Source organism: Oryza glaberrima, chromosome 6 (genome assembly GCF_000147395.1).
Source record: "Oryza glaberrima chromosome 6, OglaRS2, whole genome shotgun sequence".
Lineage (NCBI taxonomy): Eukaryota > Viridiplantae > Streptophyta > Magnoliopsida > Poales > Poaceae > Oryza > Oryza glaberrima.
In genome coordinates this window covers 25,838,425-25,955,978 of record NC_068331.1, presented here as the reverse complement: position 1 = coordinate 25,955,978, position 117,554 = coordinate 25,838,425, and the positions used below count along the sequence as shown (strand labels likewise).

Below are 117,554 nucleotides of genomic sequence, written 5' to 3'. Positions count from 1 at the left end.
TAATATACTTTCTTTCGAAATCTATTATTGCATGACTAAGATATATTACAAAGGTGGTAGCACCGTGATCGTCTAGAAGGTTTTCAAAGTTCAGAGACGGGTTGAGAACTGAGCTCAGAATATAGATATTGGTTAGGTTGTTACTGCTCCTCGTTGACATGCATAATATAGTATTTGACAAAAAAAAATCATATCACATCAGCGTCGGCACACGGTTTGAAGGTTTTTTTATGGTTTTGCCATGGCCTATTGCATTTTTATTTTCCTTCTATAGCTCTATGCTACATGCATAAACTAATAAAACCTTATATAACAATCTCTGCTTGCAAATACTATATAATTGTCACTGCTTACAAATATTTAACGTTTAGACCAAAATTCGGTCAAACTTTTAAACTTTTATCATTAATTTTATATTAAAGGAAGTTTATGAAATCTAATAAGTTTGTATATTGTGGTATTACTTTTGAAGAAAAAAATATAGGCATATCGTTTTCTTGTTTCAAAACTAAACATTTAAGAAAATATTTATAGCAAAAGCTTTAAAATTTTAATCAAATATTATCATAAACATTAAATATTTATACAAACTAGTCAACCGCATCCTCATTTGAATCATCTCAATAAATTCAATGCACGCATGTAATAGAATAAAAGATCTTGAGGGTAGAGGACTACAAAATAATTTTAGAAGATAGAGCCGTGTTATTTATGCATACATGGATGGTTTATACAAACGAATTAAACCATATACACAGTGGATTAAAAAAATAGGCGCATGGTATCTGTCCACGTCACCAAGTGTAAAAAATAAATCTCAAGCATCTATTTTTTTAATCCAAAGATAGTTCAAGTTTTTACTACATATATGATTTATACTTACATATTTTCCCTTACATATTTTCCCAAACACACGTAGTCTATTTTGGAGATAGAGGGAGTAAAATTAACACTACCTCTGTTTTCTAATAGATGACGTTGTTGATTTTTGGAGACATGTTTGACCATTCATATTATTGTTAAAAATTTTTACGTTATTACAATTTATTTTGTTGTGAGTTGTTTTATCACTAAAAATACTTTAAGCATGATTTATATCTTATGCAATTACACAAAATTTTCGAATAAGAAAAATAATTAAACATGTATTAAAAAGTCAAATGACATCATCTATTAAAAACCGAAGGGAGTAATAAGATAAACCGGGAAATTTTGCTACAGGACATCGCGACTTTGCGGTTTTAGTCGTAGGACATGCACAAACTCACTTTTGAGGGAAAATACTCCATAATCGTGGTTATTTGCCAGTGGACACCACGCAGCTTAAAATAATGTATCCGTGCTGACGAGGCGCTAGGGGGCCTGATATTTTACACGAAGTGACCGAAATGCCCATGTGCAGGTGACGCGGTTCTCGTGCCGGTCCATGGTGCTCAGCCTCACGGCACCCCACCGCATCACCGACGGGCAGGCCACGGTGAGCTTCCTGGTGGCGTGGGGGCTGGCCACGCGTCGGCTACCCGTGGGCGTGGCGGCGCCGCCGCTCCCCGTCAGCGACCGCGCCACCCGGTTCATGCCGCGGGACCCACCACGAGACGGAGTACAAGGCGCCGCCGCTGGCCTCATCGGGGCTCCCGCCGTCGTGCCGCGGGTAGGGATACACCACCTTTCAGAGCCTCATCGAGCGGTGACGGTAGCGTAGGGGCTCGGCGCCGGCGAAACCGCCACTACCACCACCACCACCAAGGTCCGCATCACTGTCAACGGCCGTGCCCACTGGTCCCGCGCTCTGGGTGTTCCCGCGCTGCGACGCCGGCAAGCTCATCACCTGCTTGGCGCACCACGCTGCAAAGCTCATCCACCGCACCGTTGCCGGGATCGACGACGTCTACTTCCGCTCGTTCATCGACTTCGCCTCCTCCGGCGCCGTCGAGGCCTAGGGCCTCATCCTCACCGTCAACGCTGGTGAGGTGGTGGTCTGCCCTGGACGGCGCATGGGCATTTCGGTCACTTCACGTAAAATATCGGGCCCCCTAGCGCCTCGTCAGCACATATACATTATTTTAAACTGTGCGGTGTCCACTGGTAAATAACCACGACTATGAAGTGTTTTCCCTAAAAGTGAGTTTGCGCGGTGTCCTAGGGCTAAAACCGTAAAGTCGCGATGTTCTATAGCAAGATTTGATAAACCACGCCAACGGACCCCACCAAATAGGGTGGGAAAAAGAAAAGGAAAACAAACCCACACTGTAGTGTAGCTAGTGGCCCTATTCTATAACCCCCACACCCTCACCCTCCTCCACCCGCGTCGTCTCCTCCCTCCCCAAGTCTCCTCCTCCGACTCCGACTCCGATCCACCGCCGGGATCCCGCCCATGGAGTGCAACCCCGTCTCCTCCTCCACCTCCTCCTCCCTGCTCTGGGACTGGGACGCCACCGCCTCCGCCGAGGCGCCGCCGCCGCCCGGGAAGCGCGGCGGGAGGGATTCGTCGTCGGCGTCGGCGTCGGCGAAGCGAGGGAGGTCGGCGGCGGCGGGGGATGCGGCGGCGGCGGCGGCGGAGGCGCCGCGGTGCCAGGTGGAGGGCTGCGGGCTGGAGCTGGGAGGCTACAAGGAGTACTACCGCAAGCACCGCGTCTGCGAGCCCCACACCAAGTGCCTCCGCGTCGTCGTCGCCGGCCAGGACCGCCGCTTCTGCCAGCAGTGCAGCAGGTCAGCCACTCAGCCCTCCTCCCCTTCCCCTCTCGCTCTCCTCTCCTCCAATGCCGCGCTTAAGTTTCTGAGAAGCATAGTTGGTGAGAATCTGGAGAATCTGGAGAAGCTGACTTCTCTCAGGAGACTGGAGAAACTGCGGCCGTCAGAAACTCTCTAAACAAGCCCTAAAGTTCTACTACTAATTGATTCAATCGCCCCGTTAGTGATTCGATTGGGCGAATTCGCGCCTGTTTGAATTGCTTCGATATGCCTAAGTGCATAGTAGTAATCATTAGTACGACTATTACTATACTACCTGTGCAGTAAAAGATAGGGTATAAATATGTATGTGGCCATTTTGTGCTGGTACAGTGTGAAACTCTGTGCATGACTGATTGGCCACAAGGTTCTCTGCCCCTTGCCTGATTTGGGGAGGTAAGATCCTGTTTCCCCGTCGATAGTACTGTGCTAGAATTTGCCTGTACGCCCTGCATCTGGAAAGCTGCCAAGACAGTGAATTGTCTGTGCAAGGCAAGGCTTCCTGAATTTCTGGTAGGACGACCTGTGGTTTGCGTGTTTATGTGAATGTGCATTTTCAGCAAAGAAGTGTGTGTTAGTACAATGAGTGATTGCTAGTAGTGTCTTGCATAGTTGCATGCTTGCATCCGCTTTTGCCAGAAACTCCTTGTGACCAAATTCTGCTTTTCATTGTGGTTATAAACAATAATTCATTACGTTTTGCAGCATATTTATGTCGTTTTGATGATTGTTTTGTTCTATCTTGGGGTTATCAAGGTTCCACGCGCCTTCAGAGTTTGATCAGGAGAAGCGGAGCTGCCGGAGGCGACTTTCTGATCATAATGCCCGTCGACGGAAACCACAGACAGATGTGTTTGCTTTTGGCTCTGGAACACTACCGCGATCACTGTTTGGTAATACCCTCATGACCTATATAAACTACAAATGTCAATCACACTGTTGTTTGTAGTTTCTGTCTAGTAATATATTGGAGAAAATTGTTGGTGGTTGGCTGATGTGATGCATATTTAATATCTGAAAAAAAATCAAGATTATATCTCACGATGTCATACACTGTATTTCCCTGAAATAATGCTTAGCTGGATCCTTCACTATTTTCTATGAAAATAATAGCATGTATGGCCATATGGGATAGTAGCTTTAGCCACTACTGTATTATATTAATGCCACTTTAGTTTGGGATTTTGTCAATGCAAAATCTATTGGACAGTATATCAAAACAAAGAGCATGCATTTATTCGTTCTCCTGACATGTTTTCTTTGAGGAATCAAAAAATCATTTACCATTGACCTTAATAATGCTTGGGTAGTTTCCCTCCTTGTCTTTGTAATTTTCTAAAAGTTTCTCTTTCTTAATTTCAAATGTTATTGCAGATGATAGGCAGCAAATAAGTTTCGCCTGGGATAATAACGCTCCACTTAACCATGCAAACACCACTTCAAGTTCCTCGTGGACATCTGACTTACAGCTCTCCCAAGTGATGGACATAAGCAAAAGGTCACGAAAAGCTGGGGCAGACAGTGCAAATATCCGTTTGTCAAATGCTTTGCCAACTCTTTGTAATGACACAAATGAGCTCTTGCCAATAAAAGGTATGGCTCCATGATCTTTTTATATCATGAATGGAAAATTAATCTACTCGAATAATTTTACTTATGCTGACAAAGTTAGTTTACTTCATTTAGCATTCATGCCATGTGCAGTGACAGGCTTAAAAGATAGGCTACAATGCTAAATTTGACAACATAATATGTATCTCTACTACCTTAAAAGCGCAACCATTCTCCTTCCATCCTCTTCCCACTGTGCGCAGTCGCCTGCTCCTTCATGTGTGCGTAACCACCGTAGCATCCAGTATTTTATCCTTAATCCATCCACCCAGCCAATCGCCCAATCCTCAATTGTATGAGCTTGGTACGTTGCAAAGCACTGGCATATTACTAGTAAAAAGAAGAAATAAAAAAGTAAAATCCATATGGTCACTACCCAAAATGCGTTGATACATCAAGTTTGTTGATACTGGCATCTATCCCAAAACGAACTTTAAACATGTGTAGGTACATTGATATTTGAATTTTGAGGTTTATAGTTCAGCATTCTTTCTGTAAACCAAACTCCCAATTTGTTGTTTCACAACATTGCAAGTTTCTTATGCAGTGCCAAAATCTTGGCTGCAGATTTTTTTCCCCCCATCTTTGAAGTTAGGAACATTTGAAATGAAAATTTTCCTAGTTACTATGTATATTTGAATATTCACAACCCATGTAGGACTAGCAATCCAGCATTCCAGTTACACTTGTGGCATCATGGCAGATACCTATAGCCTAGGTATCACACCATTGACCACTATGCACGAGTGAATTTATGAGATCCATCCTATTGCTAAATGCTTTCCATCCTCCGAGCCCCTTGATATGCTCAATACAATCAGATACCGTGTCTTGAGAGTAGTATTTTCTCTAGTTTTATATACTGGCGCTGTGTGCTTGATTTTTCATTTCATACGTTTCTGTTATCACTTACCACTATTTTATTTTCTTCCAACTGTTGCTCTAATGCTTCGATGGCCCAATTTTGCAGGTGCAGATGCATCTGAAACTGCTTCAAAACTAGATGGAGCACTAGATGTTCAGCGTGCTCTCTCTCTTCTGTCAGCTAGTTCAAGGGGTTTGACTGACCCCGGACACCAAACATCTTCTATCATCCAATTTACGAATTCGAACCAAAACAGCACATTGCCCAGTGTACCAAACGAAGGAAACTCTAATGTACCCTTTTGGGTTGATGGACAACATCAAGCAGTAGAGCCTCAGGTGTTTCAGTTCACAATGGACACCGGTAACACTGTGTTTCCGGATCTAGAGCGGATCAAACCTTCCTACGAGTCTTCAATGTTTGGTCTGAACCAGATACATTGAAGCCTGCAATGATCACCAGCACGGTCGCTGCTAGTATGGATGAATAAGCACACATGTCCTGGACTATCCAAGACCGTCCAAGACTTGCCCCAATCTGCCGAGTGCCAATGCTATATCCGTGTGTTTATTTACCTTCCCATAATTCAGATAAACCTTGTGAACGCCAACATCTAAGTATCAAGCGTTCACAAAGTGTGCTAGTTTCAACCTTATTTCTGTCAAAATGTAACTGCTGTTGTGCAATTATTTGTTCTTCGTGTTGTACAAATTATTCATTGTTCTTGGCGTTGTACAATCTACTGCCTAACCATTTGTCAGAATATTAGCTCTTTCGGGAAACAAGACATGATTTTTCCCTGTGCATACTGTTTCTCAGTGTCTAATAGTATAATTCGAAATCTTAACATGTTTAAAGTAATTTTATCCCTCTTTAAAAAAGGGAGAGAGATTTTACCCCGATATGCCGTTGCGAGGTCGCCTGGACAGCAAATGGTTTCTTTCTGACTGGTGTGGTGTACTATGTGCATCTTACCAGCTTTTTACACGGTGGTTAACATTATATATTTTTTATCATTAATTTCTGTCATAATGCATTATCAATAACTACAAAATTAACATCATATAGAAATATTTTAAAAATATTTTAAAATACGAATAATGATACTACACACATGCCACCAAAAACATTTTTAATTCATATTAGTTAAAAAATATTAATGTAGACTTTATGGAAAATAAAGGTGTCTTATTTTGAGCACAAAATCTTGTCCCAAAAGAATCAAAATAAAGCTATTTCTTCACCTATCATCTTCTCTCAACCAATCACAATAATTCTTCATTTAATTTCTTCATCTACATTCTTTTTGTCATTCAATCATAATATTTCTCTAATTATTTTCACCTACTTTTTAAATATCTATTCCTACCAAAAAAATGCCAACATTTTGGAACAAAGAAAGTATTTTAGAACGGAGTACTCCAATAAGTGGAAGTTCAACAGACTATAGGTGTTTAGAATTTGGTGACACAAAACCACTAGGAAAATCTGCATAATTTACCTGGATAATCAAAAACCGGAGTGGAACCAGCACATACATTTTATATTTGACTTCGACATAGATGATAGGCATAGATAACTACCATGGAACATGGATCCATATGGAAAACAACACAAGGAGAATAATATGAAATAGATTTGGAGGCGCAAAGAATGGCAGCATATACAATCGACTCAAATCAACAAGACCAGGAGATGATGACCACAAGTAGGTCGACGCTTCAGACAAAGAACACACAACAGCTGCTGATCAACCAGCAAATACAGCTGCTATTATTTCACAAGATAGCTCATTTCGGAGAATTACATAACACGGCTCTTTGCTAAGATATACAATCATACAAGGTACCATCCATATTTGATAAAGTAGAAATCAGCAATTTTCAACCTTGAAAGCCAGGGATGAGACTTCCATATCGGCACGCAAACGCGACCGATATCATGGTGTCCTCTCTCTTTTCTTTTTTCTTTTCTGTACTCTATCCTGCATTAGTTTCAGTCTGTGGTCATTGGCTCCGCAATACAACAGCGGAAACGTGCCCTGCGGACATTTCTCATAACCTCTATCTCGGCATTCTCAAGCATGACAACGATCTCGGCAAATGATGGGCGAACTTCAGGGTTTGCGTCCCAACAGCAAGTCATGATCTTGCTCAGAGAATCCACACAATCCTGCGGGATTGCAGGACGAGAGCCCCTGTTTACGACAGCAAATGCAGCCTGAACGGCTGTCATGTTTGTGAAGGGGAGCATGCCGGTTATAAGCTCCCACAAGACAATCCCAAAGCTGTAAACATCTACTTTATGATCATAAGGCCTGTGCTGGATCATCTCCCTGCATGATGGCAAGATAAGCATATTTGACAGATTTAAAAAGGTAAACAGTAGGCAATGTGCGTGAATGCGTGATTATGACTTACGGTGCCATCCAGCGGTAGGTTCCTGTCTCTGGGGTCATTCCCTCAGTTTGTACCTCAATTCGAGCAACTCCAAAGTCAGCTATCTTGATGGATTTGTCTGCTGAAATTAGAAGGTTATCTGATTTTAGATCCCTATGGATAAATCGCAAGGCATGCACATAAGCCATCCCCCGAGCAACATCAAGTGCCTGCTTCACAGCCAGCCCCAGAGGCACAGACTTGTTCTGCCTTCGTGCAAGGAATTGCCGAACAGATCCACCTTTTGCATATTCAGTAATGATACACCAAACAATTGATTTCCGGCACGCCCCAATGAACCTTACAATATTTGGGTGCCTCAACGTAGACAACATCATAACTTCCTGCACAAACTGCTGTTCCATCAATTGAGCTCTCTCTGGGTCATTCTCAGGCTTTTCCAGCAGCTTAATAGCAACGTCTTCTCCATTATATGTTCCCCGATAAAGCTTCCCAAATGCCCCTTGAGCAAAAGGAGCTCCCATGTCGAGCTTACCCAGATCAATGGTCCACTCCTCGTAATTACTAAGTATCTCCGTCGGATGGCTTGGATCCATCAATACCCGAGCCAATGCATCCTCATTCAGAGTAGGCGCCATAGCCCGGTTCGGATGGATGACGCTATTGTGAACCGAATAACTCGGCGCCGGCATATCACGGAGGCCAGGGTGTTTGAGCATGACCGTGCGGGACTCGTTTGATCCCACGCTGCTGTTATCCACCGACATGGCAACCGAACCACCAACAAAGTTCATCATGTTCAGGTTGTCGGCGTTATCCACGGACATGTGGGAGCTCTCCCCGACCTTGTGGTAGTAGGGCATATTGTGGAAGCCATTCATCTCGTTTTCTTGCCTTCCTCTGCAACCTATACCACCTCCAATTCCAGCACCGCCCAACATATTCTGAAACCTTGACCCCTCAATCATCTTCAAACAACCAACACTAACAGTAGGGTTGCTTTACGAAACAGTAGAATCGCTGAAAAACATCCATTTCTCAGTTTTCTTCAGTGCTCCCACGGTATCTAGAATCAAAACAAAAAACTGATTAGCGCCTAAATACGCATATAGTAAAGTATACCATCAAAATTATGCTAAAACAGGGGCGGATCTAATAAACTGAACCCCCAAACTATTTGGGGAACAACCAAACTACCATTCGTATCAAGTTTTAAGGCAAATTAAGAGAAAAGCTTCCTCCGAGGTCTAGAAGAGAAACAACAAGGGTTCAACGCAAAATTTGGGGAACAACCAAACTACTATTCGTGTCAAGTTTTCAAGGCAAATTAAGAGAAAAGCTTCCTCCGAGGTCTAGAAGAGGAACAACCAAAGGGTTCAACGCAAAATTGGAGGAAAAAAAAAAGTGAGTGGGTACACAGCTATGAGGAAGAGGATGAATGGATGCTCACCGGGATGCGGCGGAAGCAGCAGGACGAACGGCGGCGGCGCGCCTCGCGGGATCGGCGGCGCAGGCGGCGGGGCGAGCTCACGAGGAGTCGGAGTCGGAGTCGGAGGCGACGACGAGGGGAAGGGGAAATATCGTCGTCTCGTCGAGGCACCGCACAACGATCTCCTTTTTGTTTTCCCTTTTTTTTTTTTACAACTTGTCGAAACAAATTTTCGGCAATATGAAAAGGGGTAGCGCACAAGACCTAAAAGTGGAGGGATACAGAGACAAAGGATTTAGACAGGTTCAGGCCCTCTCGATGAGAGGTAATACCCTACTCCTATTTGGGGATTTGAATCCGCCGGGGTGTAGTATTGATTTGACGATCAGGTTGTCTCATGGCCCCTAGAGGGCCTCTTGTCCACCTTATATAGGGTGGGGGGCAGGATTACAAGATAGAAACCTTAACCAATACGGTATCGGTTTTCTAAATCTACTTTACAATATTATCAAACTAGAACTTTAGGCCGTTCCGTAATATACAAGGAAACGTAATACCCAAGTCATGATCTGTTACATATTCCATAGATATAAGTTATCCCCTATAGCCAGTCGGATAACCATGCCATGTGGGTATGGGGTACCCATAATCTCCACAGTCGAAAAGATAATCTTCTCTCGAACTAGATTACTCCAAAGCTGAGTGCTTCAATCATCTTCGCCATGGTCTCCGAAGTACTTTTACCAAATATGAAGACTGTGGAGGGCTAAAAAATAAAGTCAGGTGCATCGACTAGATACACCTAATAGGTGTAGCCCCCGACTATGTGGTTAGCTGAACAAACTAAGCATATAGTCAAGGAATAAATAATCCAACCAACCGAGTGGTTTTGATAATTGTAATCAACCAAGTGACTTGATAGCATATGCGGTGTGGATCCTCGAAATAACATGATCCAAGTGATATACCGACTGCTTTGTAAAAATTGATGCGAGCAACCTAAAGTTGACTACATCATTGAAAATTCACATAGCAAAACAGCTACAAAGAAGCTTGTATGTTGTGAATAAAGAAATTTCCAAAGTATTGGGTATACGCCATGCGCACACTGCTTTAGCAGATGTGCTTAAGTCCCTAAAAGACACATGGTTTCACCACACCCGGAAATATACAGCATATGTGGTGTAAAATCCGAGTAAATAAACTCATAAAGGATTTACCAACCGCCTGGAAAATGACCACAATATATAATCAGCCTAAGCCATAATATTGGTCAATAAAAATGCACACTTACGTGGCAAAAAGCAATGATATTGTATCCAATTAATTGCTTGATAAACCCAAACAGCGCCTTGACTATATAAAAAAGTCAGCGGGACAGCTATAAAAAACTTCACTGTTGGGCACCTTTTAAAATGCATTGTACCAACTCCTAACAAGTCGAGTAACTGCTGTATAAAAGGATTTTAAGGTATTGGGCACATAATCACGCGCACTTTGGCCTAAGCAAAAAAGTGCCTAAGTCCCTAAAAGAACGTGACAGGCCACACCTGAAAATATAGGCTGCAGACATATTAGGCCTAGGCCAAAAAAATATACCTTCGACACCCTTTAAAGGATGACACATGTAACATGCTCCCGAGTAATAAATCTTCCGGGTGATATAGACCAAGTGTAGCTCATATGAATAGCTTCTGATCTGAGTGATTATCCCTTATGAGATACTCCAAAATATATATAATAATTGAATCCCGACTGGCGTAAGTATTCGGTTGATAACCCTTATGGGGAATAATAAATAGTCCAGTCTTTGAGCATAGAAAATAGACCCATGATCATGAATTCATGTTGCATGTATCCGGAACAAGTCCAAATTGAAGGTATGATACTTGTGTTTGAGCTAGTAAGCCCCTGATCATATAGCTTGTCCTTCTGTCGTAGTTACAATGGTCCATTGATAGTAGCTGACGTAGTTGGCATAGAGACAAGACGACCAATATAGAGATAATATTGCCCACCAGAAATGGCAAAAATATTGGTGGTAGTGAAGATAGTGATACCAATCAAAAGTGATGGAGTTGCACAACTATGAAGGCGAAGAAACCAGTCGGCAGCAGTCAGGTCAGCCAGCAATAAAGATGAAGGCGCCCAGCGATAAAGTTGTGTAGCCATGGCAGCGAAATAATCAGTCGGTGACAGACGAGGCAGCTGGTGAAGAAGATGAAGATGCCCATTAGTGGCGACATAATAAGCCATCCATGAAGGCGAGGATACCGGTCGGTGGTGACGAAAGCAAGCCGACGGTGAAGATGTAGACACACATCAAAGGCGATGACGAAATCCACCAATCATGAAGATGAAGAAAATAGTCGGCGACGACAAACGCAACCGACAGTAATGATGATAAGCAGCAATCATAGATGATCGACTATGATGACGAAGTTGCCCATCAAACAGCAGTAAAATAGGGCTATGTTGAAGAGGCTTGACAGGATATTGATGAAGATGACGATGTCGGTGATCCAGTCAATAGCAGTGTAACAACTGATGATAATGACGAAGACACTCATCAGCGTTTGCAAAGTAGGTCAACCGTGAGGGCGAAATAACAAGTCGGCAATGACGGAAGCAACCGGAGGAGAAGACGTAGTCATCCATTAGCAACGGCAGAGATGTCAGGGCTGATGAGGTAGAGGTGCTGGTGATGAAGTCAATGACAATAATCCATCAAACTGTTGAGAAGATATCGAAACTCGAATAATTTTCTTGATACGAGCGTGTGCATAATGAAGACTGATGCAACGCCCCTTGATTTATGAAGATGGCTGTAGAACTTGGTGCTATAACTGTTGCAGATGCTTCACTTAGAGGAAAATATATGCTGTTGGTCAACTCATTGAATCTGATCTGAGTTGATTGGTTGATGACTCCAAACTCCCAGACATGTAAATTAAATCTCAAACTTGAGAAATTTGGAGTAGATTGTGGCAGCATGAAGAAGCCAAAATTGCCGGTGTAATAATTGGAGTTGCTAAAATTAAATGTCGGCTCTGAAGCGAAGACAAAGATAATAACTCCCCGAGTTGACTCGTTGATTGATTGATTGCTTCATCTTGACATAAAGCTTGTCGAATTTTGAGAGTCTTGTATTTGTGGAGCCCCCGACTCTTTGGTTAGTTGAGAAACAACTGAACATAGAGTTGGGAACTGTAGCTTCTTGTCGTGGTCGGCGAAGTAGCAAAGCTTGCGAAGTAGAGGCAATAGAGTTTGCCAATGCCGAAGATAATAAAGATGAGGTTGCTCCACCATGGAGACAAAGTTGCATAGCCGTGATGAAGTGAACACGAGTCGGCAGCAATAGAAGCAAACCGGTAGCGAAGATGAATAGTTGTGAAGATAAAAACACCAGTCGGCGGCGGCATAACCAGTCGGCGGCGGCATAACCAGTCGGCGACGGAAGAAGTAGAATGATAACGAAAACGCACAGCCATGGAGGTGAACAAGCCAGTCGGCGTCAGACAAGGCGGCCAGCAATGAAAACAATGACGTCCATCAGTAGTGGTAGCAGTATAAACCAGCCGTAGAGGCGATGGCACTAGTCAGTAGCAGACGAGATGACCGGCGGTGAAGACGATAAGGCCAATCAACACTGGCAGAATCATGCAGCCATGGGAGTGAAGAAACCAGTCGGCAGCAGACGTAGACAGCTTGCGTTGAAGGTGATGACGCCTAATTGCGGTGGCGGCGACGTGGCCAGCCGTGAAGACGATAGCACCAGTTGGCGTCATACGAGGTGGCCGGTCGGAGAAGATGTAGACGTCCTACAACGGCGACATAATAAACCAGCCGTGCAGGCGGAGACACCAGTCGACGGCGGCGAAGGCGAGCCAGCGGTGAAGACGTAGACGCCCAACAACGGCAGCATAATAGGCCAGCCGTGCAGGCGGAGATACCAGTCGGCGGCGGCGAAGGCAGCCGACGGTGAAGACGTAGACGCCCAAAACAATGGCGGCATAATAGGCCAGCCGTGCAGGCGGAGATACCAGTCGGCGGCGGCGAAGGCAGCCGGCGGTGAAGATGTAGACGCCCAACAACGGCAGCATAATAGGCCAGCCGTGTAGGCGGAGACACCAGTCGGCGGCGGCGAAGGCAGCCGGCGGTGAAGACCTAGACGCCAAACAACGGCAGCATAATAGGCCAGCCGTGCAGGCGGAGATATCAGTCGGCGGCGGCGAAGGCAGCCGGCGGTGAAGACGTAGATGCCCAACAACGGCGGCATAATAGGCCAGCCATGCAGGCGGAGACACCAGTTGGCAGCGGCGAAGGCAAGCCGGTCGGTGAAGACGTAGACGCCCAACAACGGCGGCATAATAGGCCAGCCGTGCAGGCGGAGACACCAGTTGGCGGCGGCGAAGGCAAGCCGGTCGGTGAAGATGTAGACGCCCAACGACGACAGCATAATAGGCCAGCCGTGTAGGCGAAGATACCAGTCGGCGGCGGCGAAGGCAAGCCGGCCGGTGAAGACGTAGACGCCCAACAACGGCGGCATAATAGGCCAGCCGTGCAGGCGGAGACACCAGTCGGCGGCGGCGAAGGCAGCCGGCGGTGAAGACGTAGACGCAAAACAACGGCAGCATAATAGGCCAGCCGTGCAGGCGGAGATACCAGTCGGCGGCGGCGAAGGCAGCCGGCGGTGAAGACGTAGACGCCCAACAACGGCGGCATAATAGGCTAGCCATGCAGGCGGAGACACCAGTTGGCGGCGGCGAAGGCAAGCCGGTCGGTGAAGACGTAGACGTCCAACAGCGGCGGCATAATAGGCCAGCCGTGCAGGCGGAGACACCAGTGGGCGGCGGCGAAGGCAAGCCGGTCGGTGAAGATGTAGACGCCCAACGACGACAGCATAATAGGCCAGCTGTGCAGGCGAAGATACCAGTCGGCGGCGGCGAAGGCAAGCCGGCCGGTGAAGACGTAGACGCCCAACAACGGCGGCATAATAGGCCAGCCGTGCAGGCGGAGACACCAGTTGGCGGCGGCGAAGGCAAGCCGGTCGGTGAAGATGTAGACGCCCAACGACGGCAGCATAATAGGCCAACCGTGCAGGCGGAAACACCAGTCGGCAGCGGACGAGGCGGCCGGTCGGTGAAGATGTAGACGTCCAACAACGGCGGCATAATAGGCCAACCGTGCAGGCGGAAACACCAGTCGGCGGCGGACGAGGCGGCCGGTCAGTGATGTTCTGACTGATCCATTCCTGGAGCGTAAGAGATAAGCTTAAAGCCATGAATCCCTTTTGTGCATATCTGGATCTGGATCCTGCAGAACAAACATATAGGATGAGTAGTATCTGATATAAATATAATACTCGAGAAAAATTCAAGTATTTTAAAATATTTATAAATATGTATTTCTTCTCTTGTCAGTTTTGATTTCCCCGATCAGATGACTGCTTACGTTTAAACACTCTGCCCGACTAGTCATAGCCCCCAAGCACCGGGAGTTGGCCTAGGCACTTCCCAAACATGCATATGAGTGACAAGAGTTCGTCATTAATGGAACAAAGTTTCACGGGTCGGAGTTTACTACTCGGGTACTTTTGCAATTATTAAGGGCAGAAAATAAATTATCTTATCTCCATGCTTTTGATTTATTCCGAATAATGCTTAGCACCTTGCGTTATTCGGTCCATCCAACAAGCCCCCGGGTGCTAGGAATCGGCCCAAAGGCAACTATCCATTGGCAAACCAAACGGAAAGCATAGGAAGATGGAACTCCATAACTCGATAGACACTTTTGTACTCAGAATAAGTCGCAAGCAATCAAGATAAATATTATGAAAATTGTTTAAAAAATATGATATAACATCTGTAACCCCCGACTCACTAGTCAACGGCGAACCAGTTGATGTAGTGAGGCAAAGGAAAAGACAAAATATCATATAAAGAATAAAATAAATGATGACTTAGCTTTGTCGTATTCCCTTGGTGACAGCAGAAGTAGCCGATGTGGGAATGAAGCAGTTCATCAATGGTGACAAAAACACCAGTCGGCGCCAGTGGAACCAAGCCAGTGGTGTAGATGATGAAGCCCATTAACGGCAGCGGAGTCCGCCAACCGTATAGGTGAAAACACCAGTCAGTGGCGGCAGAGGCAGGCCGGCGGTGAAGTCGTAGATGCCCAACAGCGGCGGCATAATAGGCCAGCCGTGCAGGCAGAAACACCAGTCGGCGGCGGCAAAGGCTAGCCGGTCGGTGAAGACGTGGACGCCCATGAACGGTGGTGTGACCAACCAACCGTATAAGCGAGGACACAAGTCGGCGGCGATGGAGGCAGGCCGGCGGTGAAGTCGTAGACGCCCAACAGCGGTGGCATAATAGGCCAGCCGTGCAGGCGGAAACACCAGTCGGCAGCGGCGAAGGCCAGCCAGTCGGTGAAGACGTGGACGCCCATAAACGGTGGTGTGACCAACCAACCGTATAGGCGAGGACCAATCAACGGCAGATGAGGCGGCGTTAAGGCGAGTTGCCCATTAGTCGCGCTAGAGTCGGCCGGATCGATCTCTTGCAATGAATCCATCGCATATGCAAAAAGAAAGCAAACATATAGATCTCTGTTAGTGAACAGGAAAATATAGATGCTTATCATATACTAGAAAACATTCAGCAGGAACCGGGCAGATAGCTTCTGTCTTGTCGATCGAAAAAAGAACTCGCGGCGGTGGAGATTGGCATCAAACTCGCCGAGCCGAGATTGATCTTCTGGTTAGATTGATCCACTCGGTGTCGACGAAGTAACTCAAAATTCACGGGCTGTGCAGCATGCTACCGATCTCGAATTCGATGAAAATTATCTTCCCGACTGAGTTGAATCTTGAAGCGAAGACAACGCCGATAACTCCTGATATTAGTTCCATCACACTTGTCGACGGGTAATTTGACGCTTCCCCTACCTGGCGCGCCAACTGTCGAAACAAATTTTTGGCAATATGAAAAGGGGGTAGCGCACGAGACCTAAAAGTGGATGGATGCGGAGACAAAGGATTTAGACAGGTTCAGGCCCTCTCGATGAGAGGTAATACCCTACTCCTGTTTGGGGATTTGAATCCGCCGGGGTGTAGTATTGATCTGACGATCAGATTGTCTCATGCCCCCTAGAGGGCCTCCTGCCCACCTTATATAGGGTGGGGGCAGGATTACAAGATAGAAACCTTAACCAATACGGTATCGGTTTCCTAAATCTACTTTACAATATTATTAAACTAGGACTTTAGGCCGTTCCGTAATATACAAGGAAACGTAATACCCAAGTCATGATCTGTTACATATTCCATAGATATAAGTTATCCCCTATAGTCAGTCGGATAACCATACCATGTGGGTATGGGGTACCCATAATCTCCACACAACTACGCTAGGAAGGATGTTGATTATGAAACATTGGTACTACTATCTTTTACGGGGAATGCAATTAAAACGTTGAAGCTCATAGCACCTGCAAACTCACTCCTATTAACATACTTCATCCGTTTCACAATGTAAGTTATTCTAACATTTTCTATATTCATATTGGTATTAATAAATAAAGATATATATATATATATATATGTCTAAATTCATTAACATCAATATGAATGTAGGAAATGCTAGAATGACTTATATTGTGAAACGGAGTCAGTACACATGTATATAACGTGTGTACACTTCGTACACACGTACATCCATGTCTATGATTACCTTCGGAAGATTGAGCTGATATATCTTGAGATTGATGAATCATTAAAATTTTATAATTTTAATATAAATTTGTTCTTCTCTATACTGGGGGTAAATATCTCAGTATTCTTTCGCTATTTTATTTTGTTTTGTTCTCATTTTTCTCTATTTTCGACGATGATATTGTTTAACCTTACGTGTTAAACACGGTTAGCAAACTCGTGTGTCCACAATATGTACTACATATTTGTATTTAGTAAAACATAATAATTTATTCTAGATGCCTAACTTGGTATTTGTTCAAATACATCACGGATACGTATACTAACACAACAACATTCATATGAGAATTTGTATTAAAATTCCGCTTGGAATCGACTTAATCTGAGAATTTGTATTGTTTTTGAACTTTTAAATATCTAATTTTAAAGTAGACTATTTTTTAATATGAACTTTTAGTCATACCACCCTATCTAACGTAACTGAAAAATAACCAATGCTAATGTTATCCTAACAAACTCTTAAATAGAAGACGATCCAAGTATTTTTACTATTGTAGAAAATCTTTTATATATTTTGTGATGAAGATAGTAAAATATTCCATCATCTCCCATCATGGCTGCATTAGCACTTTATCAGTCAACCCAAAGTCTCGAACCTACTGACCAGAGCACACACATTAGATTCATCAAACCATGTGGTCCAATTCATCCCAATTGATGAGTAGATTAACTAGGGAAATCAAGCAAATTTCGCCGAATTTCTTCTGCCACCACCGTCGTCGTCGTACCGTATCATCATCCATAATTGTTTACGCGTGTTTGGATCCGGACGCGCACGTCGTCGATCGTTTGCCGGCCAGCGATTTTCCCCCGGGTTTGAAGTCAACAAAAGCGATCGGCTGGCGGCTTCCGTTTCGTCAGGTCCTAATCGCAAATCTCTTTCTCCATGACGCCGATTAATAAAGTATATACAACTTCAGATGCAAATTGGAATCTTTGTTCTTGGTTAGTACTCCCTCCGTTTCATAATATAAGTCATTTTAGCATTTTCCATATTCATATTGATGTTAATGAATCTAGATAGATATATATGTTTAGATTCATTAACATCTATATATATCTAGATTCATTAACATCAATATGAATATGAAAAATGCTAAAATGACTTACATTGTGAAACGGAGGAGTATTTTTTTAGTGTGACTTTAATTAAAGTGAGCGTGGGACGATTCTGATTCGCATCGGCGAATAATCTGCGTGATTTTATGCAATTATTTGAAACGATTTGAGTTCAAAAAGAAAATCAAATGATTATAGCCCAAAAGAAACAAAGGAATACAGGCTGATGATCAGACTGCGAGAGATCATCAAATCCCACCTATCAAAGACTAATGGGCCGGAATTCTGGCCTGTTAAATGGGCCTACATGGGCCGCATGATTAATAAGCCCAATTCTTAGGGCCGAAACATAATAGGCCGTACGTATAACGGGCCGTAAGTTAAAACGGCCCGCAGATTAACAGGCCGGATTTTTCCACGTTGACTTGTCGCACGAAAAGGTCATGTCAATGGGCAGCTTAATGAGCTGGCACTTCGAAGCCCCACAAATACTTAGCAGGCCGAAATTTTGTTTGAGGGTTAACAGGCCGAAATTTGACACTCAAATTTTCAGGTTTTTGGAGGAAAACACAAAATAATAATCCCTCCGTTTGTTAATAATTGATAATTTTGACTTTCTCATTAATTATTTTTACATTGTTAGATAAATGTTAATAGATTTCATTGTGTATCATTTCATTAAAAGAAGAGAACACGAAAGGAAAAGTGTCCACCAACCTAATCCAAAACAGGCCAAAGCCTTTACAACACAAGCAAAAACCTCACCTTCAAAGGGCTATCCACTTATCAACAAATAAAACAAGTGATCAAATTTCTAAAGCGAATATTACCTAGTGCTAGTTATTAAGAAACGAAGGGAGCAGTCTTCGACGATGCTCATATGGGTAGAGTTTATGTGCGTACGTTCATAGAGATAAGTGCACGTGCGCTGTGAGTGTCTGCGTTGTACTGTGTAACTAAAAAAAAGAAACGAAGGGAGCAGTATTAACTAATCCAAAATTACGCCCTTTTTTGGCACGGCTCTAAGCTGTGAGTTCTAGAGAAAATAGTTTGTAGATTAAACTAAAGTACCATAGTTTAGTACTTTTTATGTAAATTCTAAAACATGAAAAAAAATGCCTCACTCTAATAAGCAGTTCTAACTCAAAAAATCATTTTGGCAGGTGAGGCTGCGACTACCTATAAATTGCGACATTGTTTGTATTGGTTGCAGCGCACCACCAAGCATCCAAACAGACCTAGCAACAAAATCCAAACACAGAATTTTCAATGAATTTTTTAAAAAACAATGGAATTGCGTAGGGATGTATATGCAATACTAAGGATCAAGACATATTTTTTTTCTTTTAGTGAGCTGAACAAAGAAGATGGAGTAGATGTTTTTATTCCTATGGAACCAATACATTTTGAAGATCTAGCACATGATTCCTATAGAAAAAAAAATCATTTAAATCATATAACCGAACCGAACAAGACATATATAATAAGAAAAAGGAGCCCGTATGGTTGAACCATTTGGATTCTCTCTGAAGTACTATGGCAGTTGGGGCATGTCTGCTATCCAGTGCTACGTTTTGACAAACACGACGTTGGAACTACACGAGAATTACACGGTACTGGCATTTGCAGGCTGCAGCCGGCGTTGACATGAATAGCCTCCTAAAGTCGCCGGTAAACTAATTACGTACTGTACCAGCAAGCACGACAAGTTGCCAACCGACCACAAAACCGATGAGCAGGAACAAAACAGTGGGACTAGTCCACTCTCTAGCTGGCTAGCACTGTGTATATATACTCCGTATTTGTGTGAAATTGTTGACTTGCATCGTCCATGGCAGGCTATACATGGTCCTCCACACACACTCCAGTACGCGTAGTTCGGTGTACACAGGTCACGCGTTTACAATGTCATCCACCCGGACAGTCCACGACGAGCTCTACCCGGACAGTTCCATACACCAACCAACAGACGCCTCTACCAATCTGTCCAATAAAAAGCGAGCCTCACTTTGGTGCTCTTTAATTGTAGAAAATAATCTGAACCGTTGATCTTATTTGATCGAAGGGTTTACGTTGCTTTCTACTGTCATCCTAGTTAGCGGTAGTAGAAATTTAGAGGGGCAAAAATAGGGGTATAGTTGTTATTTAGCAGTGAGCCATTGACTAAAGGCATGTTCAGATTGTATCCAAAATAAACTTTTTTTAAAAAAAATCGAGCGTTGTTTCACCAAGTAGATCGAGAATGTTTCACTGAGTAGTTCAAAAATGTTTTAGTCTTTTAAAAAGCTGAAATACAACCAAATCACCCCGTGGAACATTCTGCTACAACGTATGATACAAACGGTTTCCAAAAAATCAGACGTTGTTTCACTCTATATAAAAACAATATTTCAACAAATAGCAAAATACTATTTCAATTCACTGCAACATATGATCCGTACATAGTGAAACATCACGAGTACACTAGCTGAAACATTTTTGGTGGAACAAAAAATGAAACGGATTCCTTTACTAGAGCGTTTCCGTAATATGCAGTTGATTTGTTGCAACAACGTCTGTGATGGTGCGCTTGGTGGAGGCGGCGCGCAAGCGTGGGAGGTGCGGGTGCCTGATGCATGCACGCAATTTTCGAAATAAACCTTAACAAATTTTGGCAATGCCAAAATTTTGGGAATTTGGTAATATTGCCACATCTGTTAGCAGCGAAATTTGATAAGCCCCGAAGACATCATCGGACTAGAGTCAGAATTGGCTTCAGAATCCTAGAATCGGCCAATCAAAATTATCACGTCGCCAATAGACGGATTCCTGTTATATTCGGTTAAGGAAATTAATCGAATTAAAGGAAGCTTATCCAGAAGTGACCGAGTTCAAGAAGGATACAGCATGGCAAGTTATCTATTAATTAGGAATAGTTTGTTAGTTTCCTTTTATCTTTAGGAAAGTGTGTTTAGTGTCCAATAAGGACTTTATGTTTCCATTTTAACTTTAGAAAAGTTTATTTCTTGTTCTACAAGGACTAGTATCTACCCATGGGTATAAATATGTACACCCGAGGCTATTGTAATGAATCTCTAGATCAATACTACTCTCGGTGCATCATCACCCTCTTTCCCGAGGTTTTTACTTATCAACCAGCGGAATTTGGCACCTAACAATATAAAATAACAATATAATCACCATCTCGCATCTATTTATAGCAATTGTACAAGAGCTCTGAACGAAAAGGCCGGCCAACGATATCCATGCAGTACCGTGCATCCATGCATGGTTTTCTTACCCCCCCCCACCCACCCCCAACCACCATAAATACACACCCAGCTGCAACATGGATTACAAAACACATCGATCCATCTAAAGTTTATATAGTACTACGAGAATATCAATCTATTGCAAAGTATCTAAAGTAAATACACAATTGGTTCCAAACTTTAAATAGAAAAAAAATCTTTACACTACCAACGTGTTAAAAGGGACTAGAAAATATATCATTAGTTCCAAACTATGTATGTAAAGAACTAATAAATCCTTAAGGGCTAAAAAATGTAGTGGTGGTTTATGATCCCTCGTCCATCGTAAGCCCATCCTCACTCCCACACCCTCTCGAGCGAGTCCTGCACGCATGATGTCCCTTCCACTGCATGAATGGAACGCCCCCGACCCCCACCACCGATCAAAATCAATCAACCATCATTCCCCGGTGCTTGGCCATGGACCTCCTTTCACGTCTAGCTCTCAACCTGCAGGATGTAACGACATGTGCACTTGCCAATAAAAAATTCAACTGAATTTATAGTGTACTCCTTTTTAATGTACAATCTACACCCAGACCTAGAATTGTTGGATTATTTTCATAAGGCCACGTGCTCCTCCCCACATATGCCTCATCGAGTTGTCATCTTGTATTCCTATCAAATGTATTGCATCAACTGCCACCACCGCTTGATATCCAGCTAGCTGACTAGGTGTGCTCTACTAATTTACTTAGCACCAGCCCCATCTCACCATAAATGCTAACCTATGTCCCCTATCGAGCAGACCCGCAACGGGCCAACACATGAGCCCATCCGTCACTGCCACGGTTCCATCAACATCTAGCTGCTGATGGCCCCTCTGCGACATCTACTATGGATGCTACACGGTGGCCCTTTGTGTGCCTGGCCATCACTCCCGACCGTTAGCTCTACCACCCCTCTGTTTTCCACTAGCATCTTCGCCCCTAATATTTTCATGTCTTGGTCCATATCCTCCATAAACGGAACATCACAAATTTTTATTATTTGTAATTTAAAAAATAAGTATAGAAAACATGGAAATGCATAACTACTTTTTGAGAGGTCTGCATGTCCTGCACCAGCGAAACAATCGGAACTACCAAGTTTGCATCTATTTATAGGAATTGTATTAGACTTGCTCGACGAAAAAGCCGGCCAACAATCTCTATGCTGCACCGTGCGTCCATGCCTGGTTTTCTTTGCCCCTTGCCACCATAAATACGCACCCAACTACAACATGGATCACCAAACACCTCGATCCATCCCTCTACCCTTCAAGAAACAAGAAAGATAAACTAACAAACTAGCTAGCTCGCCAATGGCCTCGTTGTCCTCCTTCCGGCTCTCTGTGGCAGTGGCGGCATTGTTGGTCGTCGGCTCATGCGCCACTGAAGTCACCTTCAAGGTCGGTGAGGGTTCTAGCGGAAAAAGTCTAGAGCTCGTCACCAACGTCGCCATCTCTGAGGTGGAGATCAAGGAGAAGGGCGGCAAGGACTGGGTGGCACTCAAGGAGTCATCGACTAACACCTGGTCACTCAAGAGTGAGGCGGCGCTCAAGGGCCCCTTCTCCGTTCGCTTCCTTGTCAAGAATGGCGGCTACCGTGTCGTCGATGACGTCATCCCCGAAAGCTTTACGGCCGGCTCTGAATACAAGAGTGGTATCAACGTCTAATTAATAGACATGAGTATTCTTGCATTGGGTTGCATGATAATTATTAACCTCTAAATAATTTTGTCTTGAAAGAGATCATGCTATGCGTGAGAAAGCAAACAATTAATTTCTTGTGGTTATTTTGTTGTAATAAGCCAGTGGCAAAATAAGGCATACATGTGTCCTTCCAAAACATTGTTGTGGAGCTATATGTGAACACGATTTCAAATATATGCTGTTTATAGTGGATGTATGGAAAAATGTTATATTTGGTTAGCTTTCATTAAGACGATTGTGTGTATTTGATTTCTCAAAATTTTAGTACATATATATGTCCAAATCAATGTAGCCCATTTCTCCCTTTTAGCTTGTCATAAATGTTGTTTACAGTTGTTTTTTTAAAAATTTTGTGGAAACAAATTGTTGAATCGATCACACCGTGACATGAAACTATAAGTATAAAGAATCAGTACATCGTTTAGCTTATTCAGATGCTAGAACAAAATGTAAGTCACATTAACTAATCATATCTCCAACATGAATAAGTGGTAATGGATACAATGGAAGCGAAGCCATCTTTGAGAGGTGCTAAGTTAAGCTTCATTTCATATAGTTGGCCAAGGCCCCAAGCTATAGTCATCAACAAAGTTTATATAATACTACGAGAATACCAACCTATTGCAAAGGATATAAAATAAATACGCAATTAGTTCCAAACTTTAAATAGAAAAAAGAATCTTACACTGTCAGTGTGTTACAAAGGATCTAGAAAATATACCATTAGTTCCAGACTATAAATGTAAGAAATAATAAATCCTTAAGGCCTAGAAGTATAGCGGTGGTTTACAGTCCCTCGTCCATCGTAAGCTCAACCTGACTCCCATGCCCTCTCGAGCGATTCTCGCACGCATGATGTCCCCTTCCCTGTGCGAATGGAAGCACACCCCTGACCCCCACCACCCGATCAAAATCAATCCACCATCCTTCACCGACGCTTTCTGCGGCGATTATGAGTACCGCATACCCACACGGCTGGGCTATCCGACTGGTTACAGGGGATAGATCATGTATATAGAATATGTAATAAAGTAGGACTCGGTCGCTATGTTGCCTTGTATTCCAAGGCAGGGTATAAAGCCCCAACCGGGTACTACCATGTACTCCCTCCATCCCAAAATATAAGCATTTTTAACATAGTGACAAGTCAAACATTTTTAATTTTGACCATTAATAACAAAACAATAAAAAGATCAATCATATAAAGTTGATGTTATTAGATTTATCATTAAACAAACTATCATAATATACAACTCTTTTTATTAAAACATCTTACTTCTATAGATATTGTTAGTCAAAGTAGCATCTCGGAGACCGTGTCAGGGTCCAAAAATGCTTATATTTTAGGATGGAGGGAGTAATAGATTAGGATACTGATAACGTGTCCGGCTAGGTTTTTCCTTTGTAACCTTGCCCCCCAACCTATATAAGGCGGGCAAGGAGCCCGCTCCAAGGGGCATGGGCAGAGATTCACAATCTGATCGTCAGATCAATACTACAACCCGACGAATTCAAATCCCTAAATAGGAGTAGGGTATTACCTCTCATTGAGAGGGCCTGAACCTTTTTAAATCCTTGTCTCCGCATCCATCCACTTTTAGGTCTCGTGCGCTACCCTCTTTATAATGCCGAATTCTAGTTATTCCTGTGGACCTTCTTTCATGTGTAGCTCTCACGCTGCATGGACATAACAATATATGCACTTGCTAATTAAAAATCAATTGAATTCAAACTATAGTCTTGTTTTAGAAAAAAAAAGTTGGAAAAAAAGTATGTTATCTCTCATTTTTCGTCGGTAAGATACTGGTACATAACATACTAGTAGCCTACGCAGACAGCAGCAACACCAGCCCTACAAAGTACGAATTGAATCTTTCGGTTCCCGTGAATAAGAATTGTTAAGTAGTATCTACACTAAAACCTGTATCATTGTAGGATTATTCTCATTATGTCCACGTGCTCCTCCCCACCTATGCCTCATCGAGTCGTCATCTTGTATCTCTATCAAATGTATTGCATCGACTGACACACCGCTCGATATTCAGCTAGGTGTGCTCTACCATATTAATTAGCACCAACCCCATCTCACCATAGACGCTAACCTATGTCCCATGTCACATAGCCGCAACAGGCCATCACGTGAGCCCCTCCATCACTGCCACGGTGGCGTTAACATCGAGTTGTTGATGGCCCCTCTACCACATATACTATGTGTGCCACAGTGTGCCCCTCTGTGCCATATGATTACTCCTGATCGTTAGTTTTACCACCCCTTTGTCTTCCACTAGCATCTTTGATCCTAATTTGTTCATGCGTTGGTTCACATCCTCCATAAACAAAACATGAGAAGGTGATTAATTTGTTGGTTGTAAGTTTTAAAAAAATAGAGAAGAGATAGAACTGCATAGGTGCTTTTTGAGAGGTCTACATGCCCTTCGTCAGCGAAACAATCAGAACTATCCAGTTTGCATTTATTTATAGCAATTGTATAGGTTCCTCGATAAATAAACTGTTAGTTCCAAAGTTTAAATGTAAAACAACTAATAAATCTTTAAATTTAAATGTAGTAGTACGTTTTTTTTTACAAGGCAGACGTGAAATGCTCGATCATGGTCTCCGATGTAAAATCGGCGGCGCCGGTTCGGCAGGTGGCGTACGTCGTCGTGCGAGGCAGAACGAGCGCGCGTGGCGAGACGAGGCGAGGAGGAGGGGTCGGCACGCGGGGGACCGGGAGAAGAAGGGCGAGAGACAAACCGCGTGCGCGCGCGTGTGGTGGTGGAGTGGATGGCGACCTTTTTTTGGGCGTTTTCCGCCCCGAAAATCCTCCGTTTCCGCGTCCTCACCAAAGTACAGCTCCAGATTGGTTTCGTATCTATCTACTCTACCATCGCAATTACCAGTATTTTCTAAGATTTCGAGTTATTGCAGTGATGATGATGAAGCTGTCACACTTGTAATAACAAGTTGTGTACTCCTGCTGGAGTTAGTGGGCAGGGGATGTGATTGGAAGGCGCACAGAAATGGATTCCGCTAAGCACAAACAAAACCGAGTGGAGAAACGGGGGTGGTGGCGAGCACTTTGACACGGTGGTTGATTGATTCATGCCATGCTGCCGCCCACTCAAAGCATCCCCTCTCCTCGCTAATGCCATTTCTTAAATCATTCCATGGAACCTTCCAAACCTGGATCTCGCAACTTTGGGCAACCACAAAACAACTCGTTCCCAAAGCATAGCAAATGCAATGCTACTCCCTCCGTTCCATTTCAAGTGCAACTATAAATTTCCGTGTCTAACGTTTAACCATCCATCTTATTTATTCTTTTTATAATTAGTATTTTTGTTGCTATTTGATGATAAAACATGAATAATATTTTATGCATAACTTATTATCTTTATTTTTTTTTATAATTTTTTAAAATAAGATATACGGTCAAACGTTAAACACGAAAATCTACAACTGCATTTAAAATGGTACGGGGAGTACTAGTAGTACTACAATACAGATGGCTCTGCTCCCATGTGGACGGACGCCTCGCGCCCCCATGTGGTGTCTTGGATTTGGTTCGGATTTAGGCGTACCGAGTCCATGCCAATCACATTGTTTTTCCACGCCAAATTGCGTCTCCCAGAACACCAAACATATGGTGGCCAAGAAAATGATTGATACGCACGGTGGATGGATGGATTGGTGGCGATCGATCGATTGGTTTGATGATGAAAAGAAAAACAAATCCGAGGAGCACCTGGAATCGGGGACATGCGCTGAACCGGGGCAAGGAAACAGCCCCCTGTTTTGCGACTTGTAGTTGTAGAGTTCGTGTGGAGTTGCTGTTTGCTGTTGCCGTGTTGGGGTATTTTTCTGCCGTTTCTTGGAGTCTCTGGGCAGTAGGTTCAACGGCTAAAGGAGACAAACCTCTCTCCGGCCGTGTTGCGAATTCGCAATGCAAAATGCAACCGACGGTCTGGTCTGGTGGTGTTGCTAGTCTTCCATTTCAGGTGCCATTGTCAAAAAACTCAAAAGGGCATCACAGGCACAGCACAGGGATTTCTGTCCCTCGGAAACTCATTAATAAATTTATTACAAAGACCTAGCTTTGTTTTGTTCTTGCGTCTTTTAATCGTGTCAAATGAGATGTTTAGATCTATGGGTGTAAAGTTTTGACGTGTCACATCGGATATACATACACACATTTGAAGTATTAAATATAGACTAATAAGAAAACAAATTAAGATTCCGTCTGTAAACTGTGAGACGAATTTATTAAGTCTAATTAATCTGTCATCAGCAAATATTCACTGTAGCACTACATTGTTAAATCATTAAGCAATTAGGCTTAAATGATTCGTCTCACAATTTACACGTAATCTATGTAATTAGTTATTTTTTTAATATTTAATACTCTATGTATATGTCCAAACATTCGATGTGACATGATGAAAAATTTTGTAATGGGATCTAAACAGACCCTAATTTTAGCCAGACATGTCACGTATATGATATTTCCTTGGCTAATTAAATTTAAGCATTTGAAACAATCTGTCAAAAACATAAACATGCGCATATTTGAATCAATCACATAAAGAAAAAAATGAGTAAAATTAAGTGAAAAATATGATGCTATATTTTTACCAAATAAACTCATATGGCCATATATCACTTAATAACCAATTAACCATGATGCCATCAGTCAAAAAAAGAAAAAAAAAACCATCCTAACTAAAACCCAAACTAAACCACTGTCACGGCCAAATCCTCTTTTCAACCATGCAGCACATTAATCAAACCCCCATAAACTCCAAGCCTCTCCAATCCAACCATAAAGCAACAAGAGAGAAAAGAAAAAGAAAGGAAAAAAAAAAACCAAGCCTCAGCTCAGCTCCCCAGTTGCTTCCCCTGCTGCATTTATTAATCCAAAGCAGCTTCCTTTTACTCTCGCTTCCCTCTGGCACAGCTAATCCAAATCCTCCTCTTTTTCTTGTTTTTCTTTTCTTTCTTCGTCTTCTCCAACGCCCAAAGTAAAACAAAGGAAAAAAGAAAAGCCGCATCCAAGAACGCACCAGAAATTTCGGCGACGGTTGCGCGCGAATCCATCCATCCACCGGCGGTCGGAGGGCGGCGGCGGCGGAGCAATTCCGCCCAACCAAGCGGCGGAGTCGGTGCGGGCGAAATTTCCGGGTTGGTGCGCGGGGCTTGGGTTGGTGGTGGTGGACTGGTGGTGGTGTGTGTTCTTGGGAGTGGATCTGGCAGGAGGCTGGCGATGGGGAGGCGGGAGTAGGGGGAGCGGCGGATTGGAGTGGGAGGCGCGGTGTTGGGGGCTCCCATGGGCGGATGCTTCTCGCTGGAGGAGCACCGGCTCCAGGGCAAGACAGGTTCGTCCGTGTTCTTTCTTGCCTCGAGCTATATATATCTTACTTAGTCTCTGATGTGTGTTTTTGCTTGTAGTAGTAGTAGTAGCTGTGTGCATGTTGCATGGAAGTGAAGTTTTTGTTGTAATTTGGTTGTGAATTTAGTCGTGCGGTTGAGTTTTTGGGCGTATTGGGGGCTATGGATTTTCAGCGTATATTCAGCTTCAGAAGATTTGGTTTTTGAGCGAGAATTGCTGTCTCGTTTATGTCAGAGTTCCGACAGGATCAATTTTGTCTCTGGGGCTATATCATGTAGTAACTCGTGTTGCAAATTCGGGTTTTTTAGGCATCGCGTGGTTGATGTTTGATTCTTCTGTGACTGAGTGTCGAGTGTGAGGAATGCCATTCTCTAAGTGCTAAAAGTTTTATCTTATTGGACATCGTTACATTCAGGCCTCTATCTGTAGCTTAGTTTCTCTTTTTTCTTTGACAAAGACGAAACTTGCATGGTACAAACTTTGCTCTTTGATGGCTGGTAGAGGACACGATATTATGATGTACTGGTATGTTGTCTATGAAATTTGCAGTCACGGTTCCTGAAAAGTCAAACTGCAGCAAGTCAAATTTAGCTCATAACTTGGTTTGAACTACATTGGCAAAGCTGCTAGAAGATTTTAAGTTGGTTGGATGGAAGTATCGAGTAACCCTATAACTTAGATGCAAATGGTCTGTTCTGCATAGAAGATTCTTGTTCAGAGACTGGAAGAGATGACAAATGTTGTCCTGCATATAGGACCATGAGCAGCAAATGCGTGTTTGGAGCTATTCTAGAATTTTATTGAGATACCAAATTAAATTGGGACCTTCCTTTGTCATGTCATGGCCTTTAGCTGCACATTAACCTGCCACTTGAACGTGGAGGATGATCAATGAATACTTTTGTTGCTGTAGAGCTATTGCAAAATGACATTGTAGCTTGACACAATGGAACACATGTTTCTTAAGTTAGAAGATGAACACCATTTTGGGTAGGTTAGTGGTATTTACAAACTAAGATGTTATGCTTATCAGATTATCATTTTGACATAATGCACAACAACATTACAGAGACTGCACAGCAGGAGCTGTATGGGGGGTGTTATATGAATTAAAAAACTAAAGTACTAAGGCAAAATAATCACGCCACATTGTAGCTCTTAATGTTCGTATGTAATTGATTATTCCCTGATGTTTTTTCTTTTCTATTAATTCTATAAGCAGAAGCTGGTGGGCCAGATGGGTTAAGGAAATGCAAATCTGATTCTAAAGCTACAGCAAGTGTCCTTGCCCCTCCAAAAGATGTGGAGGACCTGCAAATCGAAGGATACGGAAATGTTAATATTTTCACATATAATGAACTAAGAGCAGCCACAAAAAACTTCCGGCCTGACCAAATTCTTGGAGAGGGTGGGTTTGGTGTTGTTTACAAAGGTGTAATTGATGAAAATGTTAGAGCGGGCTTTCCATCCACACAAGTTGCTGTGAAAGAATTAAACCCAGAGGGATTTCAGGGTGACAAGGAATGGTTGGTAAGTATCCTTGCTTTATTTCATTTTTTTTGAAACCATGATGAACTATACACAAGTCTATCAGCCTTCATCAGCTAATTAGATTTTACGATTCAATTTAATGATCATAATAGTTGTTTGTTATTGTAGTTTCTATATTACCTGACTTATTTACATTTTATGATTTTAAGCAAGGACATTGACAGAGTACTTTTATACTGATTAGTGTTTGATTAAACAGCATATATCAGATACTTATAGTTTTATTATTTGTTTCCAGGCAGAAGTCAACTACCTTGGGCAACTTAGCCATCCAAATCTAGTCGAACTGATTGGGTATTGCTGTGAAGGCTCTCATAGACTGCTTGTTTACGAGTACATGGCTTGCGGCAGCCTTGAAAAGCATCTTTTTCGCCGTAAGCTGACCCTTTCCTTCTTGACAGTTATCACTCCCACCTACTGAATGGCCGTTGTCCATGGCAGCAGAACCTGCAACATGTTTATTGTTTTTGCATTTTCAAAAGTAAAAAGGAAAATGGTCAGTTTGGTGCACGCTGCATGAACAAAAACACTAATTTATTTTCAACAAGATGAGCAGATCTATCAGTAGAATTAATATAAATGCATTCACACTTATATTTCTTTCAGTGCTCGATTTACTGGTGCAATTTAATCTAATGAGTAGTGACCACTATATACAATTTAGTTGTATCTGTGTACCCGTTTCCTCCATGTAATTTTCAAAAATAAAGGATTTTCTTTTGAAACGATAATGGTTAGCATATGTTTTGAAGTTCTCCCAAGTCCCAACTAGCTACTCCCTCCGTTTCACAATGTAAGTCATTCTAGCATTTCCCACATTCATATTGATGTTAATGAATCTAGACATGTATATCTATCTAGATTCATTAACATCAATATGTATGTGGGAAATGCTAGAATGACTTACATTGTGAAACGGAGGAAGTATTTAATTTACCGGCCGTATCATCAAGTTGGCCAGTTGATTTTGTCTGAGTTGAACTGTTTAATTGATTCTACAATCTGCATGCACATGCTAACTACGCTACTAGTGAAAAAAGAAGAAACGATTTTCTTGCTGCATGGCTTGCTCACCTTTGATTGATCTATTGAGAGAACATGCATTTTTCCATGCTAAAGGACACTTTTGTTGATTTATCTTCTTGCTCGTATGATAATTGATAACAGGGGTTTGCCTTAATATGCCATGGTCTACTCGAATGAAGATTGCTCTAGGTGCTGCAAGGGGGCTGGAATATCTTCACGGAGCTGAGAGATCAATTATATATCGAGATTTCAAAACATCAAACATCTTGTTAGATGCGGTTTGTACTTCATCTACTATCTGAATACTTTGATATCATTACCCTTTTTCAATCACTTGTTATAGGAATTCCATCTCATCATGCTCTAGCAACTTTGTTCTTTCCAACCCAGACAAGATTCCATTTCCTACATTGTTCTGAACTCTTGGAATGACAGAACTAACAGTTAACCGGATAACTTAGCCTACATGCTAGCCATAAGGCCCATAACTGTCTTTACAGAATCCAAGATTCTGAAGTAGTGATAGAATAGTGTGCTTGCCCTCCAAACCGTCATGGTGGTTTCAGTTGCTGCCAGCATGGTCAAAGCTACTAAATCTTCTGATGAATGAATGATTCAATTCTTTCAGCAGTAAGATTCTAAACATCAGCGATCTCAATAACGTACCAGTTTGGATCTGGTCCCGCTAGCTCTTCAACACAGTCCTGTTTACCACTGATATTTCGACTGAAATCTTTTTAATATTCTCAATTTATTAGTGTGACACAGCAAAAAGTGTTTCCCATTGCCAAACCATGCAGTAATGATGTTTTTATGTTTGTACTTCACTTATTTGTCAATCTTTTTGTGATATTTCTATTGCCAAGATGCAACTGTAGTATGTAAGGACGATTACAAATGAAACACTTGATCAATCATTTATTTGTCCCTGGTCCTCCTCCATGGTTCCACTTTAAATAGTAGATATTATGTGTGCCCTCATCCATCCAATTAAACCATGCAACTCTGCACAAGGAATACTGATCTAAATATCTTATTTCAGATCTTGGGATGTTATATGTTGACGATTATCTTATGATACTGCCGCAGTCTCACTCTGTGTCACCTCTGCAGGATTATAATGCCAAGCTGTCAGACTTTGGCCTAGCACGAACTGGACCTAGTGGAGACCAAACCCATGTATCAACTCGGGTCATGGGTACTTATGGCTATGCAGCTCCTGAATATGTCATGACAGGTGAGCAATGGAATCTCCCTGTATTTTTAGAATGCCAACCCGTTCATTCTTGAGTGCATTTAATGTTCTTAAGTATGAATATGCATATCATTGTAGCTGACATCATGTATGTTAAATTGTTACTCTAACCAGTTTGATCTGTTACAGGCCATCTGACAGCACGAAGTGATGTCTATGGCTTTGGTGTCGTCCTTCTCGAGATGATCATAGGCAGGAGGGCTGTGGACAAGAGCCGGCCTAGCCGTGAGCACAACCTAGTTGAGTGGGCACGTCCCCTCCTCGTGCACAATCGGAAGCTGTTCAGGATTATCGATCCAAGAATGGAAGGGCAGTACTCCACCAAGGCTGCCATTGAGGTGGCAGGCCTTGCGTACCGATGCTTGAGCCAGAATCCCAAAGGACGACCCACCATGAGCCAGGTTGTTGAGACCTTTGAGGCTGTGCAAAACATGCCTGAATGCCAAGACATTCTCTTGCAGAACTGCATGACGGGTGCAGTGACACTCTACGAGGTTGCAAAGGACCCTACGGAGAGCGTCGAGCCGGAGAAGATAAAACAAGAACAACCAGCAGCAAAAACGGTCACCGTGGCACCGGCACCGGTAAATGGAAAACCCGTGCCTCAGAGCAGGAGAACACGGCCAGGGAATGGCCGGAGCAAGAGCGAACCGTCTTTGGAATGCAAGCTGTACATCCCATCTCCAGACTCTGATGGCCAGCAGCCAGGCCTGGAGGCATTGTCATCCCCTTCCAGAGATGGAAGCATAAAGGATCCACCGGACGAGGATTTGTACAAGATATAAAAGTCACACAGAAGTTTTTGATGACGATTCAAGTTTTCGCTACCGGCGATTTCGCATTGCCATCCATCCATCTTGTTGTCAAGATCGATCAGAGTCAAAGTTGGTGTTAAAATTTTTTCTGATGGCGGAAGAACTCTACCTCGTTAGGTTTCTTGCTGTTCCGACTAGCAATTGTATGTAGAGAGGAGCGTTGTGGAAAGCATTTGTAATGTGAGATGCCTGCCGCGACGAAAAGTTCGTGTTGTAAACTTGAAACCATTCTCTGGGAAGAAGATCCACATCATAATCGATGTGTCAGTGTTGTTGTTGCTCGAGTGTTTTTGACTTTTCTGTATAGATGATGATGTCCTTGCAAACTTGGTACAGTTCTACAGGAAATCAACAAGAAGATGGAAAAATATAAGATGAATCAGTGTCCGTTTGTTGACAGTTTGTTTTTGGAGTATGGTTTTGTTTTCACTGCCCATCTGGAAATTATTAGGAATGTGAGATACAAGAGTATGCTTGAATGACACATCACTATCGAGGATATATCGTCTACCACTGAAACAATAAGTAAATGTAAATGCGAGCATCCCCTAGTGAGTTAATTCCACTAAAAAAAGAATCTAACGAATATAACCAGTTGAGGTAGCTCACTTTACATCTATTTATTATATTATAATAAGGATAGTTCAAAAAAAAATCACTACATTGACGGCCTATAAATTATCACATAGAATAAAATTTTATTACACAAAATATGAAAATAGAAGCTAAAAATTGTATAGAAGCTAAGAATTGTATAACTCCAATACAATTTAAATTCCTTAAATTTTTACTGAGACTATTTGGTAGGGTAATGTTGCTGCGGCGCAGCTGCAGTCACGAAACCTTCATTGTCAGCTTCTAACTGCAACCACACGTAATTAAAGTAAAAAAGAAAACTGAACAAACACTGATTCAAGCTGCCTATCTCTTAGTTTTACGAGTACTACTAAATACACTGTAGGTTAAGACCTAAGAAAAAAATAATTTGAAGTTGTATAAGAACCCAGACTTTCACTTAAATGGACAAAGGGCTGGTTTAGTTCCCAACTTTTTCTTCAAACTTTTAACTTTTCCATCACATCAAAACTTTCTTACACACATAAACTTTCAACTTTTCCGTCACATCATTTCAATTTCAATCAAACTTCTAATTTTAGTGTGAACTAATCACAACCAAACACCTGTTTTCTTGGTCTTTTTTTTTATAGGAAACCATGCAGGGAAATACACTGACCGACACATGTAGGAAAGGAAATTTGCCAAATCTATACCTAATAAAAAAAATACGTAAGGCTTCCGTCATTATTTTTGGTCCGTCGCCGATTTCCCACACACGCACGGCGGTTTTTTTTCTGTCCGTTTTTTTTTCGCGCGGTTTTTTTTGTCCGTCAGGGTTTTTTTCGCACGCGGTTTTCTGTGGGCCCATCCGCTTTTTTTTTTTGCGCACACGGTCTTTTTAGTGAGTCCACCTTTTTTTCAATGCACGCGTTTTTTTAGCTGTCCGTCTCCAGTTCCCGCATGCGGTATTTTTGGGCCCATTGCCCAGGAATTACAAATTCAGTCCAGCACATAAATTACATAGAACCCAAACATAGGAATTACATGACCGATTAGGATACAAACAACTTCTCAACCTATATATAGAATAAAACTGAAAGCACAAACAAGACTAATATATGCACCCAGAATTTGGTGTGGAACTAAGCAATCTCTGCTCGGCGCTACTCATATACCCAGATATTTTTTTGAAACTGAGCAATTCATGTTCGGTGTGAGACTCAATCTGCTTTTACTGCATTTATAACGATAAAAGGTAATTCTTTAGACCTTAGTGATGTATACATTATTTATGACATATAACGAACAATTAACACAAATCAGTCAATCTTAAGAGGGAAAAAAATACATGGAAATAAAACTACCAAGCTCAGCAAGGTAACACCAGATTGATCGGATCTCATACCTTATTTAAGCGGCAACCATCTTTTATTAGTAATTCCGAAGAAAAAACCATCCATCTTCTATTAGCTAAAAAAAAGGGAGTAGCTATATTTATGGCACCATATTTTTCACCAAAAAATAGTCGGTGTGTATTTACATCGTAAGTTTACAAATTACATATGTAATTTTATTGTATTTACAATGTAAGTCACAAACTTACATATGTAAGTCTCAAAAATACATATGTAATTTTAGTATATTTACAATGTAAGTCTCAAAATTACATATGTAAGTCTCGAAATTGCATATATGTAATTAATATATAATCATCTCTCATCATGATGTATGTGTGGAAATAATCTTCAACCTCACGGAAGCACAGTTGGGAGGCCTCAGGCCTGTGCGGTTGTGTGGCATAGCGCATAGGCATGCAAACCGACTGTAATCAATGGAATTTTATGGCACCAGAAATTTAGCAAATCCGAAAAAAAATTATCACACCAAACTATTAACCAAAATAATACCACTGTTACTTCATTATATTTTTATTTGCTACACTTATTTCTGATTTCGGATGTATAGTCTGCCAAACAATTTCCCTTAACTACGCGCGCACACAAAAGAAGACCTACGTATAAAGTTTAAATGTTTGGCCTATAGCTTGGTGTTTTGTGTACATAACTGTTGCTTGAGTTCCCCTATTACTTCCTAGGGCCATAACGTGAAAGGTATTTCAAATAACATAAGTAAAGCATAAAAAAAAACTTAACAGTATTTGCATATAGAGAACACATAAAAGAATATTATGGAACATTAGTAAAACAAAACAATAACGAATAACTTGCCTAGAAAATCAAGTGGAACCTCTCTCGCATATCAGAACAAAAGTTTCTTTAGATCAAGCATCATGGCATAGCAAACTAAGACATGAAATTTTTGGTACTACATTGGTACATGTCAGAATTGAGTGTTTCCAAACAGATGACCAATGAAGCATGCACATCGCAACCAAAACAGAGCAGGAAACAACCATGTGATCAGATATTACATTGGAAGAGAAAAAAAAATTGGTTGCAGTAGTATGGCTGTAGTTTGCACAAAATTGATAACTGACCTTGCTCAGGCAAGCTATCTCAACATTGAGATAGAATAATCCCCACCAAAAGAATTGGTGTATTAATTGATTCCATCGAAGTCCAACACATATATAAACACATCCTGTGGCTCATTTAAATGAACAAAATCAGCTGAAAAAACATAAGTGAATGATTAAATTATTTTTGCTTCTCACCGTTGTTTTCGAGAAGATACATCATGCTTTTGTTGTTGATAATGTTTATGTACAGCTTCATCTTCCAAGCTAGATGCGCCATCTGGATCATCGTCCCCATTCTTGGATCCCAATACACGAAGACAGAGACACAAAGCTGTATGCGCAAAATGCCTGACGAAAAGAAGGAATACTTAAGAAACGTCATGAAGCCTATAAGCGAAAAAAGGATTCAAATGTCCTTCCAAATGTTAAGGACGCACATTGCATTAATTATGAAGGTGATCAGCAAAGCTCATCGCATGCTAAATCTAATAAAGTTAAACAATATATGCTTCAAGTTTTTTTACTAACAGATAATTTGACCCCTCTACCAGACCAGTTTCACCATCATATGTAGTCACAATGTACTCATGACTTTAGAGAGAAGCAAAATATCACTTCTAATTTTTAATTTTGTGATGAAAATATACTATGGATTTAACGAATAAATTATATCTATAACTTCTAGCTCATTACAAAGAATAACTCATTATATAAGAATGATGACCAGGTTAGATCATACTGTACTTGCATCAAATGCCCAGATTATTTTCTAAAAGGAAGATAACTTTGAGTTAGGATAAAACTAAAACACATTACATTTTGGAACGGTGGGAGTATCAGGGTGAAAATGTAATGCTGAGAATCACAAAAAATAATACTTGAAACAAATAAATGACAGTGGATTCAACTCTCAATTTAGTTTAAGCAAAGGAAAATATGTAACATGGGATGTAAATGATATTATAAACAACATAAAAGCATGACCACAAAACTGGTGTCCAGCAATTCCACATTTCAAAACACAAGCTCAGATAAGAACCGTATTCTAATTTCTAAGCAACCGGATTACTACTACACAAGATGATCCCAAAATTTCACATCAACAACATGATATATTGTCTTAAAAAATAAAGCACCTGGGAGGCAGTGGCTGGAACTGACGGCGAGTCAAGGACGTCGGTCGTTGGCAAGCACGGCGCGGGCCAACTCTCCTCAAACTCAGCCGGCCGCAGCCTGGCCTCGAAACAAATTCAGTATAATGCGGACATTGTTTCTCCCGTAAGGCTCGCCTATCAGCATAGCTCCAGTGAGCCGGATGATGTTTCTGAAGATCTGAAGAAATGTAGATTAATACCAACTAGATTATCTGCAGTGTATGCAGCTTGGACACTATGACTACATAAGGACTGTTGTCAAACACGGTTCTCCACCAGAAGAAGCAGAGACAAATCTGATGAGCTAATGGAATGTGGTGAACCCCATAAGGACTAAAAAGAAGCTGCATCCTCAAATGCGATGTGCTTAGCAACCAACACCGGGTCCCCTGACTTATCGGTGAAAGCACAAACCAAAAGACAGCACCAAGTATCCTGGATAGAAGAGAAAATCAAAAGAGGATGCAGAGGAAAGTGTCTGGATGATTGGGTTGAGGACTCACATTGGCGTCGTTGGACTGGTAGATGGTGACCTCCTCCTGCGGAGCGCGGCGCTGTCAGATCGAGATGGATGAGGAACGGGCCAGCGCCATCAGTCGCTAGGATAAGGGATGCCGGATCCAGATGCTCGACGGAGGTCTTGACGACCACCTCTCGCCACCTTCGCCTCCATCTCATCGACCGCCCACTTCTTCATTCTTCACCCACCGGACCATGCGCCTCCCCTTCATATCCCTCCCTCTAGCGCCTCCCACCGCCGCCGCCGCCCCTTATCGCAGCCATCAAAGACGGCGTGGGGGAGAAGGAGGCAGCAGGGGCGGGGGCGGCGTAGGGGCCGCGCGTGCAGAGGCGGTGGCGGCAGGGAGGCCACGACCACGGTAGAACCGCTGGATCTGGACCCTCCCGTTAACACCGGCGGCGGATCTGCGTGAGAGGGTCACGGAGAGACAACGGGATCCGAGCGGGAGAGGAACAGGTCGCCGGATCCAACCCCTCCCGTCGCAGCTGATGATGGATCCGTGCGAGAGGGGACCGGAAAGACGCCGCATCGGAGTCGCCGTCGCCCGTCCCCTAGCATCCGCGCCGCCCATACACCCATCTTACCGATCTGCGTTGCCAGGCCAGTTAGCCGCCACCAGAGTTGCCGTCTCCGACCCCGATCTACACCTGGACGCCCCCCCTCCTCGCCCCCATCAGCCGGCTTGAAGAGTAACGAGAGAGAGAGAGTGGGAGAGAGAGAGAACGAGAGAGTGAGAGTGAGAGGATAAGGATCTCTAAATTTCTCTCCTCGGTAATGTACAACAACCATATTTCTTTTCTTTTCTTGAAAAAAATTACGGTCAAATTGTGCTAATCCATGGATTCAATTCCGCCCAAAAATATTTTATTTTATTGAGATCTTTTATCATTAACATCAAAATAAATATTTTAGTTTAATATTTATTTAAGATAAAAGATAACAATTGTAAAAAAATCCACGAGACTACCCCAAGCTTCGTTGTCGATACCGCCACCCACGCCTCGAGTCGACACCGAATCCGCCGCCCACGACCCAAGTCGCCACCGGATTCACCACCCACAGCAGCTGCTCTCCCCAACATTACATTTTGTTTTGATGAAAAGCATAACCATGCGGATGATATTTTTATTATGGACTATAGTGATTATTGAATGGACATGCTCTTAACCATCTTTACCTCTAATTCCACCTACACTATGAATTTTAGAAAAAAAATACAATATATATTTATAAGAAGTTTGCGCTATCATAACCATCATGCTCATTAAAACAGGTTTTCTCACCGGCATTTTGCTAGTAAAGAAAAAAAAAAAGAAAAAGGGAAGTACATGCTCGCGAAGCTCCGGCCCCTCATGGCGACGGCGGCGGCGGCGGCGGCGAAGCCAGCTCCGGCTTTGTCGTTTTCCACGGCGGCGGCGGAGGGAGACGAACACGCGCACTACAACCACACCGACGCGTGCCACCACCTCCGGTGGACAGCCAAGTAACGGCTCCCCCCCATCACTTCCTCCATCGTCTAGGGCTTATCTGCGGCTTGGGGCTTGATTGGTAGTAACTGTTTTGGTTTTGGTTGGGCACTGCGGCTGCGGCAGGGAGAGCTACGAGTACATGTACGCGCGGCCGTGGAGCAGGGTGGTCGACTTCTACGCCGAGCTCGTGCGCACCGGCGCCGGGGCAGCGGGGCTCGCCGATTTGTTTGGGAAGGATGAGGTGAGAAGGAATGATATTATTATTTTTTAAATAATTATCCATGTGAAACCCTGAGGTAGTGGTTCTTCGCATTCGGTAAATTGGAAGGGGAAAATGTGTTAGTGTTAGTTGCAATTCCTCTTAGTGTGCCAAATGTTGGTACTTTCCCCATCTAAGTAGTACACATTGTTTTAGAGAAATTGAAATCTTTTGGGTGAAGACATTTTTTTCTTGGAGGATAGATTAAGATTTTGGAATTTGTCGGTGCAGGCCTGTTTCTAGAATTATCCATGTGAAACCCTGAGGTAGTGGTTCTTCGCATTCAGTAAATGGGAAGGGGAAAATGTGTTAGTATTAGTTGCAATTTCTCTTAGTGAGCCAAATGTTGGTATTTTCCCCATCTAAGTAGTACACATCGTTTAGAGAAATTGAAATCTTTTGGGTGAACACATTTTTTCTTGGAGGATAGAGTAGATTTTGGAATTTGTCGGTGCAGGTCCGTTTCTAGTACTTTTAGTTTGTTTCAGTAAGATTTATCGGATTTTTCTTCAACAGAATGGTTACAGCCTTGATACGAATGGAGAAGATTACACAGCACCATCAGAAAATCAAACATCAACTAAATCATCCAAAGATCGAGGAGGACGATGGGAAAGAGTAACCTTCAAGATTGTCCTTTCATATCATGGGGGGTCATTTGATGGTTGGCAGAAGCAGCCTGGCCTCAACACTGTTCAAGGGTAAGGATAAATAAGAATGGAGTTATGTCATTTCTATAGACATATCTGGCACTTTTATTTTTCACTTCCTTTGCATCTCAAGACAGATGACAGGATAAAACCATTTGTTGCACTCTGTATTTCTTGCAGGTTAGTAGAAAAACATCTTGGCCAGTTTGTTGACGAGAAGAAAGCTAAACAGCTTGAAGCAAGATCATTGCCATTAGAAGGCTGTGCTGTTGTTGCTGGGCGCACAGACAAAGGGGTGACTGCCCTTCAGCAAGTTTGCTCATTTTGTTAGTTGCACCTGAGAACACACTATTGTTTTCCAGTGGTCCTTCAACTAATTATCCACTTCTATGAACATGTCATATTACAAACTATTCCCTTTGTTCCAAAATTTAGCTACCTTTCCACCTCTCAACCAATCGCACCGATCCCCATTTAGTTTCTCCACCTACTTCCTCATCTCAACCAATCACAACCATCCATCATGTTTACCTTTTTCTTTAATATCTGTGGCCAACTCTAAAATACCTTATATTTTGGGATGGAGGGACTACTTCTCAAGAAGAGCTTATGTGCAGTTATTTTGTAGAGTTTTTTTTTTTTTTTTTTTTTGGGTTGAAAATTTTGCTTTGTTTACAGAAGCATTTGAACAAGTTATTTGCTTCTGATTATAACATCATTAACACAACAATTTGTCAATACCAAATACACCACTGTTTTCCTATCAAAGAAGTAAAAGCCTGGAGATATAGCAGTGCAGAACTCTGGCCTACGTGCAATGAACTGCTAACCTTCTTATTCGACTAACTCCACCAATGCATGCCATTCATTTCATTTGGTATGACATGAAGAACTCATTTGCACAAATAAATAGACAATCCTTGTGTACTTATGTGAGAAATTAACTCTAATGGAATGCTGAGATACACCATGGGACTAGATACATTACTTCTTCTGATAGCTGACATGTGTATTTACTTCTAATTTCCTTAGATACATGGAGGAAGGATGTAAAGTCTAGTGATATAAAGGATGCAATAAACAAGGCTGCACCTGATAAACTAAGACCTTTGCATGTGTCACAGGTATTTTTCTTTTGCTTTTTCAGAATATATGACTGCACTTGATATGTATGCTGCATTGCTGCTAGTGGTAGAATTGTCCATTTTTCATGTAAAGTTCTTAGAATGTCAAGACATCCACCATGGGTGATGCTACGCTTGTTATTAACTGATGGCATAATTTGCAGGTCTCACGTGAATTTCACCCTAATTTTGCAGCCAAATGGAGGAGATACCTGTATATATTTCCTCTTGACGAGGATGTAAAACTAATCTCAGGGGAAGAACAGTCCGCTAAAACAGTAGAGGGTCCTGAGTGCAACATAAAACCTCAAAGCTTTGATGTGGGTAAGGTTGACAAAATCATTAGACAACTGGAAGGAAAATCACTATCTTACAAGATGTTTGCACGTGATACACAAGCTTCACGAAGTGTGTAAGTTTATAACTATTGTGTATTTGTGTATTTTTCAAGTACAAAAGTGGTTCTCTTGCTGTTTTATGATAATTAATCGCCTAGGCCTGACATATTTGTTCATCTTTGTTGGAATATAACATTATTGTTTTCCTTGTAAATGACCATGTCACTATTTTTATGCTCGCCATCAAGTTCAACCAAAAAAAAAAAAAAAACTTCTGTTGATGTTTTGTTGTTTTGCAGTGGTCCACCTACAGAGTGTTTCATGTTCCATTCTCGAGCTGCAGTGGCCAAACTACACACTGCTGATGAGGTGATGCTAGTCTAATACATTGAACTTTTAAACCAGAAAATAACAATGTAACTTTTGCTGGTAATATACTATGTCAGGAATCAGGTTACTTCCCAGTGCTTCCATTCTAGTACTGCTAATCTCTACATAAAAGTAACAGTATTATTTTGTGGTATCGCGTTTGTAACCTTAACTTTAGTTGCTGGACATTGGCATAGCTTGAGTATGGCATTATGACGTGTATGCAATTGTGGATTATATAGTTTTGAGTTGCTGATATCAAAACTAAATATATTATGTGGACTCATAAAATTTAGCATCATGGCTATGCAATTGATAACTCCCTTATCTGTTTTTTTTTTTTCAATTAGCATTCTGCATGCACATATATCATTTCAACTGGTAATACCATGTTCCATTCCGTTTTCCCAATTTTTGCAGAATTGTGAAGAAGGCACCACCAGGGCCATATGCATTGAGCTAGTCGCAAACAGGTTTCTGCGCAAGGTATTATACATCAAGTTGTTTCATGGCATTGTAATTTATCCAGTCGTCCCCCGAATTCTAGTTAATATTAGTAAATTTCATTGAACAGATGGTTAGGGTTCTTGTTGCGACCGCCATAAGGGAGGCAGCTGCTGGTGCTGAAGAAGATGCTTTGCTGAACCTGATGGAAGCCACTTGCAGGCGAGCTACTGCTCCCCCAGCGCCTCCAGATGGGCTCTGTCTTGTTGATGTTGGATACGAGGATTTCAATAGACAAAGGTGTTTCATTGTTGATTAAACAGAACAGTCATATTCCTGTTGGAGCAGAACAAGATATACTGAATCAACAATTGAAAATCTGAATTTTTGGATTCCCGAGATGAAACTTAGATCATTCTGGTTGAACAGTGAACCTATAAGCAGCACTCTCCTGTAGGAAATCTGACCTGCTTCCTAGTTTCCATGTATCCATCAACTGGAATTTTTTGTATTATCTGAGACTGAAAGAGTGTTGCTTACACCATTCGTTCAACTACGGTCAAAGTCTCTCTGAACTAAACTCTGAAGAAAGAAGAGGCCGCCGTGCATGCTTTTTCAGGTTTTCACACTGTAAGTTTTCTTCAACATATTTACATTATCGAATAATTTATGATCCGAAGGTAGAACAATCGGTGGAAGTTCTACTGCAGATGTCGAATAGACCAATGCATCTTCCTGGACCGATATTTGCTGTCAAAACAACAATATCACGACCAAAATCAAGGTACATTCCACCATTTTATATGAATGTGACATAGAAATGGGCATATATAGCTGTCAAGTTCAGATGATTTTCAGAGAACAAAAGCATATCAACTTAAGGCATATCCCAGCAGCAACAACAACATCTACAACTATTGCTAATCACATATATAATTATCCCTAGGCCTTGTTCTTGTCGTGCGATAACTTTTTTTTGCATGATGTATGTGACTATGTTCTATGTGTGTATATACTATAATTCATGGGCCACGTACTCGTGATTTTTCTCTTAAATCGTGTGCGCGAGTTGGCGGCACGAAATTCTTTAAGACAGCGCGTTTGTCGGTGGGCGCATTTCTTGTGATTAACCAAAGCTTTTGTCGCGCATTTCGCTTCCATAAGTGAAAATGTTGTGATTAATTCGGCATTAAAGGTGTGCAGATCGATGTGTCACTGGCAAAAATAGTGAAAATGGAGAGCCAGACTTGCCGACGTGCTTTAGAAAAAAAAAAAGAACAGCTTGCCGATGTGCTGCTAGATGGACAAAGAGTAAGGGGCTGTTTGGTTTTCAGGGACTTATTTCAAGTCGCTATCACATCGGATGTTTGGACACTAATTTGGAGTATTAAATATATATTAATTACAAAACCCATTCCATAAGTTTGGACTAATTCACGAGACGAATCTTTTGAGTCTAATTACGCCATGATTTTAACAATGTGATGCTACAGTAAACTTTTGATAATTATGGATTAATTAGGCTTAAAAAAATCGTCTCGCGGATTAGCTCTCATTTATGAAATTAGTTTTTTTTATTAGCCTATGTTTAATACTCTAAATTAGCGTCCAAACATCTGATGTGACATGGGCTAAAAAGTTTTAGCCCCATCTAAACACCCCCTAAACATCATACAGCTCTGAACTGAGAGAGAGGGTCCTCTGAAGTACCGTACATATACATATACCGCTCGCTGACACATGGGTCTCACAGATTCTTGGCCTGACATGTCAGTTAGCAGTACTGCACGTACAGTGCCGCAAATGATCTACATATAGCATACAACTACACTAGGCCCTTGTTTAGTTCCAAACTTTTTTTTTTCAAACTTCTAACTTTTCCATCACATCAAAACTTTCATACACACAAAAACTTTCAACTTTTCTGTCACATCGTTCTAATTTCAACCAAACATTTAATTTTGGCGTTAACTAAACACACCAGAATTGAGGCTTAGACTGTTGTTCTTCTTTAACCGTTTTGTTAAACTATTATTTGGTATCCCCATGTATTTGGTATCCCCATGTAATGGGTTGAGTCTTATGTACTCTTGATTGGTTTGGGCTGTGTACACTTTCTAAGGTGTAGAGGCCGGGTTAATATAATCTATTATCTAAAAAAAGGAAGACAACTTGGCTGGTAAAAGAAAAATCAGACAACTTTCTCAACATTCTTGGCAGACTGCATGGTTTGGTTATGAAAATTATTGTATAACCCAAGAGATTATCACGTTTTTAAAGGTACTTTCTTTTTAATAAAAAGTCATATATTTTTTTTCGTCATTGAGCTTTGCTGGAGGTCTATTGTCTTCACCCTAAGTAAAAAAAAGTTATTTTTCGCTCCAGACAATTTTAAATCCAAATAAATGCTATCTTCATTTTTTTAATATATAATGCCGTTGATTTTTTATATGTTTGCACCATTTCTTTTAATTATATACGTTTGCACAATATATAATTATCATTTATTTTATTGTGATTTGATTTACCATTAAAAGTTCTTTAAACATTACTTATTATTGTCATGTTTGTACAAAATTTAGTTAAACATATCTCTAAAAGTTAACGATATCATATATTAAAAAATAAAGAGAATATCACTCAAGTAGGGAAAAACAATAGTATTGTGGTGATTTAAGTTGATGTATAACTTAAGTCACTAAGATTTACATCCTATTTAGCCATAAATGTTACATATAAGCAGAAACAACGGTTTCCAAATAGTCTTTGAGTTTGTTTGGAGAAGCTTCTAGCTGATACATCTTTCACAAATAGTAATTTTTCTGTTCGGATTATAAAAAGCTGTGGTTGTAGAATTTAGAAAATAAATTAGAAGTAAGGCGCTGAGAAATCCAGCTCCCAAACAAACCCAATGTCAAGGTGCGAGCAAGTAGCCAAATAAGCCATTGCCAACCGAAAAAAAGAAAAAACAGAAGTGATGAACAAGAAAACGTTGCAGTCTCCAGCGGCGACTCCCACACCAAACGCCAGCTTGTTCCCCCTCTTCTTCTCCCTCGTTGTCTAAGCCTAAGCCTAAGCCTCCCGCCAAATACCAACACACACACACACACACACGCTTCCCGCGCTATTCTTAGCTGCTCTCTCCCCCACCTCGCGATCTCCCTCCCCGTCCCTCCTCCCCCTCCGCGCCTCCCGTTCTTTAGCCACCCTCCCGCGCATGCGCCGCACGCCTCCCGCACGTCGCCGCCACCGCCACCGCCACTGGTAGCCGCCGCCCCGCCGCCCGCCCGCCTCATGGCCGGCGTCGCCGCCGTGCGCCTCCTCCTCCTGCAGGCCGCGGCGGCGCTCGCCCTCGCCGCGACGGCGGCGGCCGCCGGGGGGCCGGAGGCCGCCACGCTGCTGGCGTTCCGGGGGGCGCTGCGGGGGCCGCACGGCGCACCGCCGGAGCCGCTCAGCCAGTGGGCCACCACCCCCGGCCCCTGCGCCGGCGCCGGCACCGGCGTGTCGCTGTGGTACGGCGTGACGTGCCACCAGCGGACGGGGCAGGTGCGCGGCCTCCGCCTCGAGTACCTCGGCCTCCAGGGCCCCGCCCCGGACATGGCGCCGCTCGCCGCGCTCCGGGGGCTCCGCGCCCTCAGCATCGCCAACAACAACCTCACGGGGCCGTTCCCCGACGTGTCCATGCTCCCGGCGCTCAAGATGCTGTACATGTCGCGGAACAAGCTCGCCGGCGGCATCCCGCCCGCCGCGTTCGCGCACATGAGGGGCCTCCGCAAGCTCTTCCTCTCCGACAACGCGTTCACCGGCCCGATCCCGACCTCCATCACCTCGCCCAAGCTGCTCGTCCTGCAGCTCTCCAAGAACCGCTTCGACGGCCCCCTGCCGGACTTCAACCAGAAGGAGCTGCGCCTCGTCGACGTCTCCGACAACAACCTCTCCGGCCCCATCCCGCCGGGCCTCCGGCGGTTCGATGCCAAATCGTTCCAAGGTGAGCAAATTATGGTGAATTTATACATTTTTTAATTAAAAAATGGTGAAATTTTGCTACCTGCCTGTTCATGCATTCGTGCATGCACGAATTCCTAGTGAATTACTGGACTAGTACATGTTTGATTTGCAATTAGGACAGAACATGCGATCAATAATAGGATTTAGGGAGTAATGGAATTTTGTTGAGATCATGGTGGTGTTCTTTTCTCCTGAAGATGAAGATTAATTTTTTACGTAAAACGAGGTGGTATTAACGTATGATTAATTAAGTTTTAATTATTACAAACTTGAAATATAGATTGATATGATATTTTAGAGTAACTTTCATATAGAAAGTTTTCGTACCAAACATACCGTTTAGCTGTTTGAAAAACATGCCACGAAAATTCAAAATTTCACCCAACTTTCATATGTTGCTGTTTTACACATTTGTCTAGTCAACTAAGGATTTCTTTAAGCAAATCCAGATTGATGTCTCACTGTCTCAGAATCCAAGAATAAAATGGGCTGCAAGAACTATGTAAATACAAAATAAAACAAAGTACTATTCCTACCAACTACTGTAAGTGGCTCTTTCGAGGTTGTACAGTACGTCATGACCAATTAAGAAACACTTACATGAAGATGTTAAACTCAGAAGTCAACATCCAACATGATCAAACGTGCTAATTAAACTAACCACATAAAAGTATTAGATTAGTGCACTGTAATATAATACTATCCTTTTGCTAGTGTACACCAAATTGCAGTATTCCTGAATGCATTGCAATATTCTACCTTTATAATTCTTCTTTTTTGGAAGAACAAAAACTATAGAGCATATTTATCAAGCACATCGATTCAATCAAAAATCCAAACCCTTGATTGGTCGCACTGTTTGGGCTACTTGTGAACGCATGATTTCATAGGATTTTCGCACGAATTAGTTCAATTCCTCCAAAAATCCAACAAAAACGGATTATACAACATACCATGATACCACTGTTGTTCTAAAATAAGTTTATTTTTCACCCTTCCCATACATATATGATATATATACCAATATAAAAATAAAAGATTAAAATACTGTCACTTTATCAAATATCCATGCAACTGTCCCATACTATCTCTACTACAATTCATTTGTCTTTTACTTTTACAAATAAAAATACAATGATAGCTTAAAGATGAACTTATTTTGGGACAAACAAGAGGGAGCGAAAACAATCTTATTTTGAGACCGATGGAGTATTTGTCGAGCACATCAATTCGTACTGCTTGGGTACTTTGGAAAACACGAATTTAGTTCAATTTCTCCAAAATAAAGTCCTCTAAAATTAGTTTATTTTTTGCTCATGCACCATCTGATCCAAACCTCTCCCCATGGAAATATTCAGGAAACAAAAATCTCTGCGGCCCGCCGGTCGGCGCCCCGTGCCCCGAAGTGCCAATCCTCGCGTCACCTTCGCCATCGCCGCCGTCATCGTCGTGGTGGTCGCCGCGCAGCTTGAAGATCCTCATGATCATCGCCCTCGTGGTGGTCGTCGTCGGCGCGCTCCTGGCATTCGCCGGCGCGTTGACGGCGATGCTCGCCCGCCGCCGCGAGGCCACCACCGAAACCCAGGGCGGCGGCGTCGGCGGCGCCGCCGCCAACGCCGACGCCGCCAGGATGAAGGCCACGCCCAATCCGGCCGTCACCGTCGCACACGGCGGCGGCGGCGGTGGCGGCGAGCAGCAGCCGCACGTGACGGTGTCGGCCGTGCCGGCGAAGCGCGGCGGGCGGCGGGACGACCACGGGCGGCTGGTGTTCATCCAGGAGGGGAGGGAGAGGTTCGAGCTGGAGGACCTGCTCCGGGCGTCGGCGGAGGTGCTCGGCAGCGGCAACTTCGGCGCGTCGTACAAGGCGACGCTGGTGGAAGGCCAGTCCATGGTGGTGAAGCGGTTCAAGGAGATGAACGGCGTCGGGAGGCAGGACTTCAACGAGCACATGCGGCGGCTCGGCCGCCTCGTCCACCCCAACCTCCTCCCCGTCGTCGCCTACCTCTACAAGAAGGACGAGAAGCTGTTCGTCACCGAGTACATGGTCAATGGCAGCTTGGCTCACCTCCTCCATGGAGGTAATTAACCACACAATCCTTCCCATCTTGACACAACCTGCATTGCATTTATTTGATTGATGTTAATGTCGCCGGCGACGCGTGATCGGTGGCGTACGTGCAGGGTCGAGCATGGCGGCGCTGGACTGGCCGCGGCGGCTCAAGATCATCAAGGGCGTGACGCGCGGGCTGGCGCACCTGTACGACGAGCTGCCGATGCTCACCGTGCCGCACGGACACCTCAAGTCGTCGAACGTCCTCCTCGACGCTGCGTTCGAGCCCATCCTCAGCGACTACGCCCTCGTCCCCGTCATGACGCCGCGCCACGCCGCGCAGGTGAGGCGATCGAACGACGGCGGCGGCGACGAACGCCCGCGGCGTATAGGCTGGCACGCATTGACTGGGGATGGTTCGTGTTTGCAGGTGATGGTGGCGTACAAGTCGCCGGAGTGCGGGGAGACGGGGAGGCCGAGCAAGAAGAGCGACGTGTGGAGCCTGGGGATCCTGATACTGGAGGTGCTCACCGGCAAGTTCCCGGCGAACTACCACCGGCAGGGGCGGACGGGGACGGACCTAGCGGGGTGGGTGCACTCGGTGGTGCGGGAGGAGTGGACCGGCGAGGTGTTCGACCAGGAGATGCGCGGCGCGCGCGGCGGCGAGGGCGAGATGGTGAAGCTGCTCAAGGTCGGCCTCGGCTGCTGCGAGAGCGACGTGGACAAGCGATGGGACCTCAGGGATGCCCTCGCCCGCATCGAGGAGCTCCGGGAACGCGACGCCGGCGCCGGCGCCGACGACAGCAGCGCCACCTCGTCCGTGGCCAGCGGCGGCGGCGGCGGCGAGGCGTCGCGCTCCCACTCCTCGTAGCGAAACAGCAGCGATCTCACCTTGTGTACGCGCGCGTATGTTTCACAGCTTTTTCGGTGCATCTGATCAGCCCTACGATTCGAAAGGGACGGAGGAGATCTTCCGGGTATGTGAACGTGTGAGATAATACTGTTCAGTGCGTGTAAATTAATTTTCTTAGATTTATTAAAGGAAGGGAAGGGTTGTGGTGAAGTTTTTTTTTTTTTACCTTTTGCATACGTACATTTTCACAGGTGATATACGAAGATTGTTGGTAGAAAGAGAGAATCCATTAGAGAGTTTGTAACAGGTATACAATTTACTTTTGCATATGCCATTGACTTTTTTCTTACCTTCTACGATTTTTACCATCGCCGTCCGGTTAGTCTATGCGTACTGTACAATTTTATCTAAATGACCAAAATACCCCTGGGACAAAAACTTCTAAAGTTTGATAAAAAAATTCTGAATTATCATATTTTAAGTTTTTGACAAAAATTGGATGTTTACAATCTTATGTTTATAATATTGATATTTCGAAATTTTTGTCCAAATTTTGGATGTTTTTGTTCCAGGAGTATTTTGATCATTTGGATAAAAAATGTATAATACTAGGGAAGGTTAACCAGACGGCGATGGTAAATTGTAGAAGTTAAGTAAAAAAAAGTGATATATTGTAAAACGTGACAAAATCAGTGGTAAATTGAAAACATGTAACAAACTCAGTGACATATAATGGATTTTCTCTATAAATATTGTGAAAGTATAGTGGTGATATGAGTGAGCAGATGAAAGGCTAAGGGCCTTTGCACTCGATGAATTTGCATATCATGATTGCATTGATGACGCAGTAGTTACGACAGGGACTCAAACAAAGGCATGCAGAAACTGCTGACTTTCGTATGCAATTTAACACATCACTCCTTACACCACTGATCTTTGCTCGGGCGTCAAAATCAGCAAATATCCATGCAAAAAAGGCAATATTGCAAAGAAAATAAAACGGTACTCCGTACTTCATTAGTTTGGAACTCGGCTAGCCACTGCCACTTGGCTACAATTACGGTGACAATACTTTCTAGACAGGGGTTGGTAAGCTGCTGCTATGTACTGATCATAGCCTTGCAAGTACTAAAATCCAACGGTGGCAAACAATCTTGATGACGTGATGCACCATATAGGATGAAATGAAATTAACTATATTTAGTGTGAACTAACTGTATAGATTTATAAGATTAGCACCGGCCCCATCTTGTCATTGACGCTAACCTATATCCTCAATCGCAGAGCCGTAACAGGCCAGCACCTAAGCCCCTCCATTGAAACCATGGTGCCAGAAACATCGAGCTGTTGATGGCCCTACTTCCAAGTCTACAATGTGTGCCACACGGTGCGCACCTATGTGCCTTGCCATCACTTCCAACCATTGGCTCTAACAACACAACCCTCTGTCTTTCACTAGCATCTTTATCCCTAATTCGTTCATGCCTTCGTCCACATCCTCCACGAACGAAACATAAGGAGGTGATTAATATTCATTATTTGCAAGTTAAAAAAAAAAAGAAGACAAGAGATGGGACTTCATAGCTGCTTTTTGAGAGGTCTGCATACGCTACGCAAGCGAAACAACCCGGGACTATCCAAATCACATCTATTTATAGCAATTGTATAAAAGTCCCTCGGCGAAAAAGTCAGCCAACGATCTCCATGCTGCACCGTCAGTCCATGCCTAGTTTTCTTGCCCCCCTACCACCATAAATACGCACCTAGCTGTAAGATGGATCACAAAACACATCGATCCATCCCTCTACCAGTACATAAACAAGAAAGATAACACCAAGAAACTAGCTAGCTCGCCAATGGCCTCGTTGTCCTCCTTCCGGCTCGCCGTGGCAATGGCGGCATTGTTGGTCGTCGGCTCATGCGCCACTGAGGTCACCTTCAAGGTCGGTGAGGGCTCTAGCGGAAAAAGTCTAGAGCTCGTCACCAACGTCGCCATCTCTGAGGTGGAGATCAAGGAGAAGGGCGGCAAGGACTGGGTGGCGCTCAAGGAGTCGTCGACTAACACCTGGTTGCTCAAGAGTGAGGCGACGCTCAAGGGCCCCTTCTCCGTCCGCTTCCTTGTCAAGAACGGCGGCTACCGTGTCGTCGATGATGTCATCCCCGAAAGCTTTACGGCCGGCACTGAATACAAGAGTGGCATCAACATTTAATTCATAGACATGCGTACTCTTGCATTGGGTTGCATGGGAATCATTAACCTCTATATAATTTTGTCTAAAAAGAGATCGCGTCGCATGTGAGCGAGCAAACAATTAATTTCCTATGGTTATTTTTTTGGTAATAGGCCAATGGCAAAATAAGGCATAATTGCATGGTTCCAAAATATTGTTGTGGAGCTGTATGTGAGCACGATTTTAAATATATGTTGTTTATAGAAGATGTATCGAAAAAAATATATTTGGTCAGCTTTCATTAAGATGATTGTGTGGATTTGATTTCCCAAAGTTTGAGTACATATGTATGTCCAAATCAACGTAGTCCATTTCTCCTTTTTAGCTTGTCAAAAATGTTGTTTGCACTTGTTTTTTCATTTTGTGGAAACAAATTGTTGAATCAATCATACTGTGACCAGACTATAAGCATAAAGCATTTTTACATCATTTAGCTTATTTAGAGGTCAGAAAACTGGAAGTCACGTTATCCCATCTCTAGCATGAATATCATATAGAAGCACACATGTATTGAAGCGAAGCCAACTTTGAGAGGAGCTAAGCTTCATATCATATAGTTGGCCAAGACCCCAAGCTATAGTCAACAACAAAGTTTATATAGTACTACGAGAATATCAATCTATTGCAAAGGATCTAAACTAAATACACAATTGGTTCCAAACTTTAAATGGAAGAAAAATCTTTACACTACTAGTGTGTTAGAAGGAACAAGAAAACATACCATTAGTTCCAAACTATATATGTAAAGAACTAATAAATCCTTAAGGCCTAAAAAATGTAGTGGTGGTTTATGGTCCCTTGTCCACCGTAAGCCCATCCTCACTCCCACGCCCTCTCGAGCGAGTCCCGCACGCATGATGTCCCTTCCGCTGCACGAATGGAAGAACGCCCTCGACCCCCACCACCCGATCAAAATCAATCAACCATCATTCCCCGGCGCTTGCCCATGGACCTCCTTTCACGTCTAGCTCTCAACTTGCATGGATGTAACAGCATGTGCACTTGCCAATAAAAAAAAAGGAAAAAGTACGAATTACCCCCCCCCGGAACTATCGAGGTCGAACGAATTACACCCCCGAACTCGAAAACTAGACATTCTACACCCTCTCAACTATTGAAACCGGACAAATAACCCCCTACTCATTTCGGGGTGGTTTTGGGTCCACATGGCAGTCCAGTCAGCATTTTTTTTTAAAAAATCAGTGGGCCCCACCTGTCAGTTCTCCACCCCTCTCTCTCTCTCTACTCTATCCCAATCTCTCCCTCTCTCTCTCATCTCACCAGCACGGCGCCGGCCGCGCGAGGGCAGGAGCAGGCGGCGCTGTCGGCGGCGGAGGGCGCCGGGCGGCTGAGATGGAGGCGGAGCAGGTGGCTGGCAGCGGGAGGCAGAGCTCGCCCGCGCAGGTTGCCGTGCAGGTTGAGGCGGCGGAGGAGCACTGTCGTGGTGTGCTGCTGCCTTGTCATCATAAAACAAGCTTCTCTTCCCTCACCTTTTGCGTGGCCTCGCCTTCCCTTGTTCACCTCACCTCAGCTTGTCTCTCTGACTTTGATCTCGCCATCCCGAGTTCGCCGAACACGCCCACGGCCACCACAGTGGCGATGGAGGGAGCCGTGCTCTGCGCCGCCAACCACGCGCCGCTCACCCCCATCACCTTCCTCGACCGTGCCGCCCTCGTCTACCCCGACCGCCCCGCCATCGTCGCCTCCTCCTCCGGACTCATGCGCACCTGGCAGGAGAAGCGGGACTGCTGCCTCCGCCTCGCCGCCTCCCTCGCCGCTCTCGATGTCCACCGCCACCACGTGGTAAGATTGACCTTCGCGGTGGCGCCGCCAATCGCTACAGTAATTGGATTTTTCTCCCGAATCTCCCCCTTCTTCAATTTTTCATGCTAAAAAAAACCAAATCGCTTAGAATTTACTTGTTGAATCTTCTAATTTGGTTCCAAATTAGCAGCTGAGTGATTCGCATTTTCAGAAGAAATCGTTGCCTGGTTGTCTCTCTGTGCAAGTCGCGGTGTTCGCGCAGAATATTCCGGTGATGTGTGAGCTCCACTTCGGCATCCCGATGGCCGGCGCCGTCAACTGCATGCTCAACTCCTGCCTCGACGCTTCCCGGCGCTCTCCGCCGCCGGCAGCACCGCCTGCTCCCGCCCTCGTGCAGCCGCCGCCGTGCTGGTGAGAAGAGAGAGAGAGAGAGACATTGGGATAGAGTAGAGAGAGATAGAAAGGGGTGGAGAACTGACAGGTTTGGCCCACTGATTTTTTTTTAAAAAAAATGCTGACTGGACTGCCACATGGACCCAAAACCACCCCGGATTGAGTCAGGGGGGTTATTTGTCTGGTTTCAATAGTTGAGGGTGTAGAATGTCTGGTTTCGAGATCGAGGGTGTAATTCGGTCGACCTCAATAGTTCGGGGGGGGGGGGGCGGAGTAATTCGTATTTTTCCATAAAAAGATATCAATTGAATTTATAGTGTACTCTTTTTTATTGTACAATCTACACCGAGACCTAGAATTGTTGGATTATTTTCATAAGGCCACGTGCTCCTCCCCACATACGCCTCGTCGAGTTGTCATCTTGTATTCCTATCAAATGTATTGCATCAACTGCCGCCACCGCTCGATATCCAGCTAGCTGCGTAGGTGTGCTCTACCAATTTACTTAGCACCAGCCCCATCTCACCATAAATGCTAACCTATGTCCCCTATCGAGCAGAGCCGCAACGGGCCAGCACATGACCCATCTGTCACTGCCATGATTCCATCAACATCTAGCTGTTGATGGCCCCTCTGTGACATATACTATGGATGCTACATGGTGCCCCTCTGTGTGCCTGGCCATCACTCCCGACCGTTAGCTCTACCACCCCTCTGTTTTCCGCTAGCATCTTCACCCCTAATATTTTCGTGTCTTGGTCCATATCCAACATAAACGGAACACCACAAATTTTTATTATTCGCAATTTAAAAAATAAGTAGAGAAAACATGGGAATGCATAGCTACCTTTTGAGAGGTCTGCATGTCCTGCACCAGTGAAACAATCGGAACTACCAAGTTTGCACCTATTTATAGGAATTGTATTAGAGTTGCTCGACGAAAAAGCCGGCCAACGATCTCTATGCTGCACCGTGCATCCATGCCTGGTTTTCTTTGCCCCCTGCCACCATAAATACACACCCAGCTGCAATATGGATCACCAAACACCTCGATCCATCCCTCTACCCTTCAAGAAACAAGAAAGACAACACCAACAAACTAGCTAGCTCACCAATGGCCTCGTTGTCCTCCTTCTGGCTCGCCGTGGCAATGGCGGCATTGTTGGTCGTCGGCTCATGCGCCACTGAGGTCACCTTCAAGGTCGGTGAGGGCTCTAGCGGAAAAAGTCTAGAGCTCGTCACCAACGTCGCCATCTCTGAGGTGGAGATCAAGGAGAAGGGCGGCAAGGACTGGGTGGCGCTCAAGGAGTCGTCGACTAACACCTGGTCGCTCAAGAGTGAGGCGGCGCTCAAGGGCCCCTTTTCCGTCCGCTTCCTTGTCAAGAACGGCGGCTACCGTGTCGTCGACGACGTCATCCCCGAAAGCTTTACGGCCGGCTCTGAATACAAGAGTGGTATCAACGTCTAATTAATAGATATGCGTACTCTTGCATTGGGTTGCATGATAATTATTAACCTCTAATAATTTTGTCTTAGAAAGAGATCACGCTATGCGTGAGCAAGCAAACAATTAATTTCTTGTGGTTATTTTGTGGTAATAAGCCAGTGGTAAAATAAGGCATACATGTGTCCTTCCAAAACATTGTTGTGGAGCTATATGTGAACACAATTTCGAATATATGTTCTTTATAGAGGATGTATGGAAAAATATTATATTTGGTCAGCTTTCGTTAAGACGATTCTGTGTATTTGATTTCTCAAAGTTTTAGTACATATGTATGTCCAAATCAATGCAGCCCATTTCTCCTTTTTAGCTTGTCAAAAATGTTGTTTACAGTTGTTTTTTTTTAAAAAAAAATTGTGGAAAGAAATTGTTGAATCGATCACTCCGTGACATGAAACTACAAGCATAAAGAATCAGCACATCGTTTAGCTTATTCAGATGCTAGAACAAAATGTAAGTCACATTAATCATATCTCCAACATGAATAAGTGGTAATGGATAGAATGGAAGCGAAGCCAGCTTTGAGAGGTGCTAAGTTAAGCTTCATATCATATGAGGTCACCTTCAAGGTCGGTGAGGCCTCTAGCGGAAAAAGTCTGGAGCTCGTCACCAACGTCGCCATTTCTAAGGTGGAGATCAAGGAGAAGGGTAGCAAGGACTGGGTGGCGCTCAAGGAGTCGTCAACTAACACATGGACAATCAAAAGTGAGGCGCCGCATGGACAATCAAAGGACAATCAAAGCTTTACGACCGGCTCTGAATATAAGAGTGGCATCAACATCTAAGTGATAGACATGTGTGTTTTTTTTTGAAATAATTCTTAACCTCTCTATAATTCTTTTTTTTTCAAAATAGAGATCAAGTCTGCATTCGGGGAAGCCAATAATGAATTTTCTATGGCTATTTTGTGAAATATGCCATCAACAAAAAAAATCATTCCATATGCCATGTTCGCATGTTGCTGCAGAGGTATATATCCAGACGATTTTGAGTATATTACGTATATAATATTTGTGGGAAAAAGTATAGTTGGTGAATCTTCATCGAGATAGTTTCTTACATTTTAATTTTCTAAAGTTTGAGTACATATGTATATGTATTTCCACATCAATGAAGCTTATTTATCTTCTTCAGTATGACAGTATGAAAAAAATGCTATGAAAGTCGCATTTACACTAGTCATTGTTTTGTGACCACAAATTCGTTCATGCGTTGGTCCACATCCTCCCTAAATGGAAAATGAGGAAATGATTAGTTTTCAGTATTTGTAAGTTAAAAAAATAAGTAGAAAAAAGATGGGAGTGCATAGCTGCTATTTGAGAGGTTTGCATGCTCTACGCTAGCGAAACAACCGGGACTACCCAAATCACATCTATTTATAGCAATTGCATAAGAATTCCTCAACGAAAGAGCCGGCCAACGATCTACATTTTGCAATGTGCGTCCATGCCTGGTTTTCTAACCCCAGGCGATATAAATAGATGTCGTCCACATCCTCCATAAACAAAACATGATGAGGTGATTAATTTTTATTATACAAGTTAAAAATAGTAGAGAAGATATGTGAATGCATTGCTACTTTTTATGAGGTCTGCTTGTCCTGCGCCAGCGAAACAACCGGGACTACCAAGTTTGCATCTATTTATAGGAATTGTATTAGATTTGCTCGATGAAAAAGTCGGCCAACGATCTCTATGCAGCACCATGCGTCCATGCCTGGTTTTCTTTGCCCCCCGCCACCATAAATACGCACCCAGCTGCAACATGGATCACCAAACATATCGATCCTTCCCTCTACCCTTCAAGAAACAAGAAAGACAACACCAACAAACAATCTATCTTGCTAATGGCCTCGTTGTCCTCCTTCCGGCTCATGCGCCACTGAGCTTGCCTTCAAGGTCGGTGAGGGCTCTAGCGACACTAGGCTCATCACCAATGTCACCATCTCTGAGGTGGAGGTCAAGGAGAAGGGTGGCAAGTACTGGGTGGGGCTCAAGGAGTCGTCGACTAACACCTGGACGCTAAAAAGTGAGGCACTGCTCAAGGGCCCTTTCTCCGCCCGCTTCCTTGTCAAGAACGGCAGCTACCATGTCATCGACAACGTCATCCCTGAAAGCTTTACAGCTGGCACTGAATACAAGAATGGCATCAACCTCTAATTAATAGACATACGTGCTCTTGTGTTGGGTCGCATGGGAATTATTAACCTCTAAATAATTATGTTTTAGAAGATATCATGCCGTGTGTGAGTGAGCAAGCAATTAATTTCCCATGATTATTTTGTGGTAATAGGCCAGTGGCAAAATAAGGCATAAATGTGTTCTTCCAAAATATTGTTGTGGGGCTATATATAAGCATGATTTTGAATATATATATTGTTTATAGAGGATGCATTGAAAAATTATACTCCCTCCCTCCCAAATTGATCATCATATAATGGAATTCAAAATTTCTCAAATTAATCATCATATACCTGCATGTACACAGATTTCATCAGAATACAATTACTGCAGCATGGCAGAATATGTGCATGCTAAGGTGTAATTGGCATGGTGTTTTAATCAATGCATGCATTGTGGGAGAATGTGTGCTTGATGTCTTGATTGATGTGATTTAAATTATCCTTGGTCTTGGTGCATAAGCATATATGATGATTAATTTGGGAAGGAGGGAGTATTTGGTCAGTTTTCATTGAGATGATTGTTGGTGTTTGATTTTCCAAAGTTTTATAGTATGTCCAATTCGATGTAGTCCGTTTCTCATTTTTAGCTTGTTAAAAATGTTGTAAAAGTCAAATTTACACTTGGTTTTTCTTTTTCATGAAAAAAAATTGTTGAATCGACCATATTGTGATCTAAAACTATAAGCATAAAGCATCGATGCATCATTTAGCTTACTCAGATGCGAGAACAAATTGTAAGTCACATTAATGCCATCTCAGGTATTAATGAGTGGTAATGGATAGATATTAATGAGTGGTAATGGATAGAGTGTAAGTGAAACCTGCATTTGGAGGAGCTAAGTTAAGTATCATATCATATAGTTGGCTAAGGCCCTGAGCTATAGTCAACAACAAAGTTTATAAAATACTAAGAGAATACCAATCTATTGCAAAGGATCTAAAATAAATACACCATTAGTTCCAACTTTAAATAGAAAAAAATATTTACACTACCAATGTGTTGCAAAGGATCTGGAAAATATACAGTTTATTCCAAACTTTAAATGTAAAGAACTAATAAATCTTTAAGGCCAAAAAAATGTAGTGGTGATTTATGGTTCCTCATCCATCGTATGCCTAGCCTCACTTCCACGCCCTCTTAAGTGGTTTCCGCACACATGATGTCCCTTCCCCTTGCACGATTGGAGGCATGCCCTCTAATGCCCACCACCCCGTCAAAATCCATCCACCATCATTCCCCGGTGCTTGCCCATGTACCTCCTCTCACATGTAGCTCTCATGCTGCATGGATGTAACAATGTGTGCACCCACCAATTAAAAATCAATTGAATTTAAAGTGTACTCTTGTTTGAAGTACAATCTACACTAACATCTGGAATTGCAAGATTATTTTCCCCAGGGCCATGCGCTCCTTCCCACCTATGCCTTGTCGAGTTGTCATCTTGTATTCATGTCAAATGTATTGCAATGACTGCCACCACTGCTCGATATCCAACTAGGTGTGCTCTACCATATTAATTAGCACCATCCCCATCTCGCCATAGACGCTAACCTATGTCCCTTGTCACAGAGCCACAATGGGCTAGCACCTGAGCCCCTCCATCGCTGCCAAGGTGCCATCAACATCGAGCTGCTGATGGCCCCTATGCCACATGTACTATGCATGCCACAACGTTGCCCCTCTATGCCTGGCCATCAATCCTAACCGTTAGCTCTACCACCCCTTTGTTTTCCACTAGCATCTTCGCCCCTTATTTGTTCATGCGTTGCTCCACATCCTCCATAAATGGCATGATGAGGTAATTCATTTTTATTGTATAACTTAAAAAATAAGTAGAGAAGATTTGGGAATGCGTAGCTACTTTTTGAGAGGACCGCTTGTCCTGCACCAGCGAAACAACCGGGACTACCAAGTTTGCATCTATTTATAGGAATTGCATTAGAGTTGCTCAACGAAAAAGCCGGCCAACGATCTCTATGCTGCACCATGCGTCCCTGCCTAGTTTTCTTTGCCCCCTGCCACCATAAATACGCACCCAGCTGCAACATGGATCACCAAACACATCGATCCATCCCTGTCAAGAAACAAGAAAGACAACACCAACAAACTAGCTAGCTCGCCAATGGCCTCGTTGTCCTCCTTCCGGCTCGCCGTGGCAGTGGCGGCATTGTTGGTCGTTGGCTCATGCGCCACTGAGGTCACCTTCAAGGTCGGTGAGGGCTCTAGCGGAAAAAGTCTAGAGCTCGTCACCAACGTCGCCATCTCTGAGGTGGAGATCAAGGAGAAGGGCGGCAAGGACTGGGTGGCGCTCAAGGAGTCGTCGACTAACACCTGGTCGCTCAAGAGTGAGGCGGCACTCAAGGGCCCCTTCTCCATCCGCTTCCTTGTCAAGAACGGCGGCTACCGTGTCGTCGATGATGTCATCCCCGAAAGCTTTACGGCCGGCTCTGAATATAAGAGTGGCATCAACATCTAAGTGATAGACCTGTGTGCTTTTTTTTTTTGAAATAATTTTTAACCTCTCTATAATCCTTTTTTTTTCAAAAGAGAGATCAAGTCTGCATTCGGGGAAGCCAAAAATTAATTTTCTATGGTTATTTTGTGAAATATGCCATCAACAAAATAAAGCATTCCATATGCCATGTCCGCATGTTGCTGCAGAGGTATATATCCAGACGATTTTGAGTATATTACGTATATAATATTTGTGGGAAAAAGTATAGTTGGTGAACCTTCATCGAGATAGTTTCTTACATTTTAGTTGACTAGTTTCTTACATTTTTTCTAAAGTTTGAGTACATTTGTATATGTATTTCCATATCAATGAAGCTCATTTATCTTCTTCAGTTTGACAGTACGAAAAAAATGCTACGAAAGTTGCATTTACACTAGTCATTGTTTTGTGACCACAAATTCGTCCATGCGTTGGTCCACATCCTCCATAAATGGAAAATGAGGAAATGATTAGTCTTCAATATTTGTAAGTTAAAAAAAATAAGTAGAAAAAAGATGGGACTGCATAGCTGCTATTTGAGAGATCTGCATGCTCTACGCGAGCGAAACAACTGGGACAACCCAAACCACATCTATTTATAGCAATTGCATAAGAATTCCTCAACTTGAAAGTCGGCCAACGATCTCCATTTTGCACCGTGCATCCATGCCTGTTTTCTAACCCCAGGCGATATAAATAGATGTCATCCACATCCTCCATAAACGAAACATGATGATGTGATTAATTTTTATTATATAAGTTAAAAAAATAAGTAAAGAAGATATGTGAATGCATTGCTACTTTTTAAGAGGTCTGCTTGTCCTGCGCCAGCGAAACAACTGGGACTACCAAGTTTGCATCTATTTATAGGAATTGTATTAGTAAATACGCAATTGGTTCCAAACTTTAAATATAAGAAAAAGCTTTACACTACCATCGTGTTAGAAGGAACTAGAATATATATATATATATATATATATATATATATATATATATATATATATATATATATATATATATATATATATATATATATATATATATATATATATATATATATATATATATACCATTAGTTCCAAACTATATATGTAAAGAACTAATAAATTCTTAAGGCCTAAAAAAATGTAGTGGTGGTTTATGGTCCCTCATCAATCGTAAGCCCATATTCACTCCCACGCCCTCTCGAGCGAGTTCTGCACGCATGATGTCCCTTCCGCTGCATGAATGGAAGCACGCCCCCGACCCCCACCACCCGATCAAAATCAATCAACCATCATTCCGCGGCGCTTGCCTATGGACCTCCTTTCACGTCTAGCTCTCAACTTGCATGTGTAACACCCTGAAAATTCGACCGACAAAATCAAAACTCTAAAAATACGGATTTTCAAAAACTTTTTAAATTAATTGCATCATGCCGATCTTATTCGTCTATTTTATCTGGATTTGATCTCGAAGATTATTAATCGTGAGTAAAGAATAGTTAATTAGGAATAAACCTTAAAAACAAATTGGTAAAATAAATATAAATTAAAATAAAGATTAGGTGTGGATAGAAATAAATAAAATATTATCGCGACCATATTTGGATCAATTAAATTTAAATACGATGGGATAAGAATTAACCCTAATTAAAAACTCAAATAAATCATATAAAAATAAAAATGGGTAATATTAATTTTAAGTGAATCCATTAGTCGGAATAACACAAATGTTGAGTAAAATTCATGAATGCAAAGATTAGAAATTATAGAATCAAATTTATAGGGGAAATAAACTAAAAGTGGAATAAATAAGAAAATGCACTGTTCATTATGGCGAAGGTGTTCGATCGCGTCCCTAGCCCTAACCCCTCCCCTGCCGCTCGCGCTGCCCGCCCGCCGCGCCGCCGTCGCCATCGTCGCCGTCGCGTCGCCGTCGGCCTCGCGCCCCGCGCCCGCGCGTCCCATCGCCGTCGCGTCGCCGCTGCCGCGCCGCGCCGGTGTCGCGTCGCCGCCTCGCGCCGCGCGCCGCCTCGAGCCCCGTGCCGCCCCTGCCGCGCCGCGCCCCCGAGCCCCGTGCCGCCCCTGCCACGCCACGCCAACGTCGCCGCGCCATCGCCATCGCCGTCGCTCGTTGCGTCGCCGCGCCACGCGCCCGTCTCGTCGCCGCACGCCGTCGCCGCTCGGCCGTCGCGTCGCCGCTGCCGCGCCGTCGCCATCGCGCGTCGCATCACCGTCTCGCGCCGCGCGCCGTCCCATCGCTGTCGCCCATTGCCTCCGCCGCTGCTGCGTCGCGCCGCAGCCGCGCCTCGCGCCGCACGCCCCCCCCTCTCCCCTCTTCCCTTCTCTCTTCCCCTCCCCGCGCCCTATAAAGCCGGCCGCCCCCTTCCTTCTCCTCTTCTCCACCCCGGCCACCCCATCTCTCCTCCCCTTCCCTCTCCCCACGCGCCGCCGTTGTCGTGACCGCCGCGCCGCCACCTTAGAGCCGCCGCGCCACGGCCACAAAACCGCCACGCCGCGCCGCGCTTTGCGCCGCCGTCGCCATCGTTCCCGCGCCACCGTCGTCTGCGTCGCCGCCGCTGCCGGTGAGCCGTCTCTCCCCCCCCCCTTCGCGTCCACCGCCGTCGCCGCTCGGGTAGGGAGAGAGGGAACCGAGAGAGAGAGAGGGGCAGGGAGGAGCCGGGAGGAGGAAGAAGAAAAGAAAAGAGAGAAGAGAGAGAGAAAAGAAAAGAGAGAAGAGAGAGGGAGAAAAGAAAAGAAGGAAGAGAAAAAGAAAAGAAAAGAAAAGGAAAAGAAAAAGGGGGAAAAGAGAAGGAAATAAGTAGGAAAAATTAGGAGAAATTTAGGACACTTAAAAATATTAGAATTTAAGTATAGGATTAACGAAAATATAGTATTTGCAAAATAATGCTATAATCATAGATGTATTTAAAAACTAAACAATTAGGTGAATTATATAGATTATTGTAGATTGTTTTTAATGATCTCTACAAATGATCAATTCGCGGTAGTAATTTAGATATAATTAATTAGATGAATTCTTATAGGCTATTATAAATTATATTTGGGTAATCTCTATAAGAAATCGATTCACGATAGAAATTCGGATTTAATCACTAGGAATTTTAGACGTATATTATATTTAATCATTTAGTCATAGACTAAATTAAATCGTATAATATTATAAGATAATTTTAGGATTCCGTCCGATGTTTAGCTCGCAATAGAAATTTCTAACCAAATATATGAATATAATACTCGGGTAGATTCAATCAAAAACTTATGCTAACCAAATATTTACACCCGCAAAATAGCTTAGGATATATAAATCGAAATTGGGTTTGCCCTAGTCCGCGAATAGTAAAGTTAATATAAAAGAATCGACTTTCGCGTTCGACTTCCATTTGGATTTATTTGGGATTTTTATTTGAATTCTAACCGAATTCAAATCAATTTTCGCACGTAACTATAGAGCCCGAGGGAGCTGCGGATCCAAGTGAAGGCCAAGACCCGCAAGACTTTGAGCAAGGCAAGTCATCACTATTCCTTGAACATGTTGATCCCAATTGCGAAATTATTTTGTTTACAAATAAAATTGCATGCAATGATGAACATCCTACTTGTGATTATGCCATGCCTTGATTATTGTTTGCCCTTATTCCTTCGTAACCATGTTTACGTATGAGTCCCTAGTCAATTATGACAATTGCTTAGAAATGCTATTCTAGAATTATGCATACTCATATTTATCAAATGCTATATGCTTGGGCAATTACCTTTGGGAAGGTAATTGAGATGCGGCATGTGGAGACATGAGCGCCACATTGCCATGATATTGATGACATGATTTGTGAAAGGAAAAAAATAAAACTAAACAACTATTTTCGACTGGGGCGGACGGAGGATTTGGGTGGTATCTGGAAAAGGCTAGTACCGTCCCCGGTCAATTAAGGACCGAGCCATGAAGTTAAGCATGAAACGACCCCCGTACAACCGTACTTCTCGAATGGGTATAGACCTAGCGGATTAGATAGCCGAGCGGAGGCAGTATCCCTGCATAGATGGTTCACCCCTGAGTGAGGCAGGTGCGCTACGATGGGACAGCCGTTGAGGTAGGGCCGAGAGGCGTGCCCTACATCGGTGTCGCCATTGGTAGGACTGCCATGAGTGTGTGAGAGAGATAACTTAACTTGAACCCTAATTTAATATGTGTGTGAGACTTCTCTTTCCCGGGAGCGCCAGAACTCCTCTCACTGCTAGAAACATGGACGCCTAGAGTGCATGAGGATTTAAGTTCATGGAGCGGGTACTGCCAATGCGAGGTTATCGAAAAGCTTTGCCGTGACGCGTCTCATGTGTTGGGACGAGGCTCATGTGTTGGGCAGTTGCGGAGTGCGGGTAAAGTGTACATCCACTGCAGTGTGAGTAAACCAAATCTATTCGAATAGTCGTGCTCGCGGTTATTGAGCACCGGGACATGTATTACACTTGGCTAGACTCTAAATTCTTAACTTGTGTGGGATGGGATATTGCATGATGATTTTTATGCTGATGGAGCCACTTCCTGAGAGGTGGGAATGTGGACGTCCTCAGAAAACCATAACGACTCGATGACGGGAAGCTATCCTTGGGATCACAATGGATGGTGGACAGAACCGTCATTGTTTAATATGAACACTGGTACTAAAATTTGATTAGTCTAGGCTAGGTCTTAGGCTTGTGAAAAGAATTACAAAACTGGCTTTGCGCAAAGGAACCATAGCTATCCTTTGAATACCCCTATCATGTGCATTTCTTGCTGTGGTGGCTTGCTGAGTACGGTTGGTACTCACCCTTGCAAATGTAAAATTAATCAGAAGTGGGAGATGAAGCTTCGGAGGATCCCTATGCCTACTACCAGGAGGGAGATGAAGACGATGGCGCTCAGTAGGTCTTAGTACGGTCGTTGCCTGTGGCAATGGCATGCCGCCGCCTGAATTCCGCTACCTCATCTATTTCTGCTTTTGGATGTATTCCGGACCGTTCGGTCCGATGATTTAAGACAATGCCTGCGGGCTCATGATGTAATAATTAGCACTAGACTCTCGTGTATGTGCTTTTGGTATTTCAGCTATGAACTCGTGTGTACCAGACTACTTGATCCAGGGAAATGGTACTGTTTACACGAATGATTCCTGTTATAAAAACGGGGGTCCACAGAGCTGGTATCAGAGCCATACGACTGTAGGAAAAGACCAAAAGGTGCCCCACCCCTTTCCTAAGTTGGCCAAGGGAGAAATTCCCGCTTAGTAATACTTTCAAAAATAAAAACGCTATGTTTACAAAACTTTACGTAATTTCGCACTTTACTCTTAACTATTTCCTTCGCAAAACCAATTTTTATTTTCAACTGACTTTGGGTTTTTCTTAAACTTAGATGGCAGACCAGGATTCGCCCGCTACCTGGGAGTTGAGCTTACCTCAGTCAGAGGGGTATGTCATTGAGCTGCATCGGATGTTGAGGCGTCTGCGATACTCTGGGTTTCCGTCATACCGAGTGAGACAGTGTGGTTCAGTTTGGGAGGCTCGAGTCGAGGTTCACCCCCGAGTCCCTTCCGAGTTGGATTACAGCTTTCAGACACGTCACCACCGAGACCTGCCAGAGACCGCGATGCAGGATGCAGCCCGGGAGGCCTTCCTCCGACTCAGCTCTATCCACCGAGCTGAGTTAGCGAGTACCGAGTTTGCTCATCACCCGTTCCGGGAGGAGGGCAACTCAGTTTGCACAGTTCAGGACACGCCCTGCTGCTACAACCCGATGGTGACTCGGTTGTCACGATGGGCTGAGGCAGTAGATGACTACTACGAGGAGGCTCTGTTGGAGATTGACGACCACCAGAGACGTATGGGAGAGTTAGAGACTGAGGTGACCGACCTCACAGCGCAGCAGCTTCAGCTGGAGGAGGAGCACCAGGCTTGGGGCAGTGAGATAGACTCACTGAAGGCACAGCTCCAGGTCCACGGCGACCAGTTCCAGCAGTTGTCTGACCAGTACAACGATCGCCGCGGGATGATGGATACTCTGGAGGAGCAGCTGAGAAAGAGTCAGGAGCACGTCAGCCAGCTGGAGGAGCAGCTTCGAGCAGCCACGATCAGCACCACAGGGGCTTCTACTTCCACAGCAGTAGGCCGTGACCGCTACTTCTTCCTCACCCCGCCGTACCCACCAGCATTCCATGCTCTTCTTGGAGAGGCTAGTATGCTAGCTACCGAGTCAGCACCTTACCTAGTGGACCCGACAGCGACACAGCCACCTGTCCCGGAGATGGTGCACACTCCACTGATCCCTACACCTTCTCCGCAGCTGGGTTCCAGTTTGGAGACTCCGATCCAGGTCGACTCCGAGACAGAGGGGACCGACACCGAGCCAGAGATCGAGCCAGACATCACTGATCCTTCAGAGGATGAGACCCCTGCTCCCCGCATCACCTTCCTCGGAGGCCCTCGCACCCTCAGCACTGCTCGCAAGAGCACACGACCTCCGGGCAAGAGGCCCAAGCCAGATCCGGAGGCCACTACTTCTGAGCCATGGGGACTCAGGTTTGCGCGTGCCCGCGACCACCCTCTACCTGCCCCAGGATCCTGCGGATGGCTGGAGGACTAGACTGACGGACTCCTTGCAACTTCGATCTCGTATCAGATGGTTTTTGGATAACATGCGAGACACACCCCCCCTCTTATCTAGATTGACGAGTAGATTGATGATTAGTTTGATGTATCATTTGGATGAACCTTATTTGGACTGCGTATGTACGCAGTCGATTGCATCATGATTTATGTACTATTTGTGAAACTCTGTGATGTTATTTATGATATCCATTGTTGTTGTGTTATAAATGAGTTTATTCCACCATGCTGGCAAAACAAAGTTCACATCAAAACAATCCCCCCCCCTTAATGGGATAAAGCCGTAAAAGATAGCTAGAGAATTAGGATACTTACTCAATCAATCAACCCGCACAGATGGCAAGCCGACGTCGGGCAACAACCAGCAATGATGAAACTCAGACACCTGACTTAACCACTCTGGCCGGAATTATGGCCACCCAAACCCAACTTCTGCAAGCCATCGCAAATAACCAAGGCAACCGCGGCGGATCAAGCTTTGGAGAATTTATGAGGACCAAGCCACCTACATTCGCCACAGCTGAAGAACCTATGGATGCTGAAGATTGGTTAAGGGTCATCGAGAAGAAGCTAACGCTTGTTCGAGTACGGGAGGCCGATAAAGTGATCTTTGCAGCAAACCAATTGGAAGGACCAGCCGGAGACTGGTGGGACACATACATAGAAGCTCGAGAAGAAGATGCTGGAGAACCAAACTGGAAAGAATTTACCACAGCCTTCCGTGACAACTTCGTGCCTGCCGCAGTGATGCGGATGAAGAAGAATGAGTTCAGGAGACTACGGCAAGGGAATACCACAGTACAAGAGTACCTGAACCGTTTCACTCAGTTGGCACGCTACGCGACTGGAGATCTTGCCGACGAAGAGGAAAAGATCGACAAATTCATTGAAGGCTTGAATGACGAGTTGCGTGGGCCCATGATTGGACAAGACCACGATAGTTTCCAGAGTTTAATTAATAAGGTCGTTAGGCTGGAAAACGACCGGAAGGTCGTGGAGCACAATCGTAAAAGGAGGCTTGCCATGAACCGCCCGCCTCAGACCGCACCCTAGCGTCCTAAAGGGACAACCTCCTCGGCATGGAGACCAACAGTGGTGACAACCAGTCGACCTGCCGCCTCCAGCAATTTCCACAGGCCGGTTACCATTCAGAACCGCGCCCCTGCACCGAATCAGGCCGCCACTGGATCAGTAAGGCCAGGAAGCTGTTTCAACTGTGGAGAGTATGGGCATTTCGCCAATAAATGCCCTCATCCAAACAAGACACCCATTCGCACCGGAGCTAATGCAACGACTATTCACGGGACTGCTACCCCTGCTGCTGGACGAGGTCTATTCAGGACTCCGCAGACCAACAGGACCGCTACCGGATTTGGACGCGGGCAAGTGAACCACGTTCGAGCTGAAGAGGCCCAGGAAGACCAAGGCGTACTGATGGGTATGTTTTCACTCAACTCCACTCCAGTTAAAGTTCTCTTCGATTCAGGAGCATCGCATTCATTTATATCTTTGAAAGCAAGTCAACAACACAATTTAACCAGAGTTAAACTGAGGCAACCAATGTTAGTACATTCACCTGGGGGTGAAATAGCCGTGGACACAACTTGCATTGACGTACCTATTCGCCTTAGGGATGTGGTGTTTCCTTCCAACCTTATGGTTTTGATACCACAGACCCTTGATGTCATATCGGGTATGGATTGGCTAGCAAAGCATAGAGGAGTAATTGACTGTAGACGTAGAGAAGTTACCCTGACCACACCCTGGGGATCAGATATGAGAGCAACCATGGATCAAGATCCTAGGCTAACCGAACGTGCTGGAGGTATATTTACCATGCTACCCCTAAAGGGAATGCCCGTAGTGCAGCGATTTCCTGATGTGTTCCCAGAAGATTTACCTGGAATGCCACCAGATCGTGACATAGAGTTCATTATTGACCTGATACCCGGAACTGCCCCCATATCCAAGAGACCATATCGGATGCCGGTCAATGAGTTAGAAGAACTTAAAAGGCAAATCAGGGAGTTGCAAGAAAAGGGTTTTGTACGCCCCAGTTCGTCACCTTGGGGAGCCCCAGTGCTATTCGTCAAGAAGAAAGATGGTAGCATGAGAATGTGTGTGGACTACCGCTCACTGAACGAAGTAACCATCAAAAACAAATATCCACTACCACGGATTGATGATCTTTTTGATCAACTCAAAGGAGCTAAGGTGTTCTCTAAAATTGACCTTCGATCAGGATACCACCAATTGAAAATCAGGACCGGGGATATACCCAAAACCGCGTTCTCAACACGCTATGGATTATATGAGTTCACCGTAATGTCATTTGGTCTAACCAATGCCCCAGCGTACTTCATGAATCTTATGAACAAAGTGTTCATGGATTACTTGGATAAGTTCGTGGTAGTATTCATCGATGACATTCTGATCTACTCCAAAGATGAGGAAGAACATGCGGAACACTTACGATTGGTACTCCAGAAACTCCGAAAGCACAAGTTATACGCAAAATTCAGCAAGTGTGAATTCTGGTTGAAGGAGGTCGCTTTTCTAGGTCACGTAATCTCAGCCGGTGGAGTAGCAGTAGACCCTGCAAAAGTAGAGGCCGTTACGGAATGGAAAGCACCCAAGTCGGTGACCGAGATTCGGAGTTTTCTAGGCTTGGCCGGATACTACCGAAGGTTTATCGAAGGGTTCTCAAAGATAGCCCGGCCAATGACACAACTACTCAAAAAGGAGAAGAAGTTTGCGTGGTCAGAACAGTGCCAGGAAAGCTTTAAGCAACTCAAAGAGAAGCTGACATCGGCACCTATTCTAGTTCTTCCCGACATCAGGAAAGACTTTGTTATATATTGTGATCCATCGAGGCAAGGACTAGGAGGAGTACTAATGCAAGAAGGAAAGGTCGTGGCTTATGCATCGTGACAACTGCGACCACATGAGGAAAACTACCCTACCCATGACCTAGAACTCGCAGCTGTGGTTCATGCGCTAAAGATTTGGAGACATTATCTGATTGGAAACCATTGCGATATCTACACTGACCACAAGAGTCTGAAGTATATCTTCACCCAGTTAGATCTCAACTTGAGGCAAAGGCGATGGTTAGAATTAATCAAGGACTATGATCTAGAGGTTCACTATCACCCAGGCAAAGCAAACGTTGTGGCCGACGCTCTGAGTCGTAAGAGCCATTGCAATCATCTGAGAATGGAAGGGATGGTCCCTGAGCTTAGGGAGGAAATAGCTCAGCTGAACCTACATGTAGTACCTCGTGGACAGATAAACACCCTGGACATTCAACCTCTTTTGAGAACCCAAATAGAAGAATCCCAGAAGGACAACGAGGAAATCCGAGAGGTGAAGGAACGCTTAGCTGCAGGACGTGCAAAGGAATTTTCAACTGACGAAAAAGATGTCCTATGGTATAAAAAGAGAATTTACGTACCCGAACAGGGTGGACTGAGGGGATTAATTTTAAAGGAGGCTCACGAGTCGGCATATTCATTGCACCCCGGAAGTACGAAAATGTATCAAGATCTGAAGGAAGGATACTGGTGGCCCAACATGAAGAGAGATGTGGCGGAATACGTAGCACTCTGTGACGTGTGCCAAAAGGTGAAGGCTGAGCATCAGCGACCGGCAGGCTTGCTGCAACCCCTTAGGATTCCCGAGTGGAAATGGGATGAGATAGGTATGGATTTTATTGTTGGATTGCCCAAGACCGCAACAGGATATGATTCCATTTGGGTGATCGTGGATCGACTCACCAAGACGGCGAGGTTCATCCCCGTTAAGACGAATTACAGCAGTGCCAAGCTAGCCGAGTTATACATGACCAGGGTAGTATGTCTTCATGGTGTACCTAAGAGAATTATATCTGATCGAGGCACGCAGTTTACCTCGCATTTCTGGGAGAAAGTCCATGAAGCCCTAGGAAGTTACCTTGCGTTTAGCACAGCTTATCATCCACAGACAGATGGCCAGACAGAGAGAACCAACCAGGTCCTGGAGGACATGCTGAGAGCTTGTGCGCTGGATTTTAGCAAGGACTGGGAGAGATGTTTGCCCTACGCCGAATTCTCCTACAACAACAGCTTTCAAGCAAGCCTAAAGATGTCGCCCAATGAGGCATTGTTTGGTCGACGATGTCGTACCCCGCTAATGTGGTCTGAGACTGGAGAACGGGCAGTATTTGGACCTGACATTATCCAAGAAGCCGAAGAAAAGGTTCGCTTGATCCGTGACCGTTTAAAGGTAGCACAATCACGACAAAAGAGTTATGCCGACACCCGAAGAAGAAACCTGGAATTTAAGGAAGGAGATTACGTTTATTTAAAGGTTTCTCCGATGAGGGGAACAAAAAGGTTTAAGGTCAAAGGAAAACTAGCACCAAGATATGTGTGACCTTTTCAGATCGTCGCAAGACGAGGAGAAGTTGCCTATCAGTTACAGTTACCAGAGAATATCGCTGATGTGCACCCAGTCTTCCATGTGTCTCAATTAAAGAAATGCTTACGAGTGCCGGAAGAACAAGCTCCGCTGGAAGAGATTCACATTAGCAATGATCTTACGTATCCAGAACACCCGGTCCGGATATTGGATGAAGCCGAAAAGAGGACTAGGAGCAAAGTGTGGCGTATGTACAAGGTACAATGGAGTAATCACACCGAGGACGAAGCCACCTGGGAAAGCGAAGAATTCTTGAGGACAGAATACCCACATCTATTCGAAAACTGGTAAGAAATCTCGGGACGAGATTTATTTAAGGGGGGTAGGTTTGTAACACCCTGAAAATTCGACCGACAAAATCAAAACTCTAAAAATACGGATTTTCAAAAACTTTTTAAATTAATTGCATCATGCCGATCTTATTCGTCTATTTTATCTGGATTTGATCTCGAAGATTATTAATCGTGAGTAAAGAATAGTTAATTAGGAATAAACCTTAAAAACAAATTGGTAAAATAAATATAAATTAAAATAAAGATTAGGTGTGGATAGAAATAAATAAAATATTATCGCGACCATATTTGGATCAATTAAATTTAAATACGATGGGATAAGAATTAACCCTAATTAAAAACTCAAATAAATCATATAAAAATAAAAATGGGTAATATTAATTTTAAGTGAATCCATTAGTCGGAATAACACAAATGTTGAGTAAAATTCATGAATGCAAAGATTAGAAATTATAGAATCAAATTTATAGGGGAAATAAACTAAAAGTGGAATAAATAAGAAAATGCACTGTTCATTATGGCGAAGGTGTTCGATCGCGTCCCTAGCCCTAACCCCTCCCCTGCCGCTCGCGCTGCCCGCCCGCCGCGCCGCCGTCGCCATCGTCGCCGTCGCGTCGCCGTCGGCCTCGCGCCCCGCGCCCGCGCGTCCCATCGCCGTCGCGTCGCCGCTGCCGCGCCGCGCCGGTGTCGCGTCGCCGCCTCGCGCCGCGCGCCGCCTCGAGCCCCGTGCCGCCCCTGCCGCGCCGCGCCCCCGAGCCCCGTGCCGCCCCTGCCACGCCACGCCAACGTCGCCGCGCCATCGCCATCGCCGTCGCTCGTCGCGTCGCCGCACCACGCGCCCGTCTCGTCGCCGCACGCCGTCGCCGCTCGGCCGTCGCGTCGCCGCTGCCGCGCCGTCGCCATCGCGCGTCGCATCACCGTCTCGCGCCGCGCGCCGTCCCATCGCTGTCGCCCATTGCCTCCGCCGCTGCTGCGTCGCGCCGCAGCCGCGCCTCGCGCCGCACGCCCCCCCCTCTCCCCTCTTCCCTTCTCTCTTCCCCTCCCCGCGCCCTATAAAGCCGGCCGCCCCCTTCCTTCTCCTCTTCTCCACCCCGGCCACCCCATCTCTCCTCCCCTTCCCTCTCCCCACGCGCCGCCGTTGTCGTGACCGCCGCGCCGCCACCTTAGAGCCGCCGCGCCACGGCCACAAAACCGCCGCGCCGCGCCGCGCTTTGCGCCGCCGTCGCCATCGTTCCCGCGCCACCGTCGTCTGTGTCGCCGCCGCTGCCGGTGAGCCGTCTCTCCCCCCCCCCCCCCTTCGCGTCCACCGCCGTCGCCGCTCGGGTAGGGAGAGAGGGAACCAAGAGAGAGAGAGGGGCAGGGAGGAGCCGGGAGGAGGAAGAAGAAAAGAAAAGAGAGAAGAGAGAGAAAAGAAAAGAGAGAAGAGAGAGGGAGAAAAGAAAAGAAGGAAGAGAAAAAGAAAAGAAAAGAAAAGGAAAAGAAAAATGGGGAAAAGAGAAGGAAATAAGTAGGAAAAATTAGGAGAAATTTAGGACACTTAAAAATATTAGAATTTAAGTATAGGATTAACGAAAATATAGTATTTGCAAAATAATGCTATAATCATAGATGTATTTAAAAACTAAACAATTAGGTGAATTATATAGATTATTGTAGATTGTTTTTAATGATCTCTACAAATGATCAATTCGCGGTAGTAATTTAGATATAATTAATTAGATGAATTCTTATAGGCTATTATAAATTATATTTGGGTAATCTCTATAAGAAATCGATTCACGATAGAAATTCGGATTTAATCACTAGGAATTTTAGACGTATATTATATTTAATCATTTAGTCATAGACTAAATTAAATCGTATAATATTATAAGATAATTTTAGGATTCCGTCCGATGTTTAGCTCGCAATAGAAATTTCTAACCAAATATATGAATATAACTCGGGTAGATTCAATCAAAAACTTATGCTAACCAAATATTTACACCCGCAAAATAGCTTAGGATATATAAATCGAAATTGGGTTTGCCCTAGTCCGCGAATAGTAAAGTTAATATAAAAGAATCGACTTTCGCGTTCGACTTCCATTTGGATTTATTTGGGATTTTTATTTGAATTCTAACCGAATTCAAATCAATTTTCGCACGTAACTATAGAGCCCGAGGGAGCTGCGGATCCAAGTGAAGGCCAAGACCCGCAAGACTTTGAGCAAGGCAAGTCATCACTATTCCTTGAACATGTTGATCCCAATTGCGAAATTATTTTGTTTACAAATAAAATTGCATGCAATGATGAACATCCTACTTGTGATTATGCCATGCCTTGATTATTGTTTGCCCTTATTCCTTCGTAACCATGTTTACGTATGAGTCCCTAGTCAATTATGACAATTGCTTAGAAATGCTATTCTAGAATTATGCATACTCATATTTATCAAATGCTATATGCTTGGGCAATTACCTTTGGGAAGGTAATTGAGATGCGGCATGTGGAGACATGAGCGCCACATTGCCATGATATTGATGACATGATTTGTGAAAGGAAAAAAATAAAACTAAACAACTATTTTCGACTGGGGCGGACGGAGGATTTGGGTGGTATCTGGAAAAGGCTAGTACCGTCCCCGGTCAATTAAGGACCGAGCCATGAAGTTAAGCATGAAACGACCCCCGTACAACCGTACTTCTCGAATGGGTATAGACCTAGCGGATTAGATAGCCGAGCGGAGGCAGTATCCCTGCATAGATGGTTCACCCCTGAGTGAGGCAGGTGCGCTACGATGGGACAGCCGTTGAGGTAGGGCCGAGAGGCGTGCCCTACATCGGTGTCGCCATTGGTAGGACTGCCATGAGTGTGTGAGAGAGATAACTTAACTTGAACCCTAATTTAATATGTGTGTGAGACTTCTCTTTCCCGGGAGCGCCAGAACTCCTCTCACTGCTAGAAACATGGACGCCTAGAGTGCATGAGGATTTAAGTTCATGGAGCGGGTACTGCCAATGCGAGGTTATCGAAAAGCTTTGCCGTGACGCGTCTCATGTGTTGGGACGAGGCTCATGTGTTGGGCAGTTGCGGAGTGCGGGTAAAGTGTACATCCACTGCAGTGTGAGTAAACCAAATCTATTCGAATAGTCGTGCTCGCGGTTATTGAGCACCGGGACATGTATTACACTTGGCTAGACTCTAAATTCTTAACTTGTGTGGGATGGGATATTGCATGATGATTTTTATGCTGATGGAGCCACTTCCTGAGAGGTGGGAATGTGGACGTCCTCAGAAAACCATAACGACTCGATGACGGGAAGCTATCCTTGGGATCACAATGGATGGTGGACAGAACCGTCATTGTTTAATATGAACACTGGTACTAAAATTTGATTAGTCTAGGCTAGGTCTTAGGCTTGTGAAAAGAATTACAAAACTGGCTTTGCGCAAAGGAACCATAGCTATCCTTTGAATACCCCTATCATGTGCATTTCTTGCTGTGGTGGCTTGCTGAGTACGGTTGGTACTCACCCTTGCAAATGTAAAATTAATCAGAAGTGGGAGATGAAGCTTCGGAGGATCCCTATGCCTACTACCAGGAGGGAGATGAAGACGATGGCGCTCAGTAGGTCTTAGTACGGTCGTTGCCTGTGGCAATGGCATGCCGCCGCCTGAATTCCGCTACCTCATCTATTTCTGCTTTTAGATGTATTCCGGACCGTTCGGTCCGATGATTTAAGACAATGCCTGCGGGCTCATGATGTAATAATTAGCACTAGACTCTCGTGTATGTGCTTTTGGTATTTCAGCTATGAACTCGTGTGTACCAGACTACTTGATCCAGGGAAATGGTACTGTTTACACGAATGATTCCTGTTATAAAAACGGGGGTCCACAGCATGGATGTAACAGCATGTGCACTTGCCAATAAAAAAAATATCAATTGAATTTATAGTGTACTCTTTTTTATTGTACAATCTACACCGAGACCTAGAATTGTTGGATTATTTTCATAAGGCCACGTGCTCTTCCCCACATACACCTCGTCGAGTTTTCATCTTGTATTCCTATCAAATGTATTGCATCAACTGCTGCCACCGCTCGATATCCAGCTAGCTGCCTAGGTGTGCTGTACCAATTTACTTAGCACCAGACCCATCTCACCATAAATGCTAACCTATGTCCCCTATCGAGCAGAGCCGCAACGGGCCAGCACATGACCCATCTGTCACCACCATGATTCCATCAACATCTAGCTGTTGATGGCCCCTCTGTGACATATACTATGGATGCTACACGGTGCCCCTCTGTGTGCCTGGCCATCACTCCCGACCGTTAGCTCTACCACCCCTCTGTTTTCCGCTAGCATCTTCACCCCTAATATTTTCGTGTCTTGGTCCATATCCTCCATAAACGGAACATCACAAATTTTTATTATTCGCAATTTAAAAAATAAGTAGAGAAAACATGGGAATGCATAGCTACCTTTTGAGAGGTCTGCATGTCCTGCACCAGTGAAACAATCGGAACTACCAAGTTTGCACCTATTTATAGGAATTGTATTAGAGTTGCTTGACGAAAAAGCCGGCCAACGATCTCTATGCTGCACCGTGCATCCATGCCTGGTTTTCTTTGCCCCCTACCACCATAAATACACACCCAGCTGCAATATGGATTGTCACGCCCAGAAATTCCCGAATAGAATTCCAAGCAGAATGTGCATTAAAATCCCCGTCCAAGACCGGCCGGGGTACACAAACGACAATGTTGACATTCAGATCCATGTCTTGCAAACATCATAAAAGTCTTACATGAATGCAGCGGAAAAACGAAAGATAACTGGAGCTAAGCCTTGACTTGAACTGCAGCGGGAACACCACTCCACAGGCATCCTCGACGGCACGGACGAAGCCTACTCCTCGGAGAAACCACCATCTGACACATACTCGTACTCTGGGGTTGGGGAAAATAGAGTAAGACTGAGTACTACCCACTGTACTCAGCAAGTCATAGCGGAATAGGGATATGATGCAGGGAATTATCAAAGGAGAGCTAGAGTGGTTCATTTGCATAAAGCGAGCATTTATAAACAGAAGTTGAAAGAATTAAACAGTTGTAATAATTAATCAATATTATTCATCCGATGTCCAACGCTATACCACGTTGCGACAGGCCCAACCATCCACCTATACTATCCAATTTCATTAGACTAAACTAGGGTGAGACTAATCACGGTGAATCTGGTTGACCGCCCATAACCGCAGGCACGGCTATTCGAATAGTTTTACTCTGATCAGAGGTGTACAACTGTACCCACAAGACACAGCCCCACGACACGTTTCCGTGCGCCGACATGCCACCACGACATACCGGAAAGAGGCCGTGACAGGACCCTTCGCATAACCCCCTCTAACCAAGCACACCACACCTCAGGTTTCACCCCCACTCCTCGCAAGGCAGCGGGCAGTCCCCTCTCGTGCCTAGGTGAATCCGGAAGCCGCATAGGCCGTCGCAGGGCCCATCCAAACTCCATCACGCCCACCCTTGCCTGGATGCGTCGGCTAGAGAAAAGCTACACTACAAGCCCAGCCGTTGCCCACGCTGGCTTGTGGTAAGTACGATATGTTCTTCCAGGGAATCCCACGAACCGGTCCTTAACTGCCATGGGTGCGACCAACAAAACCATGCACCCACAGCCCACCATGTGATTTATTTTAATTACCCAACACCGAAGCGGTGTCACTAATCCAACATTACCATTAGAACCTACAGTCTAAACATTAATAGGATCTCCCTCATTGTGTGCTAGTTGAACTAAGCATGGCTAAGCAATCCCTAGTCCAATCTCTAGTCATGTTATATCCCAAGCTAACAAAGGAACGTGGTACAAAATAGTACGGCTATGACAGTAGGTGAACATCCCATAGTAACATTATAAAACAATGCAGTATTTGAAGAAAAACAATAGAGCATTTGCAATATAGGATCAACATGTTCAAGTGACAAGCATGACTTGCCTTGCTCTGCTGCTGGAGGAACCTCGGCGACTATTTCGAAGTACACCGGAGCGTCGGAAGAACCGGAATCTAAGCGACATACAAAGCAAACAATACAAACCGGCTATAAGACTACTGAAACAGAGAACAAAACCATTTTTAATGGATTCTACACATTTTTCTTGATTTACTGAGACTTGAATGGGCTTAAACGGAGCACGGATGAATTAGTTATGAATTTTAGAAGATTCACTGTGTTTATTACTATAACAAAAGTCCTTAAATCATTTATTGCGCAATAAGCCCTAGGGCTGCCGTCATCAGGGGGGTCGGCGCCGACAGGCGGGGCCCGCATGTCAGTGGCGCACGGGTGGTCGGTCTACCGTGGACCAGGACCATGCGGATGGTCCACCGCCGGTCCACGGGATCGACGGCCCGGATCGGCCCGGGGCCGATCGGACGGTGCGGCGGCGACCTGGCTTGGCTCGGCTCGGCACAAAGCCGGCCGGCCGGCCATGGCAAGGGCGGCGGCGGCGCACACGACCACCGGCGACGGCAAGCGGCGGCGCGGGCGGTGGCAGCGGACGGCGCCCCGGCGGCGGCGACGACCGAAGGCGACGGCGAGCGCGGGTGACGGCGGTGCACGGGGAAACGGGGAAGGAAAGGAAAGGGGAGGGAGTCCTCACCGGATTGGGCGGCGACAACCGGCGACGAGAAGCGATGGAGGGAGGTCGACAAGCGGCAGACGGGGTCCGGGACAACCTAAAGAACGAAAAGGAAAAGATTAGAGAGGGAGAGAGGGGCCATAGAAGGCGGGAACGCCGGCCGAAGGCGGCGGACATGGCGGCTCTCACCGTCGCACGGCGGGAATGGCGCTCCGGCGGCGAACCTCAACGGAGGAGGGGTGGACAGGGTGGATCTCAGCCACTCGAACCCAACGGCGGCGACGGCGCGGTGCGGCGGCGAGCCTAGCGGCGGCTAGAGGCGGCCGGAGTGGCGGGAAAGGCAGCGGCGGGTGGATGCACGGTGCGGGAGCGATGGAGAGCTCGGGAGAGTTCGGCGAGATGGGAAAAAAGAGAGAGGGGGTGGCGGTGTAGCTTAAATAGGGGAGGAGGAACTCGGACATGGCCGGTAGGGGCGGGATTCGCTGGCCGACGTGGGGAGGTGGAGGTGGAGAGAGAGGCGGGATTCAGAATTCGAATCCCGGCCATCTCGGGCGCGGGCGCGAGCGGGAGAGAGGAGGAGTGGGTGCGGGAGGCGCGGCGCATGCGCAGTCGTGGCCGATGTGGCCCGGAGGAGGCGGGGACGTGGGCGCGGCGGCGGTTTCGGCGGTGGTGGCGACGTGGGGCGGGCGGCCGGAGGAAGGGGACGACCCCGACAGGTGGGGCCCACCTGTCGGCGTCTCGGGGAGAGAGGGAGGGGCGGCTTGGGCCGGCCCACAAGGAGGAGGGCGCGCGCGGCGGCGGGGTGGACTGGGCCGACGGCCCAAGAAGAGGAAAAGGAGGGAAAAGAAAATGAAAAGGAGGAAAAGATTTTCCCTGGGATTTAAAATTGCATGTGCTCAATTTTAATTGGTTAAAATTATTTTGAGAGCTCTGAAAATTCCATTAAAAATCTTGTTAGCGAATTTCGACATGTAGAACTCAAGAAAAATTCCACATGCCAATTCCGATTATTATTTGCATTAATTTATTAAGGTTTACTCTTGCTTTACATTGGTATTTTCTTGAGACCATTTATAACTTCAATTTAGGCTTGGGAAAGAACTTCGGGGTGTGACATGGATCACCAAACACCTCGATCCATCCCTATACCCTTCAAGAAACAAGAAAGACAACACCAACAAACTAGCTAGCTCACCAATGGCCTCGTTGTCCTCCTTCCGGCTCGCCGTGGCAGTGGCGGCATTGTTGGTCGTCGGCTCATGCGCCACTGAGGTCACCTTCAAGGTCGGTGAGGGCTCTAGCGGAAAAAGTCTAGAGCTCGTCACCAACGTTGCCATCTCTGAGGTGGAGATCAAGGAGAAGGGCGGCAAGGACTGGGTGGCGCTTAAGGAGTCGTCGACTAACACCTGGTCGCTCAAGAGTGAGGCGGCGCTCAAGGGCCCCTTTTCCGTCCGCTTCCTTGTCAAGAACTGCGGCTACCGTGTCGTCGACGACGTCATCCCCAAAAGCTTTACGGCCGGCTCTGAATACAAGAGTGGTATCAACGTCTAATTAATAGACACGCGTACTCTTGCATTGGGTTGCATGATAATTATTAACCTCTAAATAATTTTGTCTTGAAAGAGATCATGCTACGCGTGAGCAAGCAAACAATTAATTTCTTGTGATTTCTTGTGGTTATTTTGTGGTAATAAGCCAGTTGTAAAATAAGGCATACATGTGTCCTTCCAAAACATTGTTGTGAAGCTATATGTGAACACGATTTCGAATATATGTTGTGTGTGTGTTTTTTTGAAATAATTCTTAACCTCTCTATAATTCCTTTTTTTTTCAAAAGAGAGATCAAGTCTGCATTCGGGGAAGCCAATAATTAATTTTCTATGGTTATTTTGTGAAATATGCCATCAACAAAATAAAGCATTCCGTATGCCATGTCTGCATGTTGCTGCAGAGGTATATATCCAGACGATTTTGAGTATATTACGTATATAATATTTGTGGGAAAAAGTATAGTCGGTGAACCTTCATCTAGATAGTTTCTTACATTTTATTTTTCTAAAGTTTGAGTACATATGTATATGTATTTCCATATCAATGAAGCTCGTTTATCTTCTTTCGTATGACAGTATGAAAAAAATGCTACGGAAGTCGCATTTACACTAGTGATTGTTTTGTGACCACAAATTGTTCAACTATGACACCTGCAGATACTATAAGCATGATGCATTGGTACATATTTTAGCTTACTCAGAAGGCAGAGTGCCCACAAATCATGTTCATCCCATCTCCAGCACCGAATGCGTGGCCATGGATAAAATGGAAATGAATCCAACTTCGAGAAGAGTAATCTATGATTCACGTCGTACAATTGGCCAACAATTAAAGTTTTATCAAATATCAGTTATCCGTGTATTGCTTCGGATAATAGAAATATATTTAATAATATCTCAAATTTTACAAAATTATGATGGTATGGTTCCAATTTTCCCTTCTATTAAATGTGTTAATAATATGTTTGCTAAAGGGAATATTGATCCTAATTTAATTTTATACATAGCTTTCCATTTAATGCTTGTTTTTCTAATAATAAGATGCTCAAAGGCTAATTTATATATTGGATGGGAATAGGTAGGGTGGCAGATACACTGCCACCACCACTATTTTTTCAAAGGAGTATAGACCATCATAATACCAGCGTGTTACAAAGGATCTCAAATAATTATATTTGATTATTGTGTGGTTTCATTGGCTAATCAGGTGCGAATTTGGTTTCTGGATAACTGGATTTGCTCCTCCTTTGGTTCCTATCCGTTTCTTGATTTCCTCCGGCTTTGCATTGATTAATTCCACTGCTCTGGTACTGGTGAGCTGTAGAATTAGAGATTTTAGTACTTTTATTTGGTATGAACATTTTTTTCATGAAGTGTTTGAATCATTAAATCGTAACGAGCGTAACAGATAATCCCAGATTGCATCGTTGCCAATCATATATTGAGAACCGCAAAAGCTATCATAATCACACCATCCCGCTTGTTATTAGTGGTGAAAATGTCAGTGTCAATGGAAGGCGACAGTGACAACCATCATCAGTTCTTTATTTAAGTTTTAGTTTTTTTTTCCCGTTACACGGAAGACGTATTTGTGGACACCATATTCACCTATCCGCGAAAACGTCCTCTAACACAAGCTTAAAAAGGCAGAGACAACGTACATCACTATAAGGCCCTCTTTGTTTAGGCTTATAAGCCAACTTATAAGTCGAAAAGTCTAAGCCTAAACAAACAAGCAGCTTTTCCGTTTGGCTTTTTTAAAGCCATAAGCCACTCTAACACTATTAAGCCAAAAGCTAAATTGGAGAAGCTTTTTTAGCTTATGTAAGGTAGATGTATAACTCAACCACTAAACTTAGGACATTAAATCCACCGGCTTAAACAAAGAGGGCCTAAACCTGTTGAAAGCACAACGGTGTGTTCTTGATATACTCATTCGCGTGCCTTCCTTTGTTTCTTAACTTCCTTTTATCCAATTTTAGGTCATCTAATTTCAAAATATGAGGTTTATTATGTTACTGAAATTGAATGGTACCACACTACCACTCACTGGTAGTCATCTTAAACCAAAAAACAAAGAAGCCTATTAAGGATGCTGTTGGTTAAACGTGTCATGGAGAGTTGATTAGTTAAGATAGGTTCTGTCAGTTTGCTTATTTATTTGTGTCGGGGATGAGTATTATATTGGCTTAGGTGGTTTCTTGGTAATTACCGGCGTCATTTACCATCTTAATAAACTGTTGAATTGGTCACATTTGGGAGCCATGTGGCCGTGAGGTGTGGAGAAGATGCGAACCCAGAGAGAATCATCTATTGTACTATATGGGTATCATGCGCGTTGCTGCGGGAGAATTGTGTGATAATATAATAGATATGAGTTCTAAAATTTTCTTTCTTACGTATTATACAATTTTTTCATGTGTTTATATATTTTTTACGTTTATCAATTATCCAAATGTTATAAATAATTGGGTTGTATGGTGTGTCTTTTGGGAGGAAGAGATACAATTTACATCCTTATGAATCATCCAAAGATAAGAAATAATTGAGATTATGTGGCTTTACGAGAGAAGAGAGAATGAACTTTATAGATACATAGCGTATATGCGTTAGCTTGGAAATCTGAGGATTCCCAAACTTCTGATCGTGAACCCTGCTGGTGCACGGATCGAGTAGTTAATTAAGGTTCAAGAATCACTTATTGCTTGTTTACATCTGTCATAAACTGTCAACAACCCACAACTCACACCCAAATTACAGAGAGAATTGCAACGATGAGAGAATTAGAGCAAGAGGAATTATGGCATCTCAGTAGTCTTCTCCGATTTCAACAGGAATGGAGCCGCCGCCGCCTACGCCACTGTGGTCGCCATTCAAGTTTCCCTCGAGCTCGCTGATCTGATATATATATATATATATAGAGGACACTCATATGGGGCACCATGGTGCCCGGGCACCATGGTATCAAATGCACAAAATCACTCAAATTTTTCAAATTGTGAGTATATACCTAGTTATAATAATTCGATTCATACCTATACCTATCAACAAAACAACTCAAATTTAACTTTATTTCACAATCCATGATTACATACCTAACTAATTATATGTATGGATGCTATATACCTAGAATCAAAATCTAACAAAAACAAGTTCAAATTCAGTTCAAACTTGCTTTGAACTAGTTAGTAAAGTAGTTAATGTTAATATCTAAGTAATTGAAAAAGTTTCATACTCATTTGAATTGGGTATATACTTAATTTCAACAATGGTGCCCGGGCACCATGGAGCACCAAACAAATTTACTATATATATATATATATATATATATCTCCTATCTCTCTCTTCTTTCCCCTTGTTCACGCTAGCCTATTACAATATGGACTTCTATTACATGGCCCAGTTAGGCCAACAGTACTTAGGGTTTTGCTTAACAGGCCTTGTAGTATGACGCAGATTGCCTCCCTTTGACTGCATAGCTCCAGCTTGACGATCTTCAGCTTCGTTAGAGTTTTTCTCCCCATCTTCAGTCAATGGAACATCGCCAGGTACCGCCTGCTCCTTGACAATCCCCTCCCCTTGGAATTTGGCTTGTCCCCAAGCCAAAGCCGTTGGAAAACGAGCACGGAGTTCCTCCAAATCCTCCCAGGTGGCATCCTCTGCTGCAGTACCAGACCAATGAATTAGCACCTGAGATACAGCTGAATTACCATTTTTGATCACCCTGGTATCAAGAATTTGGAGTGGCACTTGAAGGTCAGAAAGAGCTGAAGGCAAAGTAGACTAGATGTCTCCTTGAAAACCACGAGCTGCCTTAAGCTGGGACACATGGAACACTGGGTGAACATTACTAGTCTCAGGAAGCTGTAATTTGTAAGCTACTGTACCAATCTTCTGCAGAACCTGGAAAGGCCCAAAATACTTGAAGGAAAGCTTGTGGTTAGCTCTAGTGGCTACAAAAGATTGCACATATGGTTGGAGCTTGAGATATACCCAATCACCTTTAGCAAACGACCTGAAACTCCTTTTCTTGTCTGCCATGTGTTTCATTTGTTGATTAGCTCTATTCAGATGTTGCTGCACTAAGGCTTGCATCAACTTTCTTTCCTTGAGCCATTCCTGCAGATCTGGGATTGCACATGCTTCCACAGAAATACCAAAGTGACGAGGAGCATGACCATATAAGACTTCAAATGGAGATGCCTTCACGGAAGAGTGGTAAGAGGTGTTGTACCAATACTCAGCTAAATGTAACCAGGTGGCCCATTTGGAGGGATTTGCATGGACAAAACAACACAAATAGATTTCAAGACATTGGTTAACCCTTTCAGTTTGACCATCTGACTATGGGTGATAAGATGTACTCAAATGCAATTGTGTACCAGAAAATGTAAACAGGTGGTTCCAGAGTTGACTAGTAAAAATCTTGTCCCTATCCGAGATAATCACCAAAGGAAGCCCATGCAGTTTGTAAATATGCAGCATAAAGAGTTTTGCAACTTCCAGAGCAGTGTAAGGATGTGCAAGATGAATGAAATGGCCATATTTAGAGAACTTATCCACAATTACCAGGATGCAGTTAAAGGACTTAGACCTGGGCAAACCTTCTATAAAATCCATGGACATAACTTCCCATGATCCATCAGGAACAAGCAGGGGTTGGAAAAGTCCTGTGTATTTAGCTCTATCTGGCTTAGCTTGAATACAGATTTGACACTGCTGAACAAATTTCTTAGCTTGAGATTTCATTCCTGGCCAGGAAAATAATTTCTTGAGTCTGCTATATGTGACTAGGAAACCAGAGTGACCACCAAGTGGGCTGGCATGAAATTCAGTTAACAGTTTCCATTGTAGCTGAGCATTATTACCTATCCATATCCTCCCCGTGTATTTGATAACACCAGATTGCAGTTGGTAACCTGGTTTAGAGTCAGCTTGCAGAGCCAAAGCTGTCAGTAATTCAGTAGCGTGGGAATCTTGTTCATACCCCTTAACCACATCTAGTAACCAACTTGGAGTGTAGCTGGATATAATAGACAATTCTGCATCTCCTTGGAACTTCCTTGACAGTGCATCTGCAGCAGCATTGCTTGTCCCCTTTCTATAACAGATTTTATAGTTGAGCCCAAAAGCTTAGTAAAAGCTTTATGCTGCCAAGGGGTATGTAGCCTCTGGTCTGATAGGTGCATAAGGTTGTGATGATCAGTGAGAATTATGAACTCTCCCAATTGTAAGTAGGACCTCCGATGGTCAACAGCTAAAAGTATAGCCATACATTCCTTTTCATAGGTTGACAAACCTTTTGTTCTAGGACCAAGTGCCTTACTAACAAAAGCTATTGGATGTTTGTCTTGTGACAAAACTGCACCAATCCCTGCATCTGAAGCATCTGTTTCTATTGTAAATGGTTTGCTAAAGCCAGGTAGTGCTAGGACTGGTGCTGAAACTAGAGCTTGTTTGAGCTGTTGAAAGGCTAATTCTGTTTCCTGAGTCCATTTGTAAGGAACCCCTTTCCTCAGAAGATTTGTCAATGGTTTACTGATGATACCAAATCCTTGGACAAACTTCCTGTAGTAGCCAGCTAGACCCAGGAATCCCCTCAACTTCTTTTGATTGGCTGGAGTAACCCAATTAACAACTTCCTGAATTTTACTTGGCTCAGTAGCAACCCCAGCAGCACTGATAATATGCCCTAGATAGGTAAGTTGTTGCTGAGCAAATGAACACTTGGAGAGTTTCACCTGCCATTGATACTTCTGTAACAGGGACAGTACTTGCTGTAGATGGTCCAGATGGGACGACGGATCAGGACTGTATATGAGGATATCATCGAAGAATACTAAGGCAAATCTTCTCAATACTGTTTTCAAAGTTTCATTCATTGCACTCTGGAAAGTGGTTGGTGCTCCTGTCAATCCAAATGACATAACCTTGTACTCATAATGACCAGTGTGGGTCTGAAATGCTGTTTTGTATTCATCACCTTCCTTCATTCTTATCTGATGATATCCAGCCCTCAAATCCAGTTTTGAAAACCACTTAGCACCTGATAGCTCATCCAGCAATTCATCAATAACTGGCATTGGGTAAGAACTCTTAACTGTGATAGCATTAAGCTGTCTGTAGTCAATTACTAACCTCCAAGTTCCATCCTTCTTTCTAACCAATAATGTAGGTGAGGCAAAAGCACTTTAGCTGGGTTGTATGACCCCTGTGTGTAGCATTTCAGAGATCTGGGACTCTATCTCATCTTTAAGGGCTGGATTATACTTGTAAGGTCTAAGGTTGACAGGTTTTGCACCAGGTATTAGAGGAATACTGTGATTACAAATCCTCTTGGGAGGTAACCCTTTTGGTTCCTCAAAAACACTCTTGAATTGATCCAAAATTTTTCTGACAGAATCAGGAATTTCTGCAAATTCAGTCTGAAACACAGAATTCAACTGAATTAAGTACATTAAGGATCCATTCCTGGCCATGCCTAGACACTGATCAGTTGATATAGGAGGGCAAATAGTAGTCTGAGTTGTGATGCCTTGTAGGGTGATCAACTTTCCTTCCAACATAATCTCCAACCATTTGTTTACCCAGTCAACCTTCATGGGACTGAACTGCTCCAACCAGTCCATCCCTAAAATCACATCATAGCTTCCCAAGTTAAGTAACTTAAAATTACTTTTGAACACATGGCCTTGCATCCACCATTTGCACCCCCAGAATTTGTTGGTTACAGGTCATGGTACCCCCATCAGCTATCTTTACAATTACAGGTTGGCGCAAATTAGTAATGCCAGAGAGAGTGCTGCCAATTTCTGTATCAATGAAAGAGTAGGAACTCCCTGAGTCAACCAACATGAGTATCTCAGTGCCTTGTATCCATCCTCTCAAACGAATCGACTTGGAGGATTCAGTACCCCACAGAGCCTGTTGGGATATAGCCATCAAAGTACCTTCATCTTGCTCTTTGGCTCCTTCAGGACTAGTATCATTTTCAGAATAAGATTCAGACTGCAGAGCCTCTAACAATTCCTGTACAACATGTAAATGTACTGTAGTGGCACATTTATGGTCCCTACCCCATCTCTCACCACAAACAAAGCACAACCCCTTAGATCTTCTGTAGGCCTTGAGTGAAGCCACTCTGTCCTCTTTAGGTTTGGTTGATTCAGTTACCTTACCACCATCAGAAGAACTGCCAGGAAAAAATTTCTACCCTAGAGTGGCAGGAATGAAGCTAGAGAATCTTGGAACTTGTTTGTAGACAGATGGTGAGTCAGCTCTTTTGCTAACAATGGGTTTGCAACTATCCAGGATTTCTTCATGAAGCAGAGCAATTGAACAGGCAGAGTCCAAATCCTGAGGCCTCTGTAATATGACTACCCCTCTGATCTCATCCCTTAGTCCTTCAATGAACTTGGTAACAAAGTACACAGGTGTGAGGGCACTATCATAGGCCATAAGCTGATGCATGATCTTATCAAAATTTTCCACATATTCAGCAACAGTGCTACTCTGTTGAGCATGAAACCACTGCCTGATTAGTGCCTCATGTCTGTCCCTTGTGAATCTAGAGCAGACTAATTCACATAAAGTGACCCAGGTAATGTCAACAATCTGAGATCTAATGGACTGGAGCCAAAAGGCAACATTACCAACAAAATTAAGAGTAGCCACCTTAACCCAATACATAGGATGTATTCCATAGACATCAAAGTACTGCTCGCAATTACTTTTCCACATCTGGGGGTTAGATCCATCAAATTTTGGGCAGATCATTGGGAGGATACAAGCACTCAAATCATGATTGGTACCAGTGGATGCAGAAGTTGGTGATGGCAATTCAGACTCGGCCTTACTAGCAAAATGAACAGGGGTTTGAAGATTTGGATCACGCTTACCAGCAAGCCAAGATGCGTTGTTCCCGATCCCTTCCGTTGGTGGTTCATATTTGAGCATGCTCCCTTCCATCAGCTCCACCTTCTGGCTCAAGCTTTGAACCGAAACGCTGAGTGTCTCCACCTTCTTTTCCACCACTGGCAGTCGGGCCTCCACCATCTTCTTCAAATCGGCGAAATCCGCTCGAGTCCTTTCCTCCACCGCCACTCTCTTCCTCTCGTTCTCCTCGACCACCTTCAGAAGAAGATCTAACTTACTTTCCTGCGACATACTCGACTCCACGGAACAGTTTGGTACTAGAATCACTCGCTCGCTTCCCGAACTCGGTTAACCAGGAGAAGGCAAGTTGCCTTTTCGCGGAATCAGTTCTGAAGAACAGTTCCAATCCTTCCCTGGGATTTTACAACCAAGCCAAGGAGATCTGCGGAGTGGAGTGGCTCTGATACCAAATTTTGTAAACCACCCACAACTCACACCCAAATTACAAAGAGAATTGCAACGATGAGAGAATTAGAGCAAGAGGAATTATGGCAACTCAATATAGTAGTCTTCTCCGATTCCAACAGGAATGGAGCCGCCGCCGCCTACGCCACCGTGGTCGCCATTCAAGTTTCCCTCGAACTCACTGATCTGATATATATATATATATATATATATATATATATATATATATATATATATATATATATATATATATATATATATATATATATATATATATAGTAAATTTGTTTGGTGTCCTATATATATATATATATATATATATATATATATATATATATATATATATATATATATATATATATATATATATATATATCCTATCTCTCTCTTCTTTCCCCTTGTTCACGCTAGCCTATTACAGTATGGACTTCTATTACATGGCCCAGTTAGGCCCACAGTACTTGGGGTTTTGCTTAACAGGCCTTGTAGTACGACGCAGATTGCCTCCCTTTGACTGCACAGCTCCAGCTTGACGATCTTCAGCTTCGTCAGAGTTTTGCTCCCCATCTTCAGTCAATGGAACATCGCCAGGTACCGCCTGCTCCTTGACATAAACCTGCTTATTTTCTTCTCCGTTTTGTTAATTTTGCCACTGAATCTTACAGATATATGTTGTTCATCCCATTTAGTAGTGCACTGTGATAGCACATCATCAAAAACTAGGAGAGCCGTTGGATCTATTCCCAATGGCTTGATTGCAGTCTCTCATGTAACGGGCACGTGTGCTCTTGCATTGGGTCGCATGGAAATTATTGATGTCTAAATAATTCCTTTTTCAAAAGAGAGATCGAGTCTGCATGCGTGCAAGCCAACAATTATTTTTATGGTCATTTTGTTGAAACAGACCATTGACAAATAAATCTTATCATGTGCCTTCCACATATTGCAGCGAAGCTATATATGTGCACATGATTTTGAATATGTTGTTTATGTAGGAATTATGGTAAAAAGGTATATTATTTGGCCAGCCTTCACCGAGATGGTTGTTTACATTTGATTTTTCCAATGTTTTAATACATATGTATATCTAGAACAATGATGTTCATCTATCATTTTGCATGTAAAAAAATCTTGTAAAATTCACATTTACACTTGTGATTTTTTTTGGGGATTTTTTTTGGGAAACACAAATTGTTCGACATACCATATTATGACCTGAAACTATAAGCAGCATTGGTGGTTCTTTTAGCTTATTCGGAAGTTAAAACAAACTATATATTTGTGGATGTGTTCTAGTGTTCCAACGGATGATGGATTATATATGAACTATGTTTATTACAATAATTCAAGGGCACAACAAAAGAATAGATAATCATTTTCCTTTAAAAATATATTATAGTGAGCGATGAACCTATCATCACTAACTCCCACCACCACCTAATATGTGGGTTCTATTGAATAGTGAGTCATGCAAACAGTTCCTTCTCAAACCTAAACATGTTCAAATATTGTTTGTAGCAACGCACGGGTGTATTTACCTAGTTAACACCATGTGTCGAAACTCGAAAGAGTTTGCCTATGTGAATATACTTTGGATATATATATGCCAAAAATCTCCACTTAAATACTATGTTTCCCTATTTTTTTCACTCTCACAAACTAGTACATATACAATATAATAGTAGCATGACATCACTATAGAGTATAAATTGATGGCCGGTGATCAGTGGCATGTGCATGTTATATTATTTATTCGATTCCACTCGTTTGAGCTCCAAAATATGCCAAACCGCCATCAAAACCATATTAGGGGTAATATAACTGGTGTTGTAAAGTTTTTTTTTTTTTGGAGAGCAGACCATGGGAGGGGGTGATTGGATGTCCGATTTAGGACTTTTTCCTATTTGAATTATATTAATGCACTTTGCATTTTGAGAGGTCTACATCATTACATGTCAAGACAAGACTACCAAGCTCGGAGCTATTTATAGCAATGGTTGTCTACAAACAAGCTGGCCAGCGATCTCCATGGTGCACCACACGTCCATAGGTAAGCTTTCTTGCCCTCGCCACCCATAAATACGTGCCCAGCTGCAACATCAATCACCAACCACATTGATCCATCCCTCTATCAATCAAGAAACAAGCAAGATTATTCTAGCCAACTAGCTAGCTTGCGAATGGCTTCCTTGTCCCTCCTTAATGCTCGTCGCGGCAGTGGCCGCATTGTTGGTCATTGGCTCATCTGGCACTGAGGTCACCTTCAAGATCGGTAAGTCCTCTACCACCTCTACACTGGAACTCATCACCAATGTCGCCATATCTGAGGTGGAGATCAAGGAGAAGGGTGGCAGCGACTGGAGGGGGCTCAAGGAGTCATCGGCTAACACCTGGAAAATCAAAAGTGATGCACCGCTCAAGGGCCCCTTATCCGTCCGCTTCCTTGTCAAGAACGGTGGCTATCGCGTCGTCGACAATGTAATCCCCGAAACCTTTAAGGCCGGCTCCGTCTACAAGAGTGGTATCCAGGTCCAGTAATGGACATGCATGTCCTTGCATTAGGTCACATGGAAATTATTAACCTCTAAATAATTATCTATTCAAAAGAGAGATCGAGTCTGCATGTGAACACGTCAATAGTTAAATTTCTGTTGTTATTTTGTGACAACAGACTATTGACAAAATAAAGCATACCATGTGCCCTTCCCACATATTGGTATGGAGCTATATGTGCACACGATTTTGAATATATTGTTTATGTAGGATTTATGGGAAAAGGTAGATTTGGCCATCATTCATCGAGATGGTTGTGTACATTTGATTTTCCATAGTTCAAATATATATGGTTGTGCACTAAACTACACCTTGGATGCGCACCCCACCCCCTCTCCCCTCCCGCACCTTTTCTGTTCCCACATCTTCTTCCCGCACCTTCCTACCATATATCTTCCAGCTTTTGTTAATAAATTAATTACTCTAAACTAGTCTTTGTTAAGTAAATAAATTACTTATAAGCAATTGATCTTGCCATAAAATCCGCATTTGCGTCCCTTTCAACCTTCATTTAGTAAATAAATTACTCCTAACTAGTCTTTAGTCAGTACATAAATAACTTACAAACATATTGATCTAACCACAAAATCTTCATTGGCATCCCAACCTTTCTTATCACTTGGCAAACTATCTGCCTTGGCATCCCATCATTTCTCATCACTCGGCAAAATATCTTCTCATTATGCATCGTTAGTAAATATTTTACTATCGAGATTAATATCATTAGTAATTCTTTTACTAACATTTTATCAATCAGGCCCCTCTTGTACCTTCTATCTGTACACTAAATACTTTACTATTGATATAATATTTGCAGTAATTCGTTCACTAAAAGTATTAATTATTCTTATACCTCCTACTATCCATAGTAATAATACAATTATTAAAATGGCACCTATTAAAATCTACATGACAAAAAGGTGGCGCTGAATGTTTTTCCACCGCCTATATGGGAAACAGGGGAAAATCACATCTCAATGCCTATGAATAAAAAGATTTACTCTTGAATCACACCAGTAGAAATTACACTCAATCAACTGCCTCCGGTGACACACTGGCGAAGGTGCAACGTCGACATGCAAAAGGAAAGTTACACTCAATCAGATTGATGCCTGCACGAATCCGGCAAGCAGGACATAAGGACATTACAACACCAACTAGCTAGACCTGGTTTAGTTCCCAATTTTTTTTCCAAAAAGTCACATCAAATCTTTGGACATATGCATGGAGCGTAAAATATAGATAAAAACAAAAATCAATTTCACAGTTTGCATGGAAATCACGAGATGAATCTTTTGAGCCTAATTAATCTATGATTAGCCATAAGTGCTATAGTAACCCACATGTGCTAATGATGTTTTAATTAGGCTCAAAAGATTTGTCTCGCGGTTTCCAGGCGAGTTATGAAATTAGTTTTTTTTTAATTCGTATCCGAAAACCCCTTTCGACATCCGGTCAAATGTAACACCTAAAATTCTCTTTTCACAAACTAAACAAGGCCTGTACACATAGACGTCGAGGTGATGCAGCACTGCAGCTTCCTAGAGACCCAGATCCTCCTCGTTGACAGATATTTGTCACCCACAGTCGCCTCCAACACGAGCACCTGCATGGGCTGATCCTGGTGGCTGTCCATCTTGCTGCAAACAAAAAGCTATAATGTAATACATCCAAAATCTGTAACTCAACGAATCAAGAATCAGCTCATGAAGTGCAACGACGGGATGCGGATTTCCGATATCCAACGGGAATACAACCAATAAGCTGCTGACGCTAGTGGCCACAAGTAAAATTAAGAATATCTAGTCTAAAAAAAAGTTTATTCTGTCAAAACATTCAAATAAAAAGTCAACGGGACCATATGTAATGAGCAGTTCAGGAAAAAAAAAAACAATCCATCTGCTTTCTTGAACCACAAAATTCAAGAGAATCGCCATCAAGCTCCTTGAGTTTTCATGTATTGAAAATTTCAGAAGGAACAAAACAAAGGAGCTCAAGAAAAACATGGCTCAGTTGCAAGCAAATGAACCTCTCAACTAGCGGACCCATCGTGCTGCCCGCAGCCCCCTGCCCATGTGGGATCGATATGCCATCGACGAGGCTGACCCATCGCAACAGAACTAAAGCTTGTATACCCTTCATCCCAAAATAAGCTCATTTATAGGTTTCTGTATCCAATCGAGCTTAAAAACGTAGCTCAGTTGCAACCCCAACAAAGCAAAGCTTCACATACACACATACGATGCGTTAATTACGTTTCTAAAATTACTCCCGCATGACACAACCGTGATTAGATTTGAGAAAGATAGTGATGTGTGTATGTGTTATATTATTTGTTCAAATCTGCTCGTTTAAACTCCAAAATATGCAGATCTGCCATTAAAACCACATTAGGAGTAATATAATTGGTATTGCAAAGCTTTTTTTGGGGGAGGGAGGGGGTGGTTGGATGTCTGGTTTTATTAATTTTTCCTGTTTGGATTAGATATGAGGATTGCATGCCCTTTACATTTTGAGAGGTCTACATCACTCCATGACATGTGCTAATTTTGCCTGATAGAAAGACAAGCAGGACTACCTATCTTAGATCTATTTATAGCAATTTTACAAGTGTTTGTCGAAGAACAAGCCGGCCAACGATCTCCATGTTGCACCATACATCCATAGCTTAGCTTTCTTGCCTCGCCGCCCATAAATACATGCCCACATATGCAACATCAATCACCAAAATCATCGATCCAATGGCCTCCTTGTCTTCCTTCCTGCTCGCCGCGGCAGTGGCCGCATTGTTGGTCATCGGCTCATACGCCACTGAGCTCACCTTCAAAGTCGGTCAAGGCTCTAGCACCACTAGCCTGAACCTCATCACTAATGTCGCCATCTCTGAGGTGGAGGTAAAGGAGAAGGGCGCCGGTGACTGGACAGGGCTCAAGGAGTCATCGGCTAACACCTGGACGCTCAAAACCGGGGCAAAACTCAAGGGCCCCTTCTCCGTCCGCTTCCTTGTCAAGAATGGCGGCTACCGTGTCGTCGACGATGTCATCCCTGAAGCCTTCAAGGTCGGCTCCGTCTATAAGAGTGGCATCCAGCTCAAGTAACGTACACTTGTGCTCTTGCATTGGATCGCATGGAAATTGTTGATCTCTAAATAATTCTTTTTTTTCAAAAGAGAGATCGAGTCTGCCTGTGCGCAAGACAATAATTATTTTTTATGGTCCTTCCCGTATATTGTTGTGAAGCTATATATGTGCATGATTTTGAATACGTTGTTTATGTAGGACTTATGGTAAAAAGGTATATTATTTGGTCAGCCTTCACCGAGACGGTTGTTTACATTTGACTTTTCCAATGTTTTAATACATATGTATATCTAGATCAATGATGTTCATCTATCATTTTTACATGTAAAAAAAATCCTGTAAAATTCGCATTTACACTTGTGATTATTATTATTTTTTGTGAAACACAAATTGTCCGACATACCATATTATGACCTGAAACTATAAGCAACATTGGTGGTTCTTTTAGCTTATTCGGAAGTTAAAACAAACTATATATTTGTGGATGTCATGTGTTCTAATGTTCCAATGGATGATGGATTATACATGAACTAAGTTTATTACTATAATTCAAGGTCACAACAAAAGAATAGACATTCATTTTCCTTTAAAAAATATATTATAGTGAGTGATGAACCTATCACCACCTACTCCCACCACCACCTGATATGTGGGGTCCATTGAATAGTGAGTCATGCAGACAGTCGTTCCTTCTCAAACCTAAACATGTTCAAATTGTTTGTAGCAACGCACGAGTATATTTACCTAGTTAACACTAGATTTGAAAGATTGATTTAAAAGGCTCTCTAAATATTGATGAAGAAGACTTCCGTATAAATCATACCATTTAAGAAACACCATGGGATATTTTGGCCATGTACAACACTCCACCGTGGGTAGTGGCCACAGCACTCCAGCTAAGCGATGGGTAAATTCCCTTAAACCTACTCTATTCATCATGCGCTAATGGCCTAATTCATTTTACGTATTTTCACAGCCTTCTCCTCTCCTCTTCTCCTATACTCCCATAGTTTCATATTATAAGTTGCTCTAAACTTTTTAGTAGTCAAACTTATATAAATGTTATCAAATTTATAGGAAAATTGATCAGCATCTATAACATTAAATTAGTTCCAATTAAACTAACATTTAATATTTTTTTAGTATGTTCATTTTATATTGACAATGTTACTATATTTTTATATAAACTCAACCAATTTTTTTAAAAAAAATGACTAGCAACAAACTTATGAAACGAAAGTGACAGCTCTTTTTCTCTAACAACGAACTGGCGTACGTGGAAGGAACACGGCCACGATATCGTACAGACAAGAGAAGCCGCTTCGAGAAGACAGCCGCTGTCCATGCCGACGCGACTCCACGCGCGCCCCGCGTCTCCCTCCGCCGCAGCAGCCTCGTCAGCTCGCGAGATCAACGCCGGCCCAGTCAGCCCAGCCACATCACCGCCCACTCCACCACCCCACCCCGCATGGCCCGGATCTAATAACCAACGGACGCGGCTCGCGGGCCCACCGGCCCACCCACGCCCGCCCACGGGATCTCTCGCTGACTCGGACGACGACATCGCCTTTGCCGCTTTCACAGTGTGGGCCCCGCATGTCGGCGCCACGGGGGGCCACGCCCGCCTGCGCTGGATCCGAGTCAGCCTCGCGTCGCTGTCACACTGACGCAGCCGCGTGTTATCTTAATCAGCCACAACTTTTTAATGCCTAACCTTTAAATTAAGCCGCGACGAGCACTGCACGGTGGTCGGAGGAAGGCGATGATGAAGAAGTGCCCGTCGGAGCTGCAGCTGGAGGCGTTCATCCGGGAGGAGGCCGGCGCCGGCGACCGCAAGCCCGGCGTGTTATCTCCCGGCGACGGCGCGCGTAAGTCCGGCGTGTTCTCTCCCGGCGACGGCGAGATGTCCGTGTTGGATCAGAGTACACTGGACGGAAGCGGCGGCGGCCACCAGCTGTGGTGGCCGGAGAGCGTCCGTACGCCGCCGCGCGCCGCCGCCGCCTTCTCGGCCACGGCCGACGAGCGGACGCCGGCGTCCATCTCCGGTAGGTACACGACATAATTTGAGTTTTTTTGAGTTACAGAGCTATTGTACAAACAGCCCATTTTCTATGCGTTTATTTGGAGTTATGAAACACACCCAAATTTAGTCAAATTCATCACATGTTGGGTTCATTTTGGTTGCAGATGACCCCAAACCAACCACCTCAGCGAACCACGCGCCTGAAAGCGACTCGGACTCCGATTGCGATTCGCTGTTAGAAGCAGAGAGGAGTCCACGCCTGCGTGGCACGAAATCCACAGAAACAAAGCGAATAAGAAGGTACATAGTGATCGATCAATCTTGATTTCTAGCAAATGCAAAAAATTTGAACAGAGAACGCATTCTTATGAACTGCTTGTTCGAATTTCAGGATGGTGTCCAACAGGGAGTCCGCTCGACGATCCAGGAGGAGAAAGCAGGCACAGTTATCTGAACTCGAATCACAGGTATTATAAATTTCAAAGTTCAAATTTCCAGATGCGTTGATGCAAATATCAGTGTGATCTTACAGCAATCCATCTATGATCAGGTCGAGCAACTCAAAGGCGAAAACTCATCCCTCTTCAAGCAGCTCACAGAGTCCAGCCAGCAGTTCAATACAGCGGTCACGGACAACAGGATCCTCAAATCGGATGTAGAGGCCTTAAGAGTCAAGGTAATTAGAAACCAAACTCTCCTTCAGCCACCAATTATCGGCGCATTTAACTTTTCGCCACTTTTAAGATGCGGTAATTAAGAATTTACCACCCACAGTCTATGACAACATATGGGTCTTTATCACTTTATGTGTCTATGACATGTGAGTTCAATTGCAAATTGTCACTCGTAAGAGTAGTAAATAGTTAATTGTTTCCGATGGTCGGCTTCCGGCATCTCTCCAAACTTACCAATTCTTGGCTTCGATCCCAGGTCAAGATGGCTGAAGACATGGTCGCGAGGGCCGCGATGTCGTGTGGCCTGGGCCAGCTCGGGCTGGCGCCATTGCTCAGCTCCAGGAAGATGTGCCAAGCTTTGGATATGCTCAGTTTACCACGGAACGATGCCTGTGGTTTCAAAGGCTTGAACCTGGGTCGACAGGTTCAGAACTCACCGGTTCAAAGCGCTGCAAGCCTAGAGAGCCTGGACAACCGGTTATCCAGCGAGGTGACCAGCTGCTCGGCTGATGTGTGGCCTTAAGACACTTCATCCGTGTTCGAGAGAGCTTGAGATTCTAAGAAGCAGCCGGTGTGAATCTGAAAAGGCTAGTTGTTCAGTTTCCGATTTTTAGTTTATGTTTGGATTCTCTGGCTACTAATGCTCAAAATCTGGGAGAGAATCTAAATCGTTTGGGACAGATAAAAAATTATGCGAGAAGGTGTAGCTGACAGAAACCTTCCCAAACAAATCTCCATCAGAACCTATATGTAAAGTAATACGGTATCCTCTGTTACTAGGTGCATGTGCATAACTGACAAGCTGCTAAGTACTAGGTACTACAGTCTGAGGCAAGTATTTCTGGTGTTTTGGTGCTGAAGAACTATGTTTTAGTGCGTTTGATCTGCGGCAATCAAGGCCATCTGATCGAAATTTGATTGGTATAAATCTGATCGAAATTTGATTGGTATAAGTATAATAGTTTGATTTTGATCACCTCTAGTCGTCAGCGCCTTTAGTGTATACGCTCTGTAACATCTGTTACGAATTGATCTGTTCAGTATACTTCAACAGTCCTGCATTGGTTCAGTTCTTGGCGTAGCTCTGGTGCTTCTGGTGCGCATAGCATCGGTGTGAAATGTGCCACTTTTCATGGCAGTTGTAATAGTAAACGACTGCAAAATTACGGTGTACTATAATTCCTAAACAAATATGTGACAATTACGATGAAAATTATCACTAAGATGTTATTACCATTATTTTTCGTACACAAATCTCTTAATTTTTACAAAATTTGTTACTAAAATGTGAACTCTCTAATCCCACGCTATCCTTATTCTTTTTCAAGAAAAGCACGGTTGGTGGTGGGGATGGTTGACATATGGATCCTCCAGCCTCACATGTCCTTTCCCTGAAAGTTGGTGATGGGATGGTGACAGATTAACCACTCACCATCACCATTGTTTTTTTCTTTAAGGAATATAGATTGAATACATAAGATTTATGGGGAAAAGTATAGTTCGCCAATCTTCAAGATGGTTGTGTACAACTGATTTTCCAAAGTTTTAGTATGCTCCGAACCAATGAAATTCGTTCATCTTTTTTTAGCATGTCGGAAATGATGTGAAAATTGCACTTACACTTGTGGTTTTCTTGTGGATACAAATTGCTCAACAAACCATATTAAGACCTGAAACTATAACATCAATCATTAGTACATCTTTTAGCTTATTCAGAAGCCTGAACAAACTGCATAGTATCCACAAATCACATTTGCCCCATCCGCAAAGCAGAATGAGCGGCAATGAAGCTAGCTGCGAGAGGAGCTAAATTAAGCTCCCCATCTTATAATTGACCAAGGCTCCAACCTACGTCCAACAACAAAATTTATCTAATACTACCACAATACCAGTGTATTACAAAGGATCTCAAATAAATGTACCATTAGTTCCAAAAAAAAATAAAGAAACAAATAAATAACTCTCAGGACTCTCGTCTGCATCTCCTAGCATGCATTCTGGAGAACAGATTTATCAATCGAAAACAAAACAAGGCCTCTGCTCTAATCCTGCATTCCTAGTTTGCAATGTTCAGAGTCTGCAAGTTGACAAAACTATCACGGTAGCACCATACGATCTTCAACATATTTAATTCTAGCAATTTTGAGACATGAATCAGTATAAAGCTGACTAATATATTCTCAAAACTTGTCGTTAAACTCTCTTTCACTTACACTTCATTGTGCATTACAGACCTAACAAAGACAAACAAGGATTAGTAATGAGAATTCAAATTCGTGAAAAACAATGCCACATAAAAATAAAAAAGCATTGCACAACTACTAATTTCTGAAACTCGAGTTTGACATGCTATGTAAGTAAGTGCATGAAGAGGAATATCACAAATACACAAACCATGTTTATGCACATGTAACCCTTTGATTAGATGACCACATGTCAGCCGTCAGTGAAACCCGGGGATTTGTGTTCCTCAATACCTCATGCAAACCCAGCCGCTTGGTCTTTGTAGCCTATCAAAAGCATCATCCTTTATAGTAGTTCTAAACTATCATAAAATATGGATTTAAGCTTGCACAAAATCTTCTAAATCACAGTATGTTCAACAAAACTGAAGGTAAGTTATAGATGTGACACATCAAGATCAAAATTCCAATCTGTGAAGACAGATGAATCAAGAGTTAGGTTACAGTGCATTCTTTCAACCAATTGATGCGCTCGACGCTTTTCTGGACATTTCTCTAAGTGCCAATGGCACTAACTTGTGCCAATACCATGATTAGCTACAATGAATCTGTTGCGATCAATATATTTTCCACGTGTCCACTTTCAGTTAGCATAGATCAGTTCAAATCCTTACTAAAATATAGATTTTATTTTTTATTTTTTCTTCAACATTAAATCATATAAAAAATTAATCATTGCCGTACATGTGCTATCAAATGTTGTATATGCAACAGTAAATATTCCCAAAGTAAAAGATGAAATTGGTGCTACTCCAATTTGTCAAACCCCGCCTTGGCACCAGTACCGCGTACAATGGTACGGGAGACAGTGTGCCATGGAAGACAGCGAACACTTCAGCACTAATGTTAACTGCAGGAGTTTAAGACATCTGGAAAGGAAAAAAGGGCCCAAAAAACACTTCAGCACTGTCACGAGCTTCGGTGAGACTATTTTGTGGAGTTGAATGTAAAGCGTAGCCGTGGCTGGCGGAAGGGCAAGGGCAAAGTTCTCCTCGTCATCCCGACGCCGTAACGGCGAAGAGAGAGATAGATTGAATAAATTTCTTCTTATTCGATTACTTCCTCCCAATCCCTTTAAATAGGAAAATCTTACAGATAACAAAACTCAATCGTATCCTAATCTGAAAGTAATTGATTAACAATCCTAACTAACTTACTAACAAACTCTAGAGATAAAACGAAATTAAACTAAAACATTATCCTTGTTTAACTTGAGACTTATGCCTACTCTGATACTTACGCCCCCACATGACAAGCACTATAACTGTAACAAAAAAAAAAAAACCTGAGAACCTCTAGATGCATGAAGATAATGGGAAAATGACAGTGAAAAGAATCAGATAAAGGGTTGACCAAACAGAATTTCTCAGAGAAAAGTAAAGTTGTCTCTGGAAAGATCAAGAGCCGCAAACTGCGCCGCCTTTTCAGCTTTCCCCCCACCTAAAGGGCACAGTGACATTATTCTCTTCTTTAGAAAAAATGGTATGGCATTGCTCACACATGTCACCTTGCCACAGAATTTGTTCTGGTCCACTACAATCTAATGGTCCATTTTGTAAGTAGCATACCTTCCATTATTTGGCAAGCCTAGCTAATGCTGTATATGAACACTACGCAGTTTCTTGCCCAAAGAGTAGGTCAGAAAAAAATTGCACATTGTCTCCTCCAAAATCACCCATATGCAACTTGACTAAATCGAATTTAAACCAATGAGCATCGAATATTGACGAGTAAGTGGTAGGGCACTCTGGAATGATGAGTCCAGGGGTGAAGGAATGTTCTCTCAGAAAGAGATTAATCCAAAGTCAAAGAGGGAATGGGCATGAATTCTCACTGCCTCTCAGCCAACCACTCAGCGACAGAAATACCCAACTTGTGAATATTAATTGATAATAAGAAAATAGGCATCAGTAACTTATATTGATCGATCTGGATACAGCTCGCGTGGGAGGGAGGAACACATATCTTGGAGTACTGTTGATTCCTTCAGGTTTCCTACTAAACTGAATTCGATTTGCTTTCCCTTGATATGAGCATATTTAACTTTGCTCCAGATTGTAGCCATGGTAACCTTTAGTGTTTCGTGTGTATTTTCAAGAAACAACAGAATATCTACACACAGATTGCAGATCTTCCCTCCTCAATAGTTCTTCCACAAAAAACTTTTAAGTCAACAAAATTCAGAACACATTCGATTGTTCTGAAATTTTAGCATCCTAAAATTATTTAACTAATTACGTTTTTGACATTATCATGGAATTGCCTTTTACTTTTAGAACAATATTATTAAGTCTAGTAAGCCATGAAGAACTCCATGATTTTTCAAATCCATTTCTTTTATCCTGCACCCACAATATCATTGAGCTGCACTGTATAGCTAATGCAAAGTCTGATTCAAACAACTTTTAGCCAAAATTTTCCTCGGTCCCAATAGCTCCAGTAGATAAAATAATTGTGTAAGCCAAAGAGAGCAATGCACAATATATCAGTAAGGCGCATTGCTCTTTGTGTGAGGGGGCAGAATATCTATCCATATCAAACCTAACTCCTCCATATATACAAAAGAATCAGGCATTGTCTTTGATAAAAGAGGCAGATCAGATTTCACTTGTACACTTTTGGAAGCCTATAAATAGCAAGCCAGAAGGATCATAGAGTATTGCAGAACACAGAAGGCAAAGTCATATGGATGACTGAAATCCTACATAGAAGCGGCAGTCGATGGCATGCATCATCTAGTGGTGCATATCCTAGAGAAGTTCCGAGAGAAGTATAGAGAGACTATTAGGTGCTTGTTATCACCCAATGCTAGGTATGAGTTATGGCTATCAGTGGCCACTCGTGAAATGAGATAGAGAACGGAATGCAGCCAAGGATGACTTGCCGGTACGTGTATGCATGTTTCAAGGTACTATATGTGCCCCCAACTGTTTTAGATCCATGCTGACATTTTCCGGCAAGTTGTCCTTGGCTACGTCTTGTTCTTTTTCTCTCACGTGAGGCCATTGCATGGTTTGCATTTAGCTTCCAGGTCATGCATGTACAGTGATGTATATCACTGTAAACCAGAAATATATTGATGGGATTAAGGATTAGTTTAGTTGTGAAGGTGATGCACTTCTGATTGCTCACATATAGATATCCAGGCAACATCTGATTCAACCTGATTGATCTTTCCGGTATGATGACAGCTTGTTCAGAGTTGGATATGCCATTGATGTAAGGTGTTGCACCTCATGTTCAGTTATGTTACCTCATTCAAACACACATGCCGCTGGATAGATGTTTGGACACTTTCTTTTTATTTTGTAATTTAAGCAAACATGTCGATTATAGGTGTCGTGGCCCATGCTCAACAACATTGGCAATCCAAGGATAAAATAACTTGCAGAGGCTATACCTTGTCATAACTAACTAGCTAGCATTATATTCAAAGTTTTCCCCTTTTAACTAAAACCCACCGCTTCAAATGTTTCAAATGATCTGTTAAAAGAAGCATAGACAGTCAAGTTTCTTGATTACTCAAATTTTGAAGTGATGCATGCCCAAGATATAGCGACAGCTGATAAGATGGGAATATATGTTTTGTTGTTTGAGGTTAATGGAAGTTGGTAATAGCCGATAAGATGCAGGATCCTATGTTTGGGGTCTGAGTTTAATGGAAATTGGTAGTACCATGATGCGTTGTGAGGTGGAGTGACAGCAGTAATCAGCAAGTCTTTCTTCATTGGTGGAGTGACAGCAGGAAGATGGTGCCTAGAGCTAAGGGACGTGGTTATGACACAATCATCATTCTCGCAGCTTGGCCGATTTGGAAAGAACGGAATAACCACATCTTCAACAATCAACAAGAACATGGATGGAGGTGGCTGCTGCAGCTGCAGAGGAAGCTGCACTCTGGCATTCAACCGGGGTGCCAATCTGGCTCTCGCTGGCACGGAAACTGTGGTCACAAAATAGATGCCGCGAGAATTAGACCTTTAACCGCATAATCAGTTTTTTTTTCTTTTGTTTCTCATTTTAGGGATTTGTAACTTGAGCTGCTGTACAAACACTCCATCTTAATACAAAAATACGCAGTTCTTATGCGTATTCCCAGGGAAAAATGATGTGTTGTGAGGGTTGTCCAAACTCAGTTAACTCCTGTTGATGAGAAGTTAGCTGGACAATCATCAGTAGCTAAGAGGAAAAAAAAAGCACTGGTTCTATTGGTCGACACTAGATTCAATGCTACTATCCAATACCAAAGTCAGGACATATATGGTCTAGTAGCAATATCAAAGTCAGGATATATATGGTCTATTTTTTTTAGGGGATATATGGTCTAGTATTTGATATAGAGGGAAAAAAATTCCATTAAAAATCTACATGAAATGAAAGAAGCAGTGATGATTGAAATCCCCCATTTGGCCACTAGCCCCAGGAAACCCAATCAGTCAATCTAAGTGTCACTACTACTAGTAGTACTAATTAGACCTGCCCTAGCAATAGAGCAACTACGACGAGCTCCCACCGTAGTCAGATTCGCAGGCACTAGGGTGTATCAATATCAATCAAATCGAAGGATCCCACGGTTTCATCGGCGATACAATTTCGCAGCGGAGCTTCAATGCTTCATCAAGATGTACACTACAAGTTGGTTACCTCTCGAGCGCCCGTGGTCGCGTCGCGTCTTCGCGCGTGGCCCCGTACGTCGTACGCGGCGGCGGAGCGCGCCGCCCACGACGACCAGCGCCCGCCATCTGGCCTGGGGTTGCCTCGGATACGACGCCGCGGCGGCGCGGCTCGTCGGAGAAGGGGAAGAAGGCGACGCCGCCCGCTTGCCTCTTCGTGGGCTTCGAGACTAGTATTTGCTTTGGATTCTCAATCACTCACTAGGCCTGGTTGAGAGATGGGCTGGTCGAGCTAGTGGGCTGGCATGTGAGGATAGGTTGGTTGGGTAGACTATTCCATCTTTTAATTCTTAGGGTAAATTTCACAAAACTATAGGTGTTTTAATCAAGTTATTATAAAACTATGAAACTACCGATTTAACACTAGGTTTATCATAGAGCTATAAAATATCGCAAAAGTACATATTTAGTAACAAAGTTATCACAAAACTACAGGTTTTATATCAATTTAATCATAAATTTTGGACATTTATAACTCAAACATAATATTAGAGCTAGGAATTAAAACGTAAAAATATGTACTTTTTGATTATATTATTAAATTTTTAGTTTTATGATACTTAGCCTTAAACGTATAGTTTTAAGAAAAAATTATTGTTAAATATGTAGTTTTATGGTACATCAACTTAAATATGTAGTTTTGCGATAATTTAGCTTAATTATCTATTGTTCTGTGAAATTTACTATAATTCTTATAAACAAAAGATTCCTTCGTTTCTTAAAACAAGAAAAGGATAAAATATTCCAGGAAAAACTTGGAGTGGAACTTCGTACGAATTTGGAACAAATTAACAATAAATAAGGTAATAAAATAACTAAAATATTGTTCAACAAGAAGAAATCGTCCATAAATTCAGGACTTTTTATAGATTGCAAAATTGAAAATTCCCATTAAGTTGCTTGAATAATTTGTTCTTCTTCTTCACCTGTACAAAAGCACAAATTTTACTGTTTAAAATTATCCAAGGCTTTTATGGGGCTTTCTTTGGTCAATGGTCACTAATCAATAAAATGTTATTTGGTTACAATAGAAATTTGATCTTTAACAAATGAAATACTTTAATCAATAAACAGTGTTTACTAGTGTCACTATAATACCATTTATTGTATAGATTTATTTAATCATTTTGATGTTAACATGTCCCAACCAATTCGTTGACAGCATTATCACCACCACCACTCATGACATGCCACAATGAAAAAACCAACAGCTAAAGCAACACAAAATCAAACCCCAATCAGCTGCAAAACAGAAAGACAAAACAAGAAAAACCCATAGATTCAAATTTAAAATTCGCTGGAGGAAAAAAAACAAAAAAAAAACAAATCGGAAAACAAAATCCGCTTATGCAGTCGTGGCCCCCTTCCCCATCGCGTCTTCCATTCCAGCCCAGATCGAGCGAGAGAGCCGTCTCCCTCTTCGCTTCTCCTCTCCCCCCCGTGATCTGACCGCCGGCGACGACCCCCTCCCACCACCCGCCGCCGCCGCCGCGCCCCCGCCCCCGCCGGCGACGACCACCATGTCGTACGATCGCGTCACGACCTTCGAGGACTCGGAGAAGGAGAGCGAGTACGGCTACGTCCGCAAGGTTCCCTTACCCCTCATCGTCTTCCTTCCTCTTCCCCATGTTGGATTGGATCGGTCACTCTCGTGCGTAGATGCGGCGGCCTCTGCTTCGGATTCGGCTTGTTCCGGATCGGTGGAGTTTTAGCTGTGAGTCTCTGTGGATTTTAGTGCTGGTCTCGAATCCCCGATCGCGAGAGTGTGGGTGGCACTGCTGCTGACTGGGGAATCGTCAGGCGATGCGACTGTGCCGAGAGCCTCGGACTCGGGTGGTGTTTGGATCGAGTTGAATTGATGCGAGATTAGGTTGATAGGACGGTTGAATTTAGGTTTCTACTGGTGTTCGGATCACGCTGGCTAGACTGCGTGGATCGAGGTTTGATGCGTTAACTTCCAAACTCATATGCGGGACACTATTGTGATGGGGTTGGTTAGTGAACCATCCCCGATGTGGAGATGCGCTATTATCCTTGGGAGTTTAGCCCGTTTGGATAATATGTTGATTGTCTACTATTGGCACATGATCCATCATTTCATCCCTCTTTTTTTTTTTTTGTATTGAACGAATTGTTTCGCCTTCATATTGCATTCTTCTAGGTTTCTGGACCTGTGGTCGTGGCTGATGGAATGGGTGGTGCTGCCATGTATGAACTTGTCCGAGTTGGTAATGATAACCTCATTGGGGAAATTATTCGTCTTGAGGGTGATTCAGCCACCATTCAAGGTATAGGACGGTGAAATTCTACCTCACATATTTGTGGTGCCTTTTCCCCACATGACATATACAATATAAATTTCACCATTTTTTTCTTGTGATTACCGCTTGCAGTTTATGAGGAAACAGCTGGGTTGATGGTCAATGATCCAGTGTTGAGAACAAGAAAGGTGTGATGCATTGTTAAATTCTATGTGCATTTCACATATGGTTTTCTTACCCTTTTCATTTCTTTTATAACACATTGTTGCTATTTTCATCAGCCTCTTTCAGTTGAATTGGGACCTGGTATCCTTGGAAATATCTTTGATGGAATCCAGGTGAGACAAATGTAATAATCGGACATTTATTAGGCTGATATGAGGACTTTATGCTGACTACATGACCTTTTTTCCTTTCTACACTTTGCAGCGCCCTCTAAAAACTATTGCTATAAAGTCTGGAGATGTGTACATACCACGTGGTGTTTCAGTCCCTGCTCTTGACAAAGATCAGTTGTGGGATTTTGAGCCAAAGAAGCTAGGTATTGTGCCTGCTAACCTGTTATAAAATCTGAGCATGTCTCTTTTCAAGTTTTATCCTGTACATAGATAAATTACATTGGTCATTTGAATAGGTGTTGGAGATGCCATCACTGGTGGAGATCTATATGCTGTAAGTTAACAAGACAGTTCCCTTTTTTACAAGTTATTATCTTGTGTTATTGCTAGCGATCTTCTGCAATCTGCAGATCCCTGATGATGTTAATCTTTTTATGTGTCTTTGTGTTGCCTAACTGCCTCACAGACTGTGTTTGAGAATACGCTGATGAAACATCATGTTGCCCTTCCTCCTGGTTCTATGGGGAAAATAAGTTACATTGCACCAGCTGGCCAGTATAGCTTGCAGGTTAGTACGTGTTACTTAAAGCTGCTTCTTCTGTGCCTCATTTTTTTTTTCTGCTTAACTTTATGTGATGTCCTAATCATAATGCTCTGTACACAGGATACAGTTCTGGAACTGGAATTCCAGGGCATCAAAAAGCAATTTACTATGCTCCAGGCAAAGTGCTTTCCCTTTCATTAAATCTGTATTTACGAGTTTATGTATATCTGAATGTCATCATATTTATTCTCTGCAGACATGGCCTGTCCGGTCACCAAGGCCTGTTTCATCAAAGCTTGCTGCTGACACGCCTCTTCTAACAGGACAGGTACACGAAGCTTGCTACTCCCAGCTCCTTCATAATGTGTTATTTTATTAGTGTCAAAATTTAATGAAGTGATGCTTTCCTGTCCTGTTCTATCATATTTTGCCGTGTCTCATATCCTGTGAACTGTTTTCAGCGTGTACTTGATGCACTATTTCCCTCAGTTCTTGGAGGAACTTGTGCTATTCCTGGAGCATTTGGTTGTGGAAAAACTGTCATTAGTCAGGCACTTTCAAAGGTATTTTCACTATTCCTCTCTATTTGATAACTGCTAGCATTGCCCATGGGCATTAGCCTTTTAAAATGACTGAATTCTGTGCCTTTCCTGACTGAAAATATCTTATGCAGTACTCCAATTCTGAAGCTGTGGTTTATGTGGGCTGCGGGGAAAGAGGAAACGAGATGGCTGAGGTCCTTATGGACTTCCCACAATTGACAATGACATTGCCTGATGGACGTGAAGAGTCTGTCATGAAAAGAACTACACTTGTTGCTAACACATCCAACATGCCTGTTGCTGCTCGTGAAGCCTCCATTTATACAGGTAATACATATATACTGATTACTGATGTTTTTAATTTCGCATTCCACTAGTATAGTACTACATGAATGTGTTTCGATCTTCTGAAGTTCATTTTCTCTAGAAGAAAGTGTTGCTTTGTTGGAGACTATAGCTATCTCAATACATCAGACCATGGATTTCTGCAGGCTTGTCCTTAGCCATTTGTGATCTATGAGCTAATTTTGGAATAACTAAGGTTGCATTGACAAATACATCTGTGCATGTTCCATAATTGTTCAGTAGAACATTGAGGATCACATCTTTATGTTATCCATGGCCTGTATTATTTATTGAGGATATACACATATTCCTGTTAGCCATGACCTGTATTACTTACTAACTGTTCTGTTGCAGTTCAGTTTATGAGTTATGACGGATGGTAACTAACTTGCTAGCACTAGATCTTTTAGTGAATGAACATCATCAAAGTGGTACAATATGTGTAGTTTCTTGTAGAACACTAAAAGGAGTCCTTGCTTAGTTATGCTTTATGCCTGATGTTTTCTTTATCAACAAAACAATCATATTTTTTTCTGCCCACCAGGAATTACAATTGCTGAATACTTCCGTGACATGGGCTATAATGTCAGTATGATGGCTGATTCTACTTCTCGGTGGGCTGAAGCTTTGCGTGAGATTTCAGGACGTCTGGTATGATGCTTCCTTTCGAGTTGCTATTTTACCTTTTTGGCCTGTATTTTGCAACTTATATTGACTTCTCAATGCTGTGCTGTGACATGAATGAGAATTCTTTCTAATGTATCATTATCCACTATTTGTATTTGGGGTTTAATTTTTTTCAGGATTATTGTTTATTTTCTTTCCGTTCAGTAGCTTATTTTATTACTAATTTCATTAATAGCTGACTGTACCCTCCAACATCAAGAATACTAGTGCAATGGGGATATATTAATGTGTTGAACAGAAGTAAAATCTGTTACTAGTACATCATGCATGAAACATTTACATGGAAGTTATCATATACGTCTGATGCATCGTGCTTGAAATATTTACTATGCAGTTATCTTACTAGGAAATTATTTGGAGTCGAAAGTGCTCTCGCTAGCTAGTTACTGCTTTACTCTGCACTAATATGAATTTGAAACTGATGATTTGATCAATTTCCAGGCTGAAATGCCTGCGGATAGTGGTTACCCTGCATATTTGGCTGCACGTTTGGCATCCTTTTACGAACGTGCTGGTAAGGTGAAATGTCTCGGCAGTCCAGATCGGACAGGCAGTGTCACAATTGTTGGTGCTGTCTCTCCACCTGGAGGTGATTTTTCGGATCCTGTTACCTCTGCAACTCTTAGTATTGTGCAGGTAAGGAAACTGCTAGATTAATCCAACCTTTGAATTAAATTTTCAAACCTTTCTAACTGCATGTTCATTGTTTGATAATCTTAACTCCTCTCAATTGCAGGTCTTTTGGGGATTGGATAAGAAGCTGGCTCAAAGAAAGCATTTCCCATCTGTCAATTGGCTCATCTCTTACTCAAAATACTCAAAGGTTATTCCTAACTTCCCTATGATGTCAATACAATTAAAATCGCCATTTTACACTAACATACTATATCCTGTACTGTAGGCTCTGGAATCCTTCTATGAGAAGTTTGATCAAGATTTCATTGATATTAGAACAAAAGCTCGTGAAGTGTTACAGAGAGAGGACGATCTAAATGAAATTGTCCAGGTATTTTTTTTCACCTTGTGCAAGGATGATCTGTTCCCTAGATTTAGTCGTAGAAGCAATAGTTTGAACTTGGACCACTTAAACATGGTGTTTTTGTTTTCCAAGGTCCTCCTTTTTGGTCTTTCACAATATTTGTTTTCTTCATTAGATTTGGAGTTGCTCAAACTATTCAATTTGTATTTTATTGATATTTGTTGACCCTTCTTGCTTTGTGTAATATTATTGTGGCACCATTTGGCCTAATATCTTCACCAAATTTCAGCTTGTTGGTAAAGATGCACTGGCAGAATCTGATAAGATTACATTGGAAACAGCCAAGCTACTAAGGGAAGATTACTTGGCACAGAATGCATTTACCCCGTGAGTCATACCCTAGTTTTTTCTGATTTAATACAGATTTATTGGTTGTCTCTATTTTAATGATTAACCATTTTCTTTAGTCTGATCATCTCTATATAATGAAACAGATATGACAAGTTCTGTCCATTCTACAAGTCTGTTTGGATGATGCGCAACATTATTCATTTCAATACATTAGCAAATCAGGTAAATCTAACGTGTTTTTACCACTCCTTTCGTCCTTGAACCTTAAATTACTCAAGCAACTTTGATTTGAAATTTGAAGTATGAACCTGCGAAGAATGTTTTCTATAGCATTAGTAAGATTGATCTTGTTTTGAAGTTTTTTATTGCTTATGACAATTTTCTTTTTACCAATGTGGATTGAAATATTGTTGTTTTTTTGCTACATGATCTAGGAGCTTATTGGATTAATTATTTGATGTTTCTTGCATGGAACTGATAAATATACCGTGCTTTACTCCTATCATGAACTGTGTTGTGATATGTCTTAAATATCAGTGAGCCATGCTCATTATCTTTAGGAGGCTAGCCCTAAACAAAAAACATTAAAGCTCTAACCCTGGGTGTTGGCACCAATCGCACAGATCCTCAGCCAAACAGAATTCTCACATTAAAAGTTGATTAAAAATAATGGCTTCGCTTACTTAACCCCAGTTCTGTTGCATTCTTGCATCCACTCTCACTAGCTCCCTTGGTTGGCTTCGATGCTAGTGTGCTAATGCCTAAGGGTTCACCATGACATTGTGTTCATATGTCCACCTCAACTGAGTCAGCAAGGGCAAGTTAAAAGGATTTGGGTTTAAGGGAACCATTTTTGCTCAAATTCCTCTGGTTGAATGAAAGTGTGTGACTTCTTTCTTTTTTCTTTTTTTTTTGGCAATTGGTGCACAAACTACTAGGTGCTAGGGCTAAGTGTAAACTCGAAAAGCTTTGGCTAGACTTGCAACGGGCTGAAGTTTATATAATGATTATGTCAATAAGAAAAGTTACCAAGCAAATACTTGATATTTATTCACCTAGTTTTAGAGAAGGTATGTAGCAAGTAGCAATATCCTTTAGTTAATTGTGATGTATGAACTTTCTTGTAAGACTCATCTGATATCTGCACTATTTTCTTTTGCTGGAAAGAAACTTATAGTATTCATAAGTGAATGTAGCTTGTTTGAATCCATCATACCTTAACAAATTGTATGTTTCTGTCTTGTCTTGTAGGCTGTGGAGCGTGCAGCTAATGCTGATGGACAAAAAATAACATACAGTGTCATAAAGCATCGTATGGGTGATCTATTTTATCGCCTGGTGTAAGTATTTCAGTTCCATACCTCAAATGGTGACCATTTGATTGGTTTTATTTTCATTGGTAATCCTGTTTGCTGAATACTTCACTCTTGCAACAGATCTCAAAAGTTTGAGGACCCTGCAGAGGGTGAAGATGTCCTAGTCGCAAAATTCCAGAAATTGTATGATGACCTCACAACCGGATTCCGCAACCTAGAAGATGAAGCTAGGTGAAGTGCTGTAAATTGAGGATCACATTCGTGTAAACAATAAAATATCACCAGATATTCGAAGCGAGTTGGGGCAATTTATTTTGCTTCGCGTGAGGTTGTAGATGTGAATTACGTTTAAGAATCATCATATTTTCCTTCTGCATCGACACTGCTGCTGCTTTTTGTAGCTTCCCTGTTTGGCCTCCGGTGCTCGATGAAGGCATTCTTTTTGGTGTACAATTATTTATATTGTAAGATACCTGTGCACATGTTGATAGTTGAATAAGCACGATGACCATCTACTTGAACATCATATATTTTTCTCCCATCAACACCTTACTTCCTGTATGTTTCCATTGGAATGTGAGATGGGTTCCCCCCATGTGCAAAGCACAAAACACGCAACATGCCCAATCTTGCACCTGTGAATGTGATTTCTTGGCTTACATCCAGGCCAGCATTTGGAATCCTGCCGGTGCATGAGATGAGATGAGATCCATTTGTTCTTTTTTTTTTAATTACCAAGTCCATCCATCCATTCATCGTTGCGGACCAGGCCAGCTTACCTAGCTTTTGTCTCGACCTGGATCTCTCTGTCTTGGCTCATGGAACACCCAACCCAAACAGGCCAACACCACGTTCGTTTCCTGCTGGATGTTCTGGACAACCTTCATGCTTGAAAGAGCCATCAGCCATGGCTCTTCTTGTTTGCTTCCAGGTGAGATTAGTATTTTGCTAGGTAGATCCAGAATCCAGATTCTCTCTACCTGTCATTTCTAGGTACGGTACTTGCGTTGCGAGTACTCCAACCGTAGTAGTAGTATTGTACATTTGTACACCCAGTCACCAACCCACAGCATTAACCAGTCAACAAACAATTTGGCACCGTTTCCGAGTTTCAAACTCTGTAAAATTCCTCTGAATCTTTGCTGAAATGTTCTGCGAGAAAATTGCTGTTGACCTGTTGTTGTGCTCCAACATCCAAACAGGGGTCTGATCTGATCCCAAAGGCACCAGCAAAGATGTAGTGGTGGTGCTAATGTGCTTTTTTGTGGGTGGCTGCATTACTTTTGTGCCACACATGCATATGCACTCTGATACCAAAGGTAGATGTATATTCAATCAAAGGTATCCCTCTTTTGGATTATTTTCTAGATTATTGCAACTTTACCACATTATTTCGAAAAAAATCTAAACAAATAGATTTAGGCCCTGTTCTTTTTAAATTATTCATCGGATTATTAAAACCGGTAATTTGCTCTACACTTCCGAAAACACGTTTTTCTAAAAAGAACTTACTTCTATTCTATTTGCTAAGTTTATTTTTCAAAATATTTAATGTATCCCTATAATCAAACCGATAATCCGTGATAATAGTCCGTTCAATAATTTATCTTAAACAGGGCCTAAGCATAACACAAAGCATAAACAGCATCCAATTCAAACGGATCAAGACTTAAATAATCCCAAATCTAGAAACCTAAGAAGAGCCCATGACTACCTCGAAAGGTAGAAACTTTCAAGGGACCCAGGTGCAAAAAAAAAAAAAGCACACGCCAAAAATTGATTACTTAAATCCAAACCCCTCCTCCAGTTTTGAAGCCCATCACGGCAGCAAGAGGCGACTCCCTCCCAGCACTTAACCCAACCAATTAGTGCCACTTCCAGCTTAATTAATCCATTTGTTTATATCTCCCTCCTCCTCCTCTCTCTCTCTCTCTCTCTCTCTACGACTCCCACCTCCACCTCCGCCATCCCAATCCGATCTCCCGCGAGCTCCAGATCCACCTCCCGGGTCGCCGCCGAGCTCGCCGCGGCCACCTCCTCGCCGGAATCGGCCGCTCGCGAGCTCCAGCCCGGTGCCCGTTTTCGCGCCATTCGTGCGTGCGAGCTAGCGAGCTAAGCTCCAAGAGCTGCGCCTCCTGCGCTGCGGTGAGGTGCGGCGCTGTGGTGAGTCCTCTCGCATTGGGCTTCTGGTTGCTCGGATAGCTTGGGTAATTCTTCTCCGTGCGTGATTTAGCTTGATTTTTTTTGGTGGTTCCGATTTTTTACGTGAGCCTCTTTTTGGTAAGGATTGTGGCTTAGGCTGTGTGATTTAGCGTGGGCGTGGTTGGTGCTTGTGGTGGCGAAGCTGTGGATTGGATCGAGTTGGAAATGGCGTTCTGGGTTAGCGAATTGGATCGGGATGATTTGGTCGTAGTTTGACTTTTTCCGCGAGCCGCCACCATGGACTTGAGCAACGCTGCCTGCCCCTGTGGAAATCACCTGATTTCAACGCGTAGATCACCTGTTTCCAACCAATTGCAACTGCCAGCTTTTGCTAGATTCATCGAGCAGTTTAGAAATCTCCAAAGTATGGGAGCTGGTAGCTCGCATCACAGCTGGTCATAGCTGAATCGCGTACTAGACGCATCAAGATTTGTGCAAAAACAATCATTGGCCAAATGGAATGTTGTTTGTGATTGTGCGGCTGAATTCTGTCCCTTATCTAGGAGCTTTCTTGATTCCTTGATTAATGTTGTGCTTACTTGCAATTGCAGGAAGGTGTCACCTTGTTAGTTCCCTCAAATTTCATTGAGCCCTGGTGTAGTAACTTCACATCATAATTACCAGAGTTTGATTACTTTGATGGTGGTAACTTCTAGATGATCTGAACATATGGAGAGGAGATAGAAGTGTCTTGAGTGTTGCAGTAGGACAGCAAGGACATGACTGTCATGCCATCTCTGCGCCACCGGGCTGTCGCCAAGAAGCCCAAATGGATAATCATTCTTGTGTCACTGGTTTGTTTTGTATTGATTGGGGCATATGTTTTCCCACCACGGCGGTATTCGCAATGCTACCTCTTCGGTTCTGGTGCATGCGCAACTTTCAAGGATTGGCTCCCATCTGTAACCCGCAGGGAGCGGACTGATGAGGAGATCATTTCATCTGTAGTTCTTAGGGATATCCTTGCAATGCCCATGCCAGTGTCGAAAAATCCAAAGATCGCTCTTATGTTCCTGACACCTGGTACACTGCCCTTTGAGAAATTATGGGAAAAGTTTTTACAGGTTGGTAAAGATATATTTGTTGCATTTGTGCTATTTAAGAGTATAAATCATTCAATGGTTATGTCGTTTCCTTTAACTGCAAAGCAACATCAGTTTCTTTTTTGCATAAATACAGACAACAAGTTGTTTCAGTGGTTAATGCTCTAGTATTGTTTTTAGATACATATTACTGAAAAATGGCACTTAATCAATATGTTGGTGTTCTTTATGAAAGTTGTAGACTTGTAGCAGTGCTTCACTATTGTATTATGAACAGCATTTTAAATTTGATAGATACTGAACTAACATAATAAAATCTGTAGGTAATGTCTTAGCTAGCATCTTACAAGGGTCATTATATATCATTGAGAGAAATGCTGAGGATGATTTCCATTACTGCACAAGAAGTCAAACTAGTGGATATTTCCTTATACTAGTTAACAAACCAACTAGTATATTATACCGCAAGTCCGCAATAACTAACAAGTGTACTTTACAAGTTACTACAATCTACCCCCAGTTTCAAAAAAAAAAAAAAAAAAAATCTCCCCCCTCTTCTCTCCTGAACCTCTGGAAGTATATATATATTGTGATAATGCCTGTTGCTTGTATAATTCATTTAAACCTAAAAAATCTTAATAATTTTGACTTCTCCAAACAGGGTCAGGAGGGAAGATACTCCATCTATGTTCATGCATCACGTGAAAAGCCTGTACATACTAGTTCTTTGTTTGTTGGTCGTGATATTCACAGTGACGCGGTAATTACTTTCATCTTCAGAAATTCTGTATTTAATGCCTTTCCTTTGATTATGTTCTTTATTAAGGATTTGACCTGCAAAATATGTCTATTTTCAAAGCTTATGTCTATCTCTCTGCATTCCAAATGACTGATGGATGTGTTAATGACCAAGTGGTAGATCTTGGTTCCATCAGAAACTTCTTTGTTTGGCTATCTAGCAAGGTAGTAGTGATGGACAAATAGTTGTTTTACACACCAGAGGACATAGCACTATAGCGACGAGCACATAACGAGCATATATTTGATAAAGATCATTTTCATAAATTTAGCATTCATTTTTCAGGATGTTCTATATCAGTAGTAGATCATGCTGTAGTAGGTTCTATGCCAATAAGGTTCTTTATCTACGCCAATAAGAATTATTTCACTCTTTTTAGCTTAAGGGCTACTACTATAATGTGAGATCTAGCTATTGTAAGAACACTTCGAGCAATTTAATCTGCTGTGGAAATAACAAAAAGAAACTGTTAATTTCTTCACCTCTTAATCCTGGCAAATTGAATAACTTTGTATATTTTGTGTATTTTTCAGTAGACTTCTCAAATGGATTATTATATTGGCTTGTGTCTGAACAGAGTGCGTGGTTGCTCTGCAGGTAGTATGGGGAAAGATTTCAATGGTTGATGCAGAGAAGAGACTATTGGCCAATGCACTGGCAGATGTTGATAACCAGTTCTTTGTGTTGCTTTCTGACAGGTTCTGACTCTGATTATGGATAACGATTTTTGGGCCTTTCTTTCACTATATTGAAGTTATCTTCCTGTTTCTTACAGCTGTGTTCCACTGCATACATTTGATTATGTCTATAATTATCTGATGGGAACAAATATCAGCTTCATTGATTGGTAAGAAGCTAAGAACACCAAATTCATATTCAAATTTCATAAATGTAAAAGTAAGAGTAATAGGTGAAACAAGTTCTGTTGACATGTGATCAATAAGTTGATGTTCATTCATTCTTTCTAGTATCACTTGGAAATGGTGTTGCATGTATATTTTGATCATATTTTTCTTCATTGTTATTTTCTCAGTTTCCGTGATCCTGGCCCTCATGGAAACGGGAGGTATTCTCCTGAGATGCTCCCTGAAATTGAGGAGAAAGACTTCAGGAAGGGTGCCCAGGTAGTTTGTTGTGTTACATACCTGATTACCTGGCATTACAGTTCATTCTTTTAGCAGTATATGGTTTGTTTTTTGTTTTTTATTTTTTCATGTCGATTCTAAACTGACATGTTTTATATTGTGTTAATGTTTGTTGTTTTAATAGTGGTTTGCAATTACACGAAGACATGCTCTACTGATTCTGGCAGACAGCCTTTACTACAAAAAGTTCAAGTTGTACTGCAAGGTTTGCTGCCTATTCGAATTATCACTCTCGTGTGATATAATAGAACAAAGAATAGGATTCAACTAATGTCCCTAAAATATGATTAAGGAACTGAATATCGGTCTGATAATTACTTTCTGAAACATTTGGAAGTGGTAAACTTCTTGCAAAATTACCTTTTCCAAGTATTTAAAATATACTAAATAAGGTCAATTCTTATGGGATCAAATTGGATTCATTTCTTGTGTTGGTTACAGAACACCTAAGATTCTGAAAGTGTTTGGGCTTGTCCTGTAGTCATCATTTATGAAAACAAGTGCTTATAATTTTTTTCTAGTTTTTTTGTACATGTTTCTGCAAGACTGATTTTTGTATGATTTGCCTTCAATGATTACAGCCAGCAGACGGACGCAACTGTATTGCAGATGAGCATTACTTACCTACCTTATTCAGCGTCAGTATTTATTTACAATATATTGAAGTGACATTTGATTCTTTTGGGGGCTTACTTGCTAAATACATATCATTTTGCATATCTTCAGATGGTAGATCCTGGTGGAATTGCTAATTGGTCAGTTACACATGTTGATTGGTCTGAGGGAAAATGGCATCCGAGGTCATATAGAGCTGCAGATGTCACCTACGATCTCTTAAAGAATATAACAGTATGTTTTTGCTTTGTTGTATGTCTTTTTTTTCCCCATAAACTCATAACAGTACGTTCTCATGCTAATTTACATTACTGTTGTGCAGGCTGTTGATGAAAATTTCCATGTAACAAGTGATGACAAAGTAAGTACAACAATTCTTTGTCAGTAATAGCAACTGAACAACATCACATTAATTACGCATGTTAAATGCTGTTCATTTACTTCATCTTGGATTATCATGTTACATATATAAGTGCCCTTGGTTGTCAATTTTACCATGGACTCATTGATTTCATTGCTCATATAATGCATGAAATGTGAAACTGGAACAGCTAGAAGACTGACTTGCTTTTTTTTCGCCTTCCTTTTGTAGAAACTTATGACACAGAAGCCATGCTTATGGAATGGATCGAAGAGACCATGCTATCTTTTTGCTAGGAAGTTCTACCCTGAAACTCTTGACAACCTACTGAAGCTATTCACCAGCTATACATCTGTTTGAGCTCCATCAAATTCTTTGTCCTTGGCATATGGTCTCAAAATCCCATGGGCTTTTTTTTGCTGTTTCTGTAAATTGCAAAATCAATACCTAGACTCTTACACATGGATCTGGACCTAGAGACTATAAGACTACACACGCAGATCGTCATCGCAGCAACTGTGACGGCTTGGAGTTCTTAGTCACTGGGAAGGGCTGTGGCGAAATTTGTAGCAATGACACTGCCCTCACTGTAATTTATTGTGCTCTCTGTAATTTTTCCATTGATGGTTCTTAGTCCATTGACTCCATTCCTGTTGAAGAACAGATAATTTTCCATTTTGTCATACCATTATTATATGATCCATTTTTTCTATAGTCAGATAACAAGAGAAGTACCTCATCCTATTTTTGCCATGATGTGCATCTTTTGTTGATTTTGTTTGCCCTCTTTCCGAAATTAACAATATGTTAATATGCTCAAATGAAACCATTTTTTCAAGATTACACGGATGGCGCACACCACTACACACCAGGGTTTACCTTACGCCGTAACCGCGCGGTTACCGGGCTTACCGCAGGGGTATGTACCGGCGGTTATCGGGCTTACCGCAGGGGTACGGTAATATAAATACCGCGGTAACCTCCTTAAATTCAAATAAATTTAAAAAATAATTTAATTTTTTAATAAATTTTGTACGGTTTTGTACGGTGGTTTGGGAAACCTTGCTACACACACCCCGTGAATGCGCTCTCCGCTCTGTAATACGCACTCAAATGAAT

The 117,554-nt window shown here is 42.9% G+C and overlaps 17 protein-coding genes and 1 long non-coding RNA gene across 21 annotated transcripts; 15 read left to right on the top strand and 3 right to left on the bottom strand.

Moving 5' to 3' along the window:
- Positions 1 to 2,292: 2,292 nt before the first annotated feature.
- Positions 2,293 to 6,010, top strand: LOC127776196 (squamosa promoter-binding-like protein 11). Its single transcript, XM_052302553.1, has 4 exons — positions 2,293 to 2,709; positions 3,487 to 3,623; positions 4,105 to 4,323; positions 5,312 to 6,010. The coding sequence occupies exons 1-4, from the start codon at positions 2,375 to 2,377 to the stop codon at positions 5,647 to 5,649; spliced, it is 1,029 nt and encodes a 342-aa protein (XP_052158513.1). The 5' UTR covers positions 2,293 to 2,374; the 3' UTR covers positions 5,650 to 6,010.
- Positions 6,011 to 6,829: 819 nt separating this feature from the next.
- LOC127776194 (serine/threonine-protein kinase STY13-like) lies at positions 6,830 to 9,217 on the bottom strand. The gene is made up of 3 exons (XM_052302552.1): positions 9,056 to 9,217; positions 7,627 to 8,671; positions 6,830 to 7,541 (listed from the first exon to the last, which is right to left on the bottom strand). Exons 2-3 carry the CDS (start codon positions 8,571 to 8,573, stop codon positions 7,202 to 7,204), a joined length of 1,287 nt encoding a protein of 428 aa, XP_052158512.1. The 5' UTR covers positions 8,574 to 8,671; positions 9,056 to 9,217; the 3' UTR covers positions 6,830 to 7,201.
- Positions 9,218 to 22,372: 13,155 nt separating this feature from the next.
- On the top strand, positions 22,373 to 23,080 carry LOC127777658 (pollen allergen Lol p 2-A-like). The gene has a single exon (XM_052304268.1). It carries the CDS (start codon positions 22,461 to 22,463, stop codon positions 22,812 to 22,814), a length of 354 nt encoding a protein of 117 aa, XP_052160228.1. The 5' UTR covers positions 22,373 to 22,460; the 3' UTR covers positions 22,815 to 23,080.
- A 4,606-nt stretch (positions 23,081 to 27,686) lies between these two features.
- Positions 27,687 to 33,255, top strand: LOC127775953 (probable serine/threonine-protein kinase PBL17). Its single transcript, XM_052302273.1, has 6 exons — positions 27,687 to 28,222; positions 29,459 to 29,766; positions 30,026 to 30,161; positions 30,955 to 31,091; positions 31,927 to 32,050; positions 32,198 to 33,255. Exons 1-6 carry the CDS (start codon positions 28,174 to 28,176, stop codon positions 32,851 to 32,853), a joined length of 1,410 nt encoding a protein of 469 aa, XP_052158233.1. The 5' UTR covers positions 27,687 to 28,173; the 3' UTR covers positions 32,854 to 33,255.
- A 5,622-nt stretch (positions 33,256 to 38,877) lies between these two features.
- Positions 38,878 to 43,411, top strand: LOC127775955 (uncharacterized). 2 transcript variants are annotated; one of them, XR_008018081.1, is made up of 10 exons: positions 38,878 to 39,077; positions 39,187 to 39,304; positions 39,839 to 40,023; positions 40,153 to 40,298; positions 41,005 to 41,096; positions 41,261 to 41,508; positions 41,734 to 41,803; positions 42,224 to 42,289; positions 42,378 to 42,877; positions 42,958 to 43,409. XR_008018081.1 is itself a non-coding variant. In XM_052302274.1 (9 exons), the coding sequence occupies exons 1-9, from the start codon at positions 38,923 to 38,925 to the stop codon at positions 42,564 to 42,566; spliced, it is 1,269 nt and encodes a 422-aa protein (XP_052158234.1). In that variant the 5' UTR covers positions 38,878 to 38,922; the 3' UTR covers positions 42,567 to 43,411. The 2 variants fall into 2 exon arrangements, 1 of the variants encoding a protein (XP_052158234.1); XM_052302274.1 differs by having other exon boundaries at positions 42,378 to 43,411.
- Positions 43,412 to 45,521: 2,110 nt separating this feature from the next.
- LOC127776058 (pollen receptor-like kinase 5) lies at positions 45,522 to 49,895 on the top strand. Its single transcript, XM_052302376.1, has 4 exons — positions 45,522 to 46,235; positions 47,614 to 48,333; positions 48,437 to 48,648; positions 48,736 to 49,895. Exons 1-4 carry the CDS (start codon positions 45,542 to 45,544, stop codon positions 49,174 to 49,176), a joined length of 2,067 nt encoding a protein of 688 aa, XP_052158336.1. The 5' UTR covers positions 45,522 to 45,541; the 3' UTR covers positions 49,177 to 49,895.
- Positions 49,896 to 50,945: 1,050 nt separating this feature from the next.
- On the top strand, positions 50,946 to 51,634 carry LOC127777479 (pollen allergen Lol p 2-A-like). Its single transcript, XM_052304077.1, has one exon. The coding sequence runs from the start codon at positions 51,015 to 51,017 to the stop codon at positions 51,366 to 51,368; it is 354 nt and encodes a 117-aa protein (XP_052160037.1). The 5' UTR covers positions 50,946 to 51,014; the 3' UTR covers positions 51,369 to 51,634.
- Positions 51,635 to 54,583: 2,949 nt separating this feature from the next.
- LOC127777450 (pollen allergen Lol p 2-A-like) lies at positions 54,584 to 55,269 on the top strand. Its single transcript, XM_052304045.1, has one exon. The coding sequence runs from the start codon at positions 54,661 to 54,663 to the stop codon at positions 55,012 to 55,014; it is 354 nt and encodes a 117-aa protein (XP_052160005.1). The 5' UTR covers positions 54,584 to 54,660; the 3' UTR covers positions 55,015 to 55,269.
- A 275-nt stretch (positions 55,270 to 55,544) lies between these two features.
- On the top strand, positions 55,545 to 57,462 carry LOC127777047 (pollen allergen Lol p 2-A-like). The gene is made up of 2 exons (XM_052303555.1): positions 55,545 to 55,755; positions 56,905 to 57,462. The coding sequence occupies exons 1-2, from the start codon at positions 55,545 to 55,547 to the stop codon at positions 57,207 to 57,209; spliced, it is 516 nt and encodes a 171-aa protein (XP_052159515.1). The 3' UTR covers positions 57,210 to 57,462.
- Positions 57,463 to 59,284: 1,822 nt separating this feature from the next.
- LOC127777537 (pollen allergen Phl p 2-like) lies at positions 59,285 to 59,903 on the top strand. Its single transcript, XM_052304144.1, has one exon. It carries the CDS (start codon positions 59,356 to 59,358, stop codon positions 59,707 to 59,709), a length of 354 nt encoding a protein of 117 aa, XP_052160104.1. The 5' UTR covers positions 59,285 to 59,355; the 3' UTR covers positions 59,710 to 59,903.
- Positions 59,904 to 78,940: 19,037 nt separating this feature from the next.
- Positions 78,941 to 79,322, top strand: LOC127777933 (pollen allergen Lol p 2-A-like). Its single transcript, XM_052304555.1, has one exon. The coding sequence runs from the start codon at positions 78,969 to 78,971 to the stop codon at positions 79,320 to 79,322; it is 354 nt and encodes a 117-aa protein (XP_052160515.1). The 5' UTR covers positions 78,941 to 78,968.
- Positions 79,323 to 82,654: 3,332 nt separating this feature from the next.
- On the bottom strand, positions 82,655 to 87,826 carry LOC127775508 (uncharacterized). Its single transcript, XM_052301755.1, has 2 exons — positions 87,220 to 87,826; positions 82,655 to 82,983 (listed from the first exon to the last, which is right to left on the bottom strand). The coding sequence occupies exons 1-2, from the start codon at positions 87,485 to 87,487 to the stop codon at positions 82,712 to 82,714; spliced, it is 540 nt and encodes a 179-aa protein (XP_052157715.1). The 5' UTR covers positions 87,488 to 87,826; the 3' UTR covers positions 82,655 to 82,711.
- A 1,951-nt stretch (positions 87,827 to 89,777) lies between these two features.
- Positions 89,778 to 90,563, top strand: LOC127775509 (pollen allergen Lol p 2-A-like). The gene has a single exon (XM_052301756.1). It carries the CDS (start codon positions 89,864 to 89,866, stop codon positions 90,197 to 90,199), a length of 336 nt encoding a protein of 111 aa, XP_052157716.1. The 5' UTR covers positions 89,778 to 89,863; the 3' UTR covers positions 90,200 to 90,563.
- Positions 90,564 to 92,898: 2,335 nt separating this feature from the next.
- Positions 92,899 to 93,693, top strand: LOC127777650 (pollen allergen Lol p 2-A-like). Its single transcript, XM_052304259.1, has one exon. The coding sequence runs from the start codon at positions 92,914 to 92,916 to the stop codon at positions 93,310 to 93,312; it is 399 nt and encodes a 132-aa protein (XP_052160219.1). The 5' UTR covers positions 92,899 to 92,913; the 3' UTR covers positions 93,313 to 93,693.
- Positions 93,694 to 95,031: 1,338 nt separating this feature from the next.
- LOC127776758 (bZIP transcription factor RISBZ5) lies at positions 95,032 to 97,058 on the top strand. Its single transcript, XM_052303293.1, has 5 exons — positions 95,032 to 95,339; positions 95,482 to 95,617; positions 95,709 to 95,784; positions 95,868 to 95,993; positions 96,248 to 97,058. The coding sequence occupies exons 1-5, from the start codon at positions 95,057 to 95,059 to the stop codon at positions 96,512 to 96,514; spliced, it is 888 nt and encodes a 295-aa protein (XP_052159253.1). The 5' UTR covers positions 95,032 to 95,056; the 3' UTR covers positions 96,515 to 97,058.
- A 786-nt stretch (positions 97,059 to 97,844) lies between these two features.
- Positions 97,845 to 103,094, bottom strand: LOC127776759 (uncharacterized). Its single transcript, XR_008018228.1, has 2 exons — positions 102,879 to 103,094; positions 97,845 to 98,501 (listed from the first exon to the last, which is right to left on the bottom strand). It is a non-coding gene; the product is annotated as an uncharacterized LOC127776759 (long non-coding RNA).
- Positions 103,095 to 104,282: 1,188 nt separating this feature from the next.
- On the top strand, positions 104,283 to 110,796 carry LOC127776692 (V-type proton ATPase catalytic subunit A). Its single transcript, XM_052303200.1, has 19 exons — positions 104,283 to 104,496; positions 105,069 to 105,195; positions 105,301 to 105,356; positions 105,450 to 105,506; positions 105,598 to 105,709; positions 105,803 to 105,840; positions 105,973 to 106,074; positions 106,171 to 106,227; positions 106,307 to 106,378; positions 106,512 to 106,613; positions 106,724 to 106,919; positions 107,482 to 107,588; positions 108,066 to 108,260; positions 108,361 to 108,447; positions 108,526 to 108,630; positions 108,893 to 108,990; positions 109,098 to 109,176; positions 110,206 to 110,294; positions 110,391 to 110,796. Exons 1-19 carry the CDS (start codon positions 104,428 to 104,430, stop codon positions 110,503 to 110,505), a joined length of 1,863 nt encoding a protein of 620 aa, XP_052159160.1. The 5' UTR covers positions 104,283 to 104,427; the 3' UTR covers positions 110,506 to 110,796.
- A 1,345-nt stretch (positions 110,797 to 112,141) lies between these two features.
- LOC127777708 (glycosyltransferase BC10-like) lies at positions 112,142 to 117,174 on the top strand. Of its 3 annotated transcripts, none has more exons than XM_052304318.1 (11): positions 112,142 to 112,433; positions 113,024 to 113,536; positions 114,177 to 114,275; positions 114,912 to 115,012; positions 115,090 to 115,161; positions 115,348 to 115,438; positions 115,584 to 115,664; positions 116,041 to 116,097; positions 116,186 to 116,308; positions 116,397 to 116,435; positions 116,667 to 117,174. In XM_052304318.1, exons 2-11 carry the CDS (start codon positions 113,192 to 113,194, stop codon positions 116,793 to 116,795), a joined length of 1,137 nt encoding a protein of 378 aa, XP_052160278.1. In that variant the 5' UTR covers positions 112,142 to 112,433; positions 113,024 to 113,191; the 3' UTR covers positions 116,796 to 117,174. The 3 variants fall into 3 exon arrangements, with proteins under 3 accessions (XP_052160278.1, XP_052160280.1, XP_052160281.1); XM_052304320.1 differs by having other exon boundaries at positions 112,142 to 112,477; XM_052304321.1 differs by lacking the exon at positions 112,142 to 112,433 and adding an exon at positions 112,499 to 112,947.
- Positions 117,175 to 117,554: the final 380 nt, after the last annotated feature.

What these genes read in the sequence shown, in the direction of transcription:
- LOC127776196 (XM_052302553.1), top strand. Translation starts at nt 2,375, where the DNA reads ATGGAGTGCAACCCCGTCTCCTCCTCCACCTCCTCCTCCCTGCTCTGG. An exon ending in ACTACCGCGATCACTGTTTG is followed by an intron (nt 3,624 to 4,104) that starts GTAATACCCTCA and finishes ATGTTATTGCAG; the next exon opens with ATGATAGGCAGCAAATAAGT. An exon ending in TGAGCTCTTGCCAATAAAAG is followed by an intron (nt 4,324 to 5,311) that starts GTATGGCTCCAT and finishes CCAATTTTGCAG; the next exon opens with GTGCAGATGCATCTGAAACT.
- LOC127776194 (XM_052302552.1), bottom strand. Translation starts at nt 8,573, where the DNA reads ATGATTGAGGGGTCAAGGTTTCAGAATATGTTGGGCGGTGCTGGAATT. An exon ending in ACCTACCGCTGGATGGCACC is followed by an intron (nt 7,542 to 7,626) that starts GTAAGTCATAAT and finishes GCCATCATGCAG; the next exon opens with GGAGATGATCCAGCACAGGC.
- LOC127777658 (XM_052304268.1), top strand. Translation starts at nt 22,461, where the DNA reads ATGGCCTCGTTGTCCTCCTTCCGGCTCTCTGTGGCAGTGGCGGCATTG.
- LOC127775953 (XM_052302273.1), top strand. Translation starts at nt 28,174, where the DNA reads ATGGGCGGATGCTTCTCGCTGGAGGAGCACCGGCTCCAGGGCAAGACA. An exon ending in CCGGCTCCAGGGCAAGACAG is followed by an intron (nt 28,223 to 29,458) that starts GTTCGTCCGTGT and finishes TTCTATAAGCAG; the next exon opens with AAGCTGGTGGGCCAGATGGG. An exon ending in TCCTGAATATGTCATGACAG is followed by an intron (nt 32,051 to 32,197) that starts GTGAGCAATGGA and finishes GATCTGTTACAG; the next exon opens with GCCATCTGACAGCACGAAGT.
- LOC127775955 (XM_052302274.1), top strand. Translation starts at nt 38,923, where the DNA reads ATGCTCGCGAAGCTCCGGCCCCTCATGGCGACGGCGGCGGCGGCGGCG. An exon ending in CACCTCCGGTGGACAGCCAA is followed by an intron (nt 39,078 to 39,186) that starts GTAACGGCTCCC and finishes CGGCTGCGGCAG; the next exon opens with GGAGAGCTACGAGTACATGT. An exon ending in TCAGCAAGTTTGCTCATTTT is followed by an intron (nt 40,299 to 41,004) that starts GTTAGTTGCACC and finishes TAATTTCCTTAG; the next exon opens with ATACATGGAGGAAGGATGTA.
- LOC127776058 (XM_052302376.1), top strand. Translation starts at nt 45,542, where the DNA reads ATGGCCGGCGTCGCCGCCGTGCGCCTCCTCCTCCTGCAGGCCGCGGCG. An exon ending in CGATGCCAAATCGTTCCAAG is followed by an intron (nt 46,236 to 47,613) that starts GTGAGCAAATTA and finishes GGAAATATTCAG; the next exon opens with GAAACAAAAATCTCTGCGGC. An exon ending in GGCTCACCTCCTCCATGGAG is followed by an intron (nt 48,334 to 48,436) that starts GTAATTAACCAC and finishes GCGTACGTGCAG; the next exon opens with GGTCGAGCATGGCGGCGCTG.
- LOC127777479 (XM_052304077.1), top strand. Translation starts at nt 51,015, where the DNA reads ATGGCCTCGTTGTCCTCCTTCCGGCTCGCCGTGGCAATGGCGGCATTG.
- LOC127777450 (XM_052304045.1), top strand. Translation starts at nt 54,661, where the DNA reads ATGGCCTCGTTGTCCTCCTTCTGGCTCGCCGTGGCAATGGCGGCATTG.
- LOC127777047 (XM_052303555.1), top strand. Translation starts at nt 55,545, where the DNA reads ATGGATAGAATGGAAGCGAAGCCAGCTTTGAGAGGTGCTAAGTTAAGC. An exon ending in TAACACATGGACAATCAAAA is followed by an intron (nt 55,756 to 56,904) that starts GTGAGGCGCCGC and finishes GCTAATGGCCTC; the next exon opens with GTTGTCCTCCTTCCGGCTCA.
- LOC127777537 (XM_052304144.1), top strand. Translation starts at nt 59,356, where the DNA reads ATGGCCTCGTTGTCCTCCTTCCGGCTCGCCGTGGCAGTGGCGGCATTG.
- LOC127777933 (XM_052304555.1), top strand. Translation starts at nt 78,969, where the DNA reads ATGGCCTCGTTGTCCTCCTTCCGGCTCGCCGTGGCAGTGGCGGCATTG.
- LOC127775508 (XM_052301755.1), bottom strand. Translation starts at nt 87,487, where the DNA reads ATGTCGCAGGAAAGTAAGTTAGATCTTCTTCTGAAGGTGGTCGAGGAG. An exon ending in CAACGCATCTTGGCTTGCTG is followed by an intron (nt 82,984 to 87,219) that starts GTAAGCGTGATC and finishes CTGGTACTGCAG; the next exon opens with CAGAGGATGCCACCTGGGAG.
- LOC127775509 (XM_052301756.1), top strand. Translation starts at nt 89,864, where the DNA reads ATGCTCGTCGCGGCAGTGGCCGCATTGTTGGTCATTGGCTCATCTGGC.
- LOC127777650 (XM_052304259.1), top strand. Translation starts at nt 92,914, where the DNA reads ATGCCCACATATGCAACATCAATCACCAAAATCATCGATCCAATGGCC.
- LOC127776758 (XM_052303293.1), top strand. Translation starts at nt 95,057, where the DNA reads ATGATGAAGAAGTGCCCGTCGGAGCTGCAGCTGGAGGCGTTCATCCGG. An exon ending in GAAACAAAGCGAATAAGAAG is followed by an intron (nt 95,618 to 95,708) that starts GTACATAGTGAT and finishes TTCGAATTTCAG; the next exon opens with GATGGTGTCCAACAGGGAGT. An exon ending in TAGAGGCCTTAAGAGTCAAG is followed by an intron (nt 95,994 to 96,247) that starts GTAATTAGAAAC and finishes CTTCGATCCCAG; the next exon opens with GTCAAGATGGCTGAAGACAT.
- LOC127776692 (XM_052303200.1), top strand. Translation starts at nt 104,428, where the DNA reads ATGTCGTACGATCGCGTCACGACCTTCGAGGACTCGGAGAAGGAGAGC. An exon ending in CAGTGTTGAGAACAAGAAAG is followed by an intron (nt 105,357 to 105,449) that starts GTGTGATGCATT and finishes TATTTTCATCAG; the next exon opens with CCTCTTTCAGTTGAATTGGG. An exon ending in AGCAATTTACTATGCTCCAG is followed by an intron (nt 106,228 to 106,306) that starts GCAAAGTGCTTT and finishes TATTCTCTGCAG; the next exon opens with ACATGGCCTGTCCGGTCACC.
- LOC127777708 (XM_052304318.1), top strand. Translation starts at nt 113,192, where the DNA reads ATGACTGTCATGCCATCTCTGCGCCACCGGGCTGTCGCCAAGAAGCCC. An exon ending in GTGATATTCACAGTGACGCG is followed by an intron (nt 114,276 to 114,911) that starts GTAATTACTTTC and finishes GTTGCTCTGCAG; the next exon opens with GTAGTATGGGGAAAGATTTC. An exon ending in ATCTCTTAAAGAATATAACA is followed by an intron (nt 116,309 to 116,396) that starts GTATGTTTTTGC and finishes ACTGTTGTGCAG; the next exon opens with GCTGTTGATGAAAATTTCCA.